Source organism: Cryptomeria japonica, chromosome 4 (genome assembly GCF_030272615.1).
Source record: "Cryptomeria japonica chromosome 4, Sugi_1.0, whole genome shotgun sequence".
Taxonomy (NCBI): domain Eukaryota; kingdom Viridiplantae; phylum Streptophyta; class Pinopsida; order Cupressales; family Cupressaceae; genus Cryptomeria; species Cryptomeria japonica.
The window spans coordinates 312,183,518-312,327,696 of record NC_081408.1 but is presented as its reverse complement, the minus strand read 5'-3'; the positions used below and the strand labels follow the sequence as shown (position 1 = coordinate 312,327,696).

Sequence of the window (144,179 nt, the reverse complement as noted above, 5' to 3'; positions counted from 1 at the left end):
TTTTGCATATAAAACCTACATATGAATGAGCGAACGGATGGGTGATATGCAACGGAATGCAATATATAAACAGATGAGATGAAATGACGATCCATAATGCTCTATTTTCATCATTGAGATTTAAAATGTTGGAAGAGAATACAAGCATCTTGACATAATGATTCAAGATGACCTGAGTATTTCTTTCATGGATTTGATATAGCAAGTTAATACAAGCAACTTGATATAATGGATCAAGTTGACCAGAGTATTGCTTGCGGAACAGACAAGGATTATCTCCTTTCGTGCATGACTTGGATCGTCCTCCTTGATCTTAGGCTGATCAGATCCTGAGACAAGTGCATACCGTACTAAGAAATAAAACCTTTATCCAGTTTGGATGAGGTAGGAGGAACCAAAGGAAGAGCATTGTACCTGTAACCAAACAGTATATATACATAAAGAATAAAGAATAAGGATCCTTGGTAATGGCTCATGCTCATATGGTCGAGGTATACGCTGTAGTCAGCAAGCCGTAGTGATCTATGACTGTATTTGGCATAAGATCACGTAGCTCAATGAACTTCCCACGTAGACACCATTAGTACATGCCCCAGAACTTCATCGGAAGTAATGCGCAAACGATACAAAACAATGCTGAAAGATCCTAATATAAATTAACAAATGATTGTACTCATAAATCAACCAAGTATTTGATAGCTTAACATAATTTTCTTGTCAAAGAAAACGTCATCTTGTCTTTGTTTTTTATAAGGAAGGATGCATCCTTGTTTTAAAGACAGTTTGGATTGTGGATGTTGATTGTGTGGTTGATTGGTAAATGGTCATTGTGTGAGTAGTTTGTCAATGTTTGTTTTTGGTATCTGCATGGATGAGTATGTACAAGGTGTTGCCATGTTTTTGTTTATTTTCGATGGTTTTTCATTGTTTTTTGGATTTTGTATTTGTTTTGAATGTTTTTGGTATTTTGTTGTTGGTTTGAATGTTTTTGGTATTTTGTTGAGACATTTTCCAATGTTTTTGGTATTTTTGATGATTGCCTGAATGAAGAGCATAATGACACATAAGACAATGTAGAATCCACTTCCATCAATAGGCTAAGGGTATTGCCCCCAGTTTTTAGACCTGACTATGAAAAGGTGGGATACTAGACGCATGGAGTATTTTCTTAATGACAGATGAATAACAAGCCATGGCTTTGGATGGATGGATGTATGTATGAAGTAAATGTGATCGCAACAAGTCTGAAAGACAATGGAGCCATAGCCTTTACGAGTGGCGCCTGTTTGCTAGGTTTTCACCATCGCACTTACCCAAGGTGCCACCGGAGTGGTTGTTCACCGTTTGGATGCATGATTTTTCTTTACTTTTTTGAATGTTTTTGTATTTTCTTCAGGACATTTTGCTGAATGTTTTTGGTATTTTCTGGTATGTAGGGGAGCCTTATGCTCTATTCAGCTTAGGTATAAAACCTTTTGAGGTGCATGCTATTGATTGGATCTGCGAGCGGTTCTCCTTCTGATGTAGCCAACTGATATGCCCCGGACCCGAATACAGCAGTGACAACATATGGGCCGAGCCAGTTTGATTCAAACTTGCCTTGATGTTCTCTATTTGGTTGGTTGCGAGGATTTTCTCGAAGAACAAGATCACCTACCTCAAATGTACGAGGCCTAACTCGGTGATTGTAACTTCTGCTCATGCGCTGCTGATAGGCTTTGAGATGGTTGTATGCAGCTTGTCGCTTCTCATCAAGTAACTCTAAGTCCTGAAGACGGGATACTCTGTATGCTTCATCATCGATGAGATTATGCAAGGAAACCCGTAATGATGGTATCTCAACCTCAATAGGTAAGATAGCTTCAGCACCATAGACCAATGAATAAGGAGTGGCACCTGTAGGGGTTCGAATGCTAGTTCGATATGCCCATAATGCTGGATTCAGTTGAACATGCCAATCACGACTGACATCATTGACTATTTTCTTTAGGATTCTCAATATGTTTTTATTGGATGCTTCGGCCTGACCATTGCCTTGTGGGTAATAGGGAGTGGAAAAGCGGTGTTGGATATGAAATTTCTCACAAAGCTCACGGACATCGTGATTTTTGAAAGGAAGACCATTATCTGTGATGATGGACATGGGCACACCATACCGACAGATGATGTAGTTGAGGATGAATGAGGCGATCTACTTGCCGGTGACTTGAGTAAGTGGAACAGCTTCGATCCACTTTGTGAAAAATTCGGTGGCGGTAATAATGAATTTATTTCCATTGGATGAAGATGGATGAATCTTACCCACAAGGTCAAGGCCCCATTGACAAAAAGGCCATGGTGTTGTGATTGGTTGCAGTTCTTGTGCTGGTGCATGTATTAGGTCGCCTTGAACTTGACATTTCTTGCATTTTCTGACAAAGTAGTAGGAATCCTTTTCCATAAATGGCCAATAGTATCCAGCTCGCATGATCTTCTTGGCTAGTGATGGACCACTTGAGTGAGTCCCGCAAATTCCTTCATGTACCTCTTCCAAAACCTTTGTTATCTCATCCTGTTCCAGACATCGAAGGAGAGTACCATCAAGACCGCGTCGGTATAGGGTTTCGGCAATAATGGTATATCGAGCAGTTTGGCGAATGAAGGTTTTTCGTTGGTTATTTGATTGGTTGGGAGGAAGGGTATGATCGCGGAGATAGGTGTAGAACTCACCGTACCATGGGGATTCAGAACCGACAAGGTGACATATCATCTCGGATTCAGGGATATTATAAGCGGGGATCCAAAGCTGTTCTACCAAGAACTCGTAGCGTGTTGAATTTTGTGGAAGATCTAGGAGGGATGCGATGGTAGCCATAGCGTCAGCAGCTCGATTCTGATCTCTTGGTATCTGCTCAAAAGTGATAGTAGTAAATGATGTCTTTAGAGTGTCCACCATTTGCTTGTATGGCATGAGTTTATCATCTTTGGTCTGATATTCATCAGTTGCTTGTCGAATGACCAGTTGTGAGTCGCCATATACTTGTAGTTCTTGTAATTTCCATTGTACGGCTAACCTGAGTCCTGTGATCAAGGCCTCATATTCTGCTATATTGTTGGTGCATGGAAATGTGAGCCTGTACGACTTCGGTATGCTGTCACCTTGAGGTGTGATAAACAGAATGCCTACCCCCGAGCCGTGCCTAGTGTATGAACCATCAAAATATAGTTTCCATGGTTGTGCTGTTGTGATCATAAATATCTCTTCATCTGGAAAATTGGAAATGAGAGGATGATCGCCTATGAGTGGTGCATCGGCCAACTGATCTGCAATAACCTGACCTTTGATAGCTTTACGGTCTACATACTCGATGTCAAATTCACTTAGAATCATCACCCATTTGGCTAAGCAACCTGTCAATGCTGCTTTGCTGAGTAAATACTTGAGTGGATCAATCTTTGCAATGAGCTGTACCTTGTGTGTCAACAGATAGTGCCTCAGTTTAGTGGCTGCTAAGATTACTGCTAGGCAAGCTCGCTCAATAGGCGTGTAATTGAGTTCATAGCCAACCAGTGTGCGCGAGATGTAGTATACAGCACACTCTTTTCCTTCTGTATTATGTTGTGCCAGTAGTACACCCAATGTTGTACTTGTTGCTGAGATATAAAGTAACAACGGTCTACTTGGATTTGGTGGCATCAACAATGGTGGATTCATGAGATAGTCTTTAAGTGCCTGAAATGCTTGCTGGCATTTGTCATCCCACTGAAAGCGGATGTTCTTGTGTAGCAGATGTGTAAATGGGTGACACTTATCAGCCAATTGTGCAATGAATCTTCGGATGGATTGAAGTCGTCCTTGTAATGTCCTTAGCTGACTGATATTCTTTGGTGGTGGCATGTCCATGATTGCTTTTACCTTTGCTGGATCGACCTCAATGCCTTTGCTTGAGACAATGTATCCTAGAAGCTTCCCGGAAGTTACTCCAAAGACACATTTCTTTGGGTTGAGTCGAACATGGTATTGTTCCAGTCTATCAAAGATTTTATCTAAGATGTGGAGATGTCCTTCTCTGGTGAGTGATTTTGCTAGTAAGTCATCCACATAATCTTCCATCATGGTATGCATCATGTCATGGAAGATGGTGGTCATTGCTCTCTGATAGGTTGCTCCTGCATTCTTGAGACCAAAAGGCATTACATTCCAGCAGTAGGTGCCCCATGGACAGGTGAAGGTGGTCTTATGCTAATCCTCTGGTGCGATCTTTATTTGATTGTATCCTGAAAAGCCATCCATGAGTGAAAGCATGGCATGTCCTGCAGTTAGATCCACTATGATGTCGATATTTGGTAGGGGGAAGTCATCCTTAGGACAGGCCTTATTCAGATCTCTGAAGTCAGTACAAATGCGGATGCCCCCTTTTGGTTTGCCAACTGGCACGATGTTGGAGATCCATTCTGCATAATCAATTGATCTAATGAAACCAACATCCAGGAGTTTCTTGAGTTCTGTTTTGACTAGTACTGCAATTTGAGGATGCATCTTACGAAGCTTCTGCTTGACAGGTTTGGCTCCTTCTGCGACGGTGAGGTGATGCATGACTAAATCAGGATCAAGCCCAGGCATGTCTGCATATGACCATGCGAAGTTGATCTGACGCTTCTGGAAGAACTCTATAAATTTAGGCTGTTCCTCTGGAGTGAGAAGAGATGCCAGATGTATGATATGAGGATTTTTAGGAGTCCCCACATTGTATTCTTTGGTTTCCTCGATGAGAATCGTTGATCGTTCCTGTTGTGCATTAGCAGGGAGAATGTCAAACCCTTCATCCTCAGGTGCCTCAGAGAGGTTTTCACCATTGGATACGCTCTTTCTTTTTACTTTTGTCGGATCAAACAGTGCCACAGTGTGGTTTTCACTGGAAGATCCATGTTTTATTGTTATATTTTTGCAGCTGAAAGGTTTGGCATCCGCCCCGAAGTATGCTGCGCTATTAAGTTCAATGGAAAATCCAGCTTTGTGATCCTCGCTTGGTAGATTATCCCGTAATTCCAAAAATTCAATGATAGCCTCATCGTTCTGGAAGAGGTCAAGACATGGGGGATTTGATTGGTTCCATTCGATGAGTTCAGGGTGGATAATGGGCATTACTTCATCGATTAGGTTAAGTTCGTTAGAGGTATCAGTGAGGGTTAAGACAGTGTGGTGAAGGTCGTTGATGATACTCTCCCTGTCAGAATCAGGCGTAGGATGAGACGTAGGGTCTGTGGAAGATGTTTCCAGCTCAGGTACCCAGGTGGTCTTTATCTGTGCTTCTCCGTAAACAGGGATGTCTTTGCGTGGTGGAGGTGGTGATGTGTCTTCCTCATCTGAAGTGTTAAGCTGTACAGAATCAAATTCCCATTCATGTGAGTCGGTCTCTGAATCACTCTCCAGCATCCGATTGTTATACCATACTGGGATGTCTTTAGAGTTAAACACGGCAGGTGTGATTGGTTTATGTATCTTTGTAGTGATCGGTGCTGCAGGAACCGTGATGGGGTTTAAAGGATTTGTCACTGGAAGCATCGGCAGTGTTGCCTCAGTGGCTTCTGTTGGAATGGCTGGTGCCATAGATGTTGTTGCGGGTTCTGATATAGTCGCTGCTGCTATTGGTGTTATTGATGGGATTACTGGTTCGTTTGGTGGGATGATTGGTTTTGTAGATGGTTGTGGTGGGTTTGTGAGCCTCGATGGGGCAGTGGGGATAGTGTTTGATGGTGCTTTGATTATGAAAGGTGTCCTCTTTACAGTAGGCGGACAAAATGATTTGCTAGGTTTTTCTTTGAATCTGAGTTTAGGAAGGATCTCTTTTTCAAAACCTAGGCCTGTATTACCTTTGGGCTTGAATTCTGGCAGCAGAGGTTCATGTCGTCCTTGTTTGCAGTATCCCAAAGCACTCTGACCATCACATCCCATTCTTTGCATAATGAGGAGGCCTTTGCCATATTGTTCCGTAGGAAGTGTAACTTGCGGTTTGTCAGTGGTGATGGGATCTTTATAGATCTAGTCCGCTAGGTCCTCATCTTGTGTTTCTTCCTCTTGACTCTTTCCAAGAACGAAAGGCATCAAGGCACATGCTGGTATGTTTAGTGGTTGCTGGAGTATCTGCTGTGGTTTACCATGAGTTCTAGGAGAAATGGGCATTTGTCCCACACAAAAGAGCTGACTCAAGTTGTATTCTCCAGGACCTTCCTCTGCTACTTTCATCTTTAGCTTTTCTTGCTTGGGTATAGGGGTGTTAGAACTGGCAAGAGAGGCGGGACTTACATATGATGTGGAGGAAATGGCTTCCCTATTATTAGGAACAGTAATTTCTAGTTGATGGCTGATATTATGACAAAATGCAAAGGGATTTGCATTGCCCAGGATTGTGATCTCTGCACCATTATGTGGGAACTTGATACATTGATGGTAGGTAGATGGAACAGCTTGCATGGCATGTATCCAAGGTCTCCCTAATAATAGATTATATGGCAGAGGAAGGTCCAGAACCTGATAGATGATGTGCTTTACCACAGGGCCCACTCGGATTGGTAGTACCACAGCTCCTTTGGATGAACGCTCTGCATCATCATAGGCCTTGATGGTGATCTTCTTGCGAGGATCCACTGATTCTATTGCATATCCCAATGCTGTGACCAACTGTAGTGTGCAAATGTTTAGGCCTGCTCCATTATCGATCAAGACTCGCTTGATCCTGTGTTGGTTGATAAAGCCTTCAATGTGTAGCGAAGCATTATGAGGTTGTTGGAAGGAAGAGTTGTCACTTTTGGAAAAAGTGAGACAAGGTGATGACTTTAGATTTCCAACCATGGCTTGAAACTGGTCCGTATTCAGGTTTGCAGGAACTGATGCCTCTTGGAGTGCTTGATCCAAGATAGTTTTATGAGATGGTGATAGGCGCAAAAGCTCTAAAATGGATATAAGCGCAGGGGTTTTGTCTAATTGTTCCACAAGATTGTACTGCTTTGGGATGGAGGTGGTGCCTTGTGGAGCTGCCTTTATGGTGACCTTGCCACGACGTGTAACAACATTGCAATTTGAGGTGGGATTTTTGAAGGTTATGGTTGCAATTTGTTCACTGGCATCATACAGATGATTGACAGTGTAATTATACGCAGCTTGCGTATAATCAGTGGTATCAGGACCTCGTCTGGAAGTCGAAGGACCCCTTTGATCTTGCGATGGAAGTGGATTTTTGAACATTTGATGATCATTATTGGTTGTTTTTGGGTCATGCCCTTCAATTTCAATTTCTCCTCGGTCAATAAGATCCTGAATGAGATCTTTCAATCGGTGACAATTACTTGTCTTGTGTCCTCTTCCTTGATGGAACTCACAATGTTCAGTATCTCTCCACCATGCCAGTTTGACCTGAGGCTCATAGTTTGATAGCTTAGGTAGAGTGACCAAATTTTGAGAGAGGAGTTGTCGCAACACTGTTTCAATGGGTTCCCCTAAGGGAGTGTATGTGTGTTTTTGTTTTTGTGGACGAGGTCTTGGTTCATCATGAGATGTGATGCGACCTTGATTAGGAGGAACATTTGTGTTATTCTGAGGTGGAGGATTTTGTCCTGCAAACCAAACCACAGGTTGTGCATTTTGGATAGTCCGAGCATCCACAACTCCATCGTTGACGACATTCTTGTTTTTATTCCAGAAGCTTGGTTTATCACTGTTGAAGCGTGGGCGAGGACCATCTTTTGGTTCATTAAAGATTTTGATGAGTCCTTTTTTGATGAGTGCCCTTTCACATTTTATACCTTTGGTGATCATATCGTTAAAAGAATCTGTGTCTTTGACATCCAAGTGAAATTCCATTTCTTCATTTAAGTTGGAAATGAAAATTTCCACTAGTTCTCGTTCAGGTAACTGAAGAGAACGTCTGCTAGACATTTGGCGCCATCGTTGTAGGAATACTGAGAATAATTCACCTGGTTTTTGTTTGGTGTTGCATAGATCAGCCATGGTGATGTCGCGTTCAATATTATAAGAGTAATGAGATAGGAACTTCTGGATGAGTTCCTCAAATGTTCTAATGCCACCTGGTAGTCGGGAAAACCATGATGTGGTTGTTCCTCCCAAGCTTTGGGGAAAAAGGCGCATTAAGTATGTGTCTTCATATGCGACTTCGAGACAAGCGGAATGAAATTCTCGGACATGATCGCGGGGATCTCCCTTTCCTCTATATTTTTTGAATTTTGGTGTTTCGAACCCGCGTGGAAAGGGTGGCATATAAAGATTCCTATCAAATGGATAGGGACAAATGTCGTTAAGTGAGAATTGATTGGTCTTAACACCACTATGAAGTTGTTGGGCGAGATTCTCGACTTGTTGCCGCAACATCTCCATTTCATTAGGAGGAGGAGGTGGTGGGTTACCTCGAGGAATGTTATATCTGATGTGATTTCTACCTCTTTCTTCCTCATGGCGACTTTGTCTTTCTGACGCTTGTCTTAATTGGGCAAGATCAAAGTCAGAGGAGAGTTTGGCTCCTTCTTGAGCGAGTTTTAAAAAGTGAGCATCTGCGTTGCTCCTGAGTATTTCATCAAACAATCTGTTAAAATGAGGGTTATGCTGAACCCTTTCGATTGTTGAAGGAGTGGGAGTACTTGGGTGTTCATCATTTATATTTCCTCCAAGTGCTTCTTGAAATTCATTGAGATTTTCGTCTTCTTATTCTTCAATTTCTATTTCTCGTTGCCTTGACCGTGATCGAGTTTGAGCCATTTTGTTTACAAGTTTTTGTTGAAGTTGATCAAAGATGATGATGAGTTGTTGATGAAATGAAAGATTGATGATTGGTGATTTGTGTTGTATGTGGATCTCTAGCACTTTAAGGTAGATGTAACCCAAATTCCTTCTTTGAATTGCTTGTTTGTTTTGATAAGATTTGATGTGATAAGGTGTAGAGAAATCTGAGATGTGTTACAGATTGGACTACCTAGTAATGAGAGGATTCACTCATGAACTAGTTTTAACCTGCGTAGATGTGTCTCTTAGGATGAGCTTATCCTAGATGTAGAAACAATCTAAAAAGTGATGTGATGTGTTTGATTTCAAGCAATATCTAAAAAGGAATCTTGGGACAAGAACCTCTTAATGTTTTGAGAGTTTTTGGGATGGATTGATGATGAAGTGATGATGTATGAATAAGATGCTGGATGTTTTGTTTTTCAACTTTCAATAAAAACTTTGTGTCACAAATGGGACAAACTCTTCTTCTTCCCTTTCAGGCGTTGGTGGCACTTCTCGAGCTGTGTTGTAGGTGATACAAATGTTTGGGAAGAAATTGGGATTAATCTTTCCTCCTTGATTTTTGTGATAACTCAGAGCTCTATATTGCATAAAAGCTCTGCTGTTCAATGATTCTGAATCAAACTCGTTTGTTTTACCTTGAAGGTATAGACGCATGTGATGTAGAAAGACTCTATGGGAGACAAAGATTTGTTGATTGATATAGAAGAATTTCCTCCTTTTGATTAAAGCCTTTGAGCTCAATGGTCTTCTTTTCAAGTTGATATTCTGATGACACTTCTTCTTTCGCAAGATGTGAAGAATGGTCATAAAAGTTGTGATTTTGTGTTGTTTGCACTTTGTTTTTGGTATTTTTTGGTTGTTTTTTAGAAATGTTGGATGAGTACTTTGTTTTTGAAAGTGATTTTCTGATTTTTCTTTGACAAGAAAACAAAGCAAGCACACAAACACAAGAATGTTGCCTAAAAAGGCACAAATGAGTATGGGTCTAGATTAACCCAATCCTTGGACTTGTTTTTGACCCTTCCTTTAGATGTATTTTAAGGTGTATTTCCAAAGCCTGAAGTCGGCTCAATTTGCACTAGGTCTGTAAAACGAATACACTTCAAACACTCTTTATCCCTAAGGTCAAATGGCCAGTTGTGATAAATTTAGCCCACATCTTGATATTTCTTCGACTTTGGTACTACATACCTTATGAATCCCGCCGTGGCAGGTAAGGATGTGATATACTAAGTCTTGCACGAGCATAACAAATAGATGATCCCTATGATGGGGGAGTCACCACTTTTATCAAGCCACAAGTGACTTTTCAAAAAGATATGTTTCTACTCAAGGAAATATGTATGGTGAGTATCTTGGGAGCAAAACCATCTATGCTCTTGCACTAAATTATATCTCAAATATCCTCAATCAATAGAACAGGTGGGCTACTACTTAAAGGTGTTTAGTCATGTTCGATGTTTTTGGACATAAGTTCATTCTGTAGTGACTCACTTAAGAGCCTTGTAACTGGTGGTGGGGCCCATTTGTCCTTTCGGCCAGTTACACTGTAGGAACAGCTATACCCAAGGCTACAGCTTTCGCTCTCACCTGATTTCTATAGCGGCTCGAAGGATTTACCGCTCGAGGTCGTTCCCAAGAGTATCGATCCCTTGGCAGGCCTCTCTTAAAAAGATAAAATTTTGAGTGTTACTAACACTTTTCTCTTGCACCTTGGACCATGAAAGCCAAGGGAGAGGATAGTGTGTGTTAGAAGTAGGATCACTCGACTGACTTTTGTGTACAAGCGTGCCAAACACCAAATTCACTTGTTCTTTTTAATCCATCATTGCAATGTGATTTTAACTATTTGGAGATGTTGCTCCAACAGCCATGGTGTTCTTTTTAACTTCAATGGCAAAATGTGTTGTAATCTAAAAATTTTGGAAATCCTGGTCAACTTAATGAAAGACTCGTTTTGCTTGAAGTAAAAATTTGTTTGCAAAAAGATCAAAACAAGTGGATTGTATATTTTATTTGCACCAAATTTTTGAAGTGTGGATTGTAAATTTTAGGTCCAAATTGATGCAATGAAATCAGATTTGTGTTGTTAATTTTAAGCACCAACAGAAAATGAGTCCTAACTAGAAAGCAATGAATATTTTTTGTGTTTTTCAAGTTCTTTTTAAGCACTAAATGGAAATTTTGTGATTTTTATGTTGGGTTGTTAACCTGCATGAACCAAAAACAAGTTAGTAAAAACCAATGTTCAATGGGGGGGCTTCCACAAGCCTAAGATACTCAATTTTTTGGTTACAAAGCGACTTGGACAACACTCTGTCGCAATAGCGCTAGTCTGCTTTTTAGACAGAAGCGCTAATTTATACAATAGCGCTAGTCTGCGCCTATAGAAGCGCTAATTTACACAGTAGCGCTGAAAGAATAGAAAAATTCGAGAGGTCAAAAGCGCTAGAAGAGTTTTAATAGCGCCAGAATTGTGACAAAAGCGCCAGAATGTTGTCAATAGCGCTAAAACTTTCTCAATAGCGCTATTTTAGGGACAATAGCGCTAAAAGAAATTGTTTCGATAGCGCTAAAACGTGTTCATTAGCGCCGAAGCGCGACTTGTGTGGCACTTTCAACAAGCAAAATATGTTAGTTGTCAAAAAAATATCAGAAGGTTGCGTGTTCGATTCACGTCGGGTTCACCAAATGATGCCCTCCTAAATGGCACAAGGTTAGTCTATGATCAAAGAACACAAAACACACAAAACATTAGTGTTAATCAATCTAAAACTAAACTATGAAGGCATACCAAAAGAGACACTAAAAGCATGCTAATGTATCTAATAAACAAAACACAGATTATGAGGCATCTCCAACTGCCTCTTTGCATGGCTTTAGCTTCTTCTCCCTTGTTCCTCTCCTCTCCAAGTTCCAAAATAGTGTAGCTCCCAGCAGCTTTTTGCACTATGGATGCTTATGGAGGATTGAGATTGTAGTATAGCTCTAAATGTGAAATAAAAAGCTAATACTAATGCTAAAATGATGTATTTTAACCAAAATGATAAGATGTTAGATTGCTTATGCTAAATGTTCTCTAAAAATGTCTATAGCCTAAATTCATACAAGTTTTCAGGATCTAGATTATGAAGGAATGGGCTCTATTTATAGGAAAAATGGAGCAATGGATGGCCAGGATTGAAGGGTTTAATCAAGGGTCAAGCTTGAAAGTTGGGGATCCATGTGCACAATTGGCACCAATGAAATGATGACAAATGTCCACATAGGGTTGGGTTGAAAGAAGAGGTTGGAGGCATTAAAGGCCTGAGAAGACCTCATGTTTATCTAAAGGCTAAGGGTCAAGTCTAAATTAAGATTACCCACTGGATTAAGAGTTAATCCAAGGATAAACCTTTGTGCAAATGATTAAGAGATAATCATGGTCAAAGCTTTAAAGGCTTGATGAGACCCTTGGGTTGAGTAGAGGTTGAGTCAAAACAAATGTTTTAACCATGTGGGAGGGTTGAATTAACCATTAATGGTTATTGGAGACTTTGGGGATTAAGTGGTTGAAAGTTGGAAGCCTTCAATGGTTATCAAAGACTTTGAGCCATTTAGTGGTTAAAGGTTGAAAGCGTTTAATGGTTATCAAAGACTTTTAGACTTTGAGAAGTGACTCCATTTTGCTTATGAATGTGACAATAATTAGGGGATGGATTAGGCTAATTAGGAAGGGGTTAGAAGAATCTAGAAGGGGATTAGATTTTGCAAGTGGATTTGGTGGGTGAGGGAAAATAGGATTTTATTTAAAATAAAAATTCATTTATTTCAATAAATGTGTGCAAGTTGCATTTGTAGGAAAATGCAAGTGGGGTGGGGATAATGATTTAAATAAATGTTTTATTTAATTTATTTAAAAGAGGAAAAGGGAATTTAATTAAATAAATAGATTTTATTTATTTAATTGATTGAAATTTGATTTAATGAATTAATTAAAATAAATTGAATAATTTATTTAATTAATAGAAGAATGTTTGGGGATGAATTAATTAAATATTAATTTAATTAATTGATGGTTAGTGGATTTTTAATCAAATAAATACGAAATATTCATTTAATTAAAATGGACAGATTTGTGTGACTACACAAACTATTCAAGGCAATGGTAGAGAATGAAATCGGTAAGAAAATCAAATGTTTAAGATCAGATCAAGGAGGTGAATTTACATCTAAAGAGTTTAATACATTTTGTGAAGTGAATGGAATTCGAAGACAACTATCAACACCTCGGACACCTCAACAAAATGGAGTTGTGGAAAGGAAGAACATAACTATTCTGGATGCAACAAGAAACATGATATTAGAAGCAAATATACCTCATGTGTATTGGAGAGAAGCAGTGAATACATCGGTTTACACTTTTAACAAAGTTCACATCAAAGGTGAAACCAGTAAGACCCCTTATGAACTATGGTTTGGTAATACTCCTACTCTTAAATACTTCAAAATATTTGGAAGCAAATGCTATATTAGGAGAGATGAGTATACTAGTAAATTTGATCCTAGAAGTGATGGAGGAATATTTCTTGGTTATTCATCTAAGAGAAAAGCATAAGGATGTTTTAATAAGAGATTGCGAAAAATCATTGAGAGTGCAAATGTGAAGATAGATGAACACTTTAGATGAAATTCAAGGTCTATGGATTCTGAACCGAAAGTCGAGATAATCATAAATGAACCTATACGAAGTGCACCAGTACAAAATGTGGATCCAATCACACCAACATCATCAGAAAATTCTACAGTGACTGAAGAACAACAGCAAGTGAACACACCTAGGTATGTAAGATTGAATCACTCTGAAAGTCAAATAATTGGGAATAAGTATCAAGGTGTTATGACAAGAGGAAAAGTGGCAAATTTAATTTCTCAAATTGAACCAACATCTGTTATTGAGGCATGTGAAGATAAACATTGGATTAAAGCTATGGAAGATGAATTAGAACAAATTGAAAAGAACAATACATGGACATTGGTTCCCCGGCCTAAAGACAAAACTGTAATTGAAACTAAATGGGTATTCAGAAATAAACTTAATGAAGAGGGAATTGATTACAATGAAACCTTTGCACCGGTAGCTAGAATTGAGGTAGTCAGATTATTTCTTGCATTTGCAGCACACAAGAACTATAAAGTATATCAAATAGATGTAAAAAGTGCATTTCTGAATGGTGATCTTGAAGAGGAAGTTTACATTGAACAACCTGATGGATTTTCATTGACAAATGATAAAGATATGGTTTGCAGATTAAGGAAAGCTTTATATGGATTGAAGCAAGCTCCTAGAGCTTGGTATGCTAGATTGGACAAATATCTTTTGAAGCTTGGTTACACTAAAGGTAATACTGACAACAACTTATCTTTCAAAGTAACTAATGATGACATCTTGGTTATTAAAGTTTTTGTTGATGATATCATTTTTGGAGGAGAAGATGGATTGTGTAAAGACTTTGGTAATAAGATGCAGGAAGAATTTGAAATGTCTATGATTGGCGAGATAAAAAAAATTTTAGGATTGCAGATTTCACAGACTGATAAAGGTATATTCATATGTCAAACAAAGTACTTGAAGGAACTACTGAAGAAATTTGTTATGGAAAACTCTAAACTGGTAAGTACTCCTATGACTACAACTGATAAATTGACATTGAAGGGTGATTCAGCTCTCGTTAATCCGACAAGATATAAATCTATGATTGGAGGTTTACTGTATTTGACACAAACAAGACCTGATATAATGAATGCAGTATTTATTGTTTCAAGATTTCAGAGTAATCCAAAAAAAAATCATGAATCAGCAGTGAAAAGGATTTTTCGGTATCTACAAGGTACATCAAATCTTGGTTTATGGTATCCTAAAGATGAAAATTTTGATTTATGTGCATACACCGATGCAAATTGGGCAAGAGCTATAGATGACAGAAAGAGCACCACCGGTGGGGTATTCTTTCTTGGTAGCAGATTGATCTCTTGATTGAGCAAGAAACAGAGTTGCACATCATTATCAACAACAAAATTAGAATATGTTGTAGTAGCAACTAATTGTACTCAGGTATTATGGATTAAGTAAATGTTGAAGGACATAAAAGTAAATTGCAAAGAACCTATAATTATTTATTGTGATAATTCGGCAGCAATTGATATATCTAAGAATCTGGTATTTCACTCTAAGACTAAACATGTTTCTATCAAATATAATTTTTTGAAAGAGAATGTTGAAGCAAAATAAGTGAGATTGGTTTCTGTGAATACTAAAGAGCAGATTGCAGATATCTTTACTAAGCCTTTGCCTAAGGAAACTTTTGAATATCTCAGAGAGAAGCTTGGGGTAATACCCTCACCGGTAGAGACTTAGACAAGTTGATGATTGGCATCAAACCGACAAAATTAACAGAGAAACTTTTTTTTCCGTCTTTGATGGAGGAGAGCTACTTCTCAAGGGGAGTAGTTGGTTATAACAATTGGTTATTTTAATTGGTTCTATGAATTGGTTGTATCTGGTATTTATATTGCTTTGGCATTTGATGTTAAAGGGGGAGAGATGTCTATGGAAAAACATTATCCTTGGAAGAGAGATATATACTCTCTGCATTTTTTTTTTGATCTATTCTGGAGATTGTTGGTTTCTGGTTTTTGGCATTCTGTTTTGGCACTTCGATATTTTTCCATCTTGTGTTGCCATCAATGCCAAAGGGGGAGATGGTTGGTATTATGGATGTGTTGCATTAGTTTTGTCATTGATGTCAACACTTATCCTTCTGGAGATCTTTGGTTATTTTGAACCGACACATTATGTTCACCGACATGTTCAGTGACTTATGCACAATCACCAGTATATTGTTTACCGACACTAAGGATGACTTGTTATCATCTGGAGATCACTTGGTTATGTCAAAGACATGGTTTGGACACTTGGTTTTGGTATTTTGGTTATTAGTCTAATCGGGTTGACATATTTGTTGATACCAACAAATTGGTCTAGGTTATGGACTGACATGCATTATCTATTCCACATCAGCACAACACGTTATGGAGATGATTAATTAATTGGATATTGTTGTAAATGTATTGAGCCGACATGATGCATCACATCTTGACTTATTTGTAATTGATTTAATTGTAATATTCTTGGTAAGCCGACCTACACATTTGGTCTTAGGCTTTGGTATATATGTAAGGTCTCATTTGTGAGATGACATATTGTATGAGTAGAAGCAGAATATTATAAACAAGGTTATAGTATGTGCGAATATTGAAGATCACATGAGAAAACCATAAAGAAGGTTCAAGGAAGGTTTGAAGGTGATTATCAGAGCTTACCGGTACTGAATCTAGCATTGAAGATGCTATTTTGAGCAATACATTATCATTGGATTTAACCATCCAATTGTAGTAAGTGGGACTCCTATTTTGTGGTGCATGAGCACCCAAGACAAGATTGGCCACCATGAGGCCATAATGAAGATTTATGAGATAATTAATTCTATGAGGTTAAAATGACCATTTGATATTTTAAACATGGATAATAATTCCATTTGGAGTCATCAAACTCATGTAATGATTCATTTTGTAATAAGTTGTCAAAATTGCCATGTTGGCCAAATAATGTCAAAATGAGTAATGTAATGGGGTCCAATGGGTAGAATAAGTTTTTAATGAGAATTTTAAGTTTCATAAGGTATTGTGTGACCATATTAATGTAATAAAGTTGATTAGAAAGTGTCAATATGCAAAAAGCTTAGAAACTTGTCAATTGACAACTAAAAGTGTCAATTTGACAATAAATTAAAGTTGTAAACACCCAAAAGTGGTTGTATGGGTGGTTAAGAGTTGGTTTTTATTTTTCCATGAAGGGAAAAGGTTTAAATATGTTTGTTATGATCCAAAATGAGAGGTAGAGGGTCATATTTTTTTGGCATTGTAAGAATTTGGGGTTTGGCAATAAAAATACAAAGTTTTCCTTGCAATTTTGGTCTAAAATCTGCACTTTATTGGTTTGAAACTCTTATTCTTTGCTTCATTTTTTATTGGAAATGGATTTGGAAATGTAGAGGAGTGTTTTTAATATCATTTGATACTATTATTGAAGGTTTTATATTCAAATCTGATATACTTCTGTTTGTTGTCCTAAAATCTGATGTAGGTGATTGTTTTTGGGAAGTTTTGAGAGTCACAATGCAAATGTGAACCATTCCACTTTATGTGGTTGTTGTTTCTTGTGGAATGGGTTAGGAATATTGTATTATATGTTTCTATAACCTTACATGTTCAAGGAATAACATGGAGATGAAGTGTTGATACCCTAGGGTAAGAGATTGAGTGAAGAAAAGCATGAAAATGGAGGCATGAGTATAGCAGCAAAAGATCTACCTTAAGGAGGTGGTGTTTTTATGTGAAATAGTGTTAGGGGATGGTAAATTAATGGTGAATACAAAGTTTCAAGATATGGAAGTGAGTTTTGGGGTTTGAACAAGGGGGCCCTAGTTGTTTAGGTCTAAAAAGGGGGGTTTAGTATCTAACCTATCAAATGATTGTGTATTGTCTTGAAACCTAGAAAATATATGGTTTTGGAACATTTTTCAAGACTTTTTTTGGGTTTTGTGTTGTTTTCATATCGTTTGTTGGTACCTTCTTTGGAAAAGAGGGCTAATTGGGCCTAGTTGGTGTGTAGCAGGGTGCTGGTCTGAGTATTTCGTCCAAAAGAGCCATAGTTGATGTTAACATATGTTAGGTAACTTCCAAAAGGGTATCCATATATGAAATTTATTTGTCAAGTGTTTTCAAATTATTTTGAGTAAATGTCAGAATACTCACTGAATAGGGCTACTAGGGATTGGCCTATTTAGGAACCCAGGTAAGGGTTTGAGAGAGAACCAGTTGATAGGGTGAGTGAAGCCTATTGATTAAAGTGGAATAGGTTATTTTGAGACCCTAGGAAGTGTTGGAACAAGTTGGTGAGGTGAAGCCTAGTGAAGGAAGGTGAAACAAGAAGAGTTGAGTTTTTGAAGAAGAAAGAATGATAAGTTGCAATGTAATTGTGGGAGGGTCCATGATGCTCTGCATCATAGTGGTATCAGAGCTAGGTAGTAGGTCCTTGCAGATTGTATATTGAAGACTGAGAAATAAAAGAGGAAACAATCATGGAAGAAGATGAAGAAATGAGGGCAAGGTATGCTCAGGGGCACTCTATATTCCGGACACAATGGAAATGCAAGGGTAAGGTATGCAAGGTTGTTGTTAGCAGTAGTTCTTTTGAAAATATAGTCTTAGTAGAGATGGTTTAGAAGTTGAACTTGCCAAGGACACCTCTTGAGTCACCTTACAAAGCATATGGGGTAAGCAATGATCAATGGGTTGATGTTAAAGAGAAAGAATATGTTTCTTTTAGCATTGGTTCATATTATGATACTATTCTATGTGATATTATGTCTTTTATTGATTGTCATATGATCTTGGGTAGAGTATGGAAATTTGTTGTTAAAGCCCTACATGATGGTAGAGAAAATGCATATGTTATTAACAAGGATGGGAAAAAGTTTGTGATGACATCATTGCAGGATGACAAGGCAGCATGGGGAATGTCAAGGATAATGTTGATTGCAAGAAGAGAGTTCCTAAGGCATGAGGAACATAAGGATAAAAAAAAGACAGAGATAGAAGCCACTTCTAGGCTTGAAGAAGACAACGTAGAGTCTAAGTTACAGGAAGAAGATGCAAAGAGAAGGTATGAGGTGAAGGAGAACAAGGAAGCAATCCTTGAGAAAGAGTAGCAATTATTTTGTGAGGGGGAAGATGAACCCAATGACAAAGAGGTTCAAAGAGTTGATAAAGAGGTAGATGATAGAGATGCTGGTGATAACAACAAGGGTTCAAGTCTTGAAGGGCTTGAGTATGCAAAAGTGATTTTGATTGGGACAATGGAATGTCCCTTGAATGGAGTAAATGGTATAGTGCAACAAAGTACCCCTATGATAGTGAATTGTGAGGCTAATGATATAGCCTTGAAGTTGGATAGAGAGTTCGTATGCCAAGAGGAATGACATGAGATGAGGAATGAGTTGGTAAAGGAAGTTGAGTTAGTTGATAAGATGATGATGGGCCATGAGAAGGCTAGAGAAAGTGTGAGTTCTCCTAGCATAGAGATGAAATATGTTGATGATAAGACTATGAGTTGTCTTTGGGTGGTAAGTCTGACTTTTTTGTAGATGTATGCTATTGTGACAAAGATTCCAAACATGGTGAAGATGATGGATGTTGGTAGAAGTCAGATGGTGGAAGGGGCATGCTATTGCTTCTTGATTTTGTTGATTTTGCTAATGAATAGGAAACCAAGAGTGAAGATGAAGGGAAAGAGTTAGAGTATCAGATGTTTTGGCATATGTGGAGATGTAGGTCAGATAGAGAGCAGATGGGAGCAGCCAAATCAGAGCATGGAGGATAAGATTCAAGAGGAAAAAGCAACAATGAGGGGTACAAGAGATAAAGAATGGATGGGAAGTCAAGAGAATGATAAATACAAACCCAAGGTGAAGATGAGAACACTAAAAGGGCAAGATGGTGTAGGTTTTATGTTTGTTTGTTTTACAGGTACACCATTTCCAAGAGACTTGGAAACTTTTGAGGCGGGGAGTATGGTGCAGGAGCACCCAAGACAAGATTGGCCACCATGAGGCCATAATGAAGATTTATGAGATAATTAATTCTATGAGGTTAAAATGACCATTTGATATTTTAAACACGGATAATAATTCCATTTGGAGTCATCAAACTCATGTAATGATTCATTTTGTAATAAGTTGTCAAAATTGCCATGTTGGCCAAATAATGTCAAAATGAGTAATGTAATGGGGTCCAATGGGTAGAATAAGTTTTTAATGAGAATTTTAAGTTTCATAAGGTCTTGTGTGACCATATTAATGTAATAAATTTGATTAGAAAGTGTCAATATGCAAAAAACTTAGAAACTTGTCAATTGACAACTAAAAGTGTCAATTTGACAATAAATTAAAGTTGTAAACACCCAAAAGTGGTTGTATGGGTGGTTAAGAGTTGGTTTTCAGTTTCCATGAAGGTAAGAGGTTTAAATATGTTTTTTATGATCCAAAATGAGAGGTAGAGGGTCGGATTTTCTTGGCATTGTAAGAATTTGGGGTTTGGCAATAAAAATACAAAGTTTTCCTTGCAATTTTGGTCTAAAATCTGCACTTTATTGGTTTGAAACTCTTATTCTTTGCTTCATTTTTTATTGGAAATGGATTTGGCAATGTAGAGGAGTGTTTTTAATATCATTTGATACTGTTATTGAAGGTTTTATATTCAAATCTGATATACTTCTATTTGTTGTCCTAAAATCTGCTGTAGGTGATTGTTTTTGGGAAGTTTTGAGAGTCACAATGCAAATGTGACCCGTTCCACTTTATGTGGTTGATGTTTATTATGGAATGGGTCACAAATATTGTATTATATGTCTCTATAACCTTACATGTGCAGGGAATAACATGGAGATGAAGTGTTGATACCCTAGGGTAAGAGATTGAGTGAAGAAAAGCATGAAAATGGAGGCATGAGTATAGCAACAAAAGATCTACCTTAAGGAGGCAGTGTTTTTATGTGAAACAGTGTTAGGGGATGGTAAATTAATGGTTAATACCAAGTTTCAAGATCTGGAAGTGAGTTTTGGGGTTTGAACAAGGAGGCCCTAGTTGTTTAGGCCTAAAAAGGGGGGTTCAGTATCTAACCTATCAAATGATTGTGTATTGTCTTGAAACCTAGAAAATATACGGTTTTGGAACATTTTTCAAGACTTTTTTTGGGTTTTGTGTTGTTTTCATATCATTTGTTGGTACTTTCTTTGGAAAAGAGGGCTAATTGGGCCTAGTTGGTGTGTAGCAGGGTGCTGGTCTGAGTATTTCCTCCAAAAGAACCATAGTTTATTTTAACATATGTTAGGTAAATTCCAAAAGGGTATCCAGATATGCAATTTATTTTTTAATTGTTTTCAAATTATTTTGAGTAAATGTCAGAATACTTGTTGAACAGGGCTACTAGGGATTGACCTATTTAGGGACACGGGTAAGGGTTTGAGAGAGAACTAGTTGATAGGGTGAGTGAAGCCTATTGGTTAAAGTGGAATAGGTTATGTTGAGACCCTAGGAAGTGTTGGAACAAGTTGGTGAGGTGAAGCCTAGTGAAGGAAGGTGAAACAAGAAGAGTTGAGTTTTTGAAGAAGAAAGAATGATAAGTTGCAATGTAATCGTGGGAGGGTCCATGATGCTCTGTATCATTTTGTGTTTGAGCAATGAGCTCTAGGCACTTGGCTTTTCTACATGTGTAGACCCCATTTGTATACACATACTATCTGTAGTAGTATCATCTGATTGTGGGTAAGGTTTCCCACTGTGGTTTTTCCCCTTACAGGGTTTCCACGTACAAATCTCTATGTTATGTGTTGTGGATGTTGTTTCTCTTTCTGTTCTATGCATTGAGTTTCACCGGTATTAATATTAACTACTAATCTATCAACCAACATTAATTTTGGTTTACCAATATTAAGTATCAAGTTTGATTAAGTTATATTTGGGTTGAAATAAATAGACAACTGATTCACCGCCCCACGCCCACCCCCCCACCCCCCCTCTCAGTTGCCTCCAAGTCCTAACATTATTATTATTCTTATTACTGAAATTGTTTTTCCCCAATATCATTTGAAGGGAATTCCTCTAAAAAAAAAAACCATAAAACATATATGAGCTTATTTTTTTTCATTATTTCAAATTGGAGACGTAATATAACATGCAACCGTTAAATAATAATATAAAAGCGAATATAGGAGTAGATATAAAAATAAATATAAGAACAAATATAAAAGAGGGAATTATCCACTATTCACCCTTATTACTTTATTATTTAAAATATATTAATTATTTCCAAAATCAAGTAAGTACTTGGGCGAAATAATTCAAATAGTTATTAGTTGCCACAATAAAAAACCGCTAAATCGCAATAATTCAAAATAACATTAAATTAAACTCAAAGCACAAATAACAAGGTAATGAAGGATTATGCAAATATCGAATATTAGTAAATCAAAATACTCATTATTAAATAAATCAAGGTAGACATTATTAAGGAAATCTGAGTAAACATAATCAAACGCACAACTCACCATACAACATACTCACATACCGAGATGACATGACAAAATGGCGAAACTTGCCAAGGCCGATGACAATACTAGTGGCCAACCAGACCTAGTGTGTGAGTAGGGGATAATGAAATCTCTGACCATATATCCCATTGGGAAGAGGCATGCTCGCACCTGTTAAGCCAGGGGAGCTCGCACCCGGTTGCCTGAGAGGAATAAATGCCTTAGTACCTGCAAACCTGCAACCACAAATGATACATGTGCATATATATACATATACATATACATGTATCCATACATAGCAGACAAGTGGAGGGATTTCACAATGACACATCTCGCTCGCAATGAGTGATGTGGTGTTGATTTCCCCCACACAGACAGTCAAACAGTATCCATATAGAAGACACACACACAACTCATGAAGCATCGCGTGATATGTAAATCAAATTGGGGTTAGTAAATCTATTTCATAATAAAGCATAATCCATAAATTCTATCAAGCACATGATAACAAGATACTGTCGTTAACCATCTATGCATCAATCATATCATAATCCACATACCAAATCATAATCACATAAAATCATAACTACTCATGAGCAAAGTCTAGAAAATCAAATATCATGAAATCATGTAATGTCTGTCATCCAGCATCATCATTTGAGCAATGTGAGAACCCATAATCAATCTAAACATCATACATGTCTAATCATATCCATCATACAAAAATAGGAAATCCGATAAAGTCTGTCAAAAATGAAACAAGGATCTGCTCAAGGGGAAACTCTACACCATCATTCATGCAACCAATAGATAACATGAGCCCTCATAATGTCTAACGTCCTAATCGAAATCCTGAACATCCTTCAAGGGCCTCAATGAACCTATCACGGGTACCGCACCAACCAGGTCAGAGAGGGGCATTACACTCTCCAACCCAATGGTAAAGTGGAAACTAGAGATATCAGTCAGACCTTAGTCATAACCATCGTTCCTATGGAACGAGTTTCCTGCCAGGTACCCTTATTCATTGTTTGTTGGTCATATTTATGTTAGTCCTGTTGGCTTTTCACATTGTTAGTCTCAGTCCCTTACCCTTGTGTTTAGTTAATGTTTTATTAGCAAGGAAGTATTAATATTAATATTTTAAAGGTGATTAAATATTAAGGATTAATTAATTAATAAAATTAAAAATTATTGCATCAATATATTAATTTAGTTTGTGGAATTAGAAGGTTTAACTTATTTAGCTATTTTGAAAATGATTATTTGGTATTTTATTTATGCTCATAAAATAATCTATTAAAAAGTAATTTCTATTTAATTATTTTCAAATTATATTTGCATGAGGGGAAGTTACAAAAGTAATTAATGAGCAAAATTAATTAAAAAAAAAAGTTCTCTCATGCATTGGGGAGTTACATTTCCCAAAATTATTATATTTGCTTTTTGGGAAAATATGGGAGGCTCTTGCCATGAAGACTTTTGGTGTGCATGAATATTTTTTGGGAATGGGTTTTGAAATGAATATTGGAAAAAATCAGATTGGAAAGAAAGAAATTGGGAAAAAAAATTCAAGAAAAGGAGTTGGAAGTTTCTTTCTTGGAGCTTTCTGGATCTTGTTGGCTAGATTTGGTGAAGCTATGGATTTCATTTTGGGGATTTTGTTCTATTACTGTATTGTTCTAGAATAGCATTGGAGGTGAGAAATTTGATCTCTTTTTTCCTTGAGCATTTCATTTGAGGTTTTTGAAAGAAATTTGGAATTTTTGTTTTGAAATCAATAGGGATTTATGTTTTTTTTTCCAAATGATGATTCCAGGTTTAATTGATTTCTGGGAGAGATTCAAATGTGATCTTGTTTTTTAATTCTTGTATGATCTAAAATTTCTTTTAAAATTTGGGGATTAGATCTTATTTTTGGTGAATTTGTGCATTGGATTTATGATTTTGAAAAGTTAAAAAAAAATCTTCCAAGGTAATTTTTTGTGTATCCCTATCAGTTTGTTTGATATATGTGTGTGTGTGTGTGTATATGTACATACATATACATATACACACACACACACACACATATATATATATATTTATATATACATATATGTATATATATGTATATATACATATATGTACACACACATATATATATATATATATGTGTGTGTGTACATATATGTATATATACATATATATGTATATATACATATATATACATATATATGTATATATACATATATGTACACACACACACATATATATATATATACATATATATATATATATATACAGATATATATATACATATATATACATATATGCACATATATAGATATATATATATGTATACATATATGTATATACATATGTATATATATATCTGTATACATATATATATATACATGTATATATATATGTATATACATATACATGTATATATATATATATATGTATATACATACATGTATATATATACATATGTATATATACACATATATATACATATATACATACATATGTATATATATACATATGTATATATATACATATGTATATATATACATGTATGTATATACATATATATATACATGTATATATATATATACATATATACATATATGTATACATATATATATGTATGTATATATGTATATATATATGTATACATATATACATATGTATATACATATGTATATATGTATACATATATGTATATACATATATATATATATACATATGTATATATGTATATACATATATACATACATATATATATATACATATATATATGTATATGTACATATATGTATATATATGTATATATACATGTACATATATAGATATACACACACACACACACACACACACACACACATATTTGTATATTTACAATTATTCACAAAATGTTATTCACGATTTTTTTCTTTGTCTGCGAGTATTCTGTGATTTTAATTTCTTTATTTGGGTGCCTGTTTTTGTTGATTTGGGGAGCCACGGGCTCCCACGGCGGTGGGGTATTTCCCCATCCATCGTGGACACCCACAGTGGTGGGAACCCCCACCCACCATGGCACCCACGGTGGAGGGAGAACCCCCACCCACCGTGGCACCCACGGTGGAGGGAGCACCCCCCCAACCCCACCCACTGTGAGCACCCACACCCCCACAATGGTAATCTCCACTCGACACTTGTTCTGCAAATAAATTTTTTAAACAATTGCTAAATCATTTAAAAAAAAACAAATTAACTTGGCAAATGTTATTATCCATTTTGAATTTTAATGTGGGTTCATGTGTATTGATGTTGGTTAAATAAGAAGACAAATACATATATAGATTTCTAAATTGGAAAAATATAGTTTTTTTTTTATAAGATAGTAATTTTGATAAAAGGGTGTTTTTTGGATAAATATAGTTAGATAGTTATAAAAAGGTTAAATTAGATATAATTAGATTAATATTAATAGATTTGGAAATGGAGTTATGTTTTGCGTAATATAAATATATGTATTTTGTCAAACATAGACATATTCGGAAACTAGGTATATTTTCGAGAAAAGTAAATGTTTTTAGATATAAACATATGTTATTTCATGTAATTTAATCACTCTTGTGGTTAAGTTCGGTTAGGATTATTTATTTGTATACTTTATCATTTGAACTCTGGATTCTTTCCTTTAGTTGTTGCTGATCAAAATCATGATAGTCAACTTGCAATAATGTACTATGTTATCATAAATGACTGAATAATGAAATGTCAGTTTTATGGAGCATATTATTGGGAATAAAATGAGTTATAAAGTTATAGATTTTGGGTTATTTAATTTAATGTTAAGTTGTATTAATTGATGTAAAGATGGTATTATGGCCCCTTTGGTGTTTTATTATGTTTGGACCTTCTTACGATTGGCGTTATGAGTCCTTGTATTTGCATATGGATCTTGTCTATCATAGTTGGATACTTGGATATGTTGTTTTATGTATTTGTATTCTAGATGGTAGGGGAGGGAGTTTATGTATCCTTTGTTGTATAATCATGCTTCTCTTTTGATGACAAATGTCAAGTCTTGAATGTTTATGATGTTGGATGGTGTTTTCCTAGCCTACTTTGAATACTTCATGTATGTTATCTTATTCTAGAAAGAGAGTCAAGCCTTGCTATGGTATTTTGGTGTTTTACCATCCTGTGATTTCCAGTTTGATCTTGGGTATTGCTTGGTTTTCCTAGGTGCAATGAAGGGGGAGTGGCTTTCATTAGGGTCCGGGACCCAAAGTGGTCACTAGGGTAACTTAGTGGGAGCTTTGTAATCAAGTGAAAATACTAAATAATGAACTTGGGTGGGTAGTTAGTTCACATTAATAAAGATTAAATTTTATTGCCTCCCTTATGCTCAGGTGCTTGTCTAGGGCTGAGGTAAGTAGAGAAGGGTCTGGAATGGCTTTCACCAATCTTTTCCTTTTGAAAGGTTGGTGTGGTCCACTAGTGTTGGTATGGGGGCTGGGGCTTGGGAGAGGTCACCAGGGTAACCCAGGATGGGGATCGAGACCTAGTGAAGACCTACGAGGGTAAATCATGACAACCTAGTGATGACACTCTTCCCTATTTCATACCTAGTGGTAACTTATGTTTTTTTTATCCTTCCATGGATTGCTCAGGACTTTGAAAGTTGGTTTTTGTACTTGTGTGGGTTTCTTGTGATTGTAACCTTGTGAGTCTCGTGTGAGTCCTTTTATCACCTTGTTCTTCCTTTCATCTCTTGGGTCTGGTTGATACCTTCTAGCATGGGGGGTGGACCTTATGGTAACATATAGTTGGTTGGAGTGCTTTTCGCACCCATTGGGTTTTGGATCATCTTGCATCATGATCGGGATGGCTCGTGAGGAGATTGAAGATCTTCATTATGTACCAAATTTATGTATTCACTCCATTGTTGTACTCATGGAGATTATATCCTTATGGATACCTTGTAATGAAAATGATGATCTTATGTATATTCTCATGGCAATGTATTATGTATCATGATCCATGTATCAGACAGAGTTATCTTGCTGTAGAATTTCCTCTTGTGTTATAGTATGTTATGTTAAGCTCGAGTAACATTGTTGTGGGGCCTTGAGGACTCTTGCTAGTTAGTTCGTGTTAATCTTATCTTTATCTTGTTATATCATGTTACTCTTTGCATTTGTGTGATTTAATTTATACAAAAAATTATTCGCATTTTATTATTGTTTAATTTGTTTGAGTCCTTTGGGTCTCATAGTGGGGCGTTACAACCACGAGCCAACAAAACAAGGTCACCTGACATAGGTATCATTCCATATTAACAATGGTATAATAGGATCCGACTGATAACTCCATTTTTCCACTTTACCATTGGGTCATAGAGCATGCTCAGACCTGAAGATTCGGGCAAAGTCGATGTTTGGTACCTGCAACTGCATCACAAAGAAAACACACATATATTTCCCCAACATATACAAGCACATCGGTGGAGGAGAGTTGTGACATTTTGTGTCCCAGGAAGTTGGTGACAAAAGACATTCTCCTCGCACCCCATACAAGAAAATGAACATGAGATATATACATAAAGTTGATATGTCAGTCCAAGGTCAATACTTAAAACCATACAATCTAACATTTAAACATCCATAAAGATAAAATGCATAGCCAACATCATATCATAGAATCATGATAAAAGTCATTGCATTAGAGAGTGTCACCTAGTCACAAAAACAACAGGAGAAATCAATCAAAGTTAAGCTAGGTTAAACATAGTTTGACCAAGGGAGGGGCATTACAAGTAGCAAATAAAGATGCCATAGAAATTAGGATAGAAGATTACCATATTACCACAATTAACATTGGATATTGTAGATGAGAACAAGAGATCACTAAACTGCACTCTATAGTGTTTGTAGCTATAACTAGGCACTTTTTGGGTGAAGCATACAATTGAATAAAAATATATTTTTAGACTATAATTTAATTGTTTCACATGTAAAATTTTGTTAAAAATTAATTTTATTACATTTATTGGTTAATTGTTCCATTCACAAAGGTGCAATTATCTAAATAAGATGCATGCCCTCTTTTTAGTCCAAACAATAATATAGTTGAATCCAAATAGCACAATTTTTAAATTTTTGATCGGTAATATTTTTGTTTTATTGTGTAAAATTAAAACAATACATCATCTAAGATATATCTCTCAAACCACCCAAAAAGTCCCCACAAAAACCTCCAAACCACCCAAAAAAATGCATCCATAAACTAATGATCTGTACAAACCCTACCCCACAAAACAAGTACAAGAATGGCATATACATATTGCTAGGCAAAAATTGGCATAAGCTATTCAAACTGTTTTGACTGTAACTTCATAATTTCAAGCAAATAAACATAAAAGAGAAATGGCACCAAGAGGTACCCTACCCTACAACATCTTTATCATTGTTTCCTTGCCTCTGCATTCGGTGAGCTCACAACACCCCCAACCCTATTCCCTTCATCATTTGCTTTGTTAGCTCGCGACAAACTCTGCTTAGCCATTTTCGCCGAAAGGTGCCTATTTATCAGTCGCCTCCTCTGCACCTCCTCCACCACCCCAACTTCCTCCTTTGCTTACCTGATAATCTGGACTCCAACTCCATGATTTGAATATATATTGTTAGGCCCCCCCGAACTCTCCTTGAATCATCTCGAAATCTAGCTTTTACCTCTTCACGACGTCTCAGAAAGGGAATTTTCAAATGTCGGCTTCTGAGCTCAACGTGCTCCTCTAGGATGCCCTTTGAAACATTAAATCCCCATCTCGAGACCACCCATTCCAGCAAAGATTCCATGTCGAGCAAATAATCTCTTGGCACTATCACCGTCATCACTTTTCTCACCTCCTCACAGGGATAACCAAAATCGATCCCCCATGCCATAATTAACATGTAGATGTCCACCCTTGTTTTGTATCTATGTCCAATAACAACCACCTCCTCACCAAGGACCAATTGAACAACCCTCACGAATAGGGGGTCCTTCAGAATGAACATATTTTGTAGCCATTTTGTAGGAACCGACCCCGAAAAAGAAGGTATGAGTTTATTTGTTTTAAGTCTGAAGTTGGCTTCCATATTGCACCCCCACATAAACCACCTAACTTTGCACCAAAAACCACAGTACCACCAAATCCGCTCGACTGCCTCAATGAATAAACAAAAATTCACATTCTTGCAATAAATGGAGCTCTCCCAACTCCCACCGCCAATGAAGAGTAATTTAGCATTAATTGCTCGTTATGCTCAAGTCATCCTAGGCACGAACTGAGAGAAAAGAAATGCATTTCACACATTTCAAGTATGACAAGATATTGTATTGGCAGAACATCTTAACTCCATTGAATGGTCCCGCCGTTACCATCTCACCACCTCACTTCTCCCTTAGCAAGATCACATGCCACGTTAGACAATCCGTCAGCATTGACATTTCCACTTCTCCTTACATGCGAGATGCAAAAATCTTGGAAAGATTTTAATTTTGAATAGATTAATGTGATAAATTTATTTAGTCTCCAACTCGGGGTTACTCCTTTCATGATTGCATTAACCACAATGAATCTCCCTCAAAATGGACTTTCGAAATCTTCATATTTGCTACCAAATCATTTGCTAACAAAGCTGCTTGCACCTCTGCCTCGTTATTAGTTTCATCTTGCAACCTTTTTGCTCCTTTAAAAAGAATCTTCCCTTCATCATCGCAGGCCACACATCTCGCTCCAGAAGTGCCCGGATTACCCCATGAGGCCCCATCAAAATTGATCTTAACCCATCCTCTTTCAGGTTTTGACAAAATCACTTCCTTATCTCCCAAGTTCTTACCAACAAGATTAACCCTTTGAGACCCATGAATGGGTCAAATAGCATAACTTTTTGGTCATCTATCAATTTTTTAAATTTTTTTATAGGTGTTGGAAAGGTGAATCAAATAAATTTGCAATAAATAAGGTATGTTTGTAGGTTATTAGATCGTTAGATATAATTTTTCAAAGTCATACTTTATTTTAATCTATAAATGTACATAATTTTTGTAAATGAAAATGAAGTTTGATGATTTTTTATATTGCATAGAAATTCATGAAGAATACATTTGACAGAATTTATTTTTTGTATGCTAATATTTAGTTTTAATTTTTTCAGGGATTTATATTACATTTCCAATATGTTGTGATTGCAACAAATCACGGCTTTAAGAATTTGATCTTTGAAAACTACCTTGAAAATATTAAAAACCATCATACTCAAAAGCTAAATAAAAAATCTCTAATAAGACTTTCACTTAATGGGTTTCATGATGACCCCAAGAAGACTTTTCTTATAGATTTATTTTTATTTTTACTTTTTTTTGTCTATTTTCTGTTTTTCAAATCATTACTTTGTTGGATTAAAATATACATTCACATTTCAATTTGGTGAATCAATGAACCCGTGTTTTTTAATCACTTATAAGTGAGTGTGTATTCTTTACTCATGCATGCTTGTGTAATCACAAGAATTTAGAGCAACACTTTTTCCACGTTCCTCTTTAGCAGATCTATCTTGGATTTCATCATCGAGGAGACATCCTCAACTCTAGTGTTTCAACAAAGTATAAAGAGTGAATTGGACCATTCAAGTTAAGCCCCCAATAAATTTATACTTTGAGAAAGTAAAAGAGAAGGTTAGGTTACCTTCTTCTCCTAATTTTCAAAGGCATTATTTGTATTTCAAGGATTAAGCCGCATAGGCCCTTACAATATATTAAGGGTTCCCTAAATGTCTACATAACCTAGTTTAAGAACTTGAACTATCCTTCCTTATGGGGCATCAAATATTTTTTAAGCTTGAGAACTTACTCACAATGTGCTTTTAGAGTAGGGAGATAGAGCTAAGTTTGTGTAAGGATTTGACCTCCAAGATAAGGGTTGCATAGGTGGTACATAACCTTGCATTACCTATCTATCCATCACTCAATAAATAATATATTTGTGGTCCCAAAAGGATTGACAATCCCACTTGAATAATTTTAAGATTGCTCGTGTATCTTTTTAAGTTTTCATTGGTAGATTAGAACCTACCCATTTAACCCAAAATGGCACCTTATCCTTTTAAGCCATAGTTTTAAAATTTTTTCTATCCTTTCTTAACTTAGCTTTCAAAAAATACAAAACTAAAAAATAACCCAAAAAATAAGAAAAATTCTTTAATTTTTTGTCTTCACCACTTGCTTAGGTTTACAAATCAGTCATCAGTAACCATCCTTTGTATTCAAATACTAAACTCCACCAAATTATCCAACCAAATTTGAATCATCCCACTATCCATCCCAATCCAAAATCATAACCATGCTTCTTTTTAACCTTTATGACTTCCCTATTAATCATAAAACTCTTTCTTTGATTGTTATAATGAAATTAGCCTTGTTGATCGACTAGAATATGGCCCTTGAGATGAAAATACTTTTATTGTCTATAACCATTATACCCAAAGTCAAATCTCAAGAAACCAATCATGAGGTTGTAAATAAGAAATAAAAGCATGTAATCCAACCTAAGTTTGATGATGATAATTATAATAAAATTGTTAGTCATCAATAATATGATCCATATGATGATTGCGAGTCTTATGGATCAAGATGAATACCTTCAATCCTTATATTTTATGACCTTAAGCTATATTGCCATAAAATTCAAGCACCCATCTATCTACCCTCAACACCAAAGAATCCCCAAGCTTCAATCACCCATCCATCAATCCTCAATACTAAGAACCAATCATACAAGCTCTATATCCCTAATCATCAATAAATATTCATTATTTATTCTTCTCCTACCTTTGACAAGGGGTACCATCTTTCATACAATACTTTCTTTAACACCAAATCATCTCCCATAAATACCTCTTTCCCATACATATCATAAATCATTGTTCCCATCATTGACATAAGAATTCCTTGTAGCCTCCACCTCCTAACCCAATCCTTCATCCTCTAAACCATTTCAATCACTCCATCCTAATCGATAAATTCATTCAATAAAGATAACTTTAAGGATTTTCTCTAAGGACTGATAGAAAAAGGATGTTAAGCTCAAATCCCCCCCAAAAGTTATGTCCTCTAGCCATATCATTAATTCTACACCATCAATACACATTGTTGACTCCACAATCATCAATCCCAAACTTCTCACACACTTTAAATCCATTAAGTCTAGTATTCATTCCTCATCTAATCCATGTGCACAACTCAAAGATTCCTTTCACATATTAATCATTTGTAGTGCACAACACTAATCTTCAAGTGCATATCATCTAAGTGAATTTTATGTGTGCCAATAACTTGCTCAAAAACATGTCCAGATGCATCCTATCCTAAATCAAGATCCTATCCATGAAAAAGAAATTTAGGATTAAACATTATTATTCCCTACACTTGTAAATCTCACTTGAGAGCTTCCTATCCAAAATTCATTATTCTTGTACCAAAATCCAAAGTCAAGCAAAGAATCTCCCATAGATGATCATAACATTCAAATTAATTTGATCTTTGATCAAGATCCCATATATGATTGTGAAATTCTAGATAATCTATCAAGATCCCACATATGATGAAGAAATACAAAATGACCCCTTCATCCAACTCTATCCCATTCATGATCACAAAATTTATGTTGATACCATCCATACTCCAAACGATCTCCATTTCCCAAGATGAGCTCTCTTAGACATAAGTTGATAAAGAAGCTTCTATGAATCACATTGATATTGAATGAGTTCCTGTGTATTAATACGCGTGACATATTAGATGATAATTAGAAAAAAGTCGTATACTTTACCTATACCTATATATATTTTTTGAAAAATCCCTTTCTAAGATTTTAGACCATCCTCACTATAGATTGTTACTATATTGCTGACTATAAATCATACTTTTAGTTGGGGTGTTTTAGTCTCCTTAGAGTTGCATGATCATAATGACAACTAAGATGAGCGTGTGGCTCTATATCTACTCAATGTGCACTTTCTATTGATTGTACCTAGGAATGATTACCCTTGTTTGCCACACTTTAGCATGACTATTTGTATTAAGTTGTGTACTAGTATTTCAAATGTGAATATGATCGACTATCTTTTATCCTAAAATTCCATCACATTGTAAATATTTATTTTGACTAAGATACTTTTTTTTTTTTTTTTTTGATATTATGAGATAGCATAGCAACCTAGCCACACCATGCATCGGTCTTACTTTTTGCCGAGTTTTGGGGTATGGAGGGGGCAAGCTAAGGCATGAATACCTTGATGGATGATTGAGTGAGCTCAAATAACCCATCCGCTAGGTAAACCTAACCGACGAGAGTTGAACCTTGGACCTATAAATTACTATATTTAAATATTCATGAAATAAAAAATAACATATATGATAGCATATCCTATTACAATATTTTTTGAAATGTTGCTATCAAATTATTTAATTTGATGATGAACTCTCCCTTAATCTCAATCATCTCTTTAAATAAATATTGTAAAAAACATCATTACTAAAATGTAAGTATAATTAATTTACATGTCATTGTAAACTTTAAAATCTAAAATAGAATATTTACTAATTGTAATGACAAGACTTGTACAAAAGACACAAATTCTTCCTCCCATTTCTTTTGTGCCCTTTTTCACCTTCCTTCAACCTTAAAAAAAAAGTTTGTTTCTTTATAAAATTATAAAGAGGCGAACAACTTAAGAGGTGGTCGGTAAGTCGTAGCAGTTCCCCTCCATGTGGCTTCCCTGGCTTCATGTGCTTGAAAATATAAAATTATAACCTAAAATTCAGACAAATTTCTTTTTGATAAAAGTTTGTTGTGGTAATCCCCTGTCATATCCGGCGAGTTTGACTTGATGATGATTCTGAAGGATTTTGGGACTTTTTTGGAGAATGCAAAAATTGTAAAATGACTACCACTAGAACTTTTTTTTAACGGTTTCAGAGTTATCATTTCAAAGCAAAATCATGCAGCTTCTATGGTCTTTCAAAAGATGTTGACGGATTTTTTTCTGGGCACGAAATCTCAGGTTTACGGACTTGCTACTTGCAACTACCTCCTTTTCAGCGCTGGCAAAACCTGATATGTTTCGATGTGAATGAAGATCTCGAGATCTGGAAGAACATGTTTACGCCAGGATTGCATTTGTTTACAGAGGGGGTAATTTTCTTAATAAAGATTAAATAGAGTCTACAAATCAGGTCTGCTGTTTCATTTCCTATATACCCACAAGTTGTTTCAGACGTTTGGCTAAGAAAATAAGTAGTTAACTGGTAAATTTTCTCCTCAGAGCAGATCAACCTAGGTTTCTCGCTCAGTTCCCTACATACCCACAAATTGTTTAGATTTTAGAATTGGCTACCAAGTGGTTTGTTGCTCAGTTTAAAAGTCTTACATTTTTTTTTGGGCTAGGGTAGATAAATTTCAGTCCTGCTGTTCAATTTGTCTTCGACGCCACATGTCAGAAGTCGTTTTAGACGTTAGAGTAGGTCAATAAAAATTCCTCCGTCTCACCCAAAAGCTAAGCTCAAACAATAGCAGGTATAAGTGTTCAATTCTGTTTCAGATGCCAGATTCCAGATGTTACAAATTGTTTCAGAGAGTAGAATAATTTTGTGATAGTCCTCACTCTAGCAAGCAGAACCTGTGTTGACTTGGAACAATCAGTAGGTCGAGTGTTCAATTCTGCTACGCCCATAAACAGAAACTGTCCTCAAATGGAAGGGTTAGGAGGTGGATACGAGGCATTTGTAGAGCGTTTGCAAATGGATATAGCTACCACCAATGGACCCAAAAAATCAACAGTTAATTCACCCATCAACCCCTCTCAGCCACAGCAGATTCAACAATCCAGGTATGTAGGGTATCCATCCCCCAGCAATGCATTCACAATAAAAAGAGAAGCAACCCCAGCTCTGTCGGACTCCTCTGCTAATTCAACGTCCATGGACGTGTGTATGCAAGAGCCAGTGAACTCATCAGTAACGGTGCCCGCGAGGACTTTAGGTTCAATGCAGCAATTCAGCACGGATGTGAATCAGATGCCGGAGGTTCCCCCTCGGAGAGGAGGGCATCGTAGGGCTCAATCTGATATTGGCTTTCGATTGCCAGACGATATTATGTTTGACGCTGATCTTGGTTTCACTGGTTTTGATGCACCCAATCTATCTGATGATGGTGCAGAGGATTTAATTTCCATGTACATGGACTTGGAGAAACTCAACTCTTTAGGAGAGCCATCCAATTCTGCAGCAGGACCACCGGCAGCACAAGAAGAATTTAAGCCTTCCTCTAGCACTTATAATAATCCTGTTCCACATCATTCAAGAAGTCTTTCTGTTGATGCTGCGTTTTCAGGATTTGAAGGCAACTTGGGGGGAACACAAGGGAATCTTGGCTCTTCAGGGCCTAGTCGTCCTCGTCATCGTCATAGCAATTCCATGGACGGTTCAACTTCCTTGCAAACTGATCGTCTGTCCTCAGAGTCATTTGAGACAAAGAAAGCAATGGCTGCAAATAAACTTGCAGAACTTGCACTACTTGATCCCAAACGTGCTAAAAGGTATGCTTCTAACACTGTTAACTCTCCACTTTTTAGTTGGAATCCCAGTGAAAAGAATTTCTGCAGGCTCGATGTTGACCAATCCTTCTCGAAGCATTTAGTGAGGTTTAGATTTTGCATACCAAGCCAGCAAGTCTATCCTCATGTATATGAATTCGGAAAGATAGTGAATAGAAGAATTATTTCCTTCTATATTTGTTTTCTTGGAATGCACATAACTTTGTTGCAAAGCATTTGCAGCGTTGTTTATTGTTCCAATGCACTATTGGTCCAACTCCAATGCAAGATTTCCTTATTTTAAGCATATTTTTTGGTGCAGAATATTCTTTTTTAAAAATAAATTTTGGATTTAATTTCCACTCAGGATATTGGCAAATCGACAATCAGCCGTTCGATCAAAAGAGAGGAAGATGCGCTATATATCAGAGCTAGAAAGAAAAGTTCAAACACTTCAGACGGAAGCAACTACTCTTTCAGCACAGCTTACAATGTTACAGGTGCGGAGAGCACTTAAAAATGGGTTTAATGAGATATTTGTGCATAACAAATGACCTATGCATTTAACCATGGAATTTCTGCATTAAATCATGGCTTTCCTGTTTAAGGTTGCAAACTCATTTGAATTTCTTTTTTGTTCTTAAGAATCTTGCGTCTCTCCTATTTGATGAACTTTTTTGGCTTTATATCTTGTTTATTTGTTACTGTCATTTATATTTTTCTTGCAGTGGCACATTGTTTTCTAACCTCGAGGCTGCATACTTGTTTGAAGAGAGGACATTATGTATATATTTATAATCATTGCATGCTCTCTCAAATTTATAATTTCGAACCCATTACCAATTTTTTTCGTAACCAATAGAGAGAGAAATCAGACCATCTTTTCAAATCAAACAAAGTCAGAAAGGTGCTGGTTCGTTGAATTGTTTGAAGATACAGCTTTGTTACTTGCCCTCTACTTGGCATACAGGTTGAGTTGCATCTGTTATTTGAAAAGACACACAATACTCTTGCCTCATGTCTAAATCATTTTTTGGCACAAATTGTCAGAAATGAAATTTGAAACCATCTTATTTAGTGAACTTTCTTCACCAGCTATTTGATGTTTGTTTTGAATCTATGAAGTAGCTTCTTTTACAAACTTAGCAATGACTTAGCACTAAATCAAGTTTCTAGCTTTATGTAAAAGGGGCTATTAGGTGACATCCACACAATTAAAGACTCTGTGAACTTGAAGATCACCTTCATAAGTAACACCCATATGTGAAACAATAAATAGTAATCGGCAGCCAATAGACTCTTCTGGCTCTGAGTTTTGAAGCGTTTTTTTATACATATTCACAATTTTGAGCTGCCAAACCAATGTGTATTTAGGTCCATCTCTGGTTATTCTAGTTAGTTGTGACCTTAACTGATTAAAACGCTTTTGTATTTAGAAGTGGTTAAGCTGAACTTGAAGTTTCTTAGCTTCAAGTTCCCATAAAAGTGGCAGATCTTTTTGAGACTTTTTAGCATGCTTCTGTTAACTTTGAGAGATTCTCAAGAAACTTTCTCATAGGGTTTATCACTTTATCCTATAAGAATCATTCCTTTCAATCAGTTTGATCAATTTAGGGAACTTTTTCTTATTTCAGTGAATAATTCTCTACATTGCACAAGCAAATGAACTCCAAATATGCAGGACAGCCAAATGAATTCTAAATATGCAGGACAGTCAAATGAACTTTAAATTGCAGGTTGAATTGTTTATGGTCGCTATAATCTTGCATAGATTTTCATTTACTTAGAGTCTAGACTAAAAATAGTTTGGTTGTTGCTTTGCAGCTAAGTTGTAGTTGCAGTATTGAGTGGATTATACTATGCTGCTTCATGTTTTGTAGTTGAACTGTTTTATAACTTTCCTTTGTTTCTGACTATGCCATCAGTTCCTGGTTCCCATAAGAGTATGTCTAGAACATTTTTTAGTTTTAGTTTCTCATTCTTCATATTTTGTTGATTGTATGTGAAATTGGGTTTGAGTGATGGCCTGCATAGACATATAAGCAACAGAAGTGGTGGTTTCTGCTGGAACTTAGCCACTGCTATACCACCATTAGAGAGGCCTTTATGGGCACAGGGCAGAGAAGATAGTAAAAAGTGATGAAGTAGGACATTAGTACATTTGACTGAACCATACTGAATTAGAAGAAATAAAGAATGCTTTAGAAGAGTATAATATTGTTTACTGGAGTAATGGATGCTCTAGCAGAGTATATTATTGTTTTCAAGGGTCAAATTTGGTCTGGTAGACAGTGATCTCTAATGGCTTACATGAAAAAACCTTCTGTCTGGTGAAGCTCTTCAATATATGGATCAATACCATGCCTTCAAAAATTATATGTAGTCATCAGTGACAAATCAGGGGTTTCCTTTGGCAAGTTGAGGGAGTGGGCTCCTGAACTTGATTCAAAGTGCTTCCCATAAAGAATATTGTTACTGCTGTCATCCATTTTTGTTGCTCAAGAGAGGGATTCTTGGATTGGGTTTCTTTAGATGTTTACTTGAATTAGCATTGTACTCAATGCTCAGCACTTAATTTGACAAGCAGATGCCAACAATTCCAATGGTAATAAGTTAGAACAACGGTTGTTAAGTGTCATGACCCCCCATTACAAAAGAAGTCTGAAGTAAATCATTAAGGCCAAAGGCCCCTAAATTGCCGTGTGTAAACAACGCTATGTGAAGAGCATTCAATATAAATCTTGGTCGACTTTATTATCTTGGCATTGAAATTCAATACATAATAATGAAATTATTATTATTATCATTGGGCCGACTTCTTGGAGAGGAATTACTTCTCTTTTAGGCTGACCATGCTCTGATTGTCAAAATATTTATTACATTTTAATTTGAATAGAGGCTGACCCCAGAAGTGATTATTACATTTTAATTTGTATGAAAGGCCGACCCCCCTCATGTTGTAGCACATTCCTTGGTAGGGACATCTCTTTCCATATGGTCGCCCCTTTGAGACTTTAAAAAAAAAATTATTAATTGCAAAGGTGATCGACTTCTTGTGAAAGATTGCCTCCCTTAAAGAAGAGGTATGATGTGGTATAAAAGGAGGGCAAGTTGGAGATAAGGAGGAAGGTAAGGGATACAATGTAAATCATTTGAATTAGAGCAGATCTAGAGCAGATTTAGATCAGAAATAAATGTGAAGGATCTGCAATCAGATTAAAAATGGATGAAGTAGAAACGAGGAATAAGAATTATGAGACCCGAGTTAAATCAGAAAATAAGGCGAATAAGAGCAGAATCTGATCTAATATTATCAGCCTGAGTTTAGTAAGTTTATGTATGGAAATGTGATATGAGCATATGAATGCAACATTATATTTTGCTGACATATATAGGGGAATCGATTGGGAATAGGAACAGATTAGCAATCCAGATCATTAATAAAGGATCAATCAAGAGGATTGTCCATTTATTCAGGAAAGTCCGGAAAGTAACCAGCAATATACATAGACATGTATAATTTTAGCAAGTCTCTCAAGAATCCTTAAATAAGATTATTCAAGGGAGTGATTGCCAATTCGTCAAGAATCTTAGGATTAGTGAGGAAACGTGGCAGGGAGGTGCAGCAGTATGAGTTCCCTCAATTAAGTAGCCCACCCCAAGTTGGTTACCTTGTGGGCCAAGGGGTTGAATTGACTTGATTGATCGTTCTGCACTCTTGGGCTTAGTTGTGAGGAACTAGTATCTCGGCGTCCTTCCCTCTATTAAGTAGCCCACCCCAAGTTGGTTAGCTTGTGGGCCAAGGGATTGAATTGACTTGGTTGGTCGTTCTGTGTTCTTGGGCTTAGTTGTGAGGAATAGTCTCCGGGTGTCCTACAGTGTTTTCCCATCAATTCCTAATATGATTGGCTGTTGTGGATTTCAATAGGGATTGTTTATGATCATACTGCATAATGTTAATTAATTATAAATTGCTGTAAATTTACTTGCTGTTATGTAATTTATTTATAGAATACTCTTTTTAAATCCTTTTTTTTTTTGGAATTGCTATTTTTGGGCAAAAATCAGGTATATCCCAAAAGGGTGTTACAAGTGTGGTTGCCGTTGCACCAAAAGATCGACCTATTAATGCCTGATATAACCACTAGACTTATAGAATCCATAGGAGGCGGTTAAGCCATGTCACAAATTCGAGCGTTGCGCTGCACAGCACAAGGAGACCAAGGGTGCACACCTTGCAACAATTCCCTCCTAGTGCAAGCGAGGGGTTTGAACCTGTGACCAAGCTCTGATACCACTTGTTACAAGTGTGGTTGCCGTTGCACCAAAAGATCGACCTGTTAATGCTCGATACAACCACTAGACTTATAGAATCCACAGGAGGCGGTTAAGCCATGTCACAAACCCGAGCTCTGCGCTGCACAGCACAAGGAGACCAAGGGCGCACACCTTGCAACAAAGGGGACATTACATTAAGCCTTGGGAGAAGCCATAGTGCATGCCCTTGAGCTGGAATCTATGCTGTTATGATATACTTTGGAAGAGTTTAATTTATGGGGAGAAGAGTGGGTGGTTGGTAAGTGGAAGAAGAGGTAAACATAGAGGAGGATTATCCATCATTGAATGCTCATTATGGCAGGGAACTTCTTTTTCTAGAAAATGGGGAATCTTATTAAACTTATAGTTTTTGTTGGACATTTTGCTATTCTTGTAATTAGTGAGTCTGATAGGTTTTTGGTTTTGTTTAGGATACACGCCAGTCAAATCCTTTCTGGATTGGAATTTGAAGTTTTTCATTGGGAAGATTAACTTGCATTGTTTTAATCTTGGTTTTGTGAAAGCCATAGTAGACTCTTGTATCAAATGGAGGATTGGTGAAGTAAATTTTGGCAAAAATGTTTATGTGCTTGTGTTCCTGTGAGTATTTGATATTGATATCCGACAATTACAAATGATGCTTTTTGTGATAATTAGCTTGTAAAGGACTAGATACTGTGCGCTAGATTGGATGTTATTTGTGATTAGGAACTCCTCACCAATCTCAATATTTTAGTAGGATACATATATATTGAGTCTCAACTGTGCAATAAAAAAAATATTGATCTGTACCTGCACAGTGGGATTTTTGTTTTTTTTGGTACCTGCACAGTGCAGAAGTGCTTATCTGCAGTAGTCCCTATATGAGAAGTCTCTCCTTTAGATTCTTACCTGCAGTGGTTCTTATAGATTCTTACCCACTCTGCAAGAAAGGGGTTGATCCTATTTAAAGGAACTCATATTCCCTTGGTGATGCAGTGCCAAGGTTAGAGTACCCAACTAAGGGCAGTGTAATTAAGCAGCAACAAATAACACACAATATATGCAGAAGCAAAATTTAGATTGGATGGGAAGATTGCAATAGTATAACTGAAAAAATGGCATTACAGAATTCAGAGTTTAAACTGCTTCACAAAGGGTGCAAGGCTGAAATCTTCTTTTGCAGGAACTTTCTACCCTTCCTCTTGTTAAGGATTAATGGACCTTCCTATTAAGTGAACACTTTATATATGTAGGCCCAGGGGTTCATGGAAAACTCATTACTCATTTCAAGGTTTGGGACAAATTCTTGGCATTAAACCTATTACATTGCATGCTCATTCACAATTCTGGGCAGGTTGATCCATCTTATTTGCTTGCTGTAGTTTTACATTTTCCTTCTTGAATTGCAGTGGCCATGCTACATGATCACCAAGTTCTCATTTGGAAGACGTGGGGCGGATCTTGGTCATTGTTAGCTAGAGTTTTCAAGAGGATGGTCGATATAGGTTGGAATCTACTTTTAGTTTCACTATTGACAGATCTCACATGTATGGCTGGGTTTGATGGTCAACAAGTTCTCATTTGGAAGAGGTGAATGGATCTTGGTCATTGTTGGCTAGATTGTTTAAGAGGATGAGCTATATAAGTTGGAAGGAGATCCTATGAGAGCCCTAGTGCATGATAGAGACAAATTTTTGAGCTTTGGCACAAAAGATTAGGTCCCTTGCACTATGGAATGTTGCCAATCTTGAAGGATGTGTTGTAGGGAATGCTTGACTTCAATGTTGAGAAGAAAAGAATATGCAAGGGTTGTGCACTCAACAAGTATTTGAAGGTTGTTTTTCCTTGCATTAAACATTGATAAAAATAGATTCTTGATTTAATCCACTCAGATGTAAATGGACCCATGTCTTCAGCTTCTTTATTAGGTAGCATTTACTATGTATTTTTTATTGATGATTCCTTAAGGAAATCCTAGATTTACTTCATGAAGACCAGGGATGAAGCCTTGGATAGTTTCAAGCATTTAAGGCCTCTTATAGAGAATGAAAAAGAAAGAATATTAAGGTATTAAATTCTCAAAATGGAGGGGAGTATACCTCCAAGGAGTTTGACTCTTTTGGTAGGGAAGTAGGAATCAAGAAGGTGCTATAGTTCCATACAACTCTTAAAAAAATGAAGTTGCAAAGAAGAAGAATAGGTCCATCATAGAGAGAGCCAAATCTATGATCCATGGTCTAGATGTACCCAAGTGCCTCTGGGAAGAACCATGTCTTGTAGCTTTCTATATTCTTAATAGGTTTCATCATAAAGTGTTCAAGAAAAAGACACTAGAGGTGGCATTCATAGGCGAGAATTGTTGGAGTAAATTAATTAGTTACTCATTATGCTTAAGTTCCACTTAGGTATTAGTTGTCTTAATTTAATATTTCCTAAGTGCATAGGTATTTGTACTTGGGTAGTTGGATGTTACCTACTCCCTCCCTACCCTTTCACCTCATTGGTGCTCCTTTTCTCGCATTTGCCTTTATAAGCAAGGCGCTTATACACTTCAAAACATCTCAATTCATTTATCTATTGGTGAAATATATCTCTCTTGTGTGAAGATTTATAGCTGTTTTTGCTCTTGGGAGGTTGATCACTCCAACATGGTATTAGAGCCGTCATCCAGCAACTCCTTTCATTCTTGAGAATTTTCATCATTCTATTTTGAGGTCAGATTTAGGAAGTTTTGGTCTGCAATTGGTGCATTTCATTGCGCTGAATTAACCGCATATCTTGGTTTCTTCCTGGTGATTTTTTGGTTGTAGGCGTTTGAATTTTTTTTAAGAAATTTTTTAATTTCGCCTACGCAAATAGTTTTTTGATCTGCTCATATTTGAACGGATTTGTTTTGCCGCTGCTTGGGTGATTTGCTATTAGTGGTCATATTGGGAGCCTGTATTTCATTTGAGGCAGACACATTCACTTATTGCTAGTGGTCTTCTTGTGTGGGCTTTTATTAAGTTTTCACATTCAAGGGTTCCAAAATATATCTCTTGTATAAATGTTTATAGCTGTTTTTGCTCTTGGGAGGTTGATCACTCCAACCTGGTATTAGAGCCGTCATCCAGCAACTCCATTCGTTCATGAGAATTTTCATCAATCTTTTGAGGTCAGATTTAAGGAAGTTTTGGTCTGCAATTGATGCATTTCATTGCGCTAAATTAACTGCATATTTTGGTTTCTTCTTGGTGATTTTTCGGTTGTAGGTGTTTGAAATTTTTTTAAAGAATTTTTTTAATTTTGCCTATGCCAATAGTTTTTTTATCTGCTTATATTTGGATGGATTTGTTTTGCCGTGGCTTGGGTGTTTTGCTATTAGTGGTCATATTGGGAGCTTGTATTTCATTTGTGGCAGACGCATTCACTTATTGCTAGTGGTCTTCTCGTGTGGGCTTTTATTAAGTTTTCACATTCAGGGGTTTCAAAATTGGCTTGGGCATCATCATTGGCTGTTTGGAGTCTCGGCATCTCTTTATTGTTGCAGGTTGCTCCTTGATTGTTTGTAGATATCGGTGATCCGTGCACATTTGGCTCGTGGTTTTAGTGGCTCCTCGCTTGTGCTTACCTTTCTCACAACCCTTCTGGCCGCTCTCTCTTTGCAACTTATCTCTTAGATCCAAAGTTGCATGGACACGGATACAGTATCGGATACGGATATGGCTATTTTTTAAGACCCCCAATATGGATATGGCTGGACACGTCATTCATAAAAAACACGTACACATATATTTAACACAATTTTCTAAGTTATTCGAGGAGATTTTCATTACTTCAAATGCAACATAGACACATAATTTCTACATAAATAATGATAAGTTGATTTAACATTTTACAATATGCAAAAATAGAAGAGTTGCATTGGAAGATAACCCAAAAAATGGGTCATTGAAATAGAAACACATTTCATTTGTCTTTCTCATTTGGTGTAGGTTTTGTTAATACCATTTTAAAAAAAAAATGCATTAATGAAGTTTTTAAAAATTAAATTTAGGAAGATTCACGTCAATTTTTTTTAAAATCAAATCACATTAGTATTTAGAATGGTTAAAAATCTAGGATTTTTGGGCATGCGTGGGTGCAATATTCGACGTGTATCTGGGCTGTATCGGATACGTATCCGTTTCAGAAACGGGAACGGATACAGGGAAACGCATTCTCGGGGAGGGACAAAGGAGTTTCCGGCAACTCTGCTTAGATTGTTCCAGCTTTTTCATTGCCTGCAGATCTTATTGTTCTTTGCAGGCTTCGCTGATCAATTGTTAATTATAGTGTTCCCTTCTGTTGTGACCATTTCACACATCGCCCCATTTAAAATGGGGACCCCCTCTTTCTGCTCGTTTTTGCTCGCCTTTCGCTTTGCTTTTTAGGGTTTTGGTAGTTCGTTAGTTGTCTGGATTTAGGGTCAAGCCTTAGGGTTTCCGTTACTGTCTTTTCAGGCTAGAGTCCAGTCAGTCTTGAGAGCTTTTTAAGCTTCCTTTTGTAGGATGCAATTTTGAATGGAATGAATTCGCCAGAATGGTCTATTTTCAATTGGAATTTTGAGTGCAGAGTCTTAATTTGTCTAAGTGTGAATGATGAAATTGTGAATTTTGTCCAAATGAGTAATTTTGACCAAATTTTGAGTTTTTTGATTTTTGATCCTGGGCATGGGGAATGATTTGTTTTTGCCTTGTGAAGTGATTAAACTTGTGAAATCATGATATTTTGGCCTGTAGGAGCAAAATCGCTCCTGTCCCTCAGTGAAGGACCGGAGCTCGTTTTCAAAAATCTTACTATCTCTGCAGGATCAAGATGATTTTTCGAATGGAAATGGTAAAGAAAGGCGTGATCTTTCCGTTGAATATAAATTGAAGAATTTCACGAACACAGAAATGCCTCAGGAAGCAAAATCGCTCCTGTCCCTCAGTGAAGGACCGGAGCTTAAAATCAAACATCACCTCGTCCTTGCAGGATTTTAACAACTCGACGATTTGGAGAGATCCAAGGGAGTGCATTTTACCAGATGAATATAATTTGAAGGCCAAACATGAAGAAAAGTGGACTAGAATGCCAAGATCGCTCCTGTCCCTCAGTCAGGGACTAGGGCGAAATCCATTGTAGCTCCCGTCCCTCTCCCAGGGACCAGAGCGAAATTCTTCATAAGGCATGTCTTAGGCAAAGATCAAGCAAGTTTTATGTTTGAAGGCAAGAAAGGAGGTGAATTGAACTCGTTGAAGACAAATTGAAGATTACCAAACATCTACAAAGGACCCAAATGCCTAAGTTCGCTCCTGTCCTTCAGTCAGGGACCAGAGCGATTTTTACCTTAGACAAATTTCTTGCCAAGTAAGAGCAAATTCCAAGGCATGGATGGGTGAAGCGGAGCACTACAAGACCATTGAAGATAATTTTTGAAGTTAGCAAAGTGAGATGAAGCCTACAAGAGCAAGATCGCTCTTGTCCCTCAGTCAGGGACCAGGGCGATATGATGGTTATATTGCCTTTCCTCCAAGTTCAAGACAATCCAAGACGAAGTACAAGGTGGTGAGGACGTTTTAAGGCATCTCAATGAAGAACGAAGTGTCCAAGGTCGCCAATGTTGAAGGAATTACACCAAGACACCCAATTCGCTCCTGTCCCTCAGGCAGGGACCAGAGCGAAAGTATTCAAATGAGGCTAAATTTGGGTTGCTATTCACATTTTGAATGTTTGAAAGAAAGTAAAGGATATTGTTTTGCACTTTGAAGATAATTGCAAGTTAGTATGATGAAGATTTTGCACTAAATACCCTAGTTCGCTCCTGTCCCTCAGGCAGGGACCAGAGCGAAATTTTCATGAGGGCTTAGATTTTGAAAGTTGATCGCGTATCAAGTGGCCAGGAAGGACCAAAGGACTTCATTTTACACGATGAAAGCAATAGCAAGTTGATGAAAGCAAGCATGAGCTTAAGACGTTGAAGTTCGCTCCTGTCCTTCAGGCAAGGACCAGAGCGATTTTCATTAAATCCTTCATTTTCCTTCAAAAGCATGTCAAAGCAAGGTTGCACAAGATCAAGATCGTCGTTTGGAAGGCAATGAACGAGAAGTTAAAGGTTAAGTACGAAGAATGTTGGCTAGAGCACTAAGATCGCTCTTGTCCCTCACCAAGGGACTAGGGCGATAATTTTCTAAACATCGAATATGCCTTGTAGAAGTTAAGCGAAACAAGCGTAGAATGAAGAAGTGATGTTATTTTTCGCCTTATAAAGAGGATTGGCGATTAAAGAAGCGAGATCAAGGAGAGAAACACCAAGATCGCTCCTGTCCCTCACCAAGGGACCAGGGCGATATTTGCTAAAATACTTGTTATCCTTCGAAGATCATGTCAAAACAAAGTTGCAAAGGGTTTAAAACGTTGTTTGGAAGGCAATGAACGAGGAGTTAAAATCAAGAACGAAGAATTTCAAGTAAGAACATAGGGATCGCTCCTGTCCCTCTCCAAGGGACCAGAGCGATATTACCTCAAGAGGCACTCATTTGCAAAGTCAAGTCACCCAAGTTCGAAATTCATAGCAAAAACGCCAGTTGCAACGTAAGCATGGAGACTTTGAACGTCAAAAGCACAAGAATCAAGACCAAATTGAAATTTCGCTCCTGTCCCTCAGTCAGGGACCAGGGCGATGAGGTTTGCACTTTTCCATTTTCAAATTTTGGGCGCTCAAACATTTTTGAATTTATTTAAATGCTAAAATCGATAAAGTTTGAAAATTCAATTAAATTAGCATTTAAAATTTGCGCAAGATATTAATTAATTATTTTTGCCTTGTAAAAAAATCGAATTTGTTAAATTAAAAAACAAAGGCATTTAATAATTAATTATTAATTAATTAAAAATCAAATGGAGCGCTTGGATTGAAAGGTCGGCCTTTATTATTTATTTAAAAATCGTTTTAATTACCTTATTTTTTACAAAGTCGGCCTAAGGTAATTGTGAGAGGTGAGCGCTTATAAAAGGGAGGTGAAAGATTTCATTTTCACATCATCGTTTAATCATTTTTTCATGCGATTTGAGGAAGACAAAGGAGAAGTGCGAATTGTATTCAAGGTGGTGCGAATTTCATTTCAAGCAAGGTGGTGCGAAACGTTATCAAAGGAGAGTACGTGCGAACCTTAGTTTCCATTTAAGCGAACTTGCCAAAGACATTGAAGAATACGTCAAAGACTCCAAGGGTGGCGAAGTTGATAAGAAGGACGTTTGCTTGAAGATCACGTGGAAAAGACTATCTAACGTTAATTTTTCCTAGGCGAATTCCTCTATTTTGCATTCTAGAGTTAGCTCTCTAGTGAGGTATGGCGATATGGTTTTATTGTTTTGATTTTGAATGTTGATCGTCATGCTTAAGTTTTGAATTTTGAAATTTTGAATTCCAGTTGCTCAATCGTTTTTAGGAAATGATAACTCAAGGACTTATCATGAAGTTTCCTAAAATTAATCTAATCTATGTTATGCATTGCAATATCTAGTTACTTATTATGAAATGTTGTGTAGGTATGGCAACCCCGAAGGCGGGAGCATCCACCAGTCGTCCAGCTCTCATGAAGGAAGATCAAAAGACCGAAGAAGTGGAGACCAAGATCGTGTCGAAGTGGAGCAACGTTGGAGATACTTACTAGGGCAACTTCAGCACGAAGAAGTTTCGAGATGTCCCTTACATTGGCAAGCCATCACCTGTCGCCTGGAGGATAATTGAAAGTGGCATCATTAAGGCGGGCGGCTTCCCTCCAGCAGTATAGTGTCATGAGTTGATGATCGAGTGTGCTCGTCATTATGATCCTCAATCCAGAACGATCGTGTCCAAGGAAGGAAACACTTTAGCTTATCTTTCAGAGGAAGCTATAAGTGAGGCTTTCCATCTTCCAGAGCACAGAGATATGGTCTACAAGAGCATAGAAGGAGCCAGGTCAATATATGAAGATGATCCAGATGCTTGCCTAAGCATCATTAACAAGAACTGGTTGCTCAAGAGTCGTCCTCGCCTGAGCAAGGTACCGAACACACCACACAGGATTGATTTCCAGGAGGAGTACAGAGATTTGATTACAATGCTCAACCGAGTCACAGGTGCACCTCAAGCTTTTTACTTTGAAAAGTGGATGTTCTACTTCATCCAGGTGATAGTTCAGGGTAAAGGAACAATTCATTGGGCTAGAATGATTAGCCATTGCTTGGACGTACAGTTGAGGAGACTCAAAGCTACCAAGTCCTTCCACATGAGTTCATACGTCATCTATGCCTTGATCAGGAGCTTCGAGTACGCAGGACTACCTCACAGAGGAGTGATTGGAAGAGGACCCGGCGAGGTCAGAGTTTGTGATTCCTATGTTCACTTGCATCATCCGCTAGGAAGCAACTACAAGTTAGTTAATGATACCTTCACGATGAACATCACAAGGACGTTGCAAGGTGGGATTCACAACAGATTATCTCAGGATGCATAGGAACTAGTAAAGAGGTACGGTGCTTGGTTTATCCAATTTCCGAAGTTTACTTATATCAGAGTTCATGGATGTCCTTCACCTCCATACATGTTGCCAAGATATCCGACAGACAGAATTGTGTTACTTGAGGTAACAAGACAGTTGGCAGCTTATGCGAAGGCATTCAGACACAGACATGGAAATGGAGTTCCGGTACCTATCATATTAGGCAATTCAGTTGAGGTATGTCCTAATGCTTTAGCCATGGATGACGCAGAGAAGGAGTTAGCTTTGTATTTTTTTTCATTCTTTGCTTTGAGGGAAAGCTTTGATCCACATGGATATATAGAGGAGACAGTCGGTAGGAAGTTTAAGCATGAATTTCAGATAGAAGATTTTATGATGAATCTCTTAGACGATCTTGAAGTGAAAAGAAAGATGCATTCTAGATTGCCTTTGGATTTCATCAGGAAATGCAAGATTTACAGAGTGGCCGACCAAGCACAGGACAGTGGCAGGCATCTCCAGTCATCCTATGATCGAGAAAGCAAATCAGTAAGGTTAGATTGGAATGAGCCCGAGGTCGTGGATCTAGATGCTTTGATGGCTCCAGTCTTGTCTTGTACTCGCAGATGGGTTGATGTGCAGCATCAGAAGTTGAGAGAGCAAGGCATAGCTATGACTTTCACTTTGGAAGAGAAGCCAGCCAAAGGTGGAGCTAGTGTAAGCGAAGGTAATCCTAATCCCAGAACTGCAAATGAAGGCAACCTTCCAAGTGCAAGTGAAGGCGGTCTCCATCCAAGAGGCTCGAAAAGGAAAGAGAGACCTGGAAAGAGAGAATCTTCCAAGAAGAAACAAGAGGCCAGCCGAGATCGTTCATCCGATACGTCTTCTCGACAAGAGAAAAGGACACTTGAAGTGGAGGAGTCTATGGAGTCGATGGTTCAGAATGATAAAGAAGGACAGGTACCTCAAGGGTCACCAAGTGGATCTCTCCAAGATTATGAGCTACATGAAGACAAGAACAATGACGAGGTAACATCTCCTCACAGAGAAGAAGAAATATTGCATAAGGAGATACAGGTTAGAGAGACAAGATCAGCCATCCCAGATTGGTTGAAGGAAAGATTAACAAAGGTGATTGTGATCGAGGACGAAGACAATGTGATTGATTTAGAAAGCCTTGTTGGACATTCCCAGGAAGTGACAGAGAAGAGGAAGGCTACCAAGATGTCCAAGATGATTAGAGATGAGACTGGATCCAGAAAATTGCAGATAGCTACACCGGCAGTGGACAAGTATGAAGGTGAGATCCTAGCAGAGGAATATGATATAGAGACATTTGAGCTAGGTCCATCCACAGCCGAGCAGACACTAGATGATGCCACAGATTCCTTTGAGGCATTGAAGGACAAGCTTAGAGAAGAAATGGAGAAGAGTAGAAAGCTCGAGAGAGAGGTCGGTGCATGGAGAACATATTTCAGCCATCTCAATCAGCCTTTAGGACGTCAGGATCCAGCAAGATCACCTATACAGGCACTTCCCCTTCAATCAATTGGTGAGGCAGAGAGATTCAGGAGTATGGTCCAGCGTATGAGTACTTGGATGGATAAATCTCATACAGTTGCCGTAGAATTTGCAGCAAGGATGATGAAGACTATTCATAGGGCTATTCAGGTTCTTGAGATCATCCACAATTTGATGATAACGGTAGCCGCTTTTGCTCATACCAAGGACGTTATCATTCCTGTCTTGAAAGTAATTAGACAAACATCGAGGAAGGTCTTAGCGCAGGAAAAGATTATGGATGGAGGACCTCACAGTTTACTTCAGTGGTCAACCTTACTCCAGATGAAGGAAGTTCTCTTTGAGGACATCAGTACTAGGTGCAGTCATGTTGAGGAGGTGATCAACCCGATCCAGGACAGAGTATTTGAGGTACTACGTACCATTCTTGGCAGGAGGATCGAAGTTGAGACAGATGTGGATTTGCAAGAGTTGGAAGATAGAATCAAGGTCATCTTTTGCAAGGACGTCAATATCACAGATGAGCAACAGGACCAGATGTTTGCGACCATGCTCCTGATCGAAAAGACTAAGGAACTTGAACTTACATGGGACGTAGCTCTTCTAGATGCATTTGATCAGGTCATCCACTTGGAAGAAAGAATGAAGAATCTTCCCGAGATTCCAATTGCTGAGATCGAGGGAATCGTATCAAGATTCATTGCATATGCTAAAAAAGAGCATTGGAAAGGGAATAAGATTCTAGATGAGAGGTTGTTATAGATGACATGGCACCTTAATTGTCATTGGTCTATGTCTCCTAGATTTTCGTGCCAAATTTATAATTGGCTATGCATTTAATGTTGTGCAATAAAAGGGGAACTTTTGTAACAAACCCTAATTAGGGTTTAGGTGTCATGATCTTGACCATTGATCTACTTTTGATCTGGACCATTCATTGTAATTGAGGATGCTATTTATACCCTCATTTTCATTTCATTTGTAATAGAGATAGTTAAGAGATTAGAGAGAAAGTTTGATGTATTAGAGAGATTAGAGTTTAGAAGCAATTTTACTTTTGTAGCAAGATTGAGTTTGAGGAAAGGAATTCAAACAATTGTTGTATATGATGACTTTGAAATCAATGAAATATTGAAGTTATGGTGTTTTGTTGCAACTTTCTTGGTTATCTTCATGGTTGTTCAATTTACTTGAATCATGCTCAATCAAAGTAGTGTGTTAATTCGAAGGACATAGTGTGAGACTTGATCTTTGGTAGGATTCGCTTTCCATACCACTAGCTTCTTGCTGATTGTAGGAACGCCTTGCGTGGTCAACTGGAGATATTTGAATCACTTAACCTTCAATCATTATTGTATCTTGGATATGTACCTTCGTGGTAGTGTCTTTGATCTTTGATGCATTGAAAATCATTTCGTTACCTTAGAAGATCGCACCAATTTCAATTAAGTTGTTATTTTATGGCGAAATTGAAGTTGGTAGAATCTTGCCAAGTCTTGTCCACATGAAGTCATTCTTAGGGTTAGATTAGATTAGACCTCTTGCAAACCCTATCCTTTTGTTATTTTTTGAAACCTTCTTTAGTTTAGTAAGACTTTCGGAGTGTAAGGCCCCTTGAGGACACAACAAATCACATCATACCGCTGGTGCTTATCCACACGTAGAGACCCTACTAACCAGAACATTGGAGTCATCCTAACTGATCCTTCATGCGAATCTTCAGCAGTTAGAGACTTTATTCAAGAGAGGATAAGATGCCTTTAGGTATTTTATTCTGTGTATGATGGTGTACAAAATACACGTCAACACCTTCCTATTTGGCTTGTAGTGATTTCACTTTTGTTGAAGCTAATGGTTTAGGGTTTTGGCTACTCTTCATCGATTTGTTGGAAGGCCCATATTATCTTTGGTCAATTGACCTTGCCATTGCACACCTTGATCACATCGTTAGGATGATATACTTGTGTGGGAACCTTGTATATAGACTGTTTCTGTTTGTAGTGGCCGGTTTGCCTGTATCTGCACCCTAATCTTGGTGGTCCGTAGCTTTACTAGAGAGCCCGAATTTGTTTATGCCCACAATTTTTTGGGATCTTATTTTGGCCGTGAGTATTGTCGACTTGTATTAGTTGTTTCTCTTCATTGCAGTGTTTGGTGGTTTTCGAGAATTTCGACCCTTGAGGATCTTGACAAGTTGTTATTTTTCTTGATTGAAGGTTGTATGTAATAGCCCAAGTGTAGGCCCAATCCCTCTTTGCCGAACTTGTGTGGGAAGCTTTTGATTTGGCAGGTGGGATCTTTTTTCTCCTTGGCCAACTACCTTGGCTAGAGAGGTGGTGTTTTGGTCTGGTGATTTGCATTATCTGCCTTTGTTCATTGAATCGGGTCTTCATATTGGATCTGCTCCTTATCACTCATACTCTGCTTGAGCTTCCTTGGCGAATTGGCCTGATTATAGGCTGGGTCAATTCATATATGGTGCACAATAATTTGTTTTGGTATGGCCAGCATTGCATTTCACAGGCGAGTTCATTATTTTTGTGCATGGTTCTATGCAAGGTTCAGATTGCCTTCACAATCATTGGCAGGGATATTTTATTGTAGAAGCTTTAAGTTTGCTTGAGTCCTTTGCCAGTGCTTTGCTTTGTCATAGGATTACAAGCTGTAATATCTCTTCCATTTGGGATCTCATGTGGTTGGTTTGCAGCGATCTCATGTGATTGGACGTAAGCAAACTGCGGATTTATTGATCTCATTTCTCCTTTGTGGGCATTGGCGGTTTCTACTAATCGGGCCTTTTATCTATGGTTTGGCAATTCCCTTCATTGCTATTGCTCACACAATGTGGTTGATCAATTGCCTATTATAGAGCTCACATGTGTTTCTTGTAGGAGTGGTGGGCTTGTGCTATGTGGGAGTTGAGGGATTTCTTTATCCCATATGCGTTGTGCTCGGGCTCTTTGGCTATTTAAATAACTCGCTTTGCACACCCTATATTGTGAGCTTAAGGCTCATGCTGCTTGTGGTCTCCCTTTTGCGCACATTGTTATGGTGCCTTTGACTCGTTGTTATGGACCCTGCTTGTTGGTGACTTGCTTGAGTTGCACTTGTGGAGTTGACTTGGTGCGTGTAACTGTCAATATATCGGCTCTTGTCATCTGGGCCCCACATCTTTTTGCTGCCAATTAGGTTTATCTTTTTGGAAGTTTGTATGGTACTATCTTTGTGATATTTTAGAGAATTATTATAATGGATATTTCTATTATTTTGGAGAAAGGGAACTATAGACAATGGCATGATTTTATCATCACTCATTTTAATGAGCATGATTTATTGCCATATTTGTACAATGAAGTTCCTGTTCTTGGCACACCTTTCGAACATAGTATTTGTAAAGGTTTTTATGGCTAAGGTCTTTAGACTTATTTTTGATAATGTCACTTATGACACTTTGGAGTCACTTATTCATTTTGAATGCCCCTATGCTCTTGGGACTCACATTTGGGAGGTATATGGTGTTCATGATACTCCGCCATCTATTGATGATTCTCTTTCCAATTCGGATGTGCCTCTTCTGTCTTCAGAGCAAATAACCCATGTTTATGATCCTTTAGAGTTTTTGGAAACTTTAGATGAGGTTGTAGATGCTTCAGAGGTTCTTGATTCTTTGTCAGAGGTGTTGATCCGCCTTCACTAGGGACTTCCATCATTCTTGATCAATAGGATTATCATTGTCTTCCTTAACTGGGATTCTTATTTGCCATACATTGGTTCTTTGGTTATGGAATCATCATTTGCAGATTTGGGAGAAACATTTCAGGGTTTCTCTCTTTTATTTGATGATAGTTGTGGCACTAGTGTTGTCACTCCATCTTTGCCTTTGGAGCTTGTTCAAGATCAGTTTCCATTGGTTCCTTGTTTGTCACATTCTATTGTGATTGAGCATGTACTTGATTGGTTCTTGGCATTATCTTCCAAGGTCTTGAGCATGTACTTGATTGGTTTGTGGGATCATCTTCCAAGGTCTTGCCAACATATGAGCAAATTTTAGAGACATCATCTTCCTACATTTGGATTCCACTTCCTCATCCCTATCCAAAATGGGAAGCATTCCTACATTTATACTTGGTTTATCTTCTTCCCAAGGGGAGAAGTGTTCTTTGTAGGCATTGGATTGTGTTTTGCCTTCAAGCACTTATTGGTCATTATGGGGGGGCTATGTAGTCTCCTTTCGTCCTTCCTATGGGGGGATATTTGATTGTATATACATGATGTATGTATTCCTTGGGGGGTGTGATTGAGTCCTCCATCCATTGCATCTTGCTCATATTGCATTATAATCTTCTCCTTAAGTTGCACTTAAGGGGGGGTGTTGGAGTATATTAACTATTTACTCATTATTCTTAAGTTCCACTTAGGTATTAGTTGTCATAATATAATATTTGCTAAGTGCATAGGTATTTGTACTTGGGTGGTTGGATGTTACCTGCTCCCTTCCTACCCTCACACCTCATTGATGCTCCCTCTCTTGCTTTTGCCTTCATAAGCGAGGTGCTTGTACGTTTCAAAACATCTCACTTCATTCATCTATTGGTGAAATATATTTCTCGTGTGAAGGTTTATAGCTGTTTGTGCTCATGGGAGGTTGATCACTCCAACGAGAAGCCTCAAGTAACATCTTGGTGTTTGCAGTTGTCCTATTTACATTGATATCCTTGATGAGAAAAGGACCAAGTTGGAACGTTCTAGTTTGAAATGTGCTCATTGTGGGTTATAGCGAGACCTCGAGAGCTTACAAAATTAACTTTCCATCTCAGCGAAAGGTAGTTATGAGCATAGATGTCAAATTGATGAGGTGCAAGAGGTGCCTCGTTTCCATCTAGTTTAGCAAGAAAGCTTAAGTGGTTCACGTAGACACTATAGGAGGTGCATGAGCTAGTTGGAATTCCTATGTTCCAAATTACGTGGTACTTGTGTCTTCTATTATTAATGCAGAGCCTTCTAGCCTTCTAGTTTTAAGGAGGCAATAGGTCAATAGGTTGGTAGGATTCCATGATGCTGGACTACCACTCCATAATGAAGAATGGTGTGTGGGAGATAATACCTCAATTAGAAGGGAAGTCAGCAATTGACTCTAAGTGGTTACACAAGATCAAGCATGTGACAGTGTCAGCATAGAAAATTAAAACCCTAGTTTGTGGCTATAGGGTTTTCCTGGAAAGGAGGAGTTGACCATGACGAGATTTTTGCTCCAATTGCTAGGTATACCTCTATAATATTCATTATGTCTTTAGGAGTAGTCTTTGCTTGGCGTTTATAACTAATGGATGTGAAGAGAACATGTCTTGATGGGTTGATTGCGGAGGTGTACATAAATTAACCAAGAGGCTTTGAGGTGCAAGAGCATGAAACTTTTGTTGGAGATTGAAAAAGGTCCTTTATGGTCTGAAATATGCACTTTATGCATGTAACTCCAAGATCATTGAACCTTTTTAAAGTTTGTGTTTCACTTAGACAGATGTAGATTCCAACTTTTACCATTTGATTGATCATTTTATGGTCTGAAATATGCACTTTATGCATGTAACTCCAAGATCATTGAACCTTTTTAAAGTTTGTGTTTCACTTAGACAGATGTAGATTCCAACTTTTACCATTTGATTGATCATTTTAAACTGCTTGTTTTAGTCTTGTATGTAGATGATTTAATACTTATAGGATGTTCGAAGAAACTCATAAAATGGTGTGAGATAGAGTTGGCAAAAGAATTTGATATGGACATTGGCTTGATGGACTGACTGTTTTGGGGCTAGAAGAATATAAAAATCTGAGTTAAGTTTTCCTTAGACAGTGAGAATATGTAATCAAGATTTTGATGAGATTTTAGATGATAGATTGCAAGCCCTTGGGTCTTGTGGTAGCAAATATTTAGTCATTTGTTGATTCTTATTTAGATATAATAGGTCTATTTGTGTATAGACAATTGATAGGTTCTCTCATGTACTTGGGTAACTACCAGGCCTGACATATGTTTTGCAGCCAACATGTTGAGTCAGTACATGGTGCAGCCCAGGCTGGTTCATTGGTATGTTGCAAAACATATCCTTCTGTATTTAAGGGCACAATGCATATTGGACTGAGTTATGGTGGTGACGAAGACTGGGTCATTTTCCCATTTGGCAGGTAGTGCTTTATAATGAGCCTAGGGTTTTTCTTTATTGACAGGTTAACAATTTCAAACCGACACATGCATGTAATACTTAAACCATGACATGTGCATTCCAAACTACTCAGATCAGAGAATGCATTCAACTTTTTATCTAAATCTTAGTTAATTAACCACTGGAATGGATCAAACACTGATTACTGAAATGAATTGATCAGAAAATGATTCGAATACCACTGATTTCTGCAATGTAAACTGATATGTGCCAAAGAAATTCAGAAATGATACTGTCCACAATACTGTTTACTTGCAAAATAATTCTAATATGTCTTATGGAATCAAATTACAATCTAGACAATATAAACCACAGACAACAACTTCAAGAAGATTCAATTTCAAGATTTGTACTCTCAAGAGAGCAGTTACATTACTTTGCTGGCAGATTTTATGTACCAGGTTAGTTGCCTGCATAATCTAGCCTGATCTGCTCCAATAGTCAAGTGAAACCTTCTATTTGGATGTGCAATTTAGGATTGGCACCGCAACCTCCTAAATTAATCACAAGCTGTTCTAAAGGAATATGCTCAGAAAGGGTTTGCATCCTACCTGTAGCCTTCTTTAACTGAGGTTTCTGTCCCAGGTGAGAAAAGCATCTGCACTTTGCGAACTCCGAATTGTATGAACTGATCAAGATGATTCCCGTTGGAAACCTTCACCATATATATAGGTGATAGGCTAAACATAACAACAGGCCAGACTGGAAATAAAAAATATAATTCTGGGAGAGGTCGGCCTCAAAGAGACAAAATATTTATTCAAAATAAATTGTTGCAGAAGAACAATATTATTTAATATTATAAAAATATTAAAATTATTATTTAAAATCATTAATATTATTAATTAATTATTGTTTAAGATCACTTTATTACTGGCTGCAAAACAAACAAAACACCTGTGCTCACTTGGGGACATCACAGTCCTCCCCTCCAAGATGTTGCTTGTCCTCAAGCAACTTCAGGTTTGGATGCTCAAAGATCTCCATACTCAAGGGGAGCCACGAATTGTCAAACACCATACAATGCTCATCTAATATAGACCAAGTATATACACCAAAATACGTCTCCCCTAAGGTGATGATCCTCCAAAGATCACCTGGATCCCATATGCAAATATGATGTTGTACTTGAATCAAGTGGTACACATTCCCTATACTATGAATTGTATCCCCTTCTCTAATATCATGATGACATGTAATTAACTGTGACATAGGGAACAACAAATTTGAGGTGTTTTCATACCTTAGTCCATACACAAGATGCTCAACCTCTTTCTCTAAAAGATAATTTATTGAGACATCCTCAACACCTTCAGTTTTGTGTTTTATCATTTCCCACTTAGGGCTGACCGTAATATTTTCCTCCAAAGCACATTCAACTTGGGCATTTCACATCTTAAGTGATCTTTTTCCATTTTGACTCCATCGATCTTTTGCGGATACATGCAGTCATTAGATACCAATAAAACATCTTCTCCTAACAAAGGATATTGCATGTTGGATCTTTGTTGTTACTGCCCAAGAATCTGCTCTGGAGTACTGTCTTGAGACTGCTTTCAAAACCTTCTCCTCTGATGCCCATTTTTTGTCTTCATTTCGTAATACAGAATACTCAGTGAAGGACATGTCACATTGGATGGCTGGGTTTAAGCCATGATTTTCAGCATGATACCTTGCCATTTCATCCTCCTGTCGTGGTGGTATGAGTTGTTCTCCCTCAAAGGGGTCTTCCTTTTCTCTTTGTAAAAAATTGGTTCTGAATATCCTCTTGGGTGGCTTAATTGCAACTCTGCCATTGGCTGAGTTACTTCCTTCTTCAAAAGGCAGATTGAGTCTACCAGCATTCCACTGTCGATTTATTTCCCTCAGGATGTAAGCTACCTCTGCCATAGAATCTATCATAAAGGATTGAAATTCTCTATTTTCCCTGATAATTGATTGCATATGCCATACCACAGTTCCCACAGGCTGGCAAGAGCAAAGCCTCCGATACTACTGTAATGAACCTATGGTTTTTCTTTATTGACTGGTTAACAATTTCAACCAACACATGCTTGCAATACTTATAACAGCAGTAGTAAAACCATGACATTTGCGTTCCAAACCACTCAGATCATAGAATGTACTCAACTTTGCATGTAAATCTTAGTTAATTAATTACTGGAATGGATCAAACACTGATTAGTGAAATGAATCAATTAGAAAATGATTCAAATACCACTGATGTCTGCAATGTAAACTGATATGTGCCAAATAAATTCACAAATGATACTATCCACACTACTGTTACTTCAAGTCTAATATGTCTTATGGAAACAGATGACAATCTAGACAATATAAACCACAGACACCAACTTCAAGAAGAATTCAATTGCAAGATTTGTACTCTCAAGAGAGCAGTTAAATTACTTCACTGGCAGATTTTATGTGTCAGGTTAGTCGCCTGCATAATCTAGCCTGATCTGCTCCAGTAGTCAAGTGAAACCTTTCTATCTGGATGTGCAATTTAGGATTGGTGCAGCAACCTCCTAAATTAACCACGAGCTGTTCTAAAGGAATGTGCTCAGGCAGGGTTTGCGTCCTACCTGTAGCCTTTTCTAACTGAGGTTTCCGTCCCAGTTGAGAAAAGAATCTGCACTTTGCAAACTCCGAATTGTATGAACCGATCAAGATGATTCCCATTGGAAACCTTTGCCATATATATGGGCGATAGGCTAAACATAACAATGGGTCGACCTGGAAATAAAAAAATATAATTCTGGGAGAGGTCAGCCTCAAAGAGACAAAATATTTATTCAAAATAAGTCAGTCCAGAAGAACATTATTATTTAAAAATTAATATTACTAGTGCTTGCACCAAAGGAGGTGCAATGGTTACGCTGATAGTAAAATACAGTTATATAATATATTAGGGAGTATATATGAAGGAATGTGAAAACTGAATTTAGTAGTGAACCAATGCATGATCATTAATGTAAAAAATAATACGCTTAATTTACATCTCATTGAAAACAAAAAGTATTGTTATTAACTTTAAAATGTCATGCATAAAATCTCAGTGAATCAATGTCACTTGTTAATATTATACTGTAAAAATATCAATTTTGATATAGTTGACAAGGTGTAAAAAAAATCTCCCTAGTTAATTTATTATGTCACTCTCTCTGTTGTTTTTAAGATTTTACTATATTTGATTTGTTTCAAGTCTTTGCTTCCCTTTTTCACAAACAGTGGTATTACTTGTACAACTACGAGAAAAATCACCTCATTCAATTTTTCAAAAAATGGAACTTGCCTTCATTCTCTAGTATGTGAGTGGATGCATATATGCACACACACCAACTGAAAAGTTTAAAGTTTACATGTGTATCATTTAGCTCTTCTGAATTGGATTGTGTGATTTTTTTTGCACTAGGATGATAGAGAGTGCAAGGAGATGTATAATTGTAAGTTTAGGGGTGGGTGCAACTGCTTAGAAATTCAAGTAGATTGTGAATTAAGAAACCCAAAATCCAAACACACCAAAAACATTGACTTAATATAGAAAGCTATGGTAAATTTGATGAAGTGTGGTTTGATTTCTAAAATGGTAAAAAGAAATGTCTGCCTCAAAAAAATCACTAGTGAAAAAAATCTCCTCTCTAGAGTCTTATGCTATAACGAATATGATAGTAACTATATTTTTGTGCTCTCATTTAATATGGTTTTAGGATTTTATTTCTTTTGGTTGTAACAATAGACAATAAATATTATAGACCTCTTGTTGCTTCAGTTGCATCCACACATAATCCTTCCCAACCATTCTAGTGGTTTAGAAAAAAGGTTGGCTTTTGATGCTTTTAATTTTGTTTCTTGTTGCAAGATATTGACCAAAAGGTTCTCTATTGGCCCTTGGTTGTATGGCTTTTGTTAGGGGTATTCTGTAATGACTCAAATATCCAAAAATTCTCATTAATTTCCAAGAATTACATAAATCAAGTGATGATATACATTAGAGTCGTTAAATTCATACTTTACTCTTATTGAAAGATGATATAGATGCGACCATATAGGTTGGTTTACATATACATGTGGTCTTGCTTCTGAAAGAATTTTACATAACCCATAAGTTCATAACCAATGGTCGAGTGCAAATACATGAATAATAATCCTAGATGAACAAACTATCTCCAGTAAGCTGCAGACTACACTCAATCTGCTCCCGTGAGACGAACACGTGGCCCAGGTGCATTAACCACCCAACCACGAAGCAACCGCTTCCCTGGTGCTCAGTGAGCTCCTGACCCTTGCACGAAGCCCCTAGCAATTTGGAACCGGCAGGTGGGAAAGGGACCCTGGTTCAACATGATTATAACTAACATACATATCACCTATGACTATGCAGTCCTATAATCATGATATGGCAGGAGTTAAAAAAAAAATCAACATTTCCATTGATTCGAATACTTTGGCCAAATGTTTGAGCCGACTATTGGCAAGTAAATCAGGTGTTGAGATTTACCCTCCCTTATTGTTCCATATTCGGCACCCACCCATTTTAGCTCAAAATTTTAAGGTAAATAATTATAATAAATTATTCATATTTAATCACACTTATGATTTGATAGTTTGTCTGTAAGAACCTCAAAGGCCCTCAACTCTGACAACTGTCGTTTAGTTGACCCTGTTGCGTTTTAAGTTTGTTCTTTGCAAATTTTTGAACAGCTAGTATACTTTGACTATTATAAGCTCAAAAAGCAACTATAGGGAAACGCTAGAAATCAATTATAGTTCAGTAATAAATTGATCAAACTCTTATTACATTTATTCAACCTTAATCTACCCTCAATACATAAACAAACATTATTAGATAGGAACTGAAAAATACCATGAAATTCTGGAAACCCTTATTTCTTCCTTGCTGGTCATACACAGTCCATTATGACAGCATGCTGTAACTTACTCCAAACTGACCAGAACAGCTAACATGATAGCTCAATGGATGACTCCAGACTAGGTGCACCTTCAGCTATTTTTATAATATTTTTTTGATTCCTCCAACATGCAAATCGCAGACCCCTTTAGGTGATTGGCGCTACTTCCTAGGCAGCCGTACAGCCACCAATAAATATCTCCTTTGGGTACCTCTGTTTCCCTGTTTGCTGCTGCAACAAAGTACTGAAGAATAACGGTGCCTCTCTGATTAATAAGCACAAACTTGGTCCCTGAATGAAACCAACTGGAAGAGCAAGATCAACTGATATTTCACCGCCTCTGATGCTGTTGTACAAGAATCCCACGTTTTCCTGTACCGATACCTCTGATCACTGCAGAAGAATCTTCCGTTGAAACCCTTGCCCAATACTTCTCTCAGAGCTCCTATCAAAATATCAAAACTTAGCATAATGAAAAGAAGACCTAAAATCTTCTTTAATCCTCTCCACTTAGGGTTTGGCGCGATTCCCAAGAAGGGTGCGATTTTGGCATTAAATGATGTTTAACTTTAATATTTAATTTTTGACTATTGAAGTGTCAAAAATAAATCACTTCCCATTTAATATAAAACTGGCCCCATCTGACGAGAGATGAACACTCATTTAAGTTATGACTTAAAGTGACTTTTAAAACAATTAAACATTAAAGTTCGCCCATTTAATATTTAATAAAAATAATTAAATATTAATATCTCTCCAAATACTTATCAGAATTGCCTGCCATTTGAACTGGAGATTGCCAAACCATACTCCGTCCCATGTCCAACCCACTGGCTATAAATAGCAGGACTGCTAAAAATAGAAAGTATCTCAAACGGAGTCCTGGAGACCTTAAACAAAAACCAGACCTGGAGTGCTCGCTCTGAAGATGACGAACCAAAACTCCGGAGGACCCTCTAACCAACCTCATCAGCCTATGAGGGTCAGTGATAGGCTAATCTACTCAGCTGACAGATGTCAACTAGAAGGGGACATCACACTGTCCATCAATTTCAAATAAGAAATAAAAGTCAGAAAATTCTCAGAAAGGAACCAAACTATAAATCCTTAAACAACTACATACGACTATGACAATCAATAATTTATTACTTTTATTAAAATCTCTATCAATTTCTTAAAAAAATATTCTTATTCACAAAAAAATTTCACAAGGAGCAGTCAATTTTTTTTGTGGCAATATGATCTTTTATACTGAAATCTGCAATATCATTTTAAATAGTTTTTTTGTTTTCTTCAAATAAATTCAGTTACTCTCCACACTACATCTACAACAGTTGTTTACAGCTAGCAAATACAGTAAAATAAACAATCAAATTCTACAAGCAGGCGGTGGGTTTTGAACCCATGACCTATGGATTCCAACTACTTGCCTTAACCAATAAACCAACTCTCTGCATGTTGAATGTTTTATGAGTGGATAAGGCTATATTTAGCACTGTCGCCGATTTTTGGCATTAAATAACTTTTATGAAAACTCAATTATGAATTCACTGTTTTATTACAACAAAGCATGGAAATTTGAACAACCACTGAAAGGTTTAACATGAGCATCGTTAAGTGTGGTCAGAAGGAAAGATTATGTGAAATGGATTTAAATACAATCATAGAGAGAATGTCACGGTAAAGAGAGACACAGTGTGTAGATATCAAGCCGCCCCCCCTAACTTCATTGCTACGTTGCCATTTTGGCCTGAGGTGGTTGTGAGAGTGTGTTTCTTGGTGTTTGAAGGTCGAAATGAATACCACCATTGCTTCAATACTAGAACTGCGGCTATCTTCTAAAAAAGCCAGTCTAATAAGTGATACCCCAAGCGGATGAGGTGCAAATATAGCGTGTTAGCCTCTGGGAAAGAGTTATTCTTAAATGGAACAGATTGATTGCAAGTCGTGCAAAACGGCTCAAGATCAGGTTGAAGGCGATTCCTAAAACATAATGGTAAGAGCCAACTAAGTCGATTCAACCTGTGGGTGTATATCCAAAACTAGTATTTCATTCTACAGTGGGTTGCATCGAAGAGGTTGTGAATTGGCCCGTGTTCTCTCAGATGCTTGTAAATCCACCAGAGAATGTCTAACATTAAAGAATGTTTTTTATTTAAAATAAAAGAAAATTCCATATCGTTATTTATCAATTTAGTGTCAGGAGTTCGATATAAGGGAAAATCTAACAAAGATTCGATTAAAATACATGCTCAAGGAATTTCGATCAGAGAAATTTGACAAGATAACGATGGAATGCACATAAACAAAACTTTAATATAGAAGGAATGCAGTTTTCGGCCACCGTATACCCACTATTCGCATAAGAGCAGAATAAAATTTGTCATAGAATGCACAGCCTATGGATCGGTCTAATGCCAGGTTTATGATGAACTATCTGGGCTTACACGAGCTGGGCTAACATCAAGATCCTAAGTGGTGGGTCTGCAAATGATGGCCAACATTACCACAAAATAAACTAAGCAAGACATGATTCGGCCCAATTTTTATTTGTCCAGGTTCACACCAAGATTCTTAAAAGCTAAGCAGGGAACAACTACAACTTTTCAAATAAACTGGGGGAGATCTACGAATTCTGAACCGACGGTTTTCTGAAGAGTTATTTGACTCGAGAACTTCTGCCTTCTCTACCACAGAGCAATGGGTTTTCCTTCATTTGCAGATCAGATGAACACGAACTTCCCCAAAATTGTTCCGGCTTCTCCTTCCCCTGTTTTACTGAGTTTATGATTCTCATCAGAACGTTTTTTTCCCTCCTCTCCTTTTTTTAAAAACCAAATCAAATCCTACATTAGCTCCCTGTCAGTCCTCCATCTCTGCCGCTGATTTCTAGCACGTCTAACTATCTCCCTTTGTAACTCTACCTTTGCCATCTTACTTTGGTGCTGAAGATGTACATGGCAGTTGTAAGGGTGTTAGTTTTTAATAAAGTTGATCGATGGTTTCTCCAACTGTTCATGCCACCTCTCTTGCTCAGTTAATGTTCATTTAAACTTCACTTACCCAATTCATGGAAGATAAGATCGAATAAGAACCTAGAGTTATGTTAAGCAATTAATACTGACGGTTGCAGAAAATAAGGTTAAAACACCACTTCCAGCATTAAAGTCATATTCATGTGATTTATTTAATAGACCTGTAGTTTCCTTCAAATAATAATTGATTAGACTAGGGGATATGGCAGCCAAGATTTTTCGTAATATCTATATTTATGTTTCAAGAATATATGTATATATTTATTTATTTACGTATTTTTTTAAATATTTATGTAATCAAATTAAAAATTAATTTACTTTTCTATCCTCTAAAAAAATAATCATGCATTGTATGCAAGACTATGTGTATGTGTGTGTAGGTTCCCATCTCATCGTCCACTGCCAGTAAGCTAGGAAGCCTCTACCTAAGCCACATGTTTGTCTTTGACAACCTGCACAAACTCACAACTCACACAAACATCAAATAGTCAGCCCATGATAATAGTAATACAACATAATTATTTCCCAAAATAATCAATTGATACATACATTTATCACATTGCATTCTAAAATTGAAACATAGCAATTTGCAATCATCCATCGATAAAAATTAAAATACCGGAGTAATTCAAGTTCATCTAGATAAATCCAAAGGTCTAACTTACATAGTCTTATTCTGAATATTAATCCATGTCCAGTTATTTAATAATAATAATAAAGTCTATGAAAAATCGGGTTATGACATATTCAATCCCCTAACATTCCATGTGGCAATCTTCATTTTACTCTAAGCGAGGGAGCTCCTCCCTTAGATCTCAACATGCATTTTTTAATTGTTGATTGCCTGGATGACTGTAATGTTGCTTCCTTAGATAGTCCAGTTGTCAGCATGGGTTAGCCTATAATTAGGGTTCTCGTGGGCTAACGTGGTGGATAGGGAGCCCATTTGGGGGTTTGGTGACATCCTGAGGAGTATTGGAGACGTTTTTGGCGCTCTGGGGTAATTTCCTATTTTTTAGAAGGAGACTGCAAGTTGACTGTTTGACCACCAGAGGGCTGAGGAGCATAGCAGAGTGGCTTAGGAGTGTTTATTATCAATTTGAGACAGTCTCCTAATTTTTAGGAGCATTCCTACTTTTTAGGAGGAGAGTGCGAGTTGCACTGCCACATCCAGTCATCATCCTTGGATAGGTGACAACATTCAGTTTTCAGTTTAGAGTCCAGGTGATAGATTTATGAATAAATCTGGATTAAATAAATTATTGTCTAGAGTTTGATTTAAATAAAATTAAAGTGATTTAATTAAGTCACTTTATATTATAATAAATTATAATAAAGGGGCCCCCCTTGTGCCATGGTGCCTAGGAGACATGAGTTAAGTTGTTAAAAACAACTTAATTCTTTTAATAATGGGAGTCTAAGGGGGTCATACATCTTGAGGGAGACATAAGGGAATGAAATAAAGTTAATAAGAGGATGAAATAAAGTTTAATAAACTTTATTTAAATAAAGTCTTGCAATCCTAAAATTGAATTAGGGTTTGGAGTTGTTAAAAAGATAGGAGAACATTCATATTTAAATCATTTTTACAATCAGCTTTTTGGAAATCATGCTCTGCAACACATTTTAGCAGCATAGTAGCTTTGAGGAACAAAAGCTCCTTGAAGACGGGTGGATTTGGACGATACCCCAATTCACAGAGTGGAGGGATTCATTTAGAATTCCTAATTGTGCTTCAACTCAGTCTTATTCAGCAGTTTCAGAGAATTATTTGCAGATTGGAGAGGGTTTGGGTACTTTAGAAGGCAGCCATACCTTCATTTGCAGCAGCTGTACAACTTCCACAGGCAGCTGTACCATTTGCAGCTCCCCTAGTTTGCTACACTTGTTTGATTCAGCCTATGGAGGGTTTTGATTTTATGGAATTCTTATCAGCAACACTACACATCAGTATTTCAATAAATTCATTAGGCGACAGGAGCTCATTTTTTATTCATTTATTGATTTTGCTAGTAGATGGAATAATCCTTCTTGGGAGCCAGGCATGGAATTCAGTAATTCTCCAGGAATTGTTTTTGGTAATTATTGTTGGGTCAAATAAAGCTCATTGGAGTCATTTCCAGCTTTTGGGTGTTCTTAGATTGTATTCTGCTTCAGTTTCTTTAATAAAAGCATTCCAGACATGGCGTGGGACTTTTGGTATGCCATTCTTTTGTCCTGGTGAAATAGATTTATTAATTCTGAAATTATCATTAGCTGCACCAAAATTCAGAATTTCTGATTTTTATTGTCAGTCAATTATATTTCAGTGTTTTAAGTTGAAAAGTATTATTATATTAGCATTCTTGCATGATCAAACCTCCATACAACTATTGGTATCAAAACCAAGCAGAAACCAAAAAAAAAGAAACCATCTTAAACCACCAATCAGTAAGCAACCAGCAACATAAAAATCAGAAAATACTCAGGTAATCTTTGGCTGGAGATCTTTCAATGACAATGCATTTTCTTCCCTTTTTTGTTTATTTGTTTTCCTCCCATGTTTTCTTGTGGATCTTATATTAACAAATAGTAATATAGATGCTAATTGACTAATGCATCTAAAATTTGTAACGCCTACTTCTTCATCCAAATCGTATTCAATTTTAACCAGTTCTTATAATTTTGTTTTATTGATTTTTTATTTATTTTTCTCTGTTGAAGGATTGTGTTGAAAAGGAATAGTTGCCATCTTAGACTTTGAGGCCTTATGGGGCTTTTCATATTCCATGCTCGGAAGATCTTCTTTCTTTTTTTTGCTCCCAATTTCCTAATTTCAATGATTCAAGATCTTTGTTGGAAACCCTTTTGGCACCCATATTTGGTTTTTAAAATTTTTGGAATTTTTGGAGCAGTTAGTCTCCATATGATCTGCAATTATACATTTTTAATGGAAAATAATACTTTTATCTATTTCAATGGATTGGATCCTATTGCCAATTGAAGAGGGCAAAATAATGTTATTATGGATCTCATGTATGGCAGAAATTCAGATTTTGGTGTAGATGTATGAATTACCTTTGAAGATCTCTGTATCTATGGATATGGAATTTGTAAAGCACAAACAATTGCCTATTACCTTGAGAAAATCTTTGGACCAATATTCTAGTGGTAAATTATGCTGAATCCGTGTAAGAACATCTTGTGGGGAGCAGACAATTGTATTAAAATTAGGGCACCACTTTTGCATAAAAAGCAAAGTGTTTTGGTACTACCAGGGACCACTTCGTAACACGTAATCTCTTTTTGCTTTTGAATAAAAAAATGGTGAAAAAGTTCCTTTAGGTAGGAATTTTAGAGTGTAATTCACTTTCCAAGATTCATGTGCCCACTCAAAGATATTGCTTTAGATTTATCTTATGTAGATGATTCTTCTTTCAAACTGATTTTGAATTTTGGAACTTTCACACCTTATTTAGTTTTTGTACAATTAGGTTTGGTACTGCTTTTATTATTCTACTTTTTTTAATTGAGAGCCATTTTATTCTTGAACTATGCATCAAAGAAGCAATAGTTTGCAAAAAATCGCAATTATACCTGATTAATCCCAAAACCTGGAGCCAGGCGATTTATTCCCTAAAAAAAATCCCATTTAATGAAAAAATCGTTGACCAATCATTGACCCAATTTTCAATGTTTTTTTCATTTAAATCATGTTAAACAATGGCAGAAAAGTGAAAAAAATCGTTGTAAAAATTAGCAAAACCCTAGAAAACTCATGAAATTACTGAATTGCTTAGAAATAGGGCTGATACAAGATGGAATCAAAGTCAATGTGGAATCAACGTTGAAACAGTTTGTTATTTTGTCCTTTAGTTTTGTTTCTGACCTCTGAAAATCTCTAAATAAAGGAGTGGGAGGAACAATGTCAGTCATCAACTGAATTTGAAAGGGCCTCAATCATCCTAAATTGTGGGGGGCATATGAGATGGTGTCAAAGCAGCTGGCAAATTTGCTCTAAATTGCGGCTTTGATATGACTCAAGTTCTCTGTGCACCCCACCCCATGGATTTTGATGCGAACAAGTATATAATTAATATTGTACACTAGCTCTAAAATTAATAATATTATGTGCTATTATAGATGGCACATCGATGGGGAAGGAGCAAACCCCTATAGTTTATAATTAGTACTATAAAGCAGTTTTAAAATTTAACCTATTATAGACTATGAATATATATTAATAGCTATATAATAAACTATAAATTAAAAATAATGTAAAATTTATAATGTACATTTCTAATTTTTAATATAATATATAATATATATATTTTTTTGATGGAGGAAACTTGGGTTTTTAGCTTGGTTTTATCCCCAAGAGACCACTTACAGAGGATCTCTTCCCACGAGGCCGTTTCCAAGGGGGTCATCATTCTCCACACTTGTTCAAACCTGTGAGCTCAATGACCTGACAAAGCTAGGAGGCCTACGAGCTCAATGGCCCAATGGGGGTTTGAACCTTGGTGGCTACCTCACCAACAAAGTGTTTCTACCATGACACTAAACTTCCAAAGACATATATAATATATATAGTTATAGATATAGGTTTTATAATTTATAATTGATATAGTTAATTTTTGCTCAAACAAAGACTTACAGTTCATTATGTGAGCAATATATCCAAAGTGCTTCATGAAATAAATCTGAATGACAACAAACAAACTTACATACTTGTAATAAAACAGCCTCTGACGCATAATCATTAAAATTTGTCTCTACCTAAAATAGTTATTGCCAAAACTAGTGGCTTGCTAATCTTTTAGTTCAACTAAACAAATGCTTTCTGTTGAATTTTACCCCATATAAAAGACTTACCAATTGCCATCAGGGAATATAAAGCATTGTAACTGTGGAATATGATTTGATAAGCTTTCTCAAATATTGAACTACCCCTAGAAAACTCCTTGCCTCAATCACAATGAAAGTCTTGGATCACTTCAAAGTGGCTTCCACTTTTTACTAAATTCCTAACAATAGTTTGATCTCAGCTTCTTCATAGACTTAGCTAATCTTTGATCTTAGACTTAGACAACTATTTGGTGCATTAGGTGACTGCCCTTTTGAAAAGTTAACTGAATATTTGCCTATGTAATCAGCAATATGAATATAAACAACAAAAATCTATTTTCTACTAGTCATGGGTTAAACTCTGTTTTATTTACTCTCTATATCTCTATGCTATGGAAATGCCCTTAAGTTTTAAAAAAAAGTACTCTGTGTCTATTTTTCTACATTTTTTAAAATCCAAATTTTTACCCATTTTTTCAAAAAATTGTATACTTTTGATTTGCTGATTTTTTCCCAAACGATTTTTGCTCTGCTATGATACAAAGCATAGCAATTGTGGAATATAATTTGATAAGCTTTCTAAAATACTGATTTAAAACCTGCAAATCTCCTTGCTTCAATCACAATGAAATTCTTGGATTGCTTCAAAATGTCTTCCATTTTACTAAATTCCTAACAGTAGCTGGATTGTTGTCTGTTAAGTTTTGATCTTAATTACTTCATAGACTTGTCTAATATTTGATCTCAGACTTAGAAACTATTTGGTGTATTTGGTGACTGCCCTCTTAAAAAGTTAACTAAATATTTGCCTATTTAATCAGCAATATGAATATAAATAACAAAAAAATATTTTCTACAATTCATGGGTTGTTAAACTCTATTTTTTATGTTTTTTTAAAATCTGATTTTTTCCTGATTTTGTCAAAAAATCTTATACTTTTGATTTGCCGATTTTTTGCCTCAATTGATTTTTGCTACTATACTATGCATAATAAACATAATACACACACACACATATCTTGACAGAAAAATCTAGACTAAGAGTATATATATATGGTACTTCCTCATGCTTTACTCTCACTTATCATCTTCCTTAGTCTCAAGACATATAAATTTATAATTCATATGATTCATCTATATATAATTTATTTATTGTTCATATATATATATATAGTATTTCCTCGTGCTTTACTGTCACTTTTGATCTTCCTTCGTCTCAGACATATACATTTATAATTCATGTGATTCATCTATATATAATTTATTTATTTTATAATATATATTTTTATACTTAAAATCTTGTATTACTTGCATGGTTGTCACCCCTCCCCAAAATTCAGGATAAAATTTGCCATCCGAGAACCTGTTCACCATTTTCGAACTCTGTGGAACATTGTTTAATAGTGACTTTACCTTTGTGAACTTTTCAAGGTATGCACGTGAGATGCTTGACTTAAGTCATCTTTATTATTAACAAACAAAAATACAGCTGATGAACCAAAACCCAAATGGATCCACAAGGTACAATGATTAGTGCTGAAGCTTATTATTATTGAGATATATCACAGGAGTGATAGAAGCGATAAGATACAATCATTGCAGTCCCAATTTTTCCGTGAAGAAAGAATGTGCTGATTACTTCGAACATCTTGGTTGCAGATATGCTTCTTGCTTACCGCTCTAAATATTGATTTTGGATTTGGTATTCATCAATGGAGTTAAATACAAATTCTGCAGATTCAGAATGATTACTTGTTTTATACTAGTAAATCTTTTGCACTTAGCCTTCCTATACTTTTGGTTGAGATTTAGAAGAGTATCAGTCTGGCAATTTGTTCTTTAACTATCCTCCTTGTGTCTGGCTTGCATGGTGGCTATAGCAGTGTGCTTCTTTACGGTTTATTGCTATCTTTAGTTTTGTTCAGATTTTCTATTCTTTTCCATTTAATGTTCTATGGCATCTGAATAAGTTTCAACTTGTTTTATTGCTCCTTCCAACTTGCTAATATAAATAGGTAGATTAGGCACGCTGTTCTAGTTTTGGATTTGATTTCTAGTGGTGATTCAAAGGCTTTTTACTGAGGCTGATTTGCAGTTTATCATATTTGAATGGGGTGACATTTGTACCTTTCTCCTTTTCTTAATTTAAGAACATTTTATGGAGTGCATCTATATATGAATTTTAGGCTAAAAGTTTTTAGTGGCAACATACAGCCTGCAGTTGCATCAGCACACGTTGTCACATACTCCTATTAACATTCTGCAACAGAGAGTCTTTTTAACTATCCAGTCATGGCATGAAATTTTTTAGAAATGAGCTGAGAGTTAATTGACCAAATCATTGTTTCTAATAGTAAATTTCTCTCTTTATTGCCTCCTCAATGACCTCTTGAACAAATGCTCACACACAATTTGCAACTATCCTGCTTTCAGTTTCTATCAGCTCTGCTTTACTGATTATTTTTTTCTTTTAGAGCCTAGACATTGACCCACTTAATCTTCTTCCTATGCAGCCTATGGCCAATTGCATCCAATGCCTGTTGTGCAGTGGTGGAGCCTTGCTGTTTTTTCATTCAGCAAGCTTTTGTTTCTTTCTTACATTGGATCAATGTTTATCTTTACCCAAATGCATGTGAAGTGGTGTTGATTAGGATGAACTGGAAAAATGATAAATATAGGTTATATGATACCTTCTTGTGCATAATGTGCCTGTAAGAGGGTGCATGTGCATGTATTTAGGACATAAGATATCAGCAGGAGTTTCTTCTTTCTTGAATTCCATCAATCTAGTTGGCCCAGATCACAATTGATTTAATCTTAGGATTTTGTATGCACATGCAAATTAACCTAAATGTGTGACCATCCGTGGAATGTAGTCCAATAGTCAGAGTGTGCATATGTTTTCCACCTTGCATTGTATTCCTATACTATCTGTGATATTCTTCGAGTTAGCATAGGGTGGAATTTATCATATTATGTATAATGTTATTGTTCTTGTAATTGTAACATATATGAAGAAAGTTCAGACACTTTACTCTTTTTCATGGAATGCTTTTGTGAATATCACAGATCAGAATGCATATCTTATTTCTATGCCCTCTTTTGTACAGAGAGATACAACTGGATTGACTACTGAGAACAGTGAACTTAAGCTGAGACTACAGGCTATGGAGCAGCAAGCGCAACTTCGTGATGGTAAATTTGGAGACTGCATTATCATTTTTATTACTAAGATTCTGATATTGCTTCAAGGAACTTGCATGTTATTTTTGTTTTTAATTTTTAATTTTTTAAGGTGTCTTGTAACTTTAAATTGAGAAAATGCACAATGAAATCACACAATTGTTTTCACATAATACATGCTAGATGTTTGAAACTAAATATTTATTCAAACACATCAATAATTTAAGATGTATTGCTCTCTGAAGAAATGCATGTTTAGGCATTCTTAGGCAAGATGTTTACCACCCTAGGCAAATCGTCCAAGTGGGTCATCTACAGTGACATGTCCAACTGAAACTTACCACACTGACAAACATGCTGGGGTCTGAGATAGACATCAAGATTCAAGACCCATCATAGGCATGCAACAGTTGGTGGACAACTACCCTTTATCTCTTTATGGTATTGATTACTCTATTTACACATTTAAAGAGAGGGGTGTCAACATGACCGCCATTAAATCACTTAGCATAATTAGCATAACATTGCTCATGACAAAATGTTATTTCATTCAAAGAATGTTGACCATTTGGAATATTGAAAATTGGACCCATTCTAGGGGGCCAACATTAGGCCTGCCAACTAGCTTTAACCTTGTGTTAATATGACTATTAAATATCTTATGAAGGTTTTTCCTTCTATTACCATATGTCCTTTAATCTGTAGTTATGGTTTGTGATTGGCTATTATGCGAAGAAGCAGATTTCACCAAATAGTTCCTTTCCAAGAAGAAAATTGAGTATTTTACTATTTTCAAAACTCCAAAATTCTTACTTTTCTGTGTGATGGAAAACAACTACAAATTATGTTTGACAGAAATCCAGAACTCTTTTTACTTGTCTGTAGGAAAACGACTGCAGACTACATCAAACAGAAAGACAGCAACAAATACAAGAAAACATACATATACATGAAAGAGAAACTTCTTATTGGGGAAAAATCCGTTCAGTAGAAAACTGTACGGACAAAGTTATATAATACCCTTCATTTGGGAGACTATGAGAAAGTTCACTAAAAATCTCATTTCAAAGAAATGCTTTGGTGGCATCTATGACCATACACGTTTTGATCTGTGGTTATGGCTTGTAATTGGTTATTTTGAAGAAGCAGATTTCACCAAATAGTTCCTTTCCAAGAAGAAAATCGAGTTATTTCAGGACTCCAAAATTCTCACTTTTCAGTGTGATAGAAAACCACTACAAATTATATTGACAGAAATCTAGAATTCTTTTCACTTGTTTGTAGGAAAACAACTGCAGGCAACAACAAACAGAACGACAGCAACTAATACAAGAAACATACATCCACATGAATGAGAAACTTCTTATCAGAAAAAAATCTGTCAGTAGAAAATTCTATTGACAAAGTTATATAATACCTTTCTTGCATTTGGAACGCTTTATGAGAAAGTTCACTATGAACACAATTTCAAAGAAATGCTTTGGTGGCATCTACTTTCTGACTACTCTCCCTCTGCCACCGTTGGACCACATGTGAAGAATAAGGTAAGTAAGCATGTTTTGTTTGGGTTTATGCATGCCAAAAAGGCCTCTATGTTGAACTACCACCTAGATTGTGCAGTTACAAAACCTGGAATATTCACAGGCCATTGAAAGAAGAGGTTAAAGAACAAGCAAGCAAGCAATCTAGGGTGTTCACAAAATATATAATGATTAAAATCTGTTGTGCAGGAGTGCATCACTTTACATTAAGAGATTAGGGATCTAACTGAAAACATAATGAAAGGCAGATATGGGATTTGGAATGGTGTAGGTCCAATCAGAGTTCAAAAGGTTGCTGAGTACCCACCGAACCTCTTTGTACTTGCGAGTTGCAGGTCTTAGCAAGAAACTCGCCTGTGGACTTGATGACCTTGGGTGAATTGCAGGCCTGAACTTGCCACAAGTACTCACGGCCCATTGGTACTTGACATTCTATGTTTACACAATGGAGCTGCATCTGTAACATAGTATGTAGCTAAAAACATGCAGAAAATGCACTACTAATAACAATAGTTTTTTTAACATTTCTAAATCCTTCCCTCACATATGCATTTGTGTGTCATATGCATTCAAATTAATCTACACTAGCTAGGGTTCTACAAATTTTCTTTTGAATGTAGGTGTTTGCAACAATTAAATTTGTTTTAGTGCTAGAGTTTGCACTAGGTATCCAATGATGCCAGCAAATGGAAGAGAAAGCCGAAAACTTGGCAATAGGGATGCCGTTGGGAAGCATGGTGTACTAGTTCTCGCCTTGGGATTGGTCATTTTCAACTATTGTGGGTTGATGGTTAATGAATATTTCAGTTGCCTCAAATACCGCCTTGCACATATTGTTGGTTGAGATGTCAAATTGTGTCCATAAGTAGGTTGTGTGGGAGACAAATGTGGCCCTTGCTTTGATAGAGAAAATTATTTTTAGAAAGGATCATGACATCCTCAACCATTGCAGTTATTATGAATCCCAATATGGCGTGGGAATCAAAGGCAGATATAATGTTATGTGTGTTCCACTTGTAGTTCACAAATTCATGGCATATCCCCTCTATCAAGCTCCTATCAAGCTCCAAACAAATGTATTCTTAGAGATTTTTTTGTTCCACAAAACATGCTAACTTGCAATCTTTGCTTGAAGGTGCAAGTTGGAACGATGAGAATCACAATGAAGCAAGCATGACACATGAATTTTTGATACAACCATCTTCCATTCAATGTGGCAAGAAACCCATTTTGGGCCATTTGGTGAGAAACTTGACTGTTGCAAAGCAATTGACCAAGGCACCTAGTCCATGCGACTTAAGTGGGCTTTGCTCCAAAAAGCAATGGTAAATGCAAAGTGGAAGGGCTAAAGAAATATTGATGCACCATATTATTAGATGGGTGGATAGATAGAAGGAATCACATGCTCATCAACTTTTGAATGGCTTCAAATTGTTAGATGGTGTTCTTGAGGCTCATTGATGCCTCAAAGAAAGTCAAGAATGCTAAGAATCTAATTCTAATGTTGGAAGAGGCTATATGAGATTTTGGTATAGAACATGTGGTCCAACTTGTCATAGACAATGCAACAAGGCATGTGGCGCCAAGGAGACTACTTGAGGAGAGACAATTGACATTTATTTAGGTCCATTGTGTTGCCATTGTTGTGAACTTATGTTGGAAGATGTAGGTAAACTTGACTGGGTGAAATCTGTGGTGGGAATTGCCAATAACATCACCAAATACATCTACAATCACCCTTGGGTGCTTAGTTTGATGAGAGAGCACACCAAAGATGTAACAAGCTATTTCTATAGCAAGAGAAGAATGCAAATTAACTTATTAAAACTTAAGAAAAATAGATACAACTCAAAAAAACAAAACAAAACAAAAGGAAATGAAAATTTAACTTTCTAAAGAAAGTAATATCATAAATATCCATGAATGATTACATATGCTTAAAACAGAATAAAAACTAAATTATCAACAACATTATAAATTACCAAAAGAGTAGTTAGGGTTTACTGATTTTGGAATCCATTCTGAATCTTTAATTATCACTGCATTCTGATAAAGAGGGAAAGTATCATCAGGGTGATTTTTTGCCCAACCATAGACTTAACAGTCCCCCATGCCTCAACCAACTAGAAGGGCCCGACCCTTTGCTAGGAAGAAATAGATGATAGATCTAATGCCATTTGAGACCTATGTTTTGACCCTACACAACCTTAGTTGATCACACACCATAGGTAGCTCCTAACTAGTATGACCTCTGACTGGGTTGTATATCTAGACCATATGAACTGACTGACACATACTTATCATAGCATCGCCTTGGCCAAAGGTTTTACATGTTTGCAACACGATTAAAGTGTTTAGTCATTTTTCACCACCCTACTCTGCTAGATCAAAATTGGTGTTAGTCTTTCAACCCATCAAGATTGTGTCTGTCATGCCCCTGCCTATGAACAACCCCGTGCTTGGTCTTTAGGCAGGAAATAGAAAACAAATAAATTAGGAAATACCATTAATCAGAAAATCGTTTCATTAATGAGACTTCCCGATTTTGAGTCTGCTAAATCAAAGAGGATAATTCTGCATCGATATAAATATTCAGGCATAGCCTTTATCAAGGCAAGCATTATTAAAGAAGATGGGATTATATTCCAACAAGCACAGGTCCTTATTAAAGAGACACGAGGAAGATAGGATTTGTTAAGTTAATAACAATCAGCGGTAGTCAAAGATGCGGGTTACCTTGTGGGAGACGCCACTCTAGAGAGAAGAGACTTGGACTATGGCTCTTCCATCTCAAGAAGAGATATATAGGGAAGTTCGGTAATCAGAAATAAATATAAGAACACCTATGCAGATATCAACATCACTCAGCAATAAAGATAGTAACAAAGGCAGATTGAATCATGAAGGAATCAGCACTCAATCGGAAAACACATCATCAGTCCTCTTCAGTAAATTACCATCAATCAGATCAGAATTGAATTGTTATTAGGTTACAGGCAATAACATTCTTGTTCTTGGTGGTATGCATGGGGATGTGCTTAATATGTATGTTTAATGTATGAAGCCTGATAATGTTCTTGTGCAAAATTTAATAGTAATATTAATATGGACTGCAATATGTATGACAGTCATACTTAATTACATATATATTCAGAATACATGAGAAGTTAGTATACATAGTCTAATTCTTGTTATTTCTGTCAGTATCTAAGAAGAAGGGACTAAATTGTTTCCAAAGAGGGGCAGATCTCTTCTTCCTTAGAATCTGAAGCGGATACAAAGTTTGACACTTGCATTAAGAATTATGGATGATAAAATTAATTATCTAGTATGATATAATTAATTATCTAGTATGGTATATGAACAATTTACTTATTAATAATTGATAAATTAATTGAAATATGGAATGTCACAGATTTGATTCATGTTAAGATAGATTTGTCTCCTAAACAATTTAGCTTAAGTCATAAGTATTTTGAATAGATTAATTATGGTTAAAACAGGCCTAAACCTAGTAGGTTGAATAAGAGTTTGGAGGACAGTAAAAAAATGAGAGTAAATTTTTTTCATTGGAATTGTTTTCATTTTGACTTCATAATTCCAGCTTCTACTCATTTGTAGGAAAAACGATTTCTGGGTTTTCTTCCCAGTATCGAAAAACTTCTAGGTTTCTGGTCTTGTTTGCAAAAATTTAGTAAATCTTGCAGAAATTGAGTTTGAATAGGGCATGAGCTGTTTTTCTAGCTGGCAGATTCAATAGCACTTATTAAAATTTCATAACTTTTACCTCGGGTGTTGGATTTTCGCAAATGAGATACTTGACAGAAAGTTGGAAACAAGTACTTTCCATCCACACACGTTTCATTAAAAAATACTGTCATTTTCAATCAGATATTGTAGGTTGAATCAACTGCTTCTTTTTCTCTTCAACAAGCCATATCTTTTGCTTCAGATCTCCGTTTTTCAAAAACAAATAAGTGTTGGAAAGATATTCAAAAGTATTACATAGCTATAAGGATTTGGCGCCCGGGGGGGGGGGGGGGTGATTTTTGAGACTAGTGGAGAAGGGGGGTTGTCTCGTGTGTTTTCTTTCTTCCTCTTTTCCTGGTTCTTAGCAATCTTCTTTTCTACTATCATGGATGCATCAATAGTTCCTCTTTTAACACGATATAATTATTTTGATGGAAATCTAAGATGATAATATATCTAAAAAGACATGGATATCATCGTGTCACTATGGGACTTGAAATGGAACCTCAAGAGGCTACAGAAAAGATTAAATGGTTTAACAAATGTGATGAAGCCTTTGGTACTCTATGTCAGTCTCCCTTGACCTTCTTTCTCACATTGAATCTGCCACTACACCAAATGGAGTGTGGACCACTTTGGAAAACCTCTTTGGTAAGCAAGATGAGCTTAAGATGCCATCAGTTGGAGAATGAACTCATAGGGTTGAATCCAACCAATTTTGACACTATACAATACTTCTTCATAAAATTCGTCTCTAAGATTGCAGTTGGAACAATGTGGAACTAAGAAAGATGATAAGCAATTGATCTTTAGTATTCTTTCTAAGCTTGGTACTAACTATTTAGTGTTTGTTTCTACATACAATGCTACAAAATGTGCCCTAGGTACTACATTCAAAATGCCTTCTCTAGACGAATTTGGCGATGAACTCACAAGGTAATAGGACAAATTGGTTCAAATGGGTACAATAAAACCCTCTAAGTCACATGCCTTAGTTGTAAATCAAGGCACATAAGAACAAAAAGGGTCTAGTAAGCAAGATAAGAAACAAAAGAACCAAGGAGAGAAAAAGATCAGAAATCTGCTACATCAAAAGCAAATTATCAAACCTCTTCATCAGAAGGTGAACAACCTAAGAAGGAGAAGGTCAAGTGTTCTTATTATAAGGGGCCTAGTCATGATGAACATAAGTGTTTAAAGAAACAATTTGATCACCTTTCACATCTTCTAGAAAAAGAATAACATTAAGGTGCCCGATTCAGTCAAATAGAGTTCATTAGAAGGATCTTCTAAGGACACAGATAAGAGTAAGGGAAAAGGAAAAGGTAAGGCCCTAGTTGTTGCTTCACAAACCAATTTTTGGATAATTGACTTGAGTGCTTCTTGAGAAGATGATTTCACCTCTTTAGAGCCATGTTCCATGCTTACCATATAAATAGGTGATGACACTCTTGTTGAAGTGCATGGGAGAGGGTCTGTTGATGTGGGCGAAGGAACATTTGAGGATGTCCTTTGTTTTCCATCTTTATCAACTAAACTCCTATTTGTTTATCAAATCATTCACACTAGTACTGGTAAGCGAGTTGAATTCGCACTAGATACAGTGGTAATCAGTGAATTGCATAATGGGTCTATTGTTGCTATAAGAAAAGCAGATCATCATTCCAGATTATATCAATTTTCTCACTTTGTTCAGGACTCTCCTTCAACAATGTTACTCATCTAGATGAGGTGAGTTGTTTGTGGCATCAACAGTTTGGCCACTTGAACTATCGTTACTTGCAACAACTTGGTCAATAGGACATGGTTTTAGGGTTGCCTTCTATTCGATTTTCTGATGGAGTTTGCCAGGGATGCGTTCTTGGTAAGCATCTTGAGGAGAAGTATGATAAAGGCAAATCATGGAGAGCTACATAACAATTGGAGTTGGTACACAGTGACTTGGCAGGACCATTTCTACAACCATCTTTCAACAGGGCTAGATATGTCTTGACATTTATTGACGACTTTTCTAGATATACATGGGTTTATTTTCTGAAACAAAAGTTTGAAGTCTTTGAGAATATTGTAGATTTCAAGGCTTTTGCAGAGAAACAATCTGGGAAGTTCATCTAGTTTTTGCATACAAATAATGGGGGTGAATATGTTAATAATCTGTTTGAACAGTTTTGTGCTTCAAAAGGTATCAACATGCAACACACAATTCCATACAATCCTTAGATGAATGGTGTTGCAGAACACAAGAACAGGTCTTTGAAGGAGATGGCCAATTGTATGATTCACTCCAAGTCTTTGGCACCTTAGTACTGGGTAGATGCTATCAACTGTGTGTGTTACATCTAGAACCGAGTTCCTCACAAAGCTTTGAAGGGGGTAACTCCTTTTCAAGCTTGGATTGGTCAAAAATCCAAAGCACTTCAGAGTGTTTGGTTATCTTGTATGGACCCACATTCCAATAGAGAAACGCAAGGCCATGGATTAGTAGAGCAAGCCTTGCATATTTGTTGGATATCCAAATGATGTCAAAGCGGGTATAGACTTCTCCATCCCTCTACTCATGAGTTGTTCATTGAGAGGAGTGTTCATTTTGAGGAGAGTTCTTCTAGTTCGTCTCATACCACTTCTCCATCCAATATCACATTGGAGACATTGCATTATGATGACAGTTCTTCTGAGGATCTTAATTCTCCTAATCTTAATGGGGAATCTTCTTCCTCCACTTTAGATGGTGATAGTGATGATGAGGACTCACATTCCTCTCATAGTCATCATTCAGAGGTTGATGATTCTCCCCCAAACTCTCCAGCCTCAATGCCTCTTTGGGTTTGACAAACATTTGAGTCAACAAGAGATTGTCTTGGTGATCCATCAGATACTAGAAGAACAAGGTCACAATTTCAGCAGGCTCCACATCTCTTCATTGGTTTAACTTTTGATCCATAGTCTTTTCGAGAAGCTTCAGGTGTTCTCAAGTGGGATGTTGCAATGCAAGAAGAGTTTAATTCATTGGAAAGGAATCACACATGGGATGTAGTTCCTCTTCCTAAGGGAAGGAAACTTGTTCGATGCAAGTGGATCTATCGAACAAAATTTGAGCAAATGGGTTGGTTGATAATTATAAGGCTCGTTAAGGTAGCAAAAGGATTCTCCCAAGTTCTAAGGATTGATTACTCTGAGACTTTTGCTCCAGTTGCTAAGATTAATTTCATTTGACTTGTCCTTTCTATAGCTGCAACCCATCGTTGGGAAGTTCATCAGATGGATGTGAAGAGTGCCTTTCTTCATGGTGACCTTTAGGAGGAAATCTACATGGAGTAGCCACAAAGGTTTGTTCAAGATCCTTCACTTGTGTGCCAACTTTGAAAGTCTCTCTATGGCCTTAAAAAGGCTCCTTGATCTTGGTATGCCAAGATGGATTCATTCCTTTTGATAGTTGGTTTCACTCAGTGCCATTCCGATCCGAACGTATACATTCTGCAACATGATGAAACTCTCACATTTCTGGTTCTCTATGTTGATGACTTGTTGATCATAGGGAGTCACTCATCCACCATCAAGGGAGTGAAAATTGTTCTACATGATAGAATTTTGATTTTAGACTTGGGTCTTTTGCATTACTTCTTGGGAATTGAGATCACTCAATCATCTTCAGGTATCTTCCTTGGACAACCCAAGTATGCACTTAATATGCTCTCTAGATTTCGCATGGTTGACTGTAAGACTTCACCAACTCCATTTTTGTCAGGGGTCAAACTTGAGGCTAAGTGCTCTTCTCCCCTGGTTGATGGCACTTTATACCGACAACTTGTTGGGAGTCTCATCTACTTGATTCATATGAGACTTGATATTTCATATGTTGTGGGCATGGTTTCTCGATTCATGTAGGAGCCACATGAGTTGCATTGGAAAGCAACTAAGCGGATCCTCCACTACATTCAGGGTACTCACAATTATGGAATTCAGTATACAGTAGGCATGGATATTGACTTGGTGGGATATACAGATTCAAATTGGGCAGGTGATTCTCAGGATCACAAGTCCACTTTAGGGTATTGCTTCTCACTTGGTTCCGATCCAGTTTGTTGATCGAGCAAGGAGCAGTTTGCAATTGCTCTTTCATCAACAAAGGCTAAGTATCGAGGGACAGTTAATGCCACCACTGAGGCTATTTGGATTCAAAATATTCTCACTAAGTTTGGTATTCCAGTCAAAAAGCCTACCATCATCTTTTGTGATAATCAGAGTGTTATATAGATCTCAAGAATTCCAGTTCATCACCAAAGGACGAAACACATTGAGATACATATGCACTACATAAGGGAGCTAATTTAGGAAGGCATAATTGATCTTAAGTATTGTTCTACATCGGAGCAGAGTGTGGACATCTTCACCAAACGCTTCACCGAAAAACAAGTTCCTTCATTTGTGATCTTTGCTTGGGATGTGATAGGTGTCTACTTCAGGAGGGGCTTCTTAGTCCTTCATTCTTTCTCTGTCTATTTAAGGGGAGGGGCTATTCCTCTTATGGGGGGGCTTCTTCTTTTGGCGGAGATATCTATGTACATGGGTACCTAACATGGCCTCATTTGCCGGGACCCATCTTTTCACCCACCTAAGCTATGCTTAAGAGGGGGTGTTAGTGTAGGTTTTTATTTTCCTTATGTTGGATGGTATTTATTTTTCCTACACATTATTTAAGCTTGCTTAGGGTATTAGGAGTGGTTAATACAAGGACATGTGGTAAAATACTTCAGCTACATGTGTAACTCTCCACCTCACATGGGTAGTTGAGTTACACACCCTCTTTTGGCTTGTTGTGCCACCTCTCATAACCACTATTTTGTCATTTCCTAAGTGGGTTATGGGGTAGTTGTGTTTCTCACCCTCTTTTGGCTTTATGTGCCAACTTTCTCAACTCCTTTCCTGTCTTCATGTAAGGAGGTTATGCCACATGTTTTGGCATTTACCAAGAAGGTTTAACCTCCCACTTTTTATGGGGAATAGGAGTTAATCCACCCCTTGGATGTATATGCTTTTATTTTTCTATATAATAAGCACTATACTCTCACCTTCACTAGTTCAGTGATAGCTCGGCGAGAGTCTTCTCCAAATTCTCTTCTGTCTCTATTTTTCTCTCATCAGATTTTTCTTCATTCAATTAGTTTGATCTTCGATCATCTGTTGTTTGGAGTTGAATGTGATCTACGATCGACATCAGGTCTTGGCTCGGTTCTCGGTTCTGGCAGAATCTAACATAATGGTCTAGGGCCATTCAAGGATGAGGTTGTAAGATAGATCTAGATCAAGTACACTAAACTTAATCTTGATACTTAGCACCCAAACGTGATATCAACACTGACATTGCCCTTAAAGTGATTTGAGTTGTTAAAGCCAACACAATCATTAGATGATTTTTGAGCTTCTTATGGTTAACACCAAGGGCTTTGAAAACTTGCATAGGTATTATGTTTAAAGCAGCTCCTTTTTTAACCATGAAAAGCTTGATACTGTTTCCTTTAATTAATTTTTCTCTTTAGAGTGGGGTTTGAGCATGGCATTGAAGGAAATCAAGGTCACCGTGACTAATCAAAGCCCAAAAGGGGATACCCATGGTAAACATGGTAGATGTGATGTATCTTAGCTATGCCTTGTGAGGGGGTATCCTTGGGAAGGTCAATGTGGTTGAGGACAAGAGTCCTTTACTGTGGATAAAGATGTAGTAGATTCCAAAGGGAGATTCTAATGGAGGGGGATTGTCATTACTCAATAATAAAATATTGATAGAATTGCATGTGGTGGAATATTAGGTTTACTAGAGGTCTTTGTGTAGTTAGCACATCTAGAGGGGTCATGCAATGTTATCTGAATGAGTGGTAACAAACATTGATATTTAGCTTCATTGTTGGGCCTTCCAAATTTGATGGCACCAATGTGTGCCATTATGTTTGGACTAATCATTGGGAAAAAGCAATTTATAATCATAATTCGAAGAGCATGAATGTGGCTCATCTCATCTTCTTGTTTCCACATTTCTCATTGTCAAGGAGGGGTGGTTGAGGACGACCCCCAACTTGTGATTAGGTGGAGCAAGTGGGGAATTAGGTGATTTCCCCTTGTATTCCTTGCAAGTTTTAGCAAAACAATCCTTGGTAGAATGACCTTTATCATAGTGTAAAATTGTAAATCATTATATTTGAAATAATCACAAGATGGTTTGTCATATTCTATATTTGTCGTAACATTGGCCTTGTACAAATCTGTCTTATTTTTATTTTTTCTGGGATAACCAAATACACAATCACTAATGGTATTTTGTTTGTGATTATGGTGAGAGGAGGATCCACCTTGGAGGAGGGGAGGTTACATAATATCCTAGTTGTCAAAAGATCAAGTTCAAGAATTCATTCATAGTGTCTTTGTGTGAGACATATTCATTCATAGTGTCTTTGGGTGAATAGTATAGCCACCATGCATAAGAGTAAGTTACCATATTGTCCACGACAATGTGTAAAATTGCAATTGTTGTAGTGATCTTTAGGATAAAGATGCCTAAGAGGGCGCCTATGTTGAGTAATTGTATCCTTGTATTCATGGTGAGTGGGTCATCCCTAAGAGCTCTATGATGAATTAGTTTATCCCTATAGGCCCTAAGAGGAAGATTATCATTTCTAAAGCATTTAGGAGAAGGCCGTTTGGGAGGTCTTCTAGAGGGAGACTTTTATGCTCAACCAATGGGGCACAATCCACATATTGAAGGTCTATATGATCCACATGTCTATGGTAGTAATCATTTTGATTGTTTTATTTAGAGGTAACAATGACTTAGGAAGGAGGGGTATGACTCCTGTAGTTATGTTAACTTATGAATCTATGATTTCTATAAAAATACCTTCTACAATAATGAGCCATTGAATGGTCACTTTGGCTTCTAGGAGTAGAAAGTTCCTTTTCCTAGGAGGATGAAAGCAACATCTACAAGACCTTGCATGATGAATGGGAGCAGGAGAAACACTTTGAATTGATTGATTGTGGTCATTTCAGTTGTTTTGCTTATCTACAACATGCTTCCCTAGAAGTTGGCACAATTTGGCCTTTGTCAACGGCACCTAAGATTAAAGCCCCATCTATATATTCAATTCACCACCATTCTAAATGCAGGTGTCATCTGTCAGAGCCCAAAATCCTCAAGATCAACCAGCATAACAATAATAGAGTTATTATTGATCCCTACCTATAGAATTGCCAACTAAGAGTGCATTGGACCTCACAACAAGCTGAAACTCATCAAAATCCTCTTAAAATTAGAAATGAAGAGCTACACATGCAACTAGAAATAAATTAAGTTCAGTTTTGTCAAGGATTCAGCACAAGGATTCAATGGGTAGGTCTCCTCTCCCATATCCATTCCCTCCCTCATTTCTCACAATGCTATTCTACACCCAATCAGACCGACTGCAAGGTCTGCCATGAGAGTCAGTTTCCCTGCTTTGTCCCTGCAAATATAACACATGCTTAATCCCAGTGACTTTTGGAATTTATTCCTGCCTGTGTGCAGTCCTTCCCCATTTTCGACCACTCACCAGCAACCCCCAAAGCTTCAAGCTTACCATTTCATGGCATGTCCAGCCCATAGTTTGATCAAGAGACTATGGATACATATTTGACCCTGATATGTTGGACATGAAGATTATGAGTGGCATCTCAGCCTTGAGGGAAATGCCTGGATCTCAAGGAGCTTCTACCAACTTTGGAACAACCCTAGAGGCCACTGTGGTGGATTTCATTGTCATTGCCACACTACAGTCAATATACTTAAGCATGAAGACTTTGGTCAGGAAACTGGTAGATCATTGATTTGAGCACCAATTGGCTGGTGATGTGTTTGCAACAACAAAAGCAGCACAGGAACAGAATTTAGTGCTTTATATTCTACGGTGCTGCCAGAAAACAAGAAGATAAAGTCTTGGGGGAACTAGAAGGTACCATCTTACCTCCAACATAGGGTCACTCCTGCAGATAGCTCTGGGTTGGCTACTACACAAATGAAAACGAGGGCAGGTCCAGTTTATATGTCAACAACACAACCTTGTAGGCTACCAGAAACAATTGACTGTCTTGTGAGAAAATCTCAGAAATGGTGAAAAATTCCATCCACAATCATCTGGGGCTTCCCCTATGGTAATGTGGTCAAACAATGGCTGACATTTTCTTAATATGTTTTGAACAACTTGGAGTTAAATTATAGTGTGGGAATAGATCACTACCTTGTCAAGGAAACCGGGGTGTTTTTACATCTCATTGAAATATATCTAAAAGTAATTACCTCTTATATATAATACAGTACATTCAATTCTTTTCAATTACATGTTCTTGCATCCTTTATCTTTCTTTCTTCAACTGCCTAATCTCATGTGTGTTATTGTTTGAGAGATGATGAATTACATGATATAATAGTTAATACTTATCCAACTGCTCATTACAACCAAGCATGTCGTCCTCATTGAAGTTTTTATCAAAATTGCCATTGTCTTTCCTATCATTTCCATTAATCATCTTGCTCATCGTGTCTATCCATCCATCAAGTATTGCTGTGCTCAATTTGGGGTTGCTCAAAGAAAGAAATGATGGACCATCAACAAGTATGGGCCGGAGTATCTACTTATAATATGGCACATGAGTGATGTTGAAAGCAATGCTATTATCCTTGTGAAGTTCTGTAATTACATCCTGTACTTGTCAAAGCTATGTATTGCACAACCATTATGATTCACCTAACAAGGCTTTTCAGGTTACATTTGTTCATTAATAAAGATTCAAGCTTTAAGCTGTAGGGATTGTCACTGATGGATTGTTAGTTGAAGAAAGCTCTCAAGTTTGGAGATGTTTGATAGAGAAACCAGATAATCAAACTTTTATTAGCTTACCTATGGAGATTAATAAATCTCACATTTTGTGAGAGACAGTATTTGCATGCCTCAACCCTGTAACCTACCTTACCAAGAAAGGAATTATGTCATCACACACTAAACTCTCACAAACCACAACATTTCTGTTTCTTATTGTAAGTAACTTTGGTCACAAATTTTAATAGTAATTTACAGGGTTTAAGTTACAAGTTTCAATTTGTTGTTTCCTTATTGAAGTTTGGCTTTCTTGGGTTTAACAGACACTGGTTTTTCTTTTTGTCATATTTAATGGATGCTCGAAGAGAGAGTAGGTGGAGGAAAGTGGGTGAAGGAAACATTGTCGAAAAGAGGAATTGAGAATGAATGCTATGCAGATGATATGTTCCTCTGCCATACGTACTTTTTTCCAAGTTAAAAACCATTCCTTCGTGTCTTTAACCTCTTCTTGTTTTCAGCTTTTTGCTCATGACAACCCATATATTGTGTTTATGGTTTCAATGGGGATTAGTTGTCAGAATGACATTCGCTGAAGCTCTTTTAGACTTTTTGTGTCTATGTTCTCTGTTCTCCCCAGCAGTGTGTGTTCTCCCCAGCAGTGTGAGTGAGCTACCTCAGTTATTTGTTTCAAAGTTCTGGCAGTTGTGCTGTCCATTTCTATCATGAATAAGAAAAAGCAACATGGCAATGGGATTTACCATGTCAACCATAGAGCAATGGGCTCTCCTGCTGGTCTTCAGTAAAATGGAGGTAGACCTTCCCTAGAAGAGGGCATGATAAGGTGCTTTCACAAATAAAGAGATGAGGTAAACTTCATTTGTAAAATCAGAATTGGAACACGGCACCTTCACAGCAAGCTTTCAATCATTGCTTTTTGTTGGTGCATAGGTCTTCTACGACCCATACACTTTAGACAGATGATTAATTTTTGCTTCCTTAAATTTGTTTCTCTTATGCAAATAAGTTGTAATTGTGGATAATTCAATGAATATCCATGACCTTAGTTTGTCTAGAGTTTTCATTGTTGTTAGTCCTAGTCAATTTTTTGTATGCATGTTCTTTCCTTTTTAAATGCGTATCTCCTAGTTGCATTCTTTTAACTAGGGGATCCCTTTTCCACCTCTATCCTTTCATTGTCATAACAGAGATTTGGATTTTGCAATATTTATGTTAATAGATATTTTTGTCATAACATAGTATTACCCTGCATTTTTGAGTCAACTCTTGCCCATAGTTTATTGTTGAGTCTCATCACTGGAAAAGTTGGTTGTGAAATCTAATAGCTTGTGATGATTTTGTCTGCTATAATAGATGACATAAAATCGTCTGGTTTGTTTACTCCTCAGAACTATCACATGGAAGGCATCCATGATAGACTTGTTAAGGAGCAAGAGGCTATATAGAGTGACCTTAGGAGCAATGAAATCTAATAGCTTGTGATAATTTTGTCTGCTATAATAGATGACATAAAATCGTCTGGTTTGTTTACTCCTCAGAACTATCACATGGAAGGCATCCATGATAGACTTGTTATGGAGCAAGAGGCTATATAGAGTGACCTTAGGAGCAAAGACTAACCTAGCGAAGGAGACATATAGGATTTGATGTTTGAATCAACATGATGATGCACAAGGCTTTATGGGTTTGAATGTTTCAGATGGGTTGAAGTTTCATGTTTACAAATTGGATAATCCAATTCTTGCGTGGGACAAGTTTGCTGAATTGTTTGGGGAGATAAATGTAATCAGGGCCCTTTAGTTGGAGATTGAGTATCTTCCTTAGATCTGAGTGATTTCCAAGCCACTGAAGACTTCCTTGGTAATTTTAAGTTCTTACAAACTCAATTGCAAGGTTTTTGAATTGCAGAGGAAGATCAGCAAAATATTCTACTGATTTTGTCCAGTTGAAAGGATCTTAGTACTTGTTTGTGTCAATATTCTTATTCACAATGGATGCTTAAAGTTTAACTCACAGATTCATGAAGAAAGAAAATAAACAATTTTATTTTATGTTGCATGCAATGATCTAATTCCATTCAAGGGTAAATGTCTTGAAAATGCTCTCAAACTTGTCAACTAACAGAACTCTTTGGTCCACCTACATCTTAATTAAATTTGATTAAGGCACAAAATGTATCAGTTTCAAATTATCCATTTTGAAAGTACAAATTTAATCACTTTGACCAGGGTGTTGGGTACCACCAAACATGCACCCTTATAAGAATTCATTAGAACACCTTATTTCTCTTTACACCAAAATTATAGTTCAATGAACAAAGATAACACAGATTACAAACAGAAAAATAATATCACCAATGAATTTAGAATGTTGTGTAAACGGCTGGCCACAAGCATACATTGATATGAAAATGTTAATTTTTCAGCGACATGCATTAAGAAAACATGATTTCAACAATAAGAAAGAATGCACTTTATGAGTTTTAAACTGGTGATCTTTTAGAACCCAATTTAATGTCTTAGCAAAATTTAAACTACAAACTACCATGTACATCATATTGAAGTGTATGGAGAATAAATTGAATTTTAAAGGTAACATTTGAAGCTTGCAGAAACAAACAAACAGACACAAGGCTTATAATCAACTGCAGCAAACAAGAAGTGCAGCTGCCTACCAAAGGTCAAACTTCATGGCCATACATATTTTATCAGACCAGAAAAATTCTTCACCAAATAACCCGTTGGTATACCATATGTAGCAACAAGATGGTCAAATGCTGGCAGAAGAGGATGTGGGTGGTACAGAGTTTGTAGGTGAAAAACAATAGCAAAGGAAAAAGTTCTTCAAAAATTGCCCTTATACAATCTATCTTCCTCTTGACTGTGCATACAAAAGTAAGAGACTAAAGAAACTTGCCACAGATTACAACCACCTTTCCACACTTCTACAATGGGCAACATGTCTTCAAAGCACTACATTCAACAATCCGCACATCATACAGAGAAAAATGAGATCATGCCGCTTTGTCTGGGCATTCCTTCGTGGGCCTTACAATTACTACATCTTTTCCAAGATCTGCAAATTCGAATTAGTTCAAGTGCAGTGTCTATTGGACACACAATATTGTTGAGAGTTTATATCAGGAAAATATAGTATATAAGAAGAAAATAGATGCACAATGTCTGCCAGAAAGCAAACAAATAGAAATGGGTTTACAGAGCCAGAGGGTCATTGAAGATTGCCTCGCTATCCATTCTTCCTCCTACTCTTAATCTGATACCACTATTGGGATTAGACCATGGGAAAGACTATACCCGGTTTAACTCGCATATTCATAAATAGAGAGAATCAACAATTTTAGTATATGTATTATGCAATTCTATAATTACAGTCATGGGTAAAGAGCTTGGAAAACCTCTCATACAAGGTTGCATGGAAATGGATACAGATACAAATACGGATACGGTATCGGATACGGATATGGTCATTTTTTATGACCCCCAACATGGATACGTCTGGATATGTCGCTCATAAAAAACACATACACATTTATTTAACACAATCTTCTAAGTTATTTGAGGAGATTTTCATTACTTCAAAAGCAATATAGACACATAATTGCCACATAAATAATAATAAGTTGATTTAACATTTTACAATATGCAAAAATAGTAGAGTTGCATTGGAAGATAACTCAAAAAATGGGTCACTGAAATAGAAAACCATTTCATATGTCTTTCTCATTTTATGTAGGTTCTGCTTAAAATTGCATGAATGAAGTTTTTTACAATTAAATTTAGAAAGATTTATGTCAAATTTTAAATAAATCAAATCACATAGTATCTTGCAAGGTTGGAAATCAAGGTTTTTTGGGCACGTGTGGTTACAGTGTTCAACGTGTATCCAGGCTGTATTGGATACATATCCATTTTAGATACGGGAACAGATATGGGGATACGCATGCCTAGGGAGGAACAAAGGAGTTTCTGGCTACTTTGCTCTCATACCTTTCAACTATCAGAACCCTTGCAACCACCTACATTTTAATTGAAATTGATCTAAGTTTTTTTTAATCAAAATAATATAATGAACTGCTTTGGATCATGGTGATAGATCCAACATCACATGTAATTCATTCTGAATTTCCTACATTTGTGAAATTTTGCGAGTGCATAACAATGGAGCAAATCAAGCTTATATGAATAGAGACAATGTCATCCGAGGGCTCAAATAATTGGCCTTTGGTATTGCAACAATCTGAGGACTCCAAGAAGGGAAAATAATTTTTTCACAAGTTTGCAAGTGCCTAACGATGAAAAAAATTTGGGAATTTTCTTCACCTATGATTTCAATTAAAGGAAGGAGATGTGAAACAAAGTAGAAATTTTCTTCTTGTAAGACATCAATCAAAGGAAGAAGAAGATTTTTATGCATTGCTCAACTTATGGCAAGGAAAGAAGAAGATTACTATGCATTGCTCTACCTATGTCAAGGATTAACATATTCAATCATGTCGGGAGGTGGTGGCAGTTTTGGAAGAGGATATGAAGAGGTACGGGATTTAAGTTAAAATTCTTCTTCATCCTTTTGTCCTCCTAACGAGATGGGCTCTGTCTTTAATTTGTTAGACATTGTAATAAGTACCTTCATCAATTTAAGATGTTGGGCTTGGGCATTTTTGTAATGCCCCTTAGTCTTTGTTGTTATTTTCATTTTTCCCCATTGCTTTAGATGTAATCCTTTGTTGGTTATTTGATGACTTTTATTACAGTGTGTTCTTTGGGGGTTGTCCGATATCAGTTTCTAGTTGCATGCTAATTTGGACTTAGTTCTACTTAAGTCTTTGTTGCTATTTTTCCCATTGTTTTAAATGTATGTTCTCTGTTGGTAATTAGTGAACTTCTATTACGGTTTGTTCTTTGGGGGATTTTCAATATTAGTTTCTAGTTGCAATTCAATTTTGACCGAGTTGCAAGTGAATTAGGACCAAATTGCAAGTATTCTCCTCGGAAGTGTTTATTTGATTGAGTTACGAGTCAACATCTTTTGTCATTTGTCTCATGTCATCTTTGAATCATAACTGTTGGTGCTACCTCTTTTGCATATTGTTTGTGCATGCCAAATATGGTTTTGGAGCTTTTAGTTGGTTGTGGCATCTTTGCTTGATCTGGTATTTGTGTTAGATTAAATAAGCTTTGACATTGTCACCACTCACTTTTGGAGCTCTTACAATTGAATTGATTTTGACATCTCGATTTCCTTGGCATCTTCATTAGATCACTTCTGCTTCATCATCAGTCATATCATACTTCCTTCTTTATCAACATTTGCATTGGCATCTAAGTTTTCATCCAAACTATTTTTTTCTTGTAGTGAAGGAAGTTGTCACTGAGGAGGCATAATATATAGTTTCTCCTTTTTTCTCAAATCTCTAAGTTGATCTAAAGGGGGAATGTTGGTGTGTTATCTTGTAGGATCTACGCACTTTAGACTTGTGATTAAAGTTCATTTCCTTATGCTAGATTATTTCATATTTTATTTAAAATAAAATGTGATCATGAATAATTCATCAAATAGCCACAGCCTTATTTATGATTAATTCAATGAATATCCACAACCTCTAGGGTATGATCACAATGGCATCTAAAGAACTATTCACTAGCCTTTATTAGGAAGGCCCATCAGTTCCTTTAGGTTTTGATATTTTTTGGCTAAATCTTAATAACAGGAAAGAGCCCAAAAAAGAGTACTTGATCTTCAAGATATCCAATTAGCCATTTCATACTAGATATCACCAGACAGCAGACAAAATTGACCCAGAGCCAAACATCATACGTTAAGATATAAGCAGATATTACCAAAGATTGTCAAGAGGTATGTCATACAATGATAACATACATACACACAAATACATAAATCTCATTTCTTTACACACAGATATGTATCTATGTCTATGCATTTAAATATATGTATATGTATATCTCTATTTATACAGACTACACGTTCAGATAAAGGCAGATATTACCAGAGATTGTCAAGAGATTATCATACAATGAACATATATATAATAAATACGTATGTGTGTGTATAATGAAGGCACAGTTAACATGGTTGTTTATATTGAATTTGAATCTTTTGACTAAATGACTGTTGTATGATAGACTATTCTACAGACATTCTTCTAGTTTTACTGTGTATAACTCATATATTCATTCCTTTATTCTGATGATGTATAATTTCATAACCAATCACATGCTTTTTATATTTTTAACTATGATTTTTATGACTAAATGTTTGTCATTATAATGGACTGCCCCGCCTATGGAAAATTAGGGCAGAGATCAAATATTGTTTTGTCTTCAGGTCTGAATCTTTGACTGGATGCCTATCATTATGCTAGATTGCCTTACATATGGGAAATCAACTGCTTCTATTTTTTGTCATTTGTTTTATAGTGTGCGTGCATGCGCGTTTGTAAAATAGATATAGATTCTGATAATAGATAACCACGAAATTAAGCTTGTCAACAAGCTCAGTTCACAATTGTTTTTATTTTTTTGAATATTTTGGCTGTGTTCCTGTTTTGCTTTGTTTCATTTATTCAAACATGTTTTTGTTTTGTGCAGCTTTAAATGAAGCACTCAGGGAAAAAATACAAAGGCTGAAGATTGCAACTGGACAGTCACCAAATAATAAAGATGCTTTCAACATGGGGACAAATGCACATCTGCCTTTGAATCCGTCGTTTTTCCCAACTGCTCAACAATCACATCATTTAAATCAACTGCAGTCTCTTCAGCATTCCCAGTATGCTGTCAATAACCAGCCTCTGATGGGGCAGGCTCAGATGCATTCAATGTTTCCTCAACATGTTCCTGTAGGACAATTTCAAGGGCGTGTTGGGGGTCAAGGTGGACCTTTAGCAGAATCAGAAGTATCTTCTAATTCTGTTAGTGGCCCTGACAAGTCATCTGTTTAGATGGATGGAATTTGCCAGTGACACCCCCTATATCAATCACTCATTGAAGGTCATTTGGCTGTAATTAGTTTCCAGATTTTGCTTTCTCATTAGAATCCTTATGCTGTACAGGCTGCATTATGCTTGTTACACCCAAATTCTTTGCATCCTTTGCTATCGTTGAGAACTTGGAAGTTGCCTTGTAAAAGTAGATGATTACTTTTTTTCTCCATTTGTCAGAAACATTGTTAATACATATGAACTCTCTGCATGTTAGGATGAACAAACAATGGTAGAATATCTCATGTTGATTGGGAGATGGAGAGATGTTTTGTTGTAACTCTATGGAATTCATTGATTCTACTGCACTTTACAGTCTGCAAGTCCAGAGTACATTCTGTTGTGTTGAAAAATATCCATGATGCCTTTGCATCAGTGGACTGAAGTATCATCACCAATTTGGCCCTTCAAATTTCCATACCATCTACCCTAGTTGTGCATGGTTGGCCCAGGAAATGCCATAGTAGAATAAGTAGTTGTGATAAGCCGATTCTTATAGAACAAACTAGACAACATTAATTGCTACTCTTCGGGTGTCTGCCAAACAGTATTGTTCCTCAAGTCATTCAGATTGGTGGTCAATCAGCTTATTCTGTCATATGGAATTCACTTTATGCTCAAGGAAATATGATGGATAAGGCACTGAAGTCCCAGTGTACAGAAGTGGAAACATCCAGGACAAGACTCTAGAATGATATTGCTTATTTGTTTGTTGGGAGTGTTGCTGCTTAGTAACTTTTGGTCATTTAATGCTTTGATACACTGTAAATGGAGAAATGAAAAAAGCTACAATGATGATGTCATGTGTTCGCAGGTGTGAGATCAAATCGGAAAGAATGTTAATAGAATGACAGATAGTCACACATGCTTTGGACTAAAATCATAATCTAGGTTAAGTAGTATTTGTCAACTTATTTATTGTAAAGGACTAGCTGTTAGGAAATTGTACCTTGAGATATATGTACAATTATTAATACTATTTAGCACTTAACTGTGCTAGACAAACATATCGGCTTAATTATTTCTTGACATGCTTGTAAATTATACTGTACAAATTTAATATGCACTAGCACTATTTGTTGGAACATTTTGTATGGTTACTAACAGGCTTTCAAACTTTAGAATCTTCTATACTTAGATGTTTTTTCATCAAATCTTTTAACACAAATAAGTAGGGACATTTGCATTTGGGTTTAATAGCTGACTGAAAAGATGGGAATCTAGAAGGATAGGTTTTAGCTTATCTTTGCATATCTACAGTCACTGTATTATGCGTAGGGCTTTTATAATATTACTGCTGAAAATACCATCACATTTTAAATTGCAGGTAAAAATTGGCAACCCAACTGTTCTCCATAATCATGATATTTCTTTTGCTATGGAGGAGGATATATCATATTAATTGAGGGTTGAAGTTGAAATTGATACTTGCAGTTATAGCTGCTTAGACACTTAATATTATTCCATGACATTCTGCCATGTCAAATGTAGGAGCTTTCCCTTGGAACTTGGTAATACTTGATATGTTCCTGTTGTGAAACCTGATGTTTCCCCTGCAAGATTGTGTCTTGTTGCAACATCTACAAGGTATCTAAACTATGGGTTCACCTAAGACAATGTTGGCATTACTTTGTCATCCTCATCCATCATAGAGGGCCTTCGGGCTGTGTTTGTCTACCTTTGAGTAAATACCCATATAGCTTGACATCTATAACCTAGAATGAATTTCTGCTGTGATCTGAAATGGGCCGTACCTAATGGCTCAAAAATTACATCATTATCCTTCTAATTGCACTTTATCTAAGTAGACCACATTATGCAACCAACACAAAAACTTATGTGCAACTTTGGGCTGGTCAAAATAAGCTCTGTAATTCGCTTGGACATGCTCTAAAGATCACTAAACTAGGGTATCAATTTACAAAATATTTACCAAAAACTTGTGTTTTAAACATCAATACTGTCTGCCACCGAAGCAATTGCTGCTTAAAGCAAGAATCTTGAACGTATCTTGAAAAAATGTCAATTCTTGGTTTTAAACATCAGTACTGTCTGCCACCGAAGCAATTGCTGCTTAAAGCAAGAATCTTGAACGTATCTTGAAAGAATTTCAATTCTTGGTTGTTGCTCTATAAGGTTATAATTTATAACAGTGCTCAATTCTTGGTTGTTGTTCTATATGGCTATAATTTATAACAGTGCTCAAGGTATGGATGGTTTTATTCAAGTCTCGAGATGCCTAGTACCCTATATTAATTTTGCAAATGAATCATCATTCTCTCCACCGCTTATATTTTTTTCCTTTGCATTCTTCAAGGTGGCATCTTTCAAACATTCTAAGAAACATATTTTCCACAATTTGAAACAATATATTCTGGTTGGTTAAAATGCAGCTGTACACGCTCAAAGATAGTCATGCAACCTTGTCAACATTTAACCATCTTGTAGATAATTAACACAGCCATTTTGGTGTCGTGGGGTGGGGACATGAAGTGTTGAGTCTGTGTTTAAATAAAAAAAGCAAGCTATCACTTCCATGATGTGCTAATGATAGGGCTCTCAGCTATAATAACAATGTTAACATTGTGTTATCCTAATTAGTCATTGCAACATTTTCGTTGTAAAGAAAGAGAGCAAAGGAGAGTAAGATTTTAGGGTTCCTACAAGGTTCATATGATCAACGTGTTTTGAGTTTTTAGAGTAGGGCATTTAGGTTTTTCTAGAGATCCAAGGCATACAATTGTAAGTATTTTGCCACTTTTAAATGTAATAGGTCTTTTCCAAATGCATAGGAATTGTTCAGATAGTAATAGACTCGAAGGAATTGCTCTTGGATAAAGCTGATTAGGGATTTCTAGAGGATATTACTAGCATAGTGACTTGTCAAACAAAAACATGTATGCCCATTCAAAGGATTTGACGAGATGTGTGCGGTTTTATTTACAAGAAAATCATCTCAAAGAAGGTTGCATGCACCCAAGGAGAAAAAAATAGTAAGGATTGGAAAGCTTAGATCACTTGATTTGTGAGGTTTTAAGGATGCCTTTATCACCAATTTTAAGAGCTAGGGTTGTGTCGACGGGTGTTTTGTGATCACACCAACACATAATAAGGTTTCCAATGGTCACTCTGCCCTCTCTTGAGCAAAATCTTGTGTATGCTAAGATTGCAAAAAATCATATTGTGGTTCCAAGGTTTCAACTGAGGACTTGTGGCTTTGTGATGGATATAGGCTCATTTGGCTTTGATGTTTGTTGGTAATCCGAGGGAACTTACATGCAGTGAAGAAGACTTAAAACAAATTTGAAACATCAAAGAGGTTTTGCGAATGATTTAGCAAAGGATAGCTCTTTTTTGGAAATGTTTCTCAATGAAATATTTGGAAATTAAATAAGGGTGGGTTTAGAGAGATTCTAGTCTAATTTAAGGAACTGAAAAAATAACAAAGGCTCAAGTGAAATTGACCACTCTTTGTTTCACCAACGTTAGACAACTACGCAAAGGGAGGTGCAATCTTCAAAGGTTGTGCATAGGATTTTCAAATCGCCAATAAATACCCATCAAGATGAACAATATTCATTTGAGGATTGAAGTTAAACTTACACATTCAAAAAGGCTTAGTCCAATCTTACACTGCAAGGAGAAATCATTTACTTACAAAAGGTATGAGCATATGATAATGCTATCGATCTCAGTCATCTAAGTACTTGAAAGCACATCTAATGTAAGTGATGAAGACGAAACCATGCAAGCTTCCAAAAAACACAAGTGAACACCAAAATCCAAGGTATCACTCTTATTATCTCAATAACTTATAGCAACAACCTCAAACAATTGTCCCCCTTTTTACAAATGAAGGGGTGAACCCCTTTTATAGGCCCTAAAATGAAAATGGATAGTCGAGATTACATTAAGATCAATGGTCAAGATTCACCCATGCAAAACCTTAATTAGGGTTTGACCAAGAAAGACTAAAAATAACGTCAAGTGGTGGGCATGGTCATAAATGAAGAATCTCGCCCACATAGCATTAAATACCCACTAACTCCTAAATGTGGTGTCTACCATGCAGTGAATGACCCACCGCTTGGTCAAGGCATCCATCATGCAATAAATGACCCATCATGCCATCATGCATTTAATGGATTTTCATCCAAAATAGGATAACTATTATCCCTTTCAATGATGACAAATGCGATGAATCTGGTCACGACAACCTCCAACTCTCATATAGAGACACTTGACACAATTTGAATTCCAACATGGCAGTATCCTTTTCACACTTAGAGAAAAACTTCTCCCATCTTGACACAACTTCTTGAGTCATGCGCATTGTGTTGGAGAATAGGGAAACATTTTCCAAATGTTCCTTTGAAAATGATTTCACAAAGAAGAATTCATGTAGCCTATCCTCGAGGTTGTCCATTATCAGCTCTTCATCAGCTAATCTTCTTGCAAACAATGTCTCCACTGCATTGAGGATTTCCTTCTGAACCTTCTTGACCAATGCTCTCAATAACGCTGAATCCCTATTGGACCTCTCAAAGAATTCCTTTCTAGTGCTTATTGCATAAAATTGTTGAGGGAAATCATATGCATCGTTTCTCTTGATGACCTTCCCATCAATCAATGGTTGTCTAGAAGTTTCCATTAGTGCCTCAAGGTGTGGAATTGTCAAGTCTTGATAAATGTGCACATCCTCCCATGAGTTGTCCATGCTCTCCAACCTGATTAGGATAGCCAGGATCTTCTAGTAGAAATGGGCCAAGTCCTCAATAAATTTACAAGTTGAAGTGAAGACGTCCTCTACCCATTCCTTAGAGCATTGAGCCATTTTCCTTATTTCTTCAATCCCATCCACAAATTCTTTCGGAAGAGAAGAGGGAGGAACAAAAGTCCGATCTTCTTCTCTGAATGGATGCATCAAGCGCCACACATAATCACACAAGACTTTGTTTTCACTTCAACTTCATGTTTTTCTCTTTTACTCTCTCCATCTGCTCCTTCAATGCTAAGGAAGACTAGAACTCTTCTATCACTTGTGCCTTGGAGGCACGCCCAAGGTCGACTGCTGAGACATCATACTCATTTGGAGTAATCACATTCTTGTCCTTGTCGACTTTGGACACAATTGTGTAAAGTCCTGGATCTTGATTCATCTCTTGTAAGTTTGGAGAATCTCTTCGCCACTTTATTCTCTGTTGGCTTGTTTATCCTATTTAGAAGTTCTCCAAGTTCTAACATAGGATCCATCTCTTCCACTGACTCTTTCCTCATTCTCTTTTAGCCAATCTGGAACGATTGCTTGTTGATCCTGCATTCCCAATTGTACCCTGTTCTTGTGAAACTTCCTCGAAAGGTCGTAAGTCTCCCATGTTTGTTTCCCTAAAACAATCCCGGACCTATTGTTTTGGATTCAGAGGCAGCTCCCATCTTTGATTTTTCTACTGAGTAGGCCTCTGGGAGGCACTAAAACTGAGAATAACTTGCACTTGTGAAATATCTCGATCATCCTCCAACGGCTGATTTCTTGTGACTTCCCCTGTGAAGATTTCAACTTCGTGCATGCTTGAAGAGTTGCTAGCTAACTGTGCTTCTTCAATCCGTGGCCTCTTCTACTATGGTTCTTCCTGTTGAACTTCCTTTCTTTTCCTTGCTTGTGAATTCCTAAGAACACTATACTCTTTTCCACATTCTATTCTTTCTTGTGGAATTGTCTCTTCTCCAACTTGGGCTCCTGATGACCCTTCAATTGCCTCGTCATGGGATTCCAAGTCTCCCATCAGATTGAAAGTCAGGTGGGTATTCATTTCTTTCAACATTGTGATGTGCCATTCAAATTAGTGCCCAATGAACTCCAAAACTAGTCTGCTTAGGACATCTAAATCATCAACTTTTGGTTTTGACCTGTTAGGTGCTTGAATTGGTTTATCCTTCTCCTTCTCAAACTCTGACTGGAGGGTATTCACATCCTCCTCTATCTGATTGGACATTGTATGATTTCACAAATTCTTATCAACTTAAGATGCAATCTGGAAAATATCTTCTTCCCGATCTCAGTCATCTTTGGCATTTGCCTAATAATCTTCCGACTAAATCTTGGACTTGTGCTTTATAACAACTACCATCCTTATTATATGGATCAAAGAATGTCCTTACGGTATGAGGTGCTAGGGGGTAGAATATTAATTCATTCACCAACTTCTCTGCTACTGCCAATGATGGACACATTTCCTCATAATCTCCCATTAGAGCACCAACTTCTTTATTTTCTTCTGAACTTTTTCATAGGTAGTCAATTGTCTAGTAACCTGTGATAGCACCATCTTGTCAGTTGGATATCTTGGAAGTTTATATGGCTGGGTAGAGAATCCTTGGACCCGGATGTAAGTAAATTTTGGGAATTGAATGTACCAAGCCCCATACTTCTTTACTAAATTCCTTGCTTCTAGTGACAACCTTGTGTGATGTCCGCCTTGCAAATCTCTGGTAATATGCATAGTGGAAGTGTTGCTTGCTTTCTTGAAAAAAGTAAGATCATATAAGTGCAATTGTGGATAGCACTCATGGACCTTCTACTGTCTAGGATCGCATCCCATGGGTCCTTTGCCTAGTAACCCCCTTAATTTTCTCCTTCTGGCCTACAGGTAGACAACATATGCGTTCATGTAGAAAGACTGGGATTGATTTAAATTCCTCAGCTGCTCATCTAGGTTGTTGCTAATTATTTTTGCCTAGTCTACCACCTTTATGCCTTCCATTACTTCTCCATTGAAATAAAACAACCAAGATTCAAATATGTAAGCTTGTGGACATCCCATGACCCAACTCATCAACACAAGATCAACATATTCTTGCTTGAAATCCATGGTAGTGAGCTGCTAGGGTGACTTTGAAATGTGAGGCTTTGGCTTCTGCGTCCATATTTTATTAATGATTCCATCCCATCTATTAAAGCCAAAATCATACATCAAAGTTTCTCTTTCCTTGGTCTTATACATCATGGATTGGAATGTAGGAATTCCAAAAGTCTCACCAATTGATTCAATGCTAAGATTTGCCAAGAGTATGCCATCGGGTGCTAGAATCACCCTTCTTTTAATGTTGTAACGCTCTGCACATTCCACAATTAGCTCCAAGCACTGGATGACAGAATGGAAGCTGATGACTTCTACAATTACACTTTAGACTATTTTTCTGGTAGTAGCTGATGGAGGATGTCTGTATGTTCCAAGTACTCTCTTTCTAAATTCTCCCAACTTGAAAGTTCCCAAATTGGTATCATTGACTTCTCTCCATTTTGAAATGATTTTTTTCTTTGGGCCGAATCTTCTCTATTCGTTCTTGATCCGTGCTTGTTGGATTCTGCCATTCCTTCAAAATAAAATAATTAATATTAAATTCCTAACAAGAGAACTCTATAAATTCACGAAGGGAAGAATTCCGTGCTGGCACTGCCAGACTTGGAATAAATAAAAACTTTGCCCTAGCTCTTCTTCACTTTGCTCTTGCTCCAATTTCTTCAAAACGTGTTGTGAAGAATGAATTCCAAATCCTCGCTTAAATAGAAACCATCCACTAAGTTGCTAAGTTGGGGAGGGGATAAATTTAGCAGTTGTATTAATTATTCTAATCATGTCTCATGTTTCCTTAATGAGAAGCAGATGACTCGCCATTCCAATGGACCTCATTGTCACTCTTGAGTTCAAAAATAGGAACTTCCATAATTTTCCAGGTTATGCTTCATTAATGTGTAATACTGCTTTTGCATGTGACTAGTTCATCTTTTACAAGATTCTCTCTATTTTGGGTGCACACAAGATAGTTTGGAGGTTTTTCTTGCCTTGGAAGAATTTTTACGATCTTTTCCATTTCCAAAGGATTCCTAAATGCCTATCAACCTTGGAGAAGGAAAATTCCTCCCTTGTGAAAGTTTACCTTTTTCAAGTTCTATGAATGCTCGAGTGTATTCTGTCTTGAAGGGACAATTTTCTGTCAACCAACTATTTTTTCATCTTCCAAGAAATTGTATCTGATCTAGAGTTCGAAGGAGGACTCTTGACACTTAGTCAATTTTTTACTTTCCAGGAAAATCTCCATTCTTGAGCGCATTTTGGCATGCAAGGAGGAATTTTGGCATTTTTGAAAAAATCCTTCATTGCTAGGGAAATGCACTCTCTTTCCTGTCCTAGGCACAAATTTGAGGTGGAGGAGGAATTTGGTGTTGGAGGAAAAATCCTCCTTAACTTGATTTTGGCACCCTCCTCTTGTCCTTGAGCACATTTTCAATGAGGTGGAGGAATTTTCCTTGGCGAAATTCCTCCTTGACTTGGTTTTAGTGCCCTCCTCTTGTTTGGAGCTTATTTTGATGACAGAGGATGAATTTTGGCAAGGAAAATCCTCGATATGTGAAATGTGCTCTCCAACTAGTCCTGGGTGCCATTTGGGGGTAGAGGAAGAATTTGGTCTTGGGGGAAAAATCCTCCTGGACTTGAATTTGGTGCCCTCCTCTTGTCTGGAGCACATTTAATGATGGAGGAGGAATTTTGGCCAGGAAGGAAAATCCTCCTTGATATGTGAAATGCACTCTCCGCCTAATCTTGGGCGCCATTTGGGGGTAGAGGAGGAATTTTTAATGAAGGATGAATTCATTCATGCCCCACAATAAACTTTTCATGCCTTTGTCATTTCGAGAAAGAATTTCAGCCACAACCAAAATTTTGATCGCCTACCTGCTTTTCAATTTTTTGTTTGGATTTAGAACTTGGATATTCATGAATGTTTTGCCGTTAGTGTCCTGCCAGTTTCTAGAGATAAACCTACTAAAAATAGACTTACTAAAAATAGTAAGTGTTGAACACATAACAAATGTTGAGAGGGGGGGCGAATCAACATTAACTTAAATTTCAAACTTCAATATTGCATTAACAAGTTTATTTCAAGCATTCAAATGAAATAGAACATCATAAAACATTCATACCATGAACACCAATATTTATACGTGGAAAAATCAAATTGGGAAAAATCACGATGGGCACTAACTCACAGAATTGGTCCACTATATAAAAAATGATTTACAAAAGAGGGAGCTTACTGCTCCAAACTTGGTGACCAAGGCTAACTGCTCTTGGGGCAAGATAAAAAAGAGGACTTGCACACTAATGCTAACTACAACATGGCAAGATACAACATTACAACTTATAGAAAAAGAAATGGATGAACAAGGGCATCTCAAGATGTTGGTTACAGTCTTTGTTATAGCACAAACTTTGACCTTACTGAAATATCCAAACCTCCAATATTCAGGATCACTGCTCCTATACCAACTATCACCTCTGCATTGCAATTCTTTTTGGTGTAGCAACTTTAATTACATCGACATCCTTACATCAAGTCGCACATTCACTCACTACTAAATTTTGCACGCACATATGTCACACACTTCTATATATCCATATCCTATCCTAAATGTATATATACCAAGCTAAAACAATAACATCTTCACCAAGTCCGCCAAAAGAAAGATTGAAACGTGTGTGCATATTTTCGACCTAAGATATATAACTGAACTGAAATAAGAAATGCATAGGACATAATTCGAACCAAACCAAACCAATCGTGCAACACCGAACCAAAAGAACACTTCACACACAATTATTGGACCAAAAATATATTTTACATCTAACTTCGATAACATAACCCGAAGCCATGTACCAATCATAACATTTCATAATTTTGAATGTTCGGACCAAAACAAGCAACACCTGCACCACAAAAATCAAGCTTCCAACTGTCCTCACCATAAAAAAAAACAAGCTGATATCAATCCGATCAACTGCCAATGCCACTTGTCCATGTCCAAAGCTCAATACCAATCATAGTGACCTTTGGTCCAAAAACATAATTGCAAATACTTCAACGTTGTAGCCAACTCTGTTGATGTCCAGACCAGAACCCATCCAAACCACACTATTCGACATCAACAACAACAAAGCATATATCTGTAACAATCTCCCCCTTTGTCATTGTTGGCAAACAACCAAAAATATTTTCGCAACTCAGACAACTCAGACAACTCCCCCTAACTGTGACAATCCTCCAAAGCAGATATAAAACATTTTTAGTAATCTTCTCCCCCTTTGCCATCAAAGACAAAGGCCAAATCACGAAGCATCATAATACATAAATTATTTAGAATTACATGACCAAATATCTTTGAATTGGTTCTTCAACTTGATCATTAAGGAATTCCAGGCACAAGTAGCAACAACTAGAATCCTGCTCTAATATTCACAATCAATACACTTGTTTATTGCATCATCAAAAGAATCTATATTTTTAGCATCCTTCTCAACATTTTCTACATTTTAATTCTATGTTAGCTCGCAACTCTCCAAACATCTTCATGAAATTATCTCTTTGACTCCTCCTTAGAGCTAATTGATCATGCAATAATTCCTGAGCCTTATCTCTTTCTTTACCAAAAATATCTATAGATACCTTACAATTCTTAGCCATTTCCACTAACTCAGACTCAATTCGATCAATTTCATCCTTGAACTTCTATGTGGTAGTAGGTCTCCTCAAATAGAATTTGTACAACATTTCCGTAGCTTCCAATGATTTCCTAAAATTCATTAAATTTTGATGCGCTTTCTTACATTTTTCTATCATCATTTCTTACAGTATGCCAGAATAGTGGTGTCAGTTGATTAATCAGAAAGACAAGAAACTAACATACCGATGAAACATTAGATATAAAAAGTAACTCGGTAAATTAGTTAAACAAACAAATATTTCAAAAGGTGTCTCATTGTTCTCTATCTCATAGGATTCCTCAAGTCAATGGTTTTTCTCAGATAATTGAGCAATTGACCTTTGAAATGACAACTCCAAGAACGAGTGATAATGGATACAAATAATCTTATGGAATATGCAATTAATATCTATATAATAAACTTATTAAGATGAGGATTATGCTATGATAATGAAACTAACTATGCTATGATATGGATATTAAGCTAGACTAACATGATATACTAACATGAATATGCTATGCTAATGATATGAAATGCTTCTAAATGTTAAAGATTATGATTAAACATAGAGAGGTAAAGCTTAATATTTGATGAAATAGACTATAATCTGGATGCATGAAACTTGGATGATGGATAATGAGAGAAATGAGGCCTATTTATAGAAGAAATGGACAATTGGATGGTTAAGATTGAGTAATCTTAACAAGGGTTAGGATTGAATGATCCTCAATCCATGTTTATAATTTTCACCAATAAAATGGTGATGATAGTCAGCAATAGATGGCTTAAGAGGAGAGAGAAGAGACGTTAAATCCCTGAGAAGACATGGTGGTTACTCGAGGGGGTAAGGTTAGGGTTGAGCTATTGGATAATCCTTTTATCCAAAGGATACATTCTTGTGCAATGGTTAAAGGTCAACCATGGTCAAAGTAATGAATGCTTGAAGAGACCCATGAGTTAAAGAATGGTCAAGTTAGAGAGAAAGTCACTAACCAAGGGTTGAGTTTGAGTTAACCATTAATGGTTATTGAAGACTTTAAAGGTTAACTTGTTGGAGACACAAAAACTTTAATAGTTTGTGAAGACTTTAGGGGTTTTTGAGAAGTGACCCTTTTCTTAAGGAATGTGCAAATGATTAAGGGGTAATTAGGCTAATTATGGAATTGATTAGAAGAATCTAGAAGGGGGTTTAGGCATGCAAGTGGATGTTCGGTGTGGAGCCTAATCAGTCTCCAAGTGGGAGATTGTTGAAATGTGGCGACTGATCAACAAAGTACTGTACACTCAGCATGTATCCTCACCGGGGTCCGGGGCCGGGCCGGGCCTCGGGTAGGGGTTTGGGGGCGGCAGCCCCCGAGAAATTTTTTTTTTTTGCTGTTTTTTGTTGATGAAAACCGACATTGTAATAAAACCCTAAAAAAGGCCGACTTTGTTTGTTGCCCTAAAAACACATGTTATAAGCGGCTGGGATGCTTAAGGCATGGTAAGGTTGATGTATTGTTTTTGCTGGATAATAAGAAAGATTGGACGGCTGTGTATGGTGGACGTAACCCATTCTGGGTGAACCACGTTAAATCTCTGTGTTATCTGTGTCCTGTTTTATTTCTTTATCTTTTGTATTTAAATCTGCATATAATTGTTAGTTCATATTTGCTTCGGATCTGCTTGAAACCCTAACAATTGGTATCAGAGCGAGGTTTTCTGTAAATTGGCAGGACTTTCAGATTTGAGTGGGAGCAATGGAGGATTCCAAATTCAAGGTCGAAAAGTTTAACGGCTAGAATTATCAGTTATGGAAAATGCAGATGGAGGATTACTTGTATCAAGAGGATTTGTGGCGGCCATTGGAAGGAAAGGCAAAGAAACTGACCACAATGTCAGATGAAGAGTGGGACATTTTAGATGGAAAGACACTGGATCCATTCGATTGTGCCTTGCGCCGTCTGTAGCATTCAATATAACAGAAGCAAAAACGGCTGTAGATTTGATGGTAACATTGGCTAAGTTGTATGAGAAACCCTCAGCTTCGAATAAGGTATTTCTTATGAAGCATTTGTTTAATTTGAAAATGAGTGAGGGAGGATCTGTAGCGGAGCACTTAAATGAATTTAATACAATTACCAGTCAATTGTCTTTGGTAAAAATTACCTTTGCAGAAGAGGTTAGGGCTCTCTTGATTTTATGTTCTTTGCCAGAAAGCTGAAATAGCTTGGTTATGGCTGTAAGTAACTCTGTCTCTGGTAAAAATACTTTGGTATTTGACGATATTGTTGGTGTTATCCTAAGCGAGGAAATGCGAAGGAAAAGCACAGGTGAGACTTCAACATCATCGGGTAGTGTTTTGAATGTGGAGAACAGAGGAAGATCAAAGCAAAGTTGAAAAGGCCCTGGGAATGAGAAGTCACGAGGGAAGTCAAAGAAAGGACGCTCTCAATCTAGAGGAAAGAAAGATTGCTGGTACTGCGGAAAGCCTGGTCATCTAAAGAAAGATTGTTGGTCTCGGAAAAACAAAGGAGGAGACAAAAATGAAAATGACAGTAAGGAAGCTAATATTGCAAGTAATACTTTACAAGATGCTTTAATCTTATGTTTGGATAATGTTAATGATTCTTGGGTAATAGATTCTGGGGCTTCATTTCATACTACACCCCATAGAAAATATTTTCTAGATTATGTTCAAGGTGATTTTGGACAGGTATATTTGGGTGATGATGAGCCCTGTTAAATTGTTGGAAAAGGAAAAATTTTCTCGGGGGTTGCTACCCTCAAACCCCTGCCAGGGGCCCGGCCCGGCTCGGCCTCGGACCTCGGCGAGGAGACGTGCTGAGTGTACAGTACTTTGTTGATCAGTCGCCACATTTCAACAATCTCCCACTTGGAGACTGATCAGGCTCCACATCGAACAATGGATTTTGTAGGAGAATGCAAGTGGGAGGAATTTTAGGATTTAATTGAAATAAAATTAATTTATTTCAAAAAGTGGGTTGCAACTTGCATTGTGTTGATTTAAATAAATATTGATTTATTTAAATGCCAAAGGGGTTTTAATTAAATGGGAAAGGAATATTTAATTAAATAAATATGATTTATTTAATTAAAAGTTAGAATTTGGCTAAATCAAATAAATTAAATAATTTATTTAATCAATAGAGGTAGGGGGTGAATTAATTAAATATTAATTTATTTAATAGAAGAATTGTTAGTGAATTAAATAAACATTAAATATTTATTTAATTAGGTGGTCAGATTTATACGTCTACATTTTGCCCCTCTTTGAAGTGATATGTGTGGCCACATGTTGATTCAAAGAAAAATCGCCTGATGATGTCAATAAAAAAATTGATTTGCCCCATATGCTAATTGTTGAATGAAGATGTGATTATTTATGCCCCCTTAGGAGATGAATCAGGGAATTTTGAATTTTTTAGAATTTTTGACGATTGAAATTTTTACGATTTTTGAATTTTTCAAAATATTGACGATGTTCAATTTTTTCAAATGTTTGGATTGATTCATCTCTTGAAAAAATGATTTAGGCTATTGAATTAATTAAATTGAACAAGTAGAAAATACACTCCCACTTAATAACCTTATTTTTACCCCTTTTAAAAGGTAAAGAGTGAAAAAGAAAGCTCATTTGAACATTTGTCCTCTTGTGATTAGAGATTAGTGCTCTAGAGAAAATGCCGATTCCGTACCACACTCATCGATTTGAGTGAGTCAGATGCTTCTAGGGGCCCACCACGTACGGACGACTGGTAAGTGCCCAAAAACTACGCTTGTTTGTGAGAATTCTGATGATTTTTCACACGTTTTTTCATGATCTAGCCTCAGATATTCACGTTGTACCTTATTATGTGTTTGATTTAGTGCATACGCAAGGGAATTTAGCGCATAGGTCACTTAGGGTATAGATGTAGCACATACAATGAATAGGTTAGCGTAGATGCATGATAGTACAGTGCATGGACACAAATTAGTGGATACACATGGTAGTGTAGCACATGCGTAGTGAAATTTAGTGCATTGATATGATGTAGCATATAGTAGTGATTTGTTAGCGCATACAAGTGATCTTTTAGCGCTTATAGATGTTTTAGCACATAAGGGGTATCTTTTGGCGCTTTTGCGATTTAGAATAGCGCATAAGGGGCAACCTAGCACATATGAGGTTTGTTTGAGCACTTTTGGATTGAAAGAGAGGAAAATGTGATTTGTTTCCTAGATTTTGATATGGATTAACTTTGATATGGGTATTTTTGATTGATATGGGTTTGTTTGAATTCGATTTGTTGCTTGATATGTTTCAAGCTGATGTGATATGGTTGTAATTTGATCTTGATATGTGTCTTGTTGATTTCGACATGATTCACGATAGGAGGATTGATTTTAATTTTGATTGATTTTTGATATGATTTGATCTTGATTTAGATATGATTCTCGATATGGGTTAATTGACTTTGATTATTTGATATGGGGAAAGTTAATTGTGTTTGATTTTGACTTGGGTCTTTTTGGATTTTGATATGGGTCTTTTTGATCTGAATGTTTGATATGATGCCTAATGAGATTGATTTAATCTCCAACGAGCTAATTGATTTGATTGATCTTCTTGATTTGATTGATGATTTTGGTTGTCTTGATTGATGTGATTGATTTGATTGATCGTTAGGATGAGTTGATTGATCTCCTTGATTTTGATTTTGATACAATTATTTTGATCAGAATGGTTTCGATATGGGTCGATTGATAAGGTGATTGATTGATTTGTGATATGGTTCAAGCCGATTTGATTGATTGGTTTCAATATGTTTTGATCTTCATTGATTTTTGATATAATTTTATGTTGATTAGCCTGATGAGTTGTGATATGTTATAATATGTAGGCGGATTTAGGTGTCCTTCAGTCTCAGGAGCGATTCCCGAAGACATGAAGATTGATTCCTCAACTGTCATAGGCTAATAGAGATATTATCGAGAGGTGTGGATTATCCTCCCTTCTTGACATAACTCGATATATGATTAAGCGAGGTCTACTAATGGATTTGACAGAGCGGTGGCAAAGTGACACCAACACCTTCCATCTGGCGACTGGGGAGATGACAGTGACGCTCGAGAACGTTTATAGGATTCTTCAAATCCCTGTGGTGGGATATCTTCTACCATACAAGCACACTGAGGAGGGTGGCACTGAGGCATTGCATCGAGTGTTCTAGGATGAGCACATCTATGGATATGAGATTTCTTGGTAGGAGATATGTGATAGATATATGCCATTACCAACTGTTCTTGCAGGATTTATTGTAGGTTTTCTATGTCTTGATTGTTGGTGAAAGGGACTAGCAGTGGGTTGGGGATTGGTTCTAGAGGGCATGGTGATTGAGGGAAATAGATTTTGTTGGGGATCATGCATGTTGACACATTTATATCGAGAGTTGCATCAGGTAGTGTATCGAGGATACATGAGTTTATCTATAGGAGTGACATTGCTTCAGGTGTGGGCATGGGAGCACATAGTCGTTACTCGACTGCTAGCAGACAAAGACAAACCAGTTGGCTGGCCATGTGTATCTGGCTATATAGGTGTAGTTGTCCAATGCAAGTTGGGCAAATTAGAGTACTGGTGCCAAGTTTTGGATGATTTAGATACGATAACTTGGAGGTTGTATATGGACTATGAGGTGTGGCTAGAGGATGCACGAGAGATTCCATATGTCTATCTCTCAAGATACTTGGTTGGTTGGAAATGTTTCATTATTGAGAGGTTCTTGAATGACAAGGTTTACTGGTAGTATGGTAGACATTACGGGGTACCATAGGGAGCTTTATTATATGCACGTTGACAACATGATGTGCCAGAGTAGGGGCCTACTATTTCTATTGATGCAACCTGCGCCGAGTACTTGAGTTTGGCCACAAAGATCTAGGTCTATGCTGAGGGGGTTATTGATGCATGTATGACAATAAAGTATTCACAGTATTGGATAGCTCACACAGTGCCACAGTTATCTAATCTTGCCAAGCTGGTACCAACTTTAGATGATGATGAGGATGACAGAGCATAGGTTAGAGGAGGTCACAGGCGCAGGGGTGATGACGATGGGGATGATGATGATGATGAGGGTGGCGGAGATGGAGCGTCAGGTGGAGCAAGCGCTGCTAGAGTTAGACATGATGCGAGGAGAGCAATACAAAGGAGATTAGGGATCCCTTTGCTGGATATTGTCGTGCATTGTTGCTGCTAGGATATGTTGTTGTCATTGATGTCAACATATTCCTATGATTTATTCCAATGTGATTGGGAAGATTTTTTGATCCAATTTTGTAGTTTGGTTTTGCTGATCATTGTTTTATAGAGGTTGATATATCCTCCAGTATATTCCGGTGTGATCAGATCTTGTGCTGATATTTTGGGATATTGTTTGGGATGGTCTTGTGTATCTTAATTTAAGATGGTTTGTGATTTGGTACTTCACAAGTTATCTTTCTTTGTGACAGTTGCTGATTGGTTGTGTTCTTGAGCTTTCAGATGTTGACCGATGAAGATTTGAAAAATGGTGTTGGTGGAGCTGTTTCAGATGATTCTAACATGCTTGCTGGTGTTTTCTAGTCGTGTCCTATTCGTTTTGGTGATCCACATTGATCGTTGTGCGAATTTATGGTGGATTTCATCAATTGATATTGATTTTCATGTTATGCGGTATTTTTGGTGGTGTAGCGTGTTGTGGTTGATCTTGGCATGATTTCCGGTGGAGTTGATCATTTGGGAATTTGATTTAGGAAAATGCTATCAATGTAATTATTATATTGGTTTGGTGGTCGATCTTTGTATCGTGTGATGTAATTTTATAATTGTGAATTGAGGGTTAGGGTTTAGCTGAACTTGTTATCAAGGTTGATGATTTGTATATATAGGTGAGTTATTCATGTAATTTGGGTGTCGCTATTGTGTCTACATTATCAGAAAGTGGTGATGATTTGTATATATAGGTGAGTTATTCATGTAATTTGGGTGTCGCTATTGTGTCTACATTATCAGAAAGTGGTGTATGTGTGAACAAGTGATTTATCTTTCGATATTGAGTTTGATAAGAAATTGGTGTTGCAAAGCAGACAACCATGCTTAATTAGAATTATAATTAGGCATTTTGGAGATGCTACTCTTTCAGTTCAATCCTTACAGATTATAGTCCGAATCATATTGTAAGTCAGTGAGACTTCCTTGAGGGTTGTAGCCTTTCAGGCAAATATCTTTTGAGCAGTGAGCTCTAGGCAGTGTGCATAAATGCCTGTGCATTCCCCATTGTAATATTTTCACATACTACTGCAGAGTATCATCTTACTGTGGGTAGGTTCTCACTGTGGGTTTTCCCTTAAGCTGGCTTTCCACGCCAAAATCTTGGTGTTGTGTGTTGTTCTGTTAATTTTCTTATATGTCTTATTACTGCAGTTTATCAGATCTATTTTTTGGTGGTTGAATTTGTTATTCTAGTGAAGATTGATTCACCCCCCCTCTCTATCTTCCTTCTTGATTGCTGCTAACAATTGGTATCAGAGCTAGATCCTCTGGTAGAAGCTTAATCGCTTGAGGAGATCTGAGATGGCAGCTCAAGGCATTCTCTTTAAGAAAGATAGTCCGAGGTTTGATGGAAGCAATTGTACTATATGTAAGAACTGGATGGAAGTGCACTTAAAATGCCTTGGAGAATATTACTAGAAGATTACAAAGAATGTCTATGTTGTTACTCAGAATGGACCATCTACTTTGGATGAGGTTAAGGAAGCAAAACATAATATTAGAGTGGAGGAATCATTCCTTAGTTCCTTGACTGACTCAGAGATGACAAATGTTATGGGACTTCAGACAACACATGAAATCTGGAAGAAGCTTGAAATTCTTTATGAATGTGATAAACAGGTGAAAGTTGCTAAGTTGCAGAGTTTGAAAGGAAAGTATGAGACATTGAAGATGGGAGATGATGAGAACATATGCTCTTTTATGGCTAATGTGAATGACCTTGTCCTAGGCATCAAATGTGCCAATGGAACCATTGAGGAAGATGAAATTGTTGCTAAGGTGTCGAGATCCTTGCCTCCTACTTATAAACACAAGGTTGCTTCTATTGATGAGATCCAAAGTGTGACTGCAGTGACAAGAAATGTGTTGGTTGGAAAGCTTGCTGCATTTGAGCTGAGTGAGTTGGAGAATCACATAAAAAGTCTAAGACAACATTTAGAGCATTTACATCAGTATCCAACAAGTAGAATTATGATCTTGATGGGTGCAAAATATCCAGATATGAGAGAGAGAGAGAGAGAGAGAGAGAGAGAGAGAGAAGATATAGAAGAGAAAGAAAGAGAGCTAGATGATCTTGAAGCATTCATTGCCTAGAGATTGACTAAAGGAGCCAGTAAGTATGATGGAAAGTTGCCTTTGAAATGTTTCTCTTGCCATAAGATAGGACATTTTTCTTCTGGATGCCTAGAGAGAATGTCTAAGTATGACAGACATGAAAAGTTTGATGAGCATGATAAGAATGATAGATACGAGAAGCATGAGAAGTATGATAAGCCTTATAAGTCTAACCGGAAGTTTAGGAACCAGAAGAACTGTTATTATGCTATTGATGAAGGTGTTAGGAATGAAGAATTAGAAGGAGATGAAGTTGTGTTTATTGCCATTAAAGAAGATAGACCTGTACCTATTGATTCCACTAGCTGTTCTGTTGAGGAGAAAGCTTTGGTGGCTAAGGTAGAAGAGAAGGATGAATGGGTGATTCACACCGGTTGTTCACATCATATGCCTGGTGATAAAAGAAAATTCGTAAGCATGGAAAGGTATGATGGTGGAATGGTTATATTTGGAGATGTCAAAGCCTATGTAATCCATGGGAGAGGTTCTATTTCTTTTGATGGTAAGAATAACACTGATGATGTCTTGTATGTTGAAGGTTTGGAGCATAATCTTTTGAGTGTTAGATAGATGGTTGATAAAGGTTATGATCTACGATTCAAGGATGTAAAATGCAAGATCTTGAATGCCTCAGGTATAGAGATTGCATCTGGGACTAAGACTGAAGGTAACATTTTTCATTTGAATAATGGTGAGAAAAGCTATTTGATTGCTCAGATAGATGAGAGTTGGTTATGGCATAAGAGAGTGTCATGCAAATTTTGATTCAATGATTAAGATCTATTCTACACATGCTGTTAGAGATTTGCCTAAGATTGTTAATCCTGCTAATCTAGTATGTAAGGAATGTCAGTTGGGTAAGCAAACAATTATTTCTTTCAAGAGAAAATAATATACATCTGATGGACTGCTAGATCTTGTGCATACTAACCTATGTGGACCTACAAATGTTAGAAGTGTGTAGGGTGATAGATATTTTATGCTACTAATTGATGATTATTCCAGGATGATGTGGGTTATCTTTTTGAAGGAGAAATCATAAGCATTGGACAAATTCAAGATATTCAAAGCTAAGGTGGAAACTCAATCTGGATTGAAGGTGAAGTGTCTGAGATCTGACAGAGGTGGATAATTCTATTCTGGTGAGTTCAACTCCTTTTGTGAGATGCACAAAATTAGAAGACAATTGTCTACTCCTAGAACCCTACATCAAAATGGAGTTGTTGAGAGGGAGAACATAACTGTTTTGGATGTTGTAAGGACTGTGGTGATTGAAGGAAATGTTCCAAAGATCTACTAAAGAGAAGCCATTAGCACTGCTTTTTACACATTCAATATAGTTCACATCAAAGATGGTACCGGTAAGACCCCTTATGAGCTATGGGTTGGTCATGTTCTTACTGTAAGATATTTCAAAGTTTTTGGTAGAAAATGTTACATGAAGAGAGATGAGGCTATAGGAAAGTTTGATGCTAGAAGTGATGAAGGTATCTTCTTGGGATATTCAATTAAGAGCAAAGCCTACCATTGCTACAATAAGAGACTAAGAAATATTGTGGAGAGTTCAAATGTGAAGGTGGATGAGAACCTTGGGAAGGAGATCAAAGCATGTGGTTATGATGATGGTCAACATGTTGTTCTAGCCCCTATCTAGACTAAAGATCCTAAGTAGAATGATCCGGTAGAGATTATTAATTCGGCTGCTGCTGTTGCCGATGATGGAGTACAAGAACTTGAGAATCGGAACAATCAGAAGACTCTGAGGTATGTAAGATTGAATAATTCTGAAAATTAGATTATTGGTGATAAGAATAAGGGTGTAATGACTAGAAGACGGTTAGATGTTGAAGAAGTATGTTTGATTTCTAAAGTTGAACCTAAATATGTTGTTGAATCTTGTAAAGATGAAAGTTGGATGAGAGATATGGAAGAAGAAGTTGATTAGATTGAAAAGAATAATACTTGGGAACTTGTGCCCAGACCCAAGGATAAGAATGTTATTGGTACTAAATGGGTATTCAAAAATAAATTGAATGAAGCCGGTGAAGTTGTCAGAAATAAAGCTAGACTGGTTTGCAAAGGGTATTCACAACAAGAAAGAATTGATTATGAGGAGACTTTTGCTCTGGTTGCCAGACTTGAAGTTGTTAGACTGTTGCTTGCTTATGCTGCTTATAAAGAAATCAAGGTATATCAGATGGATGTGAAATCTACCTTTTTGAATAGTGATCTAGAGGAAGAAGTCTACATTGAACAATCTGATGGATTTTCATTGTCGAATGATGGAGACATGGTATGTAAGTTGAAGAGAGCTCTTTATGTATTAAAACAAACACCTAGAGCCTGGTATGGTAGATTAGACAAATACTTGTTGAAATTCGGATTTACTAAAGGTGCTGCTGATAGTAATCTGTATTTCGGGATTGAAAATGATAACATCCTGATTGTTGAAGTCTTTGTTGATGATATTATCTTTGGTGGTGATGATGAAATGAGCATGAAGTTTGCCGGTGATATGTAGAAAGAATTTGAGATGTCTATGATTGGTGAAATGAAATTTTTCTTAGGTTTGGAAATAGCACAAACAGGAAAAGGTATATTCATATCTCAAACTAAGTATGTGAAGGAATTGTTGAAAAAGTTTGGATTAGATGATTCCAAACCTATTGGAACTCGTATGGTGACTGGTTGTCAATTGTCTAAAAATGATGAATCTCCAAAAGCTAATTAGAGTTTGTACAAATCTATGGTTGGCAGATTGCTATATCTTACTTAGACTAGGCCGGACATTATGCATGATGTGTGCATGGCTGCTAGATATCAATCTGATCCGAAGGAGAGTCATGTCACCTCTATTAAGAGGATATTCAGATACTTGAAGGGAACTGTGGATTATGGTTTATGGTATTTGAAGAATGATGATTTCATGTTATGTTCCTACATTGATGCTTATTGGTCTGGTGATGTAGATGACTAGAAGAGCACTACCAGTGGAGCATTATTTTTGGGAAATAAGTTGGTTTCATGGGATAGCAAGAAATGAGATTCAATATCCTTATCTATTGCTGAAGCTGAGTACATTGCTACTGCTAGTAATTGCACTTAGGTGGTTTAGATGGAGCAGATGTTGAAAGATAGTAGAGTTATTCATGATGAGCCTACTGTTATTTACTATGATAATTCCAGTGCTATCAACATGTCAAAGAATCTAGTGTAACATTTGAAGACTAAGCATATATCAATCAAATATCATTACTTGAGAGAACAAGTCAGTGAAGAAAAGGTGAAGCTGGAGTATGTATCTACAAAGGAATAAATAGTTGATATTTTTACTAAGCCTTTGCCTGTAGCTACATTTGTCTATTTGAGAGACAAGTTAGGGGTATCCACCTCTCTTGATGAGAACTAGATGCATTGAGTTGCATCTATCAAGTGGATTTCAGATCCTTATCTTTCTATCTGGATTGGTGAGTTGGTGCTGCTCCTCTGCTGGAGTAGTTTGTTGACCTAGTTATGTGTTTCAGGGCAAGAGAGATTCAAGTTTTTGTTTTGGGAGAGAGAGATTTTGGTTATTTGTTTTGAGATCTTTGAAATTGCTGTCAAAGGGGAAGAGAGATCATGTGAAAAACTGTTTTATCTATCCTGATCTTAGGGGGAGTTTGCTGAGATATCTTCTTTCTTTGCATTGACTGTTTTCACATTCATATGTTACCATTAATGCCAAAGGGGGAGATTGTTGGATATTGTCGTGCATTGCTGCTACTGGGATATGTTGTTGTCATTGATGTCAACATATTCCTATGATTTATTCTAGTGTGATTGGGAAGATTTTTTGATCCAGTTTTGTAGTTTGGTTTTGCTAATCACTGTTTTGCAGAGGTTGATATATCCTCCGTGTATATTCTGGTGTGATCAGATCTCATGCTGCTATTTTGGGATGGTCTTGTGTATCTTCATTTCAAATGGTTCGTGATTTGGTGCTCTGCAAGTTATCTTTCTTTGTGATAGTTTCTGATTGGTTATGTTCTTGAGCTTTCAGACGTTGACTGATGAAGATTTGAAAAAGGGTGTTGATGCAGCTGTTCCAGATGATTCTAACATGCTTGTTGGTGTTTCCTAGTCATGTCTTATTTGTTTTGGCAATCCAAATTGATTGTTGTGAGTTTTTGGTGGTTTTCATCAACCGATATTGATTTTCATATTATGTGGTATTTCTGGTGGTGTAGTGTGTTGTGGTTGATCTTGGCATGATTTCCGGTGGAGTTGATCATTTGAGAATTTGAATTAGGACCATGCTATGCTATGTAAATCATTATATTGGTTTGGTGGTTGATATTTGTATCGTGTGATGTAATTTTTTAATTGTGAGTTAAGAGTTAGGGTTTAACCAACCTTGTTATCAAGGTTGATGATTTATGTATATAGGTGAGTTATTCATGTAATTTGGGTGTCAGTGTTGTGTATGTATTATCATAAAGTGGTGTACATGCAAACAAGTGATTTATCTTTTGGTATTGAGCTTGAAGAGAGATTGGTGTTGTAGAGAAGACAATTGTGCTTAACCGGAACTATAATCAGGCATTTGGAGATGCTACTCTTTCAGTTCATCCCTTCTAGATTGTAGTCCAAATCATATTGTAAGTCAGTGAGACTTCCCTGAAGGTTGTAACATTCTGAGAAAATATCTTTTGAGTAGTGAGCTCTAGGCAGTGTGCCTAAATGCCTATGCATTCACCATTGTAATATTTTCACATACTACTACAGAGTATCATCTTACCGTGGGTAGTTTCCCATCGTGGTTTTTCCCTTAACCATGTTTTCCACATCAAAATATTGGTGTTGTGTGTTGTGCTGTTAATTTGCTTATTTGTCTTATTACTACAGTTTATCAGATCTATGTTTTGGTGGTTGAATTTCTTATTCTGATGAAGACTGATTCACCCCCCCTCTCCGTCTTCCTTCTTGATTTTTGCTAACACCCTCCTCCACAATATACATGGACAGAGGTAGAAGGTACCTTCTCCCAGGTTCTGATCCAACAGGGCATAGGTGTTGAACATAGAGTACCACTGAGAGGGGGGGTGAATCAGTGGTTCCTAGGTCTTTTCTTTTTTTGATCTACTTTGAGAATATCAAGTATGTACCTAATCACATAAACAGTCAAACTGGTAATATAAGATAGAAAGCCAAAGTGACCATGCATACACAAGCAACTCACAACACTAGATTTATGAGGAAAACCCAATATGGGAAAAACCTCGGTGAGAAAAGCTGCTGAAGTCTACTACTCCAATCCAGCCTCACAGGTTAAACACATATTTACAAATATTTTAAGGCACCAACCCAAGGAGCACCAACCCCTGCATTTTTTAGGGCACCAACCCAAGGAGCATCAACCTCTACACCAAGCTCAACTTGGAGATGTATGTTGAAATACTATTTGAATGCAATTTAGGCTTCTTATTGCAAATGAATTTTGCGACTCTTGAATCAATTAATCTCTCTGTTATTTTTCTCTCCTTTTCACACAGTTTCTCAGTACACTGTGTCACACTAGGATGCTGCTTGCTCTGCCACACCTTTGAAAACTACCGGTAGAATCCTCTTACCAGTCTGGCTGCTTACTCACTCTGTAATTCAATTGACACTCCTTCTCAAGTTTTCTTCTTCTAAATTCTCTCCTTTCTCTCCTCTCCATAATCTTCTCCGCAACATCATCACACTCTGTTCATTTGCTCTAGTTTCTTATCAAATGATTTCCCGCGAAAAAGCAATTCAAAATCCAGGCAGTTAGGGTTTCTTCACCATCCTCGAGACAAATCAAATCCAATCAGATCTTGCAGGATCTGATCACCTTGAAGTCCATCTGTTCATCTTCGTCATTTCCGCGCCTTTTAAGACACATTTTACAGACAAGGGAAACACGATCCTTTATAAAGATTTACATCTGTCAAATTGCTATTAATGCCTCTGCTGTTTCCTTCTTGAGGTATTCTTCCAATCCGATCTTCTTACTTCAATCCAAGCACCAACTACTCCCCTGATCTTCCTCTATCATTCTTTCCTCCTTGAGCCGCAACCAGTCTGATGCAATCCCTTGATTTGCGGTTCCTTCATTAATGGTGAATATCTATTTCATCGACCCTATGGATGAAACTTTACCAACCACACCCTACTTGCCACCTCATCTTCACACGACATCACATCGATCAAGACACAACCTTCCAATGTTCAGTCAGTTCGACAAACACATACTGATAAAACCCTTTGCCAGTGTTCTCCTATTGACCGATATAGCATCCTATACCGGTTGCACATATTGACATTCTGCCTCTTCTTTATTAACCAGGCAACCAACTACCATGCTCAATCTCCATTAGTTGACATCAATGACAACTAAGTGCCAAAAAGTCAACAATCTCCCCCTTTGGCATTGATGTCAACTTCTCATAGTCCACCCATACCGGTACATTCCTTCCTACTACTCCCCTAATCTTCCTTTGTCGTTCCTTCCTCCTCGAGCCGCAACTAGTCTGATGAAATCCCTTTATTTGCGATTCCTTCATTAATGGTGAATATCTATTTCATCGACCCTGTGGATGAAACTTTACCAACCACACTCTACTTGCCACCTCAGCTTCACATGATACCACACCGATCAAGACACGACCTTCCAATGTTCAGTCAGTCCAGCAAACACATACCAGTAAAACCCTTTGCCAATGTTCTTCTCCCGTTGACCGATATAACATCATATACCGGTTGCACATCTTGACATTCTGCCTCTTCCTTATTAACCAAGAAACCAACTACCATGCTCAATCTCCACTGGTTGACATCAATGACAACTAAGTGCCAAAAAGTCAACAATCTCCCCCTTTGGCATTGATGTCAACTTCTCACAGTCCACCCATACCGGTATATTTCTCCCCCTTTGACATAATGACAAAGGGTGCTTGTGCACTCCCCCTTTGGTCCACACAATGCTCCCCCTGAGCCACACAAACGTTTCTAGGCAAATGATACAACTCCCAACTTGTGTTGGAGGTACTCAAAGGTGCTTACCGGTAGTGGTTTGGTGAAAATGTTTGCCACTTGTTCACCAGTAGGAATATAGTCCATTCTTACCTCTTGTCTTTCAACCTTCTCTCTAAGGAAATGATATTTGATTGCAATGTGTTTTGTTCTAGAATGCATGACTGGATTCTTTGCTATGTTGATTGCACTCAAATTGTCACACCAGATGAGAATGGGATCAGTGATGTCCACTTTGATATCATGGAGAGTCTGCTTCATCCAAAGCACCTGAGAGCAACATGTAGCAGCAGCAATGTATTAAGCTTCAATAGTATATAAGAAGACTGATACCTGCTTCTTGCTATGCCATGAGACCAACTGGTTGCCCAGAAAGAATGCACCACCGCTTGTGCTCTTTCTATCATCAATGCATCCTGCCCAATCAGCATCAGTGTATGCTTCCAAAATAAAATTCCCCTTTTTAGGATACCACAAACCATAGTTGAGCATTCCTTGTAGATATCTAAAAATTCTGCTAACAACATTCATGTGTGACTGCTTTGGTGTAGCTTGAAATCTAGCCAACATGCATATTGCCTGAACAATATCCGGTCTTGAAGAAGTTAGGTATAATAGATTGCCTATCCTGGATCTATACAAAGTCTGATCCACTACCGATGATTCATCATTCTTACTTAATTTGCTGTCAGTCACCATGGGAGTACTTACTGGTTTGCAATATTCCCGTTGGAATTTCTTCAACATCTCCTTTGCATACTTGATCTATGAGATAAAGATTCCTTTATCTTTCTGTAGTATCTGCAAGCCAAGGAAGTAAGTCAATTCACCAAGCATTGACATCTCAAATTTTGACTGCATCTGATCAGAAGACTCTTTGCAGAGAGTATCCTTGTTGCCACCAAAGATGATGTCATCTACATACACAACCACAATAATCACGTGGTTTCCATCTTTCCTTATGTACAAATTGCTGTCAACACTTCCGTTTTTGAATCCCCACTCCTTTAGATACAGATCCAATCTTGAGTACTATTCTCTGGGGGATTGGTTTAAACCATAAAAAGATTTCTTTAACCGACATACAAATGTTTCATCATCATGTAGCAAAAATCCTTTTGGTTGCTCCATGTATACTTCTTCTTCTAAATTTCCATTTAGAAAAGTAGATTTTACATCCATTTGGTACACTTTGTAGCCCTTGTAGGCAGAGTAAGCTAGAAACATCCTAATTGCTTCTAATCTAGCCACCGGTGCAAATTTCTCTTCAAAGTCAATCCCCACTACCTGAGAGTATCCTTTGCACACTAATCTAGCTTTATGTCTCACAACCTTACCTTCTTCATTCATTTTGTTACGGTAGACCCACTTTGTGCCAATGATGTTCTTATCTTCCTATCTAGGGACTAATTCCCAAGTCTTGTTCTTCTCAATCTGGCGCATTTCTTCTTCCATGGCATCCATCCATTCTTGTCTCTTGCTAGCCTCAATGAAGGTTTTGGGTTCAACTTCAGTCATGAGGCATAGGTTGACTTGTTCATCATTTCGGGCAAGTCTTCTTCTAGTTTGCACACCATCACTCTTATTTCCCAGAATTTTCTCTTCCAGATGATTCAACTGTACATACTAGTTGGGAACCTTCTGAGGTGCTGCCATAGGTTCAGTGTCAGACTGAACATCAATGTTTTCATCATCAGAGTCATCATACCATTTCATGTGTGGTTGACATCCTTTGTGCATATCCTCATCAACTCTTACATGCACACTTTCAACAATTCTTCTTAGTCTTTTATTGTAGCATTTGTAGGTCTTGCTATTTGGTGAGTAACCAAGGAAGATCCCTTGATCATTTCTAGAGTCAAAGCTTCCCAAACCATCTATATCTTTCTTAAGGAAGCATTTGCTTCCAAAAACTTTGAAGTATTTGACTGATGGCTTTCGGTCATACCATAATTCATAAGGTGTCAACTTACTGTTTGTTCTTAACTGAACCTAGTTCAAGGTGTATGCAACAATATGAACTACTTCTTTCCAATAAGTATCCGGAAGACTAGCCTCATTCAACATAGTTTTGGCCATCTCCTTGACTGTCCTATTCTTCCTTTCTACCACACCATTTTGCTGTGGTGATCTAGGAGCAGAGTATTGCCTTCTAATTCTATGTTTTTCACAATAATCTTCAAATTCATTTGATGTGAACTCTCCACCCCTGTCTGATCTTAGACATTTTAATTTGTACCCACTTTCCTTTTCCACCATCTTCTGAAAGACCTTGAATCTTTCAAATGCTTGTGCTTTATCTTGCAGAAAGGTGACCCATGTCATCCTTGAGTAGTCATCAATAAAAAGCATGAAGTATCTTTCATTGGCAAGTGCTCTTGTTCTAGTTGGACCACACAGATCTGTATGCACAATTTCAAGTGGCTTTGAGGTGTTGTGCTCCTTTGTCCTGAAACTTACTCTTGTTTGCTTTCCTTTTACACATTCATCACAAAATGTGTTTATTGGCTTGATGATGGGTGGAATATTCCTCGCACACCCCTTTTTGCTTACTACAACTAAGTTATCAAAATTTATGTGGCCTAATCTTCTGTGCCACAACCAACTTTCATCTACTTATCCTAACATACATTGGGACTCATAGCATTCCTTCAGATTGTTAAACATTTCCATCAATTCTCTTTCCTTCTGCCACCACTTTATCGGTACTGTCTTTCTTTATCTTACAACCGGTTGAGTCAAAGGTGAATTTGTAACGTTTTTCGCACATCTGACTTACACTTAGCAGATTATGTTTGAGGCCTTCCACATAATATACATCACGTGCCTTCAGTTTTCCATCAATGCTTAGTGTTCCTTTTCCTTTTATTTTGATGGAGGAATTGTCTCCAAACCTTACCGATCCACCATTCTAATCTTCAAGATTAATGAATTTTCTTTTGTCACTAGTCATGTGGTTTGAGCAACCACTATCTACCACCCATAGATTTTTCCTCTCAGCATGCAAGGCAGTCTGCACTATGAGACTTGATTCTGCCTTTTCCTTTTCTTTTTCAACCCAAACCGGTTTGATTTCCTTCTTGTTGTCAGCTCATGTATTCTGCTCAGGTTCAGATACTAGTCTTTATTAAGGATTTTCCTTTACTTGCTTGATCTTCTTGTTTCTGCATAATTTGGCTATGTGTCCAAATTCTTGACAGTTATAACATTTTATGTTTTCAATAAAGGAAGCATCCTTAATGCTATTGTAGGATATCGGTTGGTTCTTCCTACAATCAAAACTCTTATGTCCATATCCATTGCATTGATAGAAAACAACATTCATATCTCGGAGTGCATTAAACAAATTTCTACTTTCAAAATTCATAGAAGGTTTATTGTTTAACCTACAGTCAGCTATTCTCTGCCCAAATTTATTACACCGGCAACCATGAAAATTTGATACATACTGGTCGTGCTGTCTTGGTCTCGAATGAAGCTGCCTCATTATGGGTCTTCCATTCATGTTGTTGAATTTGGTGAATCCTTCTCGGTCAATCCTGGCATTCCTCCTTGGATCTGCAAATTTATGCATAAAATGTGACCCCCAGTTCATTTTTGTATACCGGTTTGGATGTCGATTTCCAACAACATCAACATATGTCTTTTTGCCGGTTTCCTTGCCTACAGTGAATGTCTTCTTTTTTTCTCCTTCAATTGAAGAAGTGAACACTATCTCTTTGTCGGATTTACCTTTGTGGGTTCATCCTTGACCAACTTCAAAGCCTAAGTCACCTATGTCTTTGGATTGCTTTTGTTTGCTTAACATCTTATCCAAAACTTAAGTGCTGCCTTCATACTTGCTTCTTATTTTTATATCTTCCTTGCTTTCTTCAAGCTCCTTTCTGAGATTTATTATTTTTGCTTCCATCTCTTGATGCTCCTTTTATTTCTTTGTCAAATCAAGGGCTATGGCTTCACCGATCCTCTTAGTTTCTTCCAGCCGCAGCTTCAAGTCAGATATTATTTGACTAGATTCTTCCAGAGACTGCTTCAAGAGATCTTGTTCATCTACTGCAACAAGCTTAACTCTCTTAAGTTCTCTTCTTGTTTTGCTTAGTTGTTCAAGTGCATAGATAAGTTCACTCTCCAAATCCACTTCAGCCTCAACATCCTCTTCTTCCTCATCTTCAATAGTAGGTCTGTCAAATGCCATGAAAAGGTTTACTTTTCTGTGGTTCTTATGATCATCATCTTCTGATGCATCCTCGTCATCTGTTGTTTCATCCTCAATGGTATATAAGCTATTTTGGTTTTGGTAGTCTCTTCTTCCCTGCTGGTAGTCATTCCTTTCTTTGTCTTTGCCGATAGATCTTCTGAACTCTCTTGACTCATCTCCACCGATTTCTTTGTGAGGGCAGCTTGCAGCGAAGTGTCCTACCTTCCCATAGTTGAAACACTTAAGTGGTAGCTTTCCTTTGTATCGACCTGATCCTCTTTTGAGCTTCCTGATAAAGTTTACTACTTCAGCATCAGAGTCTTCACTGGATTCTTTATGAGTAACAACTTCTTTCCCCTTTTTGGTGGTATTGAAGGAAACTTCTTTTCTTAAGGAAGTCTCACCGGTTATTCTCATCTCATAGGCTGTCAGGGAACCATATAGTTTATCCATAGTAAAATTCTTCAGATCCTTGGCTTCTTCTATGGCTGACACTTTAGTATCATATTTGGGAGTGAGAGATCTAAGTATCTTTTTGACAAGAATTTCATCTACAATCTCTTCACCAAGTCATCTAATAGCATTCACAGTTTCATCAAATCTGTGAAGATCATCTGCAATTTTTTCATCATCTTTCATTTTGATGCTTTCAAGTTGACTCAGAGTTTGGAGTTTGGCCTCCTTGACCTTTGCATCTCCCTCAAACAACCTCTGCAACTTGTCCCATGTTTCCTTTGCTGAAACACAATGCATGACTTTGACAAATTCATTATCGGACAATCCACTCAAGATGGCATGTTTAGCCTTTGCATTATTTTCATACTCCTTCTTTGCATCTGGATCAGTGAGAGGAGTATTAGGAACGACATATCCATTCTTGACTGACATCCATACATCAAAGCCAAGAGATGAAATATATGTCTCCACTCTTCTACTCCAGAAGACATAGTTAGATCCATCAAACATGGGGGCTTTTGAGGAAGTAGACTCAGTTGTTGCTGTATATGGTGAAAATGGATAACAATAATAACGATATTGAAAGGCTAAATGAATTCAACCACAAAACCCTAGCCTAACAACAACAAAGATCCACCATAACATATGAAGATTACCTAAGACAATGCAAATCAAATGAAATCACAAAGATTATACCATCACATGTCCAATAGGGTTTGGATCTCCATTCTTCCTATCTCCATTGATCTTGCTTGATATATTTGCTCTCAGATTTTATGTGTGCACAAGAGCTCAACAAAGAATGGAATGTGGTTGCAAGTAGGATCGTAGTGTAGTCAAGTGCATAAAAGATGATTAGGGTTTGATAATGAAGGAAGTATCTCCTTATATAGAAGACACTATATGAAATGGAGGGATAAGATTGAGAGGTGTAAAAGGAGGTCGGCTATGATTAGAGGGTAGGTAAAAGAAATAATAAAATAATGAAAGGGGTAGGTAGTGTATGAATTAAGAGATGAATGACATGTGTCATGGGTAGAAAAAGCTAATGAATTAATTAAATAAATAAAGATTTATTTAATTAATAGAAGAAGTGGGATCAATTAAATAAATAAGATATTTATTTAATTTAGGAAAAGGATCTAATTTAAATAAATAAATGTATTTATTTAAATGAGAAATAAGGCTAGAAGAAGATAAATGAATTAATTAAATAAATAAAAATTTATTTAATTAAAAGAAGAATTAAGCTTAGATAATTAAATATATAAAATATTTATTTAATTAGACTGGACAATTTTGGGTGTCTACACTTACCATTGTGCTCAAATTCCAGAATCTACCCAAGGTTTAGAGATAACCGGGAACCTCGATCTGATACCAATTGTTGAACACAGAGTACCACTGAGAGGGGGGGTGAATCAGTGGTTCCTAGGTCTTTTCTTTTTCTGATCTACTTTGAGAATATCAAGTATGGACTTAATCACATAAATAGTCAAACTAGTAATATAAGATAGAAAGCCAGAGTGACCATGCATACACAAGAAACTCACAACACTAGATTTACGAGGAAAACCCAATATGGGAAAAACCTCGGTGAGAAAAGCTGCTGAAATCTACTGCTCCAATCCAGCCTCACAGGTAAAACACAAATTTACAAAGATTCTAGGGTACCAACCCAAGGAGCACCAACCCCTGCACTTTTAGGGAACCAACCCAAGGAACATCAACCCCTACACCAAGCTCCAACTTGGAGATGTATATTGAAATACTATTTGAATGCAATTTAGGCTTCTTACTGCAAATGAATTCTGCGGCTCTTGAATCAATTAATCTCTCTGTTATTTTTCTCTCCTTTTCACACACAGTTTCTCAGTACACTGTGTCACACTAGGATGCTTCTTGTTCTGCCACACCTTTGAAAACTACCGGTAGAATCCTCTTTCCGGTTTGGCTGCTTACTCACTCTTTAACTCAATCGACACCCCTTCTCAAGTTTTCTTCTTCTAACTTCTCTCCTTTCTCTCCTCTCCACAATCTTCTCCGCAACATCATCACACTCTGTTCATTTGCTCTAGTTTCTTATGAAATGATTTCCCGCCAAAAAGAAATTCAAAATCCAGGTGGTTAGGGTTTCTTCACCATCCTCGAGACAAATCAAATCCAATCAGATCTTGCAGGATCTGATCACCTCGAAGTCCATCTATTCATCTCCGTCATTTCCATGTCTTTTAAGACATGTTTTATAGACAAGGGAAACATGATCCTTTATAAAGAATTACATATGTCAAATTGCTATTAATGCCTTTGTTGTTTCCTTCTTGAGGTATTCTTCCAATCTGATCTTCTTCCTTCAATCTAGGCACCAACTACTCCCCTGATATTCCTCTGTCATTCCTTCCTCCTCGAGCCACAACTTGTCTGATGCAATCCCTTGATTTGTGGTTCCTTCATTAATGGCGAATATCTGTTTCATTGACCCTGTAGATGAAACTTTACCAATGACACCCTACTTGCCACCTCATCTTCACACGACATCACACCAATCAAGACACAACCTTCCAATGTTTAGTCAGTTTGGCAAACACATACCGGTAAAACCCTTTGCCAGTGTTCTCCTGTTGACCGATATAGCATCCTGTACCGGTTGCACATCTTGACATTCTGCCTCTTCCTTATTAACCAAGCAACTAACTACCATGCTCAATCTCCACTGGTTGACATCATTGACAACTAAGAGCCAAAAAGTCAACAATAGGGCAGGGGCTGAGACAGATATAGATCCATGTGCCATCCCATTAGCAGGATGCTCAGATTAGATCACTATAGGTTTCAGTACAACAACTGCAGGCACATGTGGCACAATAGCAGAGACAAATCACACAACAACAAAGAAAAAATGCACAACAACAAAGACATATCACATAGCTGCAAATCGAGAGGGATGCTACCCTAGAGAAATAGGGACGAGCAAAGGTGTTGGCCGATAGATTAGATAGAGAAGCCGCAGGAGCCCCATTTAGAGACAAATTGAGAGAGATGTAGTACTTTGTTGGCATTTGCGTGAAGATTGCATTAATGATATGTTATTTTGTCATTGATGTCAATTGAACCGGTAATGGTATTTATTGTATTGCTAATATTGTTGTTGTTATTGATATTGGCTTGTAATCGGTAGGAAGAGATTTGAGGAAGATGTTGTAAACTGGTATGTTAGTTTGTGAGTTGAACTGGTAAATTGGTGTATAAGGTTAAAACCTTTCTATGCAGTGTAACCGGTAAACCCTACCAGTTCTTGTTTTGTTAAACCCTCACTGATCAAGATTTATCGGTTTAAGATCTAATGATGAGCAGTAATGATAGTGACACACATGATCATTATATGAAGATAAGTTCAGATTGTTTTGGCACGTTTGTTTATTTGTTTGTTTGATTTTCTAGGGAATTTGAAAAGTGGATTGCATCTAATGCAAAGCGCGTGATGAGTTACAAGTATGATGAAGTGGTGATCATGGAGCAGTTGAAATTTTCTTTAAGAATGTGTATTGATTGCCATGTAAATCCAACAGTCACACTTGAACTGATTTGTTTGTAGTCTCTATGAGAGAATTAGTTTTTGTTGTGTTACCGACCTTATTGATTTGTATTTAAGGTCGATGAAGTTGTTTGTAAAAGTTGTTGGCAATGTGTTGGCTGAAATCAGTTAAGTGTGTGGTTGCCGAACTGGTGAATGGATCTGTAGTTTGTGTAAAGGCAGATTGAAGCTTAAGAAGGATCTGATGAAGCAAATGTACTGCTATTCATACAAATCAAGAAAACCTCTTGTTTTCTAACAATTACAGCATAATTGAAATACCCTAACTGGGTAAGCTCTAACAAGCTTGGTTACTTCTAAATCCTCTAACAAGGTGGTCCATTAGCTTGGATTCTCAAACCCTCTACCGAGGTTACTCCTAACAGGGTATTTTTCTTTTTATCAAGGCATTTGTAAAATCCCTTAACTTGGTGATTCCTAACAGAATCAGTTCTTAACAAGACTTATTATAAAAGCTTTAATAGGCTTGGCTCCTAACAAGGCGAACTTCAGAAGAGTTCAAATAACTATCTTGTGAGTCTCATCTCACTGTGGTTTTTACCTATTTGGGTTTTCCATGCATAAACATTTGTGTCAAGTGGTGAATGTTTTTGTTTTTATGATCTTATTTGGTGATTTGATTAACTTCAGATAAGGCATGATAACTGGAATCATTTAGAGATGAAGTATGTTGATGTTTACAATTTGAATGATGTTTACTGTTAAGTTGGTATAACAGTTAAACCAATTAATGTTAATGTTAAGGTTGATATTGATCTTTATAGTGAAAGTTTACTTTGTGAGTTTGATTTTGAGTTTGGGAAGTTTGTATCAATTTTTCAGTTTTCTGATTCACCCCTCCTCTCAGTAACATACCAGATACTTATTCTTTCATCATACCATCATACTTGACCAAGGAGGCTGAGTATTATAGGCGATTATATGAGGAATTAGTCCCTCGAGATTACAGAGCATTGAGCTATGCAACTATGGCCTTCACGAGGTTTGGATGGAGTCATTCCTGGACTGAAAGTAGGGGTGTGATAGGACTATTATGATAGGATCCACCTAGTGGAGATCCTAGAGCAGGAGCATTTGGTGGTGGTATAGGTGTAGCAAGACCATCGACATCTAGAGGCAATTATGTCTTAATTTATTCATCTTGATATTGTATAGACATTTATGATGTGCATCATTCTTTTTGATGTATCTTATACATTGACATGATATCATTTGTATACTTGACATTGATTTTGGATGTTTATATGAGATGCAACATTGATCTTTCCTTGGATCCACATGTGGTACTTTATACATGATGATGCACCTATTCATGGATGTATATTATTTCTATCTTATATGCTTATAGATGTTTATATGTGATGATTTTTTTTTATGAATGCATATGATGATATTTGATGATGAATGATTTTATGATGAGCTTATATGATCTGTTTATGTATGATGATGATTATTTTTGTAAATGATTTATATATGATGGTATAAATGCAATGATTTTATGTACAATGATGTTGATGTTGTTGGCATTATGTGAATCGGTATGAGGACATGATGACATTGTATGTTGTCATTGATGTCAATATGTTGAAGAAGAGAGAACTGGTATATGTGAGAATTGGTATATGCGAGAACCGATATAACATTGTGAACCGATATATGTGCCAAAGTGAAGCGGTGTGTTTGTTCAAGGTGAACCGACATGTGGTTATGGGAACCGGTACATAGAAGCTTTGTATGACTACTGGTTGGTAGTCTCAACTTCAGGGTTTCCAGTTGAAGTGCCTCAAGCCTGTGTGAATCAATTGGTGACTTTGTGTGATGAGTTAGCATTGTAATGAAGAACAGATCATGTTGCCACGCCAACCTTGTGTGCATGAAGGATCTTGCATGGAGATTGTCCCTATCTACCTCAAGAATGTGCGAAGTTTGTAAATGGTGATAACACATGATGGGTTATCAGCTGCCATGAAATCGGTGGAAAATGAACGATGGAGAACATCTTGAGATTGGCTCAAGATTGTTGTATTTAATGAAATATGCTCAACGGTCAGGATAGAACCATTTGAATTACTTAACCTAACAGGTTTAGGGTTTAGGGTTTATGCTACCGACCTATCTGTTTCCTATAAGGTCAATGTTGTGTTTCTTTCTGAGTTCGTTGGCAAAAGTTTTGTGTGTGTATCCAAGAGAAGAGATACGTGATTCTTGCCAGACCAGAAGAGAGAAGTGATACCTGTAGAGTGTAAGTGCAGAAGGTGAAGAGGAGCTAAAGTGAATCTGCATTGGCATTGAGTGCTGTTACCAGATCAATGTAATACCTATTGATCTCTAACCACTTCAACAGTTGGGAAATCCCTTAATAGGGTAGCTTTAACCGACTTACTGTAAATCCTTTAACAGGGTGACTCAAAACCATTGAGTTCTTGAAATCTTGTAACAAGGTAACCTTTAATAGGGTTTAACCCTTAACCGGGTATTTTAGCCATCCCTTAACCGGGTGATCCCTAACAGGATCGGTTCCTAACAGAACCTATTGTATCAATCTTTAACCAGACAAGGTTCCTAATAGAGCGGACTTCTAAAGAGTTCAAAAATAGCTTGTGGGTATTCATCCCCACCGTGGTTTTTCCTAGTTGGGCTTCCACGTGAAAAATCTATGTGTCATGTGTAGTGTTATTCATGTGATGGTTTGAGTGATTTGTGTCTGAAGATAAATGATGTTGATTTAGCTTTTTATATATCTTTGATGGTAGATTACCTGTTCATGCACTAGGGTGAAATAGAAATGAAGTATTAGATTGTATGAAAATATAAGTGTCAACTGGTTTATGCTTATCTCAGTTACTCTGGGTTTTGCCAGTTGTACTCTGTTTAAGACCGGTGTTACTGTTTGTCTGCCAAAGCATAGTGTCTGCTAACAAACCGGTTTAGGATTGTGTTTTTGTCTATACTAATTCACCCCCCCCTCTCAGTACTGGTTTGGTACTATCCGTTCACTATTGAGTTATCAATTGGTATCAGAGCATCCTCCAAGTCCTCTGTGTTATAAGCTTAACCGCTTGAGGAAAAGATCCCAGTCTAATGATGAAGAGGGAAGGTCCAAAGTTCAACAGAGATAATTTCAGCATATGGAAAGACAGAATGAAGATATACATCAGAAGCATGGGTGCTCAACACTGGAGCTATGTTGATAATGCTTATGTTGCCCCTACTGGTACTCTCATCGATGACCAAAAGAGAGAGATGCAGGAGAATGGGCAAGTCATGGAAGCCCTAATTAGCAGTTTATCTGACATTGAGTTTATTGATGTCCAAGATAAAGTATTACCAAAGAAGTATGGGATACTCTTGAAAATATCTATGGTAGTGATGAGCATGTAAAACAAGCTAAGGAAGAAAGCCTTAGAGGGAAGTTTGAAGACATGCGGATGGTTGAAGGTGAGACCATTCAACAGTATGGAATAAGAATCAAAATTGTTGTTGGAGATATCAAGAGTGCAGGTGTTAAAAAGGAAGATTCCACCGTGGTAAGCAAAGTCCTGAGATCCTTATTACTGGTCTATGCAATAAGGGTTGCTTCTATTCAGGAGTTGAGATCAATAGACAAGACTAAGGTATCCCTAGACTCCATCATAGCAAAGTTGACAGCCTATGAGATAAATAGTTTTGATGGAAGTGTTCAAAAGACTGAATCAACTTTTAAAGCTTCTGTTGTACCATCCAGAAAAGGAAAAGAAGCTAGCACTAGTGGTGAACCAAGACAGAGCAGAGAAATGGATGATGAGGAGATTCTGATGGAATTTGAAGTTCTTCTTGCTAGGAAACTCCCTAAAGGAACTGGTAAATACAGAGGTAAGCTCCCTTTGAAATGCTTTTCTTGTAACCGGATAAGACATATTGCTATAAACTGTCCTAATGGTGGCAACAAGGACAAACCAGAAAGGTTCAAGAAATTCAAAGGAGGAAACCAGAGAAACTGTTTTGTGGCAGTTGATGAAGGTGTCACAGATGAGGAGTCAGAAGATGAAGAAAATGAAGATATTGTGTTTGTTGTTGTCAAGGAAGATGTGTTAGTCAAGAAGGCTTTTGTCCCCCGCTTTGATAATTCCAATGAGTGGATTATTGACAGTGGCGGAGCAAGTTTCTATCCTTTGAAGAGTATGATGGTGGTGTGGTTCACTTTGGTAATGATGCACCATGTATGGTCAAAGGTAGAGGGTCCATCTCTCTGAATGGAAAGAGTAGTGCTGACAATGTGTATTGGGTTGATGGTCTAAGACACAACCTTCTGAGTGTTGCCTAGCTGAATGATAGTGGTCTCACTCTGGAATTCAAGAATGGAGTGTGCAGAATCAAAGGAAAGAATGGTGAATTGGTGGCCACAGGTATGCAGACCAAAGGTAACCTATTTCAGCTAAATGCAAATATAAGTACATGTCTTATGGCTAAATTTGATGATAGCTGGATAGGGCATAGGAGAGTCTGCCATGTAAAATTTGATAACATTGTGAAGGCCAGTAAGATCAAAGAAATTAGAGGGTTGTCGGTGCTGAGAAAACTGGAAAATACCTTATGCAGAGAGTGTCAACTGGGGAAAATATCTCCCTCGACCTTTAAAGGTAAACCTTTCACTGCTGACAATTTGCTTGATCTTGTGCATACTGATTTGTGGGGTCCTATGAAAACTAGGAGTGTGCAGGGTGATAGGTACTTCATGATTCTCACTGATGACAGCTCAAGAATGATGTGGGTCACATTCTTGAAAGATAAGTTTGAAGCTTTTGTAAAGTTCAAAGCTTTCAGAGCATTAGTGGAGAAGGAAAGCGGTAAAAGGAACAAGTGCCTGAGAACTGATCAAGGAGGGGAATTCACTTCCGATGAATTCAATAAGTACTATGAAGAACATGGCATCAAGAGGCAATTGTCTGCCCCCAGACTCCATAGCAGAATGGCCTAGCAGAGAGGAATAACCAGACTATGGTTGAAGCAACTAGAACTATGTTGATTCAAGGAAAGGTCGCTCACACATTTTGGAGAGAAGCGGTGAGCACTGCAGTCTACACAATGAACCGGGTATTCATTAAGGTAAGGATAAAACTCCTTATGAGTATTGGATTGGTAAGACACCCATGGTTAGCTACTTTATAGTGTTTGGTAGCAAATGTTACATTAAGAGGAGCAAACACTAGAGCAAGTTTGATGCTTAATGTGATTAGGGAATATTCCTAGGGTATTCCACCAAGAGCAAAGCTCTCAAGTGTTTCAATAATAGTACTCAGAGAATTATGGAAAGCATCAATGTAAGAGTTGATGAAACCTTTGAGAAAAATGAGGAAACCGGAAGTGAGAAAGTGGTAAATGAACCGGTTGTAACCTTCTGGGAACCGGTTGCCAGTCAACCATGTACCAGTAACAATGTTCCTACACCGGTAGATGTAGATGCTGATACTGATGGAGATGAGGATGAAGAAGAAAAGAAAGAGGAATCTATCAAGACCATTCCTCAGTATGTCAAGTTGAATCATGATCCTAAGCAGATCATAGGAGATAAGGATGCAGGAACCCTTACAAGAAGAAAGGTCAGAGAAAACTCATGCATGATCTCTAAATTTGAGCCTAAATCATTCAAAGAGGCACATAAAGATGAAGACTGGTTCAAGGAAATGGAAGAGGAACTTGACCAGATAGAGAGAAATGGTACATGGTCTTTGGTACCTAGACCGGAGCATAAAAATGTCATTGGTACCAAATGGGTTTTCAGAAATAAGCTGAATGAGGATGGCACTGTGATTAGAAACAAAGCCAGACTGGTGTGTAAAGGATATGCTCAAAAAGAAGGAGAAGACTATGGAGAAACCTTTTCTCCTGTAGCTAGATTGGAAGGAGTTTGTATGCTTCTTGCATATGCAGCTTTTAAAGGATTCAAGTATATCAAATGGATGTAAAATCTATATTCCTAAATGGTGTACTTGAAGAGGAGGTGTATATAGAGCAATCAGATGGGTATGCCCTATCTGAAGACAGTGACATGGTATGTAGGCTACATAAAGCCTTATATGGTCTAAAGAAGGCACCTAGAGCATGGTATGAAGGCCTGCACTCCCATCTTGTGAAGATTGGATTTGAGAGAACAAACGAAGATAGCAATATCTACTTGAAGTCTGAAGGAGATCAGATCCTGATCTGTGAGGTATTTGTTGATGACATTATCTTTGGTGGAGATGACAAGATGAGTCATGAGTTTGTAGATGAGATGAAGAAAGAGTTTGAGATGTCACTCATATGGGAGATTAAGTTCTTCATTGGTCTCCAGATTCAACAAATGAAAGATGGAATCTTTATCACTCAGTCAAAGTATGTCAAAGAGGTGTTGAAGACCTTTGGCATGGAAGATAGAAAACCAGTTGGTACATCGATGGTGACTGGTTGTAAACTATCCAAAGAGGATGACTCAGAATTGGTTGATGAGAAGGAATACCGATCAATGATTGGTAAGTTGCATTATGTAGTGCATAGCAGACTAGATATTGCACATGTAGTTGGCATTACTGCAAGGTTCCAGAAAAGTCCAAGAGAATCCCACTTGGTTGCAGTCAAGTGGATTCTTAGGTATCTGAAGGGAACTATTGATTATGGATTGTGGTATCCATATAGCAAGGATTTCAACTTGAAAGTATTCACAGATGCTGATTGGGCAGGTAATGTGGACGACCAGAAGAGCACAACCGGTGGTGCATTCTTTCTTGGTGGTAGACTGGTCTCATGGATGAGTAAGAAGCAGAGTTGTATCTCTCAGTCTATAGGGGAAGTAGAGTATGTTTCAGCTTTCATGAACTACACTCAGACAATCTGGATGAAGCATGTATTGAATGGCTTCAAAGTTCTTATATCTTAACTAGTAAGTATATTTTGTGACAATACTAGTGCAATTAACATCTTCAAGAATCCAGTTTTACATTCTAGAACCAAGCACTTTGAGCTTAAGTATCATTTCTTGAGGGAAAAGGTTCAGAACAAAGAGATTGCACTGGAACATGTTTCCAGTAAGGAGCAGTTAGCAGACATATTCACCAAGCCTCTCCCAAAGGCTACATTTATGTACTTAAGAGGTGAATTAGGGGTGGTGCCCCTTCAGGAAGTAAACTTAAGGCATATGCTCCACATCAGTCAAGTATTGCATAGTCAAATTTTTCTTCAGGATTGATGTGTTGAAGGATGCTACTCCTCAGGGGGAGCAACATAATGGAACAGGGAAGCTTGTGCCTCCACTTTGGCATTGTTGTCAAAGGGGGAGAAGAAGTGAAGCGGAGAAGATATCTACAGAAATTGGGGGAGAAGATGTGAAGCAGAGAGATATCTTTGTATATTGCCATCAATGCCAAAGGGGGAGATTGTTGGCATTATGTGAACCAGTATGAGGACATGATGACATTGTATGTTGTCATTGATGTCAATATGCCGAAGAAGAGAGAACCGGTATGTTACCAAGAACCGGTATATGTGAGAATCGGTATATGTGAGAACCGAGATAACATTGTGAACCAGTATATTTGCCAAAGTGAAGCGGTGTGTTTGTTCAAGGTGAATCGGCATGTGGTTATGGGAACCGGTACATAGAATCTTTGTATGACTACCGGTTGGTAGTCTCAACTTCAGGGTTTCCGATTGAAGTGCCTCAAGCCTGTGTGACTCAATCAGTGACTTTGTGTGATGAGTTAGCATTGTAACAAAGAACAGATCATGTTGCCACATCAGCCTTGTGCGCGTGAAGGATCTTGCATGAAGGAGATTGTCCCTATCTATCTCAGGAATGTACGAAGTCTGTAAATAGTGATAATGCGTGATGGGTTATCAGCCGCCATGAAATCAGTGGAAAATGAATGATGGAGAACGTCTTGAGATTGGCTCAAGACTGTTGCATTTAATGAAATGTGCTCAATGGTCATGATAGAACCATTTGAATTGCTTAACCTAACAGGTTTAGCATTTAGGGTTTATGCTACCGACCGATCTGTTTCCTATAAGATCAATGTTGTGTTTCTTTCTGAGGTTGTTGGCAAAATTTGTATGTGTGTGTATCCAAGAGAAGAGATACGTGATTCTTTCCAGACCAAAAGAGAGAAGTGATACCTATAGAGTGTAAGTACAGAAGGTGAAGAGGAGCTAAAACGGATCTGCATTGGCATTGAGTGCTGTTACCAGATCATTATAATACTTGTTGATCTCTAACCACTTCAACAGTTGGGAAATCCCTTAACAGGGTAGCTTTAACCGGCTTACTATAAATCCTTTAACAGGGTAACTCAAAACCATTGAGTTCTTGAAATCCTCTAACAAGGTAACCTTTAACAGAGTTTAACCCTTAATCGGGTATTCTTGCCATCCCTTAACCGGGTGATCCCTAATAGGATCGGTTCCTAACAGAACCTATTGTATCAGTCTTTAACTGGACAAGGCTCCTAATAGAGCGAACTTCTTAAGAGTTCAAAAACAACTTGTGGGTATTCATCCCCATCATGGTTTTTCCCAGTTGGGTTTCCATGTGAAAAATCTGTGTGTCATGTGTAGTATTATTCATGTGATGGTTTGAGTGATTTGTGTCTGAATATAAATCATGTTGATCTAGCTTTTTATATATCTTTGATGATAGATTATCTGTTCATGCACTAGGGTGAAATGGAAATGAAGTATTAGATTGTATGAAAAGATAAGTGTCAACCGGTTTATGCTTGTCTTAGTTACTCTGGGTTTTGCTGGTTGTACTTTGTTTAAGACTGATGTTACTGTTTGTCTGGCAAAGCACAGTGTCTGCTAACAAACTGGTTTAGGATTGTGTTTTTGTCTGTACTAATTCACCCCCCTCTCAGTACCAGTTTGGTACTATCTGTTCATCATTGAGTTATTAGATGTTTATGTATGGATATATGTACAATTTTATACAATCTAAATGATATACTAAGAATGTTAAAGATGATAGTTAAATGTATGCAATTAATGCAATGCTGCAACTAAATGGAATGAGGATAATGATTAACTAATGATAATATGATCAATTTTGTGAGGTAGGATGAAACAATGAGAACTAAATGTAACTAAATATGAATGTAACTAACATGAATGCAATTGATATGTATGCAATGTTGTCATTCCATTGGTCAATTGTTTGTGCTCTATTTTTATCATCATTGAGATTTTAAAATATTGGAAGTTAGTATGAACATTGATGGTATAATTGAACCATGATCACTTGAGTACAACTTAGATGGATTTTGATATTGAAAAATGACACAAGCGTCGAGGTATAATTGAACCAAGATGACTTGAGTGTTTTTTGTGTAAAACAAACAAGAGTTAACCATTAGTATATGCAAATCCGAAATATCTTCAATGATATGTTTCCAATCATGTCTTGCGACAAATTTACGTAATACGAACGATCCACTCACAAATAGAAGACAAAGAAAATATTAGTCTCCTTCCTTCCTTCTCTAGTTCGATACATCCTTGAGTTGCTCAAGAGATTTGATAACCAAAAATCAAGATACAAATCTCTTGCTAAAGTAATCAAACCATAATTCTAAATAGATCATCCATTGTGTTGTGTTTCATCGATCGTGATGTTGAGTCTGATAATTGGTTTTGAATTTTGCATTCTATGTTCGAAACTGAGTTATGTTTTTGATGGGTTTTTCCCTATTACTGGTTGTCTACTTTTGTTGAAGCCTAAAACGGATTGCCCCCACTGAGTTTAGGATTTTGCCCCTAGTCTTGATGAGACCTTTTGTTATAGATATATATAAGGATCACCAAGCCATGGTGAGATGTTACTGTCGTGGTTGAGACAGATACGTGGCCTTTTATTATGATTATGGAAAATGATAGTGAAAATTGAATATATGATAGTGTAGGAATAGATGAAGGAGCCGATCTCTGACAAATAGCGCCTGTTGCCGAGTTTTCACTACTTAATTTTATTGCATTTTTTATTTTATTTTTTAAATTTTTTGTGCATTGGATAACTCACGTTTAGACCCTTTTGAGATGAATACTGTTGTTAGGTTTGTCAAATAGGTCCCCTTCTGATGTAGATAGTTGACATGCCCCAGATCCATAGGCTGATATGATTATGAACAAACCTAGCCAATTTGGTTCAAATTTTCCTCTTTTCCTGATCTTGTTGATTGTGGGGATTCTCTTTTAGTACCGAGTCACCGACCTAAAATATTCATGGCTTCACTATGTGATTATAGATTCTAGACAGTCTTTGCTGATATTCTTTTAGATGATCAAAAGCATGTTGATGACATTCGCCTAGCAACTCCAAGTCTTGTAGTTTGTTTACCCGGTACTCCTCATCTGGGATGAGTCCTTTCAATGATACTTTGAGTGAAGGTATTTAAACCTCAATGGGTAAGATGACTTCTGAGCCATGTACAAGTGGATATGGTGTTGCTCCTATAGGGGTGCAAATGCTAGTGCGGTTGACCCATAAGGCGGGATTTAATTGGACATGCCAATCATGACCAACATCGTTCACTATCTTCTTTAGGATTTTCAGGATGGTTTCATTTGAAGCCTCTACTTGGAAATTCCCTTGAGGATAATAAGGTGTGGAGAAGCGATGTTGGATGTGAAATCTTTCACAAAGTTCTTGCACATATTGATTTTTGAAAGGTCTTCCATTATTAGTGATAATGGAACTGGGAATGCCATACCGAAAAAATGATATAGTTTAGGATGAACAAAGATATTTGATTGCCGGTAACAGTAGTCAATGGAACAACTTCAATCAATTTTGTAAAATACTTAGTGGCTGTGATTATAAACTTGTGTCTCGTGGATGAGGAGGGGTGGATCTTACCCATGAGGTCGAGTCCTCACTGACTAAATGACAATGATGTTGTGAATGGTTGCAGCTCCTATGCTAGTGCATGTATAAGATTCCCATGGATCTAACATTTATTAGCAAACTAATAGGACTCTTTTTCCATGTTCGGCTAGTAGTATCCCAGTCTTAGAAGTTTCTTGGCTAGAGTAGGACCACTTGAATGTGTACCACAAATACCCTTGTGAAATTCTTGTAAGGTGGTTTTAGATTCATCACTTTCAAGACATCTAAGGAGAGTACCATCAAGAATTCATCAGTAAAGTGTATCATAATTTAGGGTATAACAGACTATTTGAAAAATGAAATTTTATTTTTAATTTCGGGATAGATCAGGTGGAAGGGTATTATCTTTTAGATAAGTATAGATTTTCCCATAGAGTGGTGGGTCAAAACCAACTAGGTGGCATATGACTTGGGAATCATGATTATCGTAGGCAGGAGAAACCAATTGTTCCACCAAGAACTCATAACGACTCTTCTTTGCTGGAATTTGGAGAAGAGAGGTGATGGTTGCCATGACATCTGCAACTTTGTTATCCAACCTGATAATTTTCTCGAATTTGATATCCACAAAGTATTTCTTTAAGTCGTCCACCATCCTTTTGTATGGCATCAAGTTGTCATCCTTGGTTTGATAGTCACCATTTACCTGATTGATGACCAATTGGGAGTCTCCATAGACTTGCAACTCTATGATCTTCCACTCTATTGCGACTTTGATTCTTGTGACCAAAGCTTCATACTCAACCATGTCTTTGTGAAAGGGAACATTAATAAGTAAGATCTTGGAATGGTGTGTCATTGTGGGGTGATGAATAGGATGCCGAAACCTGATCCATGTTGTGTGTATGATCCATCTGAGTATAAGACCCATGTTTATGTTGTGACTGTTAGGACATGCATGTCTGAAAAGTCAATATGCAAGAAATGATTGGCTCATAGTGGTGCCTCAGCCAATTGATTTGCTATTGATTGACCTTTGATTGGCCTTCTATCTTTGTATTGGATGTCAATCTCACTCAAAATCATTACCTATTTAGCTACTCTTCTTGTTAAAGCAGCTTTGCTGAGTAAATACTTCAATGGGTCTATTTTTGCTATTAGCTTGATTGTATGAGCTAGTATGTAGTGCCAAAACTTTTGGGAAGTGAATATTACCTCCAAACAAGCCTTTTAGATGAACGTGTAGTTGAGCTCATATCCATTTAATGTTCTATTGATATAGTAAATGGTCCTTTCTTTTCCAGTAGAGTCTTCTTGTACCAACAAAGCTCCTAAAGATACTTCTGTAGCTGATATGTATAGTAGAAGTGGTTTTCCATCTATTGGTGGCACCAATATGCATGGATTCGTCAAATAATGTTGTAACTAATTGAATGATTCTTCACTTCTATCTTCCCATCTAAAAGGAACATTTTTGTGTAGTAGATGAGTAATATAGGCACTTGTCAGCTAGTTGTGTGGTGAACTTTTTGATGGACGACCACCTTCCTTGTAGAGATCTTAGTTGACTCCGAATACACACTTATTTGGATTTAGTTGACTCTGAATACACACTTATTTGGATTTAGTCGTACATTGAAGTGTTTTAGCTGCTGAAAGATTTTATCTAGGATCTCCAGATGTCCTTCCCTAGTGAATGATTTAGCTAGAAAATCATCTACATAGTCTTCCATTAATGTGTGCATCATGTCATGAAAAATTATAGTCATTGCATGTTGATAAGTGGCTCTTGCATTCTTTAATTTAAACGACATGATGTTCCAACAATATGTACCCCATGGGTAGGTGAAAGGTGTCTTGTCTTGATCTTTCAGTGGTATCTTGATTTGATTCTAGCCTAAAAAACTATCCATGAGTGATAACATGGCATGTCCTACCATTAAATCTATAATGGTGTTGATGCTGGGTAAAGGAAAATCATCCTCTAGACAAGCTTTGTTAAGATCTTTGAAATATGTGCAAATTCTGATGCTTTTATCTAGTTTGGATATAGGTAAAATGTTTGAAATACACTCTACATAGTCGATTGGTTTGATGAATCCCACATCTAGTAGTTTCTTTAGTTATGCTTTTACCAAAAGCGCAACATGTGGATTCATCTTTCTTAGTTTCTACTTTACTGGCTTAGCTTCAGGAGCTATGGATAGGTGGCGCATGATCAAATATGGATCTATTGTTGGCATATCTATGTAGGACCAAGCAAAATTGATTAGATTTTCTTTAAAGAACTTAGTGAATGAGGTCATTCTTGTTCTATAAATGATTCAACCAAGTGTATGATCTTTATTGCCTCTTTAGTGCTGATGTTGATTGATTGAGTTAGTTCAATCAATATTGGTGATCTCTCCTGATAATGTTTTAGAAGAGTGCCAAGTCTCTCATTTGTCAGTGCCTCAGAGAGGTTTTGAGTGTTGGATATGCCCTTTCTTTTTACTTTTTTATGATCTAATACTGCCATTCAATGGTTTTCACCATTAGATTGATTTTTCGCTTTATTCATTTTGTGACTAAGGGACTTGGCACTCTCCTGGTTGAGAGCTTCATTATGAGATTCAGTGGTGGAACATGTTTTTGGATTTACTGAATAAAGGTAATGGATAATGGCTTTATCATCTTGAAAGGTAGGGATACTAAGTGGTTCTACTTGTTTCCAGTCAATGAGTTCAAGATGTATTAATGGTAAGGGATCATTAGGTGAGTTAAGATCTAAAGCAGTGAGGGTCATGATGGATATGTTATTAAGGTTTGTGATAGAAAATTCAAGGTCTATGATAATACTCTCCTCAGTATTGTCTATCTCGCTTGGAGTTTGATCATCCTCACTAGAGCCATTTATAGGTTGTGATCCAAATTCAAATGGTCTAGATCTTGATCTTTGTCCTTCATAGAATATTGGTGCATATGTATGAACCACATCTATATCAATGTCACATGTTTCCTCAGAATAAGATCCCCATTCCCACTCATTTGTGTCTGTTTCAGAATTGGCCTTTAGTTTATGGAATTGTTCATAGAAATTTTGAGTAGCTTCTGCCTTCATGATGGAAAATTCTTCTTGTTTCTATTCATATTCCTCTTGTTGTTGTTTATAGATTTCTTGTTGTTATTGTTGTTGTTTGTGGATTGTTTCCTCATTTTGTTGTGGTCGAGATACTTCTTGTTCTTGCTGTTTGTACACTATCTTTGTTTCTTGCCTGCGAACTAGAATGTCCTAACCAAAACCTAGGCCTGATTTGTCCTTAGCACTTTGAGTAGGAAGGTATATGGGTTTTAAAATACCTTCTTTTCTTTGTCCAATAGGACCATAACTATCATATCTCATGTTTTGCATGATTTCAAAACCTTTGCCATATTGTTATGTGGGTACTATGATGTTAATAATGACCACTTTAGATTTCTCCTCATCTTTGTAGAGCCAATTGAGTACATCATTTTCCTCTATTTCATTATCTAGGGCTCCTGCTTGTACAAATGTTCCACCTAAGAGTTTGATGGGATGTGAAGGTTTTTGTTTGGACGTCAACGGTTGTCCATAGGATCTTGGTGAAATTGGCAATTTTGATAGACATAAGGATGGTTCAAAAGAATATTCTCTCATACCTTTATCTTTTAACTGAATCTTCTTCTCAAAATCCATCAATAGAGGTTTGAGTTGGGTTTCATTGCTTGATGATGTCGAAGCAAGAGCTTCCCGGTTATGTAGTACAAGGACATTCTGAGTTGTCCTAAGGTTTTTGTAGTACTAGAAAGGTCTTAATGTCCATTGATATGGAAATTTCTTGTCCATTGTAAGGGAATTTCACACATTGGTGGTATGTGGATGATACCGCCTGCATTTCATGGATCCAAGGTCGACCCAATAGTATGTTGTAAGTCAAGTTTATGCCTAAGGCTTGGATAAGGGTATCCTTCTGAATTGGTCCTACTTGAATGGGTAGTACAACCAACCATTCTGATGATCTTTCTTCATCATCCTATTCTTTTATTGTTATCTTTTTCTTAGGATTAATGGCAATTTTTGAGAAACCCAATGCACGGATAAGTTTTAGAGTACAAATATTTAGGCCGACTCCTCCATCTATTAGAACACATTTTACCGATGTTTATAGACCATACCTTCAATATAGAGTAGGATGTTATGCAGATTATTCAAAGAGATGTCATTGTGCTCAGAAAAGGCTAGAATGTGAGGCATGGTTAAATGACCCACCATGGCTTGGAATCGATCAATATCTAAGTTCTTTGGAATTGTAGTGTCTACAAGAGCTCTCTCTAGAATATCTTTGTGCACTGGTAAAATTTTGAGAAGCTCTAATATTGATACGTGGACCGGTGTTTTTTGTAATTCATCTACCAAAATGTATTGAATTTTAGGAGAAATAGATTTTTTGGATGCATTTCCTTTCAATACATACTTAGATTTAGCTCGTGTGGTCACATTTACTGGGACATGCTCTTGTTTGTCCTTGTTCTTAATGACAGTGATTTGGTTGTCATATACTACGATGTAATTGATAATGTTGTCATAAATGTGATTGATATTGGCCCCTTTGTTTGAGGAAGATGATGCTCCCTTTTCATAATTAGGAAGGAGATTTTTGAACACTTCATGATCATTGTTGGTTTTATGTCCATCTGCTGTTATGTCACCTTTGTCTAGTAGATCTTGAACTAAGTTCTTCAATCTTTGGCGATCATTAGTTTGGTGAACTTTTCTATGATACTCACAACGATGTGCGTTATTCCACCATGATGGTTTGACTTGTGGTTCAAATTCTCGTGTATCGGGTAATGTTATGAGTTTGTTGGCCAGAAGTTCTTTGAATGCTGACTCAAGTGATTGTCCTAAAGGTGTGAACTTCCTTTAATATGGAGTAAGGGATGGTTTGAGTTTGTTGTTTTTTTGGATTGTTGGTTGGGGTAGTACCTGATAAGTTCAACACTAGTTGTTTTGGTTTGACATTAATGGGAATCAACTACACCATCATTGATGATATCCTTGTTTCTCATCTAGAATTTAGAGTTGTCCATGTTTTTGTTGGTGTTATTGTTATTGTTATAGTTGTTTGAAAAACTGGTACCTTCTTTAGAGAATTTTAAGATTCCTCTTTTAATCAAGGCTTCTTCAATTTTGATGTCATTATCGATCAATTTTTGGAAGCTAGGTAGACATTGCAATTGGAGTTGATAACTCATCTCGCTACTTAGATTGTCAATAAAGATATCCATATTTTTCTTTTTCAGGTATTGGATGGGGATATCTTGAAAACAACCGTCTCCATCTTTGTAGAAATGCCATGAATGTCTCATTACTTTTCTTTTTTGTATTACAAAGATTGAGCATGGTTATCTCTTGTTGGATATTGTAAGAGATGTGATACAAATTTGTTCTCTATCTCCTCAAATTATCTAATGCCCGAAGCAAGTTTTGATAACCACTCCATGGTTTGTCCACCTAAGATTCTTGGAAATAATATCATTAGGTAGGTGTCATTGTGTGCAAATTTCAAACTCATGGTGCAAAGCTCCCTTACATGATCTTGGGGGTCAGTTTTGTCGTTATAGTTGTCATACTTGGGAATTTCACAATTGGGTGGAAATGGTATCATGTTTAAGATTTGATCAAATGGATAGGGGCAAATATCCTCAAAGGATTATCTCCTTCTTGTTCCCTGTTGCATGTTTTGCATCTGTTGTCGAAGAGCTTGGATTTCTTGTGTTAATGCATTCAAAGGCTCGTTATCATTGTTCCTTTGTTCATCATCATGGTCATTGGTATTGTAGTTGCGTGTTCTTGGCTCTTCTCCTGTTTCA

The 144,179-nt window shown here is 37.0% G+C and overlaps 1 protein-coding gene across 2 annotated transcripts; it reads left to right on the top strand.

The window, feature by feature from the left end:
- Positions 1-33,709: 33,709 nt before the first annotated feature.
- LOC131043412 (transcription factor RF2b) lies at positions 33,710-94,324 on the top strand. 2 transcript variants are annotated; one of them, XM_057976617.2, is made up of 5 exons: positions 33,723-33,928; positions 34,055-35,587; positions 35,952-36,084; positions 71,997-72,081; positions 92,848-94,324. In XM_057976617.2, the coding sequence occupies exons 2-5, from the start codon at positions 34,743-34,745 to the stop codon at positions 93,198-93,200; spliced, it is 1,416 nt and encodes a 471-aa protein (XP_057832600.1). In that variant the 5' UTR covers positions 33,723-33,928; positions 34,055-34,742; the 3' UTR covers positions 93,201-94,324. The 2 variants fall into 2 exon arrangements, with proteins under 2 accessions (XP_057832593.1, XP_057832600.1); XM_057976610.2 differs by having other exon boundaries at positions 33,710-35,587.
- Positions 94,325-144,179: the final 49,855 nt, after the last annotated feature.

What these genes read in the sequence shown, in the direction of transcription:
- LOC131043412 (XM_057976610.2), top strand. Translation starts at nt 34,743, where the DNA reads ATGGAAGGGTTAGGAGGTGGATACGAGGCATTTGTAGAGCGTTTGCAA. An exon ending in GATCCCAAACGTGCTAAAAG is followed by an intron (nt 35,588 to 35,951) that starts GTATGCTTCTAA and finishes ATTTCCACTCAG; the next exon opens with GATATTGGCAAATCGACAAT. An exon ending in CACAGCTTACAATGTTACAG is followed by an intron (nt 36,085 to 71,996) that starts GTGCGGAGAGCA and finishes TCTTTTGTACAG; the next exon opens with AGAGATACAACTGGATTGAC.